General features: G+C 53.5%; 13 protein-coding genes across 33 annotated transcripts in view; 8 read left to right on the forward strand and 5 right to left on the reverse strand.

The window, feature by feature from the left end:
- Positions 1-687: 687 nt before the first annotated feature.
- On the reverse strand, positions 688-3,121 carry Rac3 (Rac family small GTPase 3). Of its 2 annotated transcripts, none has more exons than XM_038326498.1 (6): positions 2,719-3,121; positions 2,063-2,134; positions 1,715-1,832; positions 1,551-1,613; positions 1,038-1,197; positions 688-919 (listed from the first exon to the last, which is right to left on the reverse strand). In XM_038326498.1, exons 1-6 carry the CDS (start codon positions 2,751-2,753, stop codon positions 789-791), a joined length of 579 nt encoding a protein of 192 aa, XP_038182426.1. In that variant the 5' UTR covers positions 2,754-3,121; the 3' UTR covers positions 688-788. The 2 variants fall into 2 exon arrangements, with proteins under 2 accessions (XP_038182426.1, XP_038182427.1); XM_038326499.1 differs by having other exon boundaries at positions 1,034-1,197.
- A 129-nt stretch (positions 3,122-3,250) lies between these two features.
- Lrrc45 (leucine rich repeat containing 45) lies at positions 3,251-10,675 on the reverse strand. 2 transcript variants are annotated; one of them, XM_038326495.2, is made up of 18 exons: positions 10,543-10,675; positions 10,056-10,418; positions 9,560-9,621; positions 9,133-9,203; positions 8,742-8,920; positions 8,431-8,559; positions 7,230-7,342; positions 6,845-6,903; positions 6,492-6,569; positions 6,194-6,329; positions 6,028-6,105; positions 5,796-5,907; positions 5,620-5,690; positions 5,192-5,284; positions 4,782-4,874; positions 4,230-4,403; positions 4,004-4,151; positions 3,251-3,753 (listed from the first exon to the last, which is right to left on the reverse strand). In XM_038326495.2, the coding sequence occupies exons 2-18, from the start codon at positions 10,273-10,275 to the stop codon at positions 3,557-3,559; spliced, it is 2,013 nt and encodes a 670-aa protein (XP_038182423.1). In that variant the 5' UTR covers positions 10,276-10,418; positions 10,543-10,675; the 3' UTR covers positions 3,251-3,556. The 2 variants fall into 2 exon arrangements, with proteins under 2 accessions (XP_038182423.1, XP_038182425.1); XM_038326497.1 differs by lacking the exons at positions 10,056-10,418; positions 10,543-10,675 and adding an exon at positions 9,725-9,837.
- On the forward strand, positions 9,930-13,623 carry Cenpx (centromere protein X). 2 transcript variants are annotated; one of them, XM_038326500.2, is made up of 3 exons: positions 9,930-10,523; positions 12,986-13,037; positions 13,124-13,623. In XM_038326500.2, the coding sequence occupies exons 1-3, from the start codon at positions 10,425-10,427 to the stop codon at positions 13,279-13,281; spliced, it is 309 nt and encodes a 102-aa protein (XP_038182428.1). In that variant the 5' UTR covers positions 9,930-10,424; the 3' UTR covers positions 13,282-13,623. The 2 variants fall into 2 exon arrangements, with proteins under 2 accessions (XP_038182428.1, XP_038182429.1); XM_038326501.2 differs by lacking the exon at positions 9,930-10,523 and adding an exon at positions 10,855-10,948.
- Positions 13,624-14,875: 1,252 nt separating this feature from the next.
- Positions 14,876-53,674, reverse strand: Aspscr1 (ASPSCR1 tether for SLC2A4, UBX domain containing). 3 transcript variants are annotated; one of them, XM_038325928.1, is made up of 16 exons: positions 53,494-53,674; positions 52,506-52,561; positions 49,169-49,283; positions 47,993-48,093; positions 39,318-39,375; positions 37,692-37,765; positions 36,951-37,377; positions 22,012-22,151; positions 21,577-21,658; positions 20,768-20,834; positions 20,185-20,247; positions 19,815-19,867; positions 15,615-15,666; positions 15,313-15,382; positions 15,065-15,240; positions 14,876-14,977 (listed from the first exon to the last, which is right to left on the reverse strand). In XM_038325928.1, exons 1-16 carry the CDS (start codon positions 53,593-53,595, stop codon positions 14,964-14,966), a joined length of 1,650 nt encoding a protein of 549 aa, XP_038181856.1. In that variant the 5' UTR covers positions 53,596-53,674; the 3' UTR covers positions 14,876-14,963. The 3 variants fall into 3 exon arrangements, with proteins under 3 accessions (XP_038181856.1, XP_038181858.1, XP_038181857.1); XM_038325930.1 differs by lacking the exon at positions 53,494-53,674 and adding an exon at positions 53,115-53,264; XM_038325929.1 differs by lacking the exon at positions 53,494-53,674 and adding an exon at positions 52,667-53,102.
- Positions 53,675-65,937: 12,263 nt separating this feature from the next.
- Notum (notum, palmitoleoyl-protein carboxylesterase) lies at positions 65,938-73,462 on the forward strand. Of its 2 annotated transcripts, XM_038328344.1 has the most exons (12): positions 65,938-66,072; positions 66,822-67,192; positions 68,299-68,351; positions 68,433-68,528; positions 68,830-68,890; positions 69,328-69,386; positions 69,668-69,770; positions 70,495-70,686; positions 70,811-70,911; positions 71,495-71,642; positions 72,461-72,508; positions 72,710-73,462. In XM_038328344.1, exons 2-12 carry the CDS (start codon positions 66,849-66,851, stop codon positions 73,014-73,016), a joined length of 1,512 nt encoding a protein of 503 aa, XP_038184272.1. In that variant the 5' UTR covers positions 65,938-66,072; positions 66,822-66,848; the 3' UTR covers positions 73,017-73,462. The 2 variants fall into 2 exon arrangements, with proteins under 2 accessions (XP_038184272.1, XP_038184271.1); XM_038328343.1 differs by lacking the exon at positions 65,938-66,072 and having other exon boundaries at positions 66,609-67,192.
- A 7,342-nt stretch (positions 73,463-80,804) lies between these two features.
- Positions 80,805-81,728, forward strand: Myadml2 (myeloid associated differentiation marker like 2). The gene has a single exon (XM_038329092.1). The coding sequence runs from the start codon at positions 80,805-80,807 to the stop codon at positions 81,726-81,728; it is 924 nt and encodes a 307-aa protein (XP_038185020.1).
- A 3,583-nt stretch (positions 81,729-85,311) lies between these two features.
- Pycr1 (pyrroline-5-carboxylate reductase 1) lies at positions 85,312-89,862 on the forward strand. Of its 2 annotated transcripts, none has more exons than XM_038326906.2 (8): positions 85,312-85,375; positions 85,780-85,907; positions 86,110-86,180; positions 86,761-86,940; positions 87,173-87,394; positions 87,531-87,623; positions 87,794-87,957; positions 88,811-89,862. In XM_038326906.2, the coding sequence occupies exons 2-8, from the start codon at positions 85,841-85,843 to the stop codon at positions 88,971-88,973; spliced, it is 960 nt and encodes a 319-aa protein (XP_038182834.1). In that variant the 5' UTR covers positions 85,312-85,375; positions 85,780-85,840; the 3' UTR covers positions 88,974-89,862. The 2 variants fall into 2 exon arrangements, with proteins under 2 accessions (XP_038182834.1, XP_038182833.1); XM_038326905.2 differs by having other exon boundaries at positions 85,361-85,496.
- A 6,738-nt stretch (positions 89,863-96,600) lies between these two features.
- Mafg (MAF bZIP transcription factor G) lies at positions 96,601-104,817 on the forward strand. 7 transcript variants are annotated; one of them, XM_038327733.1, is made up of 3 exons: positions 96,601-96,637; positions 100,092-100,154; positions 100,240-104,817. In XM_038327733.1, the coding sequence occupies exons 2-3, from the start codon at positions 100,119-100,121 to the stop codon at positions 100,690-100,692; spliced, it is 489 nt and encodes a 162-aa protein (XP_038183661.1). In that variant the 5' UTR covers positions 96,601-96,637; positions 100,092-100,118; the 3' UTR covers positions 100,693-104,817. The 7 variants fall into 7 exon arrangements, with proteins under 7 accessions (XP_038183661.1, XP_038183660.1, XP_038183662.1 ...); XM_038327732.1 differs by lacking the exon at positions 96,601-96,637 and adding an exon at positions 96,693-96,925; XM_038327734.1 differs by lacking the exon at positions 96,601-96,637 and adding an exon at positions 96,950-97,479.
- A 110-nt stretch (positions 104,818-104,927) lies between these two features.
- Sirt7 (sirtuin 7) lies at positions 104,928-111,351 on the forward strand. 3 transcript variants are annotated; one of them, XR_005285175.1, is made up of 11 exons: positions 104,928-105,066; positions 105,133-105,270; positions 105,345-105,449; positions 107,949-108,019; positions 108,110-108,182; positions 108,753-108,851; positions 108,924-109,160; positions 109,298-109,378; positions 109,518-109,624; positions 109,994-110,489; positions 110,687-110,827. XR_005285175.1 is itself a non-coding variant. In XM_038328668.1 (11 exons), exons 1-11 carry the CDS (start codon positions 104,971-104,973, stop codon positions 110,761-110,763), a joined length of 1,170 nt encoding a protein of 389 aa, XP_038184596.1. In that variant the 5' UTR covers positions 104,928-104,970; the 3' UTR covers positions 110,764-110,899. The 3 variants fall into 3 exon arrangements, 2 of the variants coding, with proteins under 2 accessions (XP_038184596.1, XP_038184595.1); XM_038328668.1 differs by having other exon boundaries at positions 109,994-110,079; positions 110,687-110,899; XM_038328667.1 differs by lacking the exon at positions 109,994-110,489 and having other exon boundaries at positions 110,687-111,351.
- Positions 111,352-111,835: 484 nt separating this feature from the next.
- Positions 111,836-118,818, forward strand: Pcyt2 (phosphate cytidylyltransferase 2, ethanolamine). Of its 3 annotated transcripts, XM_038327189.2 has the most exons (14): positions 111,836-111,993; positions 113,414-113,502; positions 113,894-114,055; positions 114,549-114,615; positions 115,191-115,275; positions 115,476-115,520; positions 115,822-115,875; positions 116,296-116,434; positions 116,834-116,916; positions 117,196-117,273; positions 117,509-117,574; positions 117,714-117,779; positions 117,927-118,015; positions 118,094-118,818. In XM_038327189.2, exons 1-14 carry the CDS (start codon positions 111,905-111,907, stop codon positions 118,194-118,196), a joined length of 1,215 nt encoding a protein of 404 aa, XP_038183117.1. In that variant the 5' UTR covers positions 111,836-111,904; the 3' UTR covers positions 118,197-118,818. The 3 variants fall into 3 exon arrangements, with proteins under 3 accessions (XP_038183117.1, XP_038183118.1, XP_038183119.1); XM_038327190.2 differs by lacking the exon at positions 115,822-115,875; XM_038327191.1 differs by lacking the exon at positions 118,094-118,818 and having other exon boundaries at positions 117,919-117,990.
- Positions 118,819-120,074: 1,256 nt separating this feature from the next.
- On the reverse strand, positions 120,075-120,668 carry Npb (neuropeptide B). 2 transcript variants are annotated; one of them, XM_038327192.1, is made up of 2 exons: positions 120,412-120,668; positions 120,075-120,336 (listed from the first exon to the last, which is right to left on the reverse strand). In XM_038327192.1, exons 1-2 carry the CDS (start codon positions 120,646-120,648, stop codon positions 120,202-120,204), a joined length of 372 nt encoding a protein of 123 aa, XP_038183120.1. In that variant the 5' UTR covers positions 120,649-120,668; the 3' UTR covers positions 120,075-120,201. The 2 variants fall into 2 exon arrangements, with proteins under 2 accessions (XP_038183120.1, XP_041910909.1); XM_042054975.1 differs by having other exon boundaries at positions 120,075-120,668.
- Positions 120,669-123,877: 3,209 nt separating this feature from the next.
- Anapc11 (anaphase promoting complex subunit 11) lies at positions 123,878-129,887 on the reverse strand. Of its 3 annotated transcripts, none has more exons than XM_038327986.2 (3): positions 129,755-129,887; positions 129,059-129,185; positions 123,878-124,243 (listed from the first exon to the last, which is right to left on the reverse strand). In XM_038327986.2, exons 2-3 carry the CDS (start codon positions 129,165-129,167, stop codon positions 124,098-124,100), a joined length of 255 nt encoding a protein of 84 aa, XP_038183914.1. In that variant the 5' UTR covers positions 129,168-129,185; positions 129,755-129,887; the 3' UTR covers positions 123,878-124,097. The 3 variants fall into 3 exon arrangements, with proteins under 3 accessions (XP_038183914.1, XP_038183913.1, XP_038183915.1); XM_038327985.2 differs by lacking the exon at positions 129,755-129,887 and adding an exon at positions 129,605-129,735; XM_038327987.2 differs by lacking the exon at positions 129,755-129,887 and adding an exon at positions 129,569-129,721.
- A 6-nt stretch (positions 129,888-129,893) lies between these two features.
- Alyref (Aly/REF export factor) overlaps positions 129,894-133,355 on the forward strand; it is a 3,585-nt gene continuing 123 nt past the window's right edge. Inside the window, exons 1-6 of the mRNA XM_038327984.1 lie at positions 129,894-130,258; positions 130,562-130,693; positions 131,963-132,110; positions 132,710-132,773; positions 132,871-133,045; positions 133,154-133,355. The exon at positions 133,154-133,355 is cut by the window's right edge and continues 123 nt beyond it. Of these exons, the coding sequence (XP_038183912.1) occupies positions 130,022-130,258; positions 130,562-130,693; positions 131,963-132,110; positions 132,710-132,773; positions 132,871-133,045; positions 133,154-133,168 (771 nt within the window). The 5' untranslated portion in view covers positions 129,894-130,021 and the 3' untranslated portion in view covers positions 133,169-133,355. The remainder of the gene's footprint in view (positions 130,259-130,561; positions 130,694-131,962; positions 132,111-132,709; positions 132,774-132,870; positions 133,046-133,153) is intronic.

Genomic DNA, 133,355 nt, shown 5'->3' on the forward strand with positions numbered 1-133,355 from the left:
CCCTGCAAGGAGAGCGCATCCCTGCAGGGCATCCTCTGGTCTCAAGTCTGCTCCAAGGAAATTTCTTCAGCCTCATGGGCTGCCCTCCCTCCAATTCAGCAACCTGTGAGCATCTCATACCGGCAGAGATGGGCCCACTAGGCTTACAGAGGCCAGGCTTCATCCTTTTTACAGACTGTTCCCCTCAGCTCTGAGAGAGCTGCTGAAGCATTGTCCCCTAGGGTCCCACCAGGCCCCAGGATTGCACACAGAGGACATCTGTACACGGCTAAGTGTACCCACCCCTGCATTGACCTGTGTGGTGTCTTTCCCCTCACCAAGGGTGTGTAAACCCCAGAGCTTCCTTTGGAAACGTAGTACCTCTAGGATGTTGGACTCCTCTGCCCTCAGGGAAAAGCTAGGGCAGGTACCACGGTGGAAGGCACAGCGGAAGGTGAGACAGAGCAGGTGGTGAATGTTTATTGTATAAAATAAGAAGGGGCCGCCCTTTCCTGGGACATGATGAACAAAACCCACCCCACCCTCCCCTCCAGGGAAGCCCATCCTGGGGCTCCCCTGGACCCACCCCTGCAGCCCTGAGGGAGACCCTGCTCCCTCCTGGCCTCCCATAGGAACCAGGGAAGACTGGTGCTATATCCCAGAAAAAGGAGGCATAGGGGACAGGACCCCATCACCCCAGCCTTGTCCCCATGCTCCCCCTCCCCACCCACACCACTTCCCACAGCAGACTTAGGGACACCAGACAGCTCAACCCGAGGGTTCCTCAGCCAGGCTGGCCAGACAGGGTTCTAGAAGACAGTGCACTTCTTGCCTGGCTTTTTCACTGGAGGAGGGCAGAGTACTGCCCGGATGGCCTCGTCAAACACTGTCTTCAGACCTCTCTGGGTCAGGGCTGAGCACTCCAGGTATTTGACAGAACCTAGGAACATTGGGAGGAGGTCAGATAGCAAGAAAGGGGCCAGCAGAGGGGGTAGCTGTAGATGGGGGAGCAGCACAGGCAGGGCCACCCCCAATCTGTGCCCCCCGCGCTTACTCACCGATCTCTCGGGCCATGGCCAGGCCTTGTGGGTAGGTGATGGGCGCCAGCTTCTTGTCCCGCAGCCGCTCAATGGTGTCCTTGTCGTCACGGAGGTCCAGCTTCGTGCCCACCAGAAGGATGGGTGTGTGGGGGCAGTGGTGCCGCACCTCCGGGTACCACTGTGGGGACAGAGGTTCTGACCCTGTCACAGGCTTCAGAGACCCTTATGCCTGGTGGGGAGGGCCCCTACTCTGCCCAAAGTGGGTCCCAGCACCTGAGGCTTTTTCTCCCTGACACACGGGGTCCTCCCTGTATCACAAGGCAACTAGGAGTTTCTTGGGTTTGGCAGTGAACAAAGGTACCCATCCAGGGAGGCCGGAGACTGCCCACAGCTTTTCAGTTAGCACCCATGGCCAGTTGTGAGGTGTCCACCCTGACACCTTCGGTGTCTCCCTCAGCAGAAAAGATCACCGGCAGAGACCCCTGCTCAGTAGGGGTGTGCCTTCTGCTAGGACCCCTTGGCCCACCCTACCTTGGCACGGACGTTCTCAAAGGAGGCCGGGCTCACCAGGGAGAAGCAGATCAGAAAGACATCCTTCAGAGGGAGGAACAGACAGAACTGACCAAAGGGTGTCCAAGCAGTATGTGTCTCCTCCCCATCCAGGAACCACCCAGCTCAGCCCTCTTGCCACCTACGGTTTGAGGGTAGGAGAGTGGCCGAAGCCTATCGTAGTCTTCCTGGCCAGCGGTGTCCCACAGACCCAGGTTGACCGGCTTCCCATCCACCATCACGTTGGCTGAATAGTTGTCGAAACTGCAGAGGAAAGGCTAGGCTGGGCAGGGATGCCGGGCTCCTGGCGCCCAGCCAGCAGGCTCGAGTTCTGAAGCCCACACAACCCAAACTCTGGCCAGCGCCTCAGCCTCTCCATAGACACCCAAAACTAGGGTCACCTGAACAAGACCTGGAGCCTAGGGGAGATCCCATACATGTGCGACTGGCCTCTAGTGGCCAGCTCCAGCTACCTCCCACCGCCATGCACTCACACTGTGGGGATATACTCTCCCGGGAAGGCGTTGGTCGTGTAGCTGATCAGCAAGCAAGTCTTCCCCACGGCACTGTGGAAAGAGGTTCAGCCCACGTGGCTCCAGGGCCGAGCCTCCGCCCCTTTCCTCCCCGCAAGGGCAGCCAGCTCCCGCAGGGCAGGAGGTTAGTTTGGGTGACTGGGGTCGGGTGAGTAGATGATAGCCCTGCAGATAAGCAGCCACCTGGGACTGATAGAAACTGACCAGAGCAGGCTAGCCTCCCTGGGAGCACAGCAGTGGGCGCGGCTGCAAGGGCTCACAATCCTGGATCGGGCGCGCCGCAACGCACAGGGGCGTCAGAGCTCCCAGCACCTTGGGTGGCTGGCGCGAGGGTGGAGCCACCCAGGAATCAGCGCAGGTGAGGCCCGGCCCCACCCACTGTGAGCACCGGGGTGGAGGCCGGGTAGCATCAGGTGTGCCCGGGCTAAGAGGAAGGTGGACAGCTTGCGCTTGACCCCACCCCATCGACCCCTGGACGCACGCGGCCAGGCTATGGTGGGGGCGCGGCGGAACCGCCTAGCCAGGACCCCCGCGTCTGTCTGCCCCGCCCCGCCTCACCTCACCCCGTAGCCGCCTACCAGCCCCTCCGCCCCTGTGGCTCGGGACAGCGCACTCACCCATCGCCGACCACCACACACTTGATGGCCTGCATGGGCGCGGGGCCGGGCGGCGGCGGGCGCGGCCGCGAGCCGAGCTGCGGAGAAATGCCCGGCGCCGCAGCGGCCGCGGACCCGAACGCCGAGCGAGCGGCCGGAGACAGCCGAGCGCCGCCGAGTGTCGGGTGCGAAGACAGCCGAGTGTGCGCAGGCGGGGCGGGGCAAGGGGCGAGCTGCGGTGGGGGCGGAGCCCTAGCCAGTCCTTGAACCCCGAAGGCTTAGACTGAGGGTCCACACCCAGGAACGAGGATGTGGTACAACGCGGCTCAGGTTGGTGATGCCACCGAAATAGACGTGCAGGGCAGCCGAGCCCAATGCTTCCCAGAGACACCAGCCCACCCTGCAGCTGAGAAACCCTCCTGTCTACAGACCCAGTACAGAGGTGGCCTTTCCTAGTTGCCTGGTAGCAATTGGGGCAACGGAGTACCACCCGGGAAGGTTCATTCACGCGGCTGGGGCAGCGGGTGAAGGAGAAAGGAACTGGACGCGAATGTGTCACCAAGTACAAAAGTCCTGTATTTCCACCCTGCCGTGGGGGCTTCTGTTCCCTCCTACCATAGTACTGTTCTGGTTTGTGATTCTGGGATTGGGTCGTCTGAGAGCGTTCCTGCGCACTTCGTCTCGCCTATGCTAGCAGTGAGCTGCGGGTGAACTCCCTTGGATGGGCAAGTGTGCCCGTGAGCACCGGTGATGGCAGAACCCCACCCTGACACTGCAGCTAAGGCTTCTGAACCCCAGGCCTGCCTTTGAGAATGGGATGCAGCATTTTTGCACTCGCTCCGGGCCTCCCGGCCTCCCTTCACTTCGGGGGACTCAGGGCTCTCAGGGGAGACCCTTGCACGTAAGCCAGGACAGCATTTTGCAGGAAGCTTGCCCTCTGGGCCTCTTCATCCCGGATGCGTGCGATCTCTGCCTCTTTGAGCCGTAGCTTTTCTCGGAGAGAGGCATTCTCATGCTCTCTGTCCAGCAGCGCCTCCCGGTGTTCACTCCCGACCACTGCAAGCGAGAGGCTCAGTAAGGAGCGGGTGGGTGCCTTGCAGGGTGTCCCCACACCTTTAACCCCAGCAGAGGTGGGCGGATCTCTGAGTTGGAGGCCAGCGTGATCCACAGGAGTGAGTTCCGGGACAGCCTGGGTTACACAGAGAAACCCTGTCTGGGGGTGCAGGATGGAAGGGGTACATCTCGAGGGGGGACCCCCCACCCCATCCCAGGGCCAAGCTCAGCTGTCAGGTGGATATGTGATAACCTTTCAGCTGCCGTTCCAGGGCGGCCACCTTCTCCCTCAGCGCCTCCTGGGCCACCAGGTCAGCCTGCAGACGGCCCATCTGCTCCTGCAGCTCCACTCTGACCCTGGTCACCTCAGCCACCTTCTCTTGGTCCTTGTTGCTCAGCTCCTGGGATGGGGTTGGGGAAGGTGAGCCCACAGCCCGGAGATGAACCCCTGGAGTCTGTGTTCCCTGAGCCTACGCTACCTGTTGCAGCTCATCCAGGCGCCGCTGCTGCCCCTCCATTTGCAGGTTCAGCTGGCTGGCCCGTGCCTGAGACTCAGCTACCATCTGCTTCTGCTGCAGGCAGGTACCCTGAGCCTCGTCCCTTGCCTGTGCCAGGAGCCGAATCTTCTCCTCCAGATGAGCGAGGCGCTGTTGCTGTGGACAGGGGATATGGCTGCTGCCCATGAAGGGCTCCCAGTCTGAGCTCAAAACCGGAGGGACACACAGTCTGCGTGGGGACTAACCTCCACCCCTCTGCAAGGACTGAAGAGAGGACTTCATGGCTTCACACAAGTTATCAGCCACTACACTTGTCCTGCATCCAGTAGCATCTCTTGCTGGGCATCTCAGGCCAGCGCTATCATCTCTAGCCTTCCTCTTACCCGGGCAGTACAGGAAGCACCACAGTCCTGCTGGCTGCTGGGATCTCTTGAGCTCTAGTCCTGAGGCCACAGCCCCGGTCTTAGCCACTTCAACCAGACTCCTTTGCAAGGTGTTACCACTGGCCCCTACATACTTGGGGCCGAAGCTCACCTCCTCCAAGCGGGCTTGGTTCCTGGCTTTGATGAGCTCCTCCTCGGCTTGGCCACGCTCAGTGAGCACAGCTGCCTTCGAGCGACTCAGCTCCTGCGTGGCGGATAGAAACCACTAGCCCGTCTTGAAAACACGCTGCCCATTTGACTCAGGAGGGCTCCTTCCAGGCTACTGGGCAACCAGGCTGGGAGAACTCCTCCATAAATAGCCTCAGAACCAACAGCTGTTCCTTGCTCAACGAGCAGGGCTTTTACTGCCAAAGAGGCTAAAATGTCATTTCTAGTTTCTGACCTTTTGGGGATGGGTGGGTCCCCATGGTGAGACCTAAAGAGGCTGAGACTTAGGGTGCCCCAGGGTCCTGAGACTATGGCTCTCACCCCGCACTCAACCCAGGGCTCATGTGGTCTCACCTCTTCGAGGGACAGCCGTAACGCCTCTAGTCTCTGTATCCTCTCCTGCATGGTCCTCTCGCTCTCCTCCAGGTGACGGGTCATGTGATTCACCTGTCCAACCGTGGGAGGTGAGAGGCCAGCAAACTCAGGCTCCCCTAGCCCTCACCCCATGGGATCTCTGCCCTGGAGAGTAGGCATCGTTTCTCAAAGGCCTGACTTGAGTGTCCTGGCGGGCACCAAAGACAGAGGCTCTGCTCTGGAGGAGGACATCCAGCAAGGAAGCCCACAGCTCCCTGAACTGTGTGGATACTGTTGCCTGCAACTCTGGCATTATCAACTCAGGGTTCACCGGCCAGGGACATGCACTGGGGATGTTGCACCACACGGGGCTGGTCTGCAAGCCCCAAGTAGAAACAGCAGAGCCAGGGGAATCCATAAGACAGCACCTCCTTCGAGTGCAGCTTCTCCAAGTCTTCCATATTCTGTTTGGCTCTCCGCTTCTCTGCATCCAAGCGCTCTGGAGGCCCAATGGGAAAGAGTGTGATGAGTCTTCCCGGGGGGGAAGGGGAACTTTGTCCCGGGAGCTCCCTGTGCCCTTAGTGCCAAGCCTGTCCATGCCTACCTTCAGCCTGAATAGCACGGATCTTCAGCTCAGCTGATGTGTTAGTCAGCTCCTGCCTGGTCAGGAACAGCTGCTCCTGCTGAGACTTTACCTTCCGCTCCAGCTCATCCACCTGGGAAACAGGCGACACTAGCGGAAGTGTCTCCCAGCCCCGCAACACCACCCTAGGCTCTTTGGGTGGCTGGCGCTATCCCCGTTTGGCCATACCCTCTCAACCCCACACCCTCCATACCTGGCTTCTAAGCAGCAGGTTCTTCTCATTGGCGGCAGACAGGTCCCTGAGGAGCTTAGATTCCCGATCTGCAGCTTCCTGAGAAGGGTGAGGCAACAGATGCCCCCAGTTGGGCTGTTGCCAGGTACTTCCGCCCGCCTACTAGTCCACACAGCCCAGCTCCTACCTGATGTTCCAGCTTACGCTCCTTCTCCTGCCTCTGCAACAGGCTCTGTCGTTCCTGTTCCGCTGTGGTCAGCAGTTCCCCCAGGTCCTGGGCCTTCTGCTCTGACAGAGCCAGCGCAGCCTCTGTCATCTGCAGCCTACAGAGAGGAAGACGGGCCCCAGTCCAGCTCAGTCAAGAGTGTCACCTGCTTGACAGAGGTCTTCTGTTCCCACTCAAACCCCAGGAAGCATTTGTCCCCTTCTCTCCCGTCTTGGCACGGTGATAAGTCTTTAAGGTGTCTGAAGGTTCCTCTCCTTACTTGGCTTTGAGGGCATTGATGATGGATTGTCTCTCGTTGAGGGCTTCCTGAAGCTGCCCAATTCGTGCTGCCGATGCCCTGTGGGCAAAGCAGTGGTGCTGGGAAAGCCAAACCCCAGAGTCCCTGGCTTTTCCCCCAGCCTTGGCAGCAGCTCTCGATCTCTGCACAGTCTATAGCATCCCCCAGTGCACCAGGTCGGAGCCAAGCACTCCACAGCTGCCACTAATCGCCAGCAACCTTGCTCGGATGGGAGCAATGACCTTGTTTTCAGCCTTGTAACAGGGCTCAGGTTAGCTAGGTCACGGTCCAGTCAGAAGCCAGGTACTGAGTCACAGGTACCCCAGCTCACTCACCTGCTGTTCCTGGCCATCTCGTCTCGTTGCTTATCAATCGTCTCCATCAGATCCAGAAACTGGAGGCAAAGTCAGTCAAGACAGCATTAGAAGCAGAACCTACGCCAGTCAGGGACTGAAGTGCAGGCTCCCATCCACAGAGTCAGGCTGCAAAGGACTGAGATTCACTGTCTCTTTCAAAAGAAGGGTGGGCTGACTGACAGAGAGAGGCCTGGAGGCTAGACCTCCCTGTCTGCCCGCTGCTCTGAGGTGAAGTCGGCACACAGGAAGCGGGGCCAGGAGGCCACCTTAGCCCCGGGTTGCCTTGGCTCAGAGGCCTGGAGCAAAGGAGAGGCGTGCTGCCAGGCTGGGCAGAGCCCAGGGCTAATGAGGGCCCTCTGCTCACCTGCTTGGACTTCTCTTCCTGGAGGTGTTGAACCTCCTTGCTGAGGATGTTGGTGCGGGCTTTGTTTTCCCGAAAGGCAGTGAGCCGGTTCTGGTTGTGGTCCATGGCTTGCTCTGTCAGAAAGAGCCACGTTATCCACCGGGTTCGACATTAGGGGCAATGGCCAACTCAGTCCTGTACTGCCCTTGTCACCCTAGAGAAGACAACATCTCCACAAACAATCAGACAGCCCCATCCAGGGCACCTGGGTTAAGCGTTTCAGTTGAGGACAAGACTGGGTGATGCAGGACCTTGGGACAGGAGGTCTTTTGTACATATGGGGAAGATGCTGTACTACCTCAATAGGTGGGCACTGCCTGGAGTATCTGGCTTCCCCATCGGAGGTCAAGGGGTGTATGACTTTAAGGGACAGGTACTATCTTCTCGCAAGACTGACAGCATTATAAGCCCAATGTGGTACTGTATGCCAGTGATCCCTAAACTTAGGCACCTGAGGCAGGGGGATTATGAGGTCAAAGCCAGCCTGGGCTACATAGCAAGACTGTCTTTGACATACACAAGAAGAGCAAACAGAAAGCAATTATAAGGACTATGGCCACACAGATACAGGGCTGGGAACAAGAAGACACTGGGAACACAGAAGGGTCAGGCAAGGGCAGCAGGGAGTACGGAAAAGTCTGGGACCCATGACTCCAGTCCTGAAAGCTCAGACGTTGGGTACCACGTGGTAAACTGCAGAGCCTGAGGCCAAGGTATCACCTATAAGCACTCGGGGTTCCTGGGCATATGGCAGTGAGTTCTGATGTCCCCACTCACGTCCACTCTACACACAGCACAGACACAAACTCAGGAGAAGCTGGGGGAAGCCACAAAGAAGCCTCCCTAGCTAGGGCTCAGGCCACCTGATGGCTGTCAGAGCAAGGCTTTAAGCCGCAGGGCTTTAGCTTCTTGCCTGTGAAACTGGCATCCCTTGACCACAGAGGTGCTAAGATGTGTGAGCGTTACGAGAGAAGCCTGTTGTAAGCACCAAGCAAGCTGTCTGTCTTCAGCTGCCTCCCCCTTGACCTAGGCCAGCTTCTCATACCCTGGGCCTCCATGTCATGATCCCTGAGCCACACCCTTCCATGGTGGATGGGCTTCTGTTTGGGGCTTCATGCCTTGCTCCAGCTTGTAAAAAGCTAGCAGCCCTGAGCGTCCATACCCACAGCTCTCAGGACGTCGCCAGGGATGTTGTTCCCAGCCAGGTCCAGCCTCCACAGGGTTCTGTTGCTGGGGAGACAGTTCACCAGGGCCCGGCCCCCCAGGAGACCGATGTTATTCCAGCGCAGGTCTGGAAGGAAACCTGTTGTCACTCGGTTGGATGGGAGGTCCTGGCCCAGCCCAGTATGCTCCCTTTGTGCTTTACTGCCTGTGACTGCCAACACAGCCAGGAGCAGAGGGAAAGGGTGTGACTTCAGACAGCCCAGTGTACCCAGGTCTCACGGGGCTACGGCAGAATTCAGGAGACCTCACCCAGCTGCTGGAGAGTGGTGTTTCCCTTCAGGGCCAAGGCCAGTTCCTCTGCCCCCTTGTGACTGATCTGGTTGTTCCGGAGGTCTAGTTGCCGCAGGGTGCTGTTGGCTGCTAGGCCCCCACAGAAGGTAGCAAAGGCATCGTCCCACATGCCAAGGTTGTTCCACTCTAGGGTGAGACTACGGGAAAGATGGACACAGGTTCTCGGCTCAACCGAACACTTGTCCCACGGGGTCCAGGGCGTGTAGCAGGTGAGAGTTAGCAGGCTTACTATCCACCCATTGGGTGAAGACCAAGTGAGCTGGTTGCAGGACTGTATCCTCTGGGGCCAACCCTGAGCCACGCAGAGAGGAAGCGGTGACGTACAGGCGAGGCCTGGATGTGGTCCTACCTCTGAATGGACTTGTTCTGTCGGAGAACCTTTCCCAGAGCCCCGGCTCCCGCAGCTCGGAGGTTGTTGCCCTAGGAAAGGAACACCCTAGCCAGTCATTCTCACTACCCACAGACTCAGGCAGAGCAGAAAGCTAGGAGGCAGCTCTGGGCAAAGGCACGGCTACCAGATCCTAGTTTCCCTGACAGTAGCGGCATCATAGCACCCAGTGCCTTGGAATTTGCGTGAACTCTGTTGAGACCAGGGTATGTAGAGCATGCTCAAAGCACCACTCTGCCTTTAAAGCACGCCCAACACACGGGGTCCTCAGAGAGCAGTCCTACGACCCTGGGTATTGGGAGCTCTTACAGACAGTCTCTAGCGGCTGTCAAGACCCCAGGCCCCTGGGTCTGTCTCTTTCCACTGCCCAGGATGCAGGCCTGCTCACCTTTAAGTCCAGACGCTGCACAGTGGTGTTGGCACACAGCCCTTGGAACAGCAGTGTGGATCCTGCGTAAAGGCAGTTGGAAGAGAGGGCTGCTACCCAGAAACAGAAGAGGGACATCTGTCCTGGTGGCACCCAGGTTTTGAGTTCACAGTAGGAATGAGTTACCCCATTTGTTGTAAGGCCATGTTAGAAACATTTAGCTTGACAAACGAGACCTTTCTTGAGCCAGGATGGGGAACTGTGAAAGCTGGAGCCATTACAGTGACATTGACTTCTGCTCCCAGGTTTTAGAAAAAAGTGCTAAAGTACACAAAGAGGAGAAAACAAAGGGGCGTGGAGGGAGGAAGGGGAGGGGACAGGGAAAGCACTGGCTTCCCAGCTAACAGCTACCCAGGTCAAACACAACAGGGACGTCGGTCCTTAGACTAGCCTGGAGGCGAAGGGCTTGAACCCCACTCGGAAGTTTCGAGGGCTGTTCCGAGGCCACCGGCCTCACCTTCCTCGCTCAGCATGCAGTCGCTGAGGACAAGTTCCTTCAACAGCGACTCGTCATGCAGCAGCTTGCCCAGGGCCCTGCAGGTGTCCACCGTCAGGCTCTGAGTGGCCAGGTCCAGTCGGCCCCGCGGAAGCTGGTGCAGTTGCTGCAGGACAGCCTCCTGGGGCTCAGCCCCACTCTCCTTGCACAGGCGGCTGTAGGAGCGCCGGAACTCCTCCATGTTCCCGAACGCTGGCAGGGCCTTGCAAGCATGCCCCTAAACACAGGCTGCGCGTAAGCTTGCTAGGCCGATGACTGGGAGCCCCTTTCCCTAGAGGGTGTACACAGGGGCGCTGAGCTGAGCTGGCCCTATAAGGGAAAGGCCTAGAAATGTGGAACAGAGTGGAGGTCAGAATGGCGAACGGCTCGAGGAAGGGGTTCGGTGATAGGGAGAGACGGAGCGCGGAGCACACTGGCCTAGAAGAGCAGGTAGGCGCGTTGCACGTACCCTGATCTGGCCCTGCGGCCCCTAGCCCGCCCTCGCGACGTGGCCTCAGGCTGCTGATGCTGTGCTCTGGACGCGGTCCCGCGCGCCTCAGTATCCAGGAAGAGAGTGGGGCTCCGGGAAGGAGATGGGAACTACAACTCCCATGAGGCATTGCGGAAGAGGTGCTCTCAGTAGACCAATGAGAGCGAAGGGCGGGGCTGTTCTGGGTCTCCAGCCACGGGAGCCGAAGCAGGGCGCTCCGACTCATTGGTTGGGAACGCAGGAGGTGCGGAGAAGATGATTGGCTTCTGGGCTTGGAGGCGGGACTTCACGGATGCGCTCCACGTTCATTGGTTGGGATGTGGGAGGGTTCCGGAGAGCGCGCACTGAGACTGTGGCTATGGAGGAAATGAGCGGCTTCCCGAAGGTGAGGCTTTTTGGGCGTTGCGGATCCCCGAGTGACACTGTGCAGACTCGAAGTCAGCCTTAGCGCCGTGTCCCCTTGCCCTTGGTGGGGGTCGGGCACCCCGGGGCGCGCTCTGCGGCTGGACCGAGCTGGTCCGTAGATCCAGGCTGGTGACAAGGGGTCTTCCCGGGAGGAATCATAGAGCCTTTTCAGCACGGCCGATGCGGGTGCGTGGGCCGGCGTCATTTCTCAGTGACAAGCAGATGTGCAAGGAATCGCCCATCTGCCGGGGGAAACTGAAGCGAGGTGTTCCGTCCCATGAGTGCTGCGGTCAGGGGTCGGCTTTGTTCAGGCCGGTGCGCGCCCTGTGCAGACTTCCTGGCTTCCACGCTCCGTTCAGTACTTGCAGAGTTTCGGAGGCTTTGGCCAGAATCGGAGTTGTGGACATTCATTGGACTACGCTAAGTGGGCTGTCCGAGGAGAGAGTGACAGGGAGGGAGGGACCTGTGTCCCTGACTGTGGCCTTCTGGACCACTAACGAGCTTGTGTGCCACGGGATTCTCCCTAATCCTACCCTCCGGCAGCTACGTCCGCCCGTCCATTGACTGGCCCGCCGAGCTAAGTCCAGTGACATTCCGTGGAGCCTTGTCTGGTACCTCTCTGGTAGTGTGCAGGGGACCAGCAGGTGGCGCTGCTCTCACGTGATTGCTCATGGTCCCTCCTGACCAGTTCACCTGTGCCTCAGACTCACTATGTCCATTCCCACCTGTGCCCCTCGGCAGCAAATGGGTATCGTGGCCTCCACAGGACTGATGCTCGTGAATCCAAATTCACCTTGCTCTGTAGGTCACCCACTTCTAGGGTCCTGGGTAGGCGTCTTCCGCTGCCAGCCTTTTTTCCCATTCTGCTCTTCACTAGGTAAACTTGAGCGGTCTGATGGCTTCACAAACTGCAGATTCTCAGGGGCTCTTCATGTCTCACTTTCGGTGTCCCCACTGAATTTCGAGACAGTGTCTCTCTGTGTAACAGCCCTGGCTATCCTGGAGCTCGCTCTATAGACCAGTCTGGCCTCGAACTCACAGAGATCCGCCTGCTTCTGCCTCCCAAGTGCTGAGTGCTGGGATTAAAGGCGTGCGCCACCACCGCCCGGTTCCCATTGAATTCTTAAACCTCTGGATTCTCACCCTCATCGCACACATTTCAGGGTCTCAAACCATCCCTGAAGCTTGGCCTACCTTCGGCCACCACCGCTAATACTCATATTGCACCATTACAGACCTGTAGAAATTAGCTTGATATGGGAAATAACCAGGCTAGCTAAAGGATAAAACATTATACTTTTATTTATTATAAGGGGAAATCTCACGAAACAGGAACGGGAACCACAGAGTGAGTGTACCGGGTCAGTGCCCCAGTTTTTCTCTCCTCTAGGAAGCCTAACTAGGTTCCACCTCTTAAAAGATGGGTAGCAAAGCTTCCCCCATCAGGCCCAGTCTCTAAGTGTCTTCATTTACAACTAGAAATGACTTCCAACTTCTTGCCAACTTTCTTAAGCTTAAGTGTTCTCGGATGTCTGTCCAGTCACCCACCCCTCTAGCCACAGCCCGGCTCTGACGTGCTAAGCGTGGTGTGTGTGCCTGTGTGTCTGTGCAGGAGTAATCCAAGCTAGGTTATGTTGATAGACTGCCAAAGGGTCAGCGTTCCTCAACGCTGCCAGGGCCCACTTCAGGAGCATGTGCTCCCCCCCGGGGGGGGGGGCTGATGGAGGTTCACCTCCCAGCAGTGAAGGTGCAGCTTTGTCCCTCAGCTCCTAGGAATCTAGGAATGGCAATGATGTTACCAGACTTTCCCCAATCTCTTGTGCTCCCGTCCCTATAGGCAAGTGTCTTAAGCCCTTCTTGACAACCCCTATGACAACCTCCCCTCAAAGCACAGCCGGCCTCATTCCCTCAACCTAGGATGGCAGTGTTCTAGCTGGAAGTTACAACCATGCTCCACCCAGAGCTGGTACTTGGGGGACCTGTTGGGAATGGCACTGACTCCCTGTCCTTCTTCCAGGAGCTGGTGAGCAGAGTACTGCACCTGCACTTCAGGGATGGCAAGACGAAAGGTTTGGGGCGCCAGTGGGGTGGGGAGGAATGTGGGGCGGGGAGGAGAGGAAGGCTGTCTGCCCCACAACCTGCCCTTTCCCTCCAGTCAGTGGGGACGCACTGATGCTCATGGCGGAGTTCCTGAAGATCTTTGTGGTAGAAGCCGCTGTCCGTGGAGTGCAGCAGGCCCAGGCAGAGGACCTGGACATCGTGGATGTGGATCAGCTGGAGAAGGTGCTCCCTCAGCTGCTCCTGGACTTCTAGGGGTTGGCCTGTGGCCACAAAGTCTAGGGCGAAGTCCCGTCAGCACCTACACCCAGTTCCCCAGAGAACGGGAGGACACCAGGAGCTGTTACCCCCCCAGCTGTCGCCTCTGGGGGTCCGTGTGAGACAGGTGCAGGGAAGGTGGGCAGCCTGCCCACAGCCACCCACCTCCACCACCCCCACTCATTATAAACAAAGGCTGGCGGTGTTGTCTTCTTGCCCCTCCTCCATCAGAGCTGCCGTGTGGCTTTTAACCACCGGACCCCCACCCCCAGGATGCCTCCCTGAGCTGTAAATTTGTTCTTACAAAGCAACATCAATAAATCAACACCAGCTCTCCGAGGCTTGGCCTTCTTGTCGCCATTAATCACCCAGTCTAGTTGCTTCAAAGCCTGAGCCCCAAGCTCCCTTCCATCCGTCTCAGTGGGACAAATGCAGAACACTCAGAAAGAACAGGATGACAAACAGCATGTGTGCACACGCTGCCTAAAACAAGAGCCTGCACACATGTGGCTAGCTCACTCCTGCCACAGCAGCTGCCACTAGTAGGCAGTGCAGTCCAAGAATGTCTCTGTGAACCAGTAACGGTTCACCGGTTCACCAGTTCACCAGGGGCAGCAGAACCAGGTGAGTGGACCAGGAGATCTGCTGCTTGGGCCTGCTGTGGCCATGCTCAGCTGCAGAAAGGCTCTCCTTTAGCCCTGCCCACTGCAGTCTGGGTCTAGGTAAGGGATAGGCCACACCCTCAGAGAGGTGCAGCTGAGAGGCTGACTTGGAAGCCCAATCCAGGCTTGAGCCCTCTGATCCGGCTCTAGCAGGCCAGTTCTCAGGAGACACGCAGGGCGTCTTGCTAACCCCGACACATAGTGCCCCAGTCAGTCCAGTGTGGGGACACCGTGCAGCACCCAGGAGTTAGGAGGCCCAGAGGTAGTGCCAGTGGTAGAACCATGGTATCAGTGAGAGGTGGGGACAGGAGGACAAGTAGGAAAGGTGTATAATACCAAGGGACCATGACTATTCTCAAAGGGCCTAGACAGACTTGAGGGCAACCTCTGAAAGCCATGGTCAGACTGGATTTAGCTGGGTGGATAGAGCTGCTCTAAATGCCTGCAGCTCCCACATCCCCATGCCCGCACACAGTAGGTTTCTGGCAGGCTAGTGGACACAGCTCCTACCAGCTTACGTGCTGGAACTGGACTTGCAGTCCCACTGAAGGCATACAGGAAAAGGCTACCAGAATACCTCAGGCCAGGCACAGCCAAAGGTAGCTTTGTGGTTAAGTGCCTGCTTCCTCTATGGCTGTATGCCAGAAGCTTGGAATGGCCCCAGGTTGTAGATAATTTGCCAAGGAGGCTTCCTCCTACGCTTAGGTCCATTCAGTAAAGGAGCTAATGAGGTCAGATATAAATGAAGAGGAAGCTGGCCTACCCAGGGTTCTGGCCTTCTCAAGCCCTTCAGAGATACCTCAGCTTTTTAAAATAGAAACACCCTGTGGTCCAGCCAAATTCCCAGGGGTCCTTTGGGTAGCATTGAATGAGACTGAGCTGGATGGTGGCCTGAGGGCCCTTTCTGCAGAAAAGAAAATCGGAGAGCCTTGAGAGAAGCGCGAGTCTTTATTCCTGCTCGGGGTGGGTGGGGTGGGGTCTTGTGGCTGATGATGGACCTCTCTGGGCTGGTAGCTCTCACCTCTTGCCGGCTGTGATACAAACACCAGAGTGAGCACTTGCTCCTGGGCTACTGCCCAGCCACCCTCCTACCCAGTCAGTACAGGACAGGCAGGCACCTGGCAGCTTCAGCCACTTGGGCACTTTGCCTAGGCTTCTCCTCACAGGCTGGGCTGCCCCTTGAATGGGCTCCGGGGGCCCCAATGCCCCCTCCTCAGCGATTGGTTCGGACTCCAGGGACACAGGGTCAGGGGCTGGCAGCAGAGGTGGGGACCCGGTGGCCCGGGCCATACACCTAGGGGTGAGAGGCCAAGGGTAGGTGGTGGGCACAGCCGTGGTGGGGGCCCCCAACCCCTTAGGAGCTTACCTGGCCACCAGCACATCAGCCGCAGATGGGGAGACGGTGTGTTCTAGCAGTCCGGGTTCCAGGTAGAGACCTTCAAGGCCAGAGCCACCCTCAGTCAGGTGAGACCTGCACCTCCACCCACGCACTGCAAGTGGGGTGTGGCTAGGCAGGTGCCCCAGGGAGGTGGGGACTGGCCTGCAGATGCCCAAGCCCACAAGGACCTCAGAGTGAATGCTTTCTAAGGAATCTTGATCTGGACACCAGGGAAGCTGGGATTCTGGGTGAGCCCTGTTGGCAGGGGTCAGAGGTGAAGCCTCACTCACCTGTTGGTTCTTCAGCTCCAAAGTGCACAAGGGCAGCAGGGAAGAGGTTTGCCTAAGGAATGCAGGGAGCAGGGAGGGCTCAGAGGGCCAGACCAGCAGTGTTCAGCAGGCTCGGGTCTCCCAAAGACGATCCCATCCCTTCCTCTAGCGCTCTACCCTCGTGGACCACTTCTCACTAGTGTGACTGTGGCTCCTCCATGCTCCCCTGCCCCGCTGCAGCACCACACCTCCTATGTCACTCTGGAAGCCCACGGTGCACTGAGCCTAAGACTCGGGTACACCTTGGCAAGGCGGTCAGAGGAGACAGAGCTGTTGAGTGCAGGTCTGCCCAACCAGCCTGACACCGAAGTGGGAAAGACCTGCCCCACGACATACAACTCATCCCACTTATGCCCCCCAAAATAAGAGTCGGGGGGCTATGGATTGGAGCATCTCTATAGTTAGGAATGTACCCAGAGGCACTGAGAGACAGGAGTGCCCTAGGGAACAGGTCCAGGCATGAGGCAAGGGCTGGCTCCCAAAATCAAGCTGCTTTAGAGAAGCCATGAGCTGAGAGATGCTTCCTTGTGAGGGACACTGGCCCAGGCAGGGTTGTCACCACTGGACTAAGCAGGAAGCTGGAGCCAGGACCAGCACAAGCTCCTCCTATTCCTCCCAAACAAGGATAGTTAGTGCTTTGAAAATGCAACTGAATGCCTGGGATCAAAGCCTTCTAACCCACATCTACCAAAGGGGGGTGGAAGATATGGGGTTTCTAACCAGGGACTGGCCCTGCTTTCTTGGGCACAGGTGTGGTGTGGGAGTGAGAAGTGGATAGGGTTGCTTCCTTTGACAGCCTTGGACACGAGGCTCTGAGCCCTCTTTAACAGGGTATGTGACAGCACAGCCCAGAGTTGTAGGGGCCCAGGAGGTCCAAGTATCACACACCAGAATGTTTTCCTCTTTTTCAGTCTCTGTGCCTTGGGGGAGGGGGGAGGGGAGAGGGGGTGGGGGGCGCGGCTGGGGCTGGCTGACGTGGCCAAAGACTCAGGGCAGCCAGGAGCCTGGCAGGACTTGGGAAGGGGCTGCAGCTGCAGGCTGAGGGCATTCTTTCCATGCGGCTTCAGGCTCCTGTGAGTGCCACAGGCTGGAGGGGTGGGCGGGGTGGGTGGGGTTCGGGGGGGGGATGTTAAAAGATTAATAAGAGCAAGCTTCAAAGGCCAGGCCTAGGAACGCTGAAACCTCAGCCTGCAGCGGCAGCAGAGGGACACAAACAAGGGCGGTGAAGGCTTTGAAACGCAATTGTGAGGTCTGCGATCAAAGCCTCGTGAGAGGAGGCCTGTGGGGTGGGCGGGGGGCTGCCCTAGTGCCCCTGGACAGGCGCCAGAAGGAAGCCAGGGATCCAAGCAGGGGGCATGGGGAGGACAGTGCTGGGGCCTTTCTCAGCCCAGAATGGCTAGCTGTCTCCAGGGGCACCTTCTGTTCTTGCTGCCAATAACTGAGCAGGGTTCACAGGCATGTAAGCACTTCTGGGAGCCTGACTGGCAACATCCACAAGATCTCATCTGTCCTCTGGCACCAATCAAGGGGGCTCCCTTGGAAGTAACTGAGGAGGCAGCTGCCATGTGGCAGCTCCAAGACTGGACCCTTACCTGGAAATGCTTAGGAAGCTCAAAGAGGGCCAGGCAGAACCCAGAACATCGAGAGAGGAAAGGCCAGCTGTGGGCTCTGGCTCTACCCAGCCCCAGCTGAGGGAGAAGTGAGGGCAGTAGTGGACTTGCTGACCTCCCCCTGCAGCTGGTCCCCTGTGGCACTGTGGGAGCATCTGTCCTCTTCAGGACCATAGGAACAGCCATCACTTTGGTTCATAACCAAAAGCAAGGCTGCTATCTTCCTCTTTCTCCCCAGGACCAAACAATCCTGTAGAAGGGCAAGGCTACCACTCTTCAGGGTTCCTCATTCTCAAGCTGCCTGGCTACACACCAGCTATGGCCAGAATCAAGCCTGTTCAAGGGAGGGAACAGTGGGACAGCCTGTTGGTAAGGTCTTCTTCCGAGGAAGAGTGGCGCGTGTCCCAGTGACAGGAGACAGGGAAATCCCTGGCTGGGGTCTCAGCAGACTCAGCTGCAGGCCTGAGGAGTCCTCTGGGCACTGCTTGGCTCTGTCAGCAGCACAGAGTCCAGGGCCTGGCTTGCCGCTCCTCTCCCTCCCTGAACTTGAAGACAGGATGCCCTCCAGCCTGGGGCAGGAGTTCAGGAGAGCATGGGGAGAGAGTTCTCTCCCACAAGGGGGCCCTCTAGGCCCCTAGGACCAGCTCCTGGGTGAACTCATCCTCTCTGTCACCCTTCAGTGCCTGCCCAAAACTAAAACCCTTGCCCATTTGATTGGGTTTCTGGGGTCCCAATGGAACAAGGGACAAGTGGACAGAAGACCATCCCGACCAACAAATGGGATTCCACCCTCTGCTCACTCCACAGCCCACCATGGGCCACTCTGCCCCACACTGGAACTTAACACTGGCCAGGACCCCAGGCTTTGACCCATTCTCTCCACCCCAGCACAGACACACACAGAAAAGCAGTGGACAGACTTGACCACCTGACTACAAGTTTCAAGCTACAATCCTCCCCTAGATTCCCAGGACTACTTAGAGCTGGGGAGGGACCGGGGGAGATGGGGGTGGCAAATGACCAGCAGGTCCCAGAATACACCAGAGGGCAAGAAAGGCAAGACCTCTCCAAGCTACAGAAAGTATAGCAGGCTATGTGGGACTGGGCACAGGGTCTCTAGGCTTTTCCTGCTTTGCCTGACTTCCCTCCCTGTGGCATCAACAAAACACCACAAAGCCTTGAGCAAGAAGGTGGACTGAGGCAAAGCAGGGGACCAGGGCTCAGGCCCAGCAAGTTTACAGGGCAAACAGGGCTCTGCTCCCACCTTTTTGAGGTCTTAGTCCTCCCTGCCCCCACTTGCTCTCCTGAGTCAGTGGCACTGCCTGCATGGACCCCTGAGCAGCAGAGCCCAGCCCAGCTGCAGCTTCCAGGGATGATGCCTGCTCACCTACCGGAGCGGAGCGGCAGGGATGCCACCCCTTGGGAGGCCCTGTGGCTCCAGACAGAGCTGACAGATGAAAGGAAGCGGCTGCTAGGAGCAGGGCAGTGTCACCGGGAATCAGGCAGAGGCGGATGAGAGGCACCCTGGGGCTTTGGGGGGTGCGTGCAAATCCTGGCTGGGGGAGGGGGCTGGGCACTGGCCCTCGATCCCAAGTCTTCCAGATTCAATGTTTATCAACAGGCTGGCCAGGGAGGCTGGGAGGGGCAGAGATGAAGGAAGAGGGCCGGCGCCTGGAGGTTCATAAGCCAAGAAGGGAATCACAGGGTCATAGGCCCACTCTGGGTACCTCCCTACTTTCCGCTACTCCAAAGCCATGTGGCTCCACTTCTTCCCTCAACAGCCCTTGGTGAACTTCCAGCGTGCTGGCCTGCTCGCTCCCAGCCCCATTTCACCCCAAGGGTGGCAGCTCTAGGCAGCCAGTGGAGTCTGTCACCCCCAACCCAGACCTTTGTAGAGGCCTTCAGGCGCCTCTGTTGTTAATTAAAATATCTGAAGACTTTGAAAAGAAAACCATTAGGCCAGAGGGGCTAGGGAGGCCCCAGCTGCTCTCCCAGGGGCGAAGGACAAGGCATTCATCCCTCCTGGCTCTGTGGGGCACAGGGTCAAGTAGCCTCTCTGCCTGGGGCTCTCTGGACCTTCTGAGGCCCCAAGGAAAAGCCTGGGGCTACCCATGGTATTCCTACCAGAGATCAGCAGGGGTCCTGGGGAAAAGGTTGAACCCAGGAGGTGATGGCAGAGATAAGGGCCAACAGCAGCCAGGGACCCCAGCCCTCCTCTCTGTACCACTCCAGGACCAAGCTGCCAAGCCCCTTCCTCACTCAGATGCTAGGAGGCGGGTGTCACACAGCAGCCAGAGGCCAGGACAGCAGGGCAGCGAGCTGGGCAGGCCCATCCCCACCCCGGGGCCAGGCAGGAAGCGGAGGAGGTTGGAAAGCCCTGTCAGAAACAACTTCAGAGGCTCACTGCTCCCTCTGAATTTACCGGCTCTAAAAGGCTTTATTACCCACCCACAGGGCCTGCCAGGGCGCTCCTTCCCAACCCAACCGCAGCATGGCGCCCTGCCCTCCCAGCACAGCCAGCCCCAGCAGCACCCTTGTGAGGCAGTTGTACCTGAAAGAGAGTCAGCGTGTGGTCATCCAGGACCATTTTGGGAGGAGCGATGACTGTGGAGAGAGGTTCTGTCTTTCAGGACACCGGCCCCACACCTCAGGGCCATCCCCCCACCTCTGCTGCTCAAGGGGTCCTCACCACCCTGGTGGCCGCTATGCTCCTGGATCCACCGTCTCCCTTGCAGCCTGAGCCACAGGGTGGGACTGGGAAAGAGGCCAAGCTGGGGAGCTGGGCACTGACACTCCCTGAAAGGGACCACAGGGCTGGGCAGCCAGACAAGTCCCAGCCCAGAGAGGAGGTCACACCTGGCAAACTAAAAAGAGGGTCGGTGCCAGGTGGAGCAGAGGCAGGATGAGGGGCAGAGACTCACACAGGTAAAAGGAGAGCTCGGGATTCCCCAGGTGGCTCCTGACAAAGTCTCGCAGGTCCCCCACTGTGGAGAAAGGGGAGCATCAGCAGACTCTTCCAACACTCACTGCCAAGGTCCTGCTGGAAACCTAGAGACATCAGCCCCATGGCCATCCCTGGCACCTCCTTAGATGTGGGGATTCAATGACTGGTCAGTCTGGATGGAGACTATAGCACAGACTGCTTCCAGGATGGCTGCCTACTGACAGCCATGCCCAGCCAAGCCCAGAGCACCCCCAGTGCCTCTTAAGCACCCAACTCCTCCAGCTGAGCTCTTCCAGGGCTCAGGCCTAGAACTACTCCATCCTCCCTGCTGTAACGCAGACCATCAACTCTGGTGGCTTTGACGCTTTCTTCTGAGAGAATTCCTACCTAGTCACATCCAAAACACTCAGGGTCATGAGCTCTGGGGACAGGACCAAGGACTGTGAAGAACCAGCCAAGTCCTGACCTGGGTCAGGATCGCCACTTGAATGGACGAGGTCGGCAGCCTGCAGCCACCCAGCGGGCACAGTGACCCTCCACAGGTCACCGCAGGTACTCACCTGTCTCACTAGGGCGGAAAAAGCCCTGCAGAATGTAGCGGTCAGGGAACAGGACCCTCAGTGCTACCTGTGTGGTCAGAAGGAATCGTCAGAGCTTCACCCAGCACAGGGAGGGGTCTCATCGCTCAGTTCCCACTATAGGAACTGTCAGCTACCCCAGGCCTGGTTTTCCCTGTGATTCTCAATACATCTGAGCTACGAGGAAAAAGAACCAAGTGCCCAAATGTATGGGCATATGCATTCTAAAAGCTCACAAGCTTGGCATGGTGGCACACTCAGGAATTCAAGGTCATTGCTGCCTATAAAGTAAATTTGAAGCCAGCCTGGACTGTATGAGCCCTTGTCTAAAAGAATGAATGAATGAATGGACAAATGAACACATTAATATAGCACAACCTGTGTACACTTTCAAATCTGCTCTACTGGCTGGGTGCGGTGGATACTTGGAATCTCAATGTTTGGGAGGTAGAGGCAGAACAGTAAAGTTCTAAGACCACCAAACAACAATAACAAAACAGAAACGAAGATTTTTATCATGGGGTTAGGGGATAGTCGGTGGGTGGGGCACTTGCCTAGCATGTAGAAGGCCAAGTTCAATTTTCAGCACTACAAAGAAAAAAAACCAAAAGCTTTTCATTTTAGTGTGTTGCGAGATTAGCTGGCCAATCCTGAGCCTCATGTTACAGGCCTGCCATGATACCTACTCAACCAGGGAACACTTGTCCCATGTGGGGGTGCCCTATGGGCATGTCATAATCACTTTCTGGGACATGTCCTCCCCACAGGAACTTAAGGAAGTCCTTGCTTACCTTTGGGTAGCGTTCCAGTTTTTCTTTCATCTGAGCCTCCCTGAAGGCCTTGGTCACTAAGGGGGCTTCTTCCAGGCGCTTCCTGTGGTGAAGAGGGCCAAGTCCTAGTCTCTCAACAGAAAAGCTCCTCACCCTTGCTCTGCAAGGTCTTGTTTGTTTGTTTGTTTGTTTTGTTTTTCGAGACAGGGTTTCTCCATAGCTTTGGAGCCCATCCTGGAACTAGCTCTTGTAGACCAGGCTGGCCTCGATCTCTCAGAGATCCGCCTGCCTCTGCCTCCCAAGTGCTGGGATTAAAGGCGTGTGTCACCACCACCCAGCTAGCTCTGCAAGGTCTTAATAAGGGTTATTCTCCCCCAGGAGGGTAGGAAGGGGCCAGAATGAAGGTCACCACGGAGAAAAGCCATAGGAGATGACTACAGGGCCAGGGGCACCCACCGCTCACTCTTGAGCTGGGCCAGGCGTCTCCTCACATCATCCACGGTCACTTCAAAGAACTCATCGGGCACCTCTGCTGGCCAGGGCTGCAGCAAGTCCTCTCGATCAGGGTGGCACACTACAGGGTCTCGGTCAACGGGCTGTGAGCAGAGAGACTCAGCTGATATGGTTTCAGCTGTGTGTCCCAGCTCACCATCTCAGCCATGTGTAACACTGGGCCAGGGCAGGGCTTGGGACAGCAGCAAGAAGCCCTCATATCAGCCCTCGGTGGGCACTGGTGCTGTCCATGGAAACTGAACTTCAGGGCAGCCCACGTCCTAACAGGCTTTTTGCCTCGATGGAAGAACCTCAAGATCAGGATGCCAACTTGGGGAGGTGCACCCCAGTTGGAGGCCACGTCAGGGGTTCCAGAAAGGAAGAACAGTAGAAGCCACCAAATTAGAGTGTTGGCAAAAACTCCAGCCAACTGCCCCTACTGCCCTCTCTCGGCCGCAGCCCCAAAGCCAGGCTGACTCCACCTCTCCCCTGGGGAGCAAGCTGGCCCTCCCTCTGCCCACCCAGGGACAGAGGAAGGGACAGCGTCACCCCTAATTGGCATCAATGGCAATGCAAATTACAAGGCAGGCCCAGTCCATTGCGGTGCCCAGGAGGGTGGGCACCTCCTCTGTGCCGGAGCCACCCCACAGAGCCAGGCCTGACCAAGGTGCCCAGCTGTGCTGGCGGAACCCATCTCGGGCCCTGTCCTGCAGGAAACACAGACCCCGAGATGCTGATGCCCTGGGGACAGGCTGGCTGTCTTAGGGACAGGCTTCCCCTCTCGCCCTCCCACACAGCATGGCCGAGCCACAATGTCATCATTCAAAGACGGCTTCAGGCCCAGGGAGGTTGACCCTGCCCAAGACTGAGTGTGTTCTGATGTATACCTGTCCCAAATGTCTCCTGGGAAGTCCTCCAGGAGCAACTGCAATGCACACTACGTCTCCATCTTCTCCCACGTTCTGCCACATCGCACCAGTCCTGGAGCTCACCTGACCTCGGACCACGGCTAAGAAAGGGGTCCACAGGTGGCCAACCAGGGGGCTGTTCCTTCAAAGCCCCAGCCACACAGGAGCCACTGCGGCAGTCTGCTCCAGAGATCTTTCTAACACGATGTCAGGCGCCAGGCTGACCCCATGGCCATAGTCCTTGCATTCCAGCAGGGCCACGAGCAAGCTTGCCAGGCTCCACGGGGAGGGGGAGGGCAGAATATAGAAACATCTGAGCTACATGCAACAGTGTCCATGGACGGCCGATCCAGGCTGAGTGGTAGCAACCTGGGACCCAAAGGCAAATGTAGCCTTGGGCACTCAAGCTCCAAGACTGGAGGAGCTTAGAGACGCTTTCTTGCTGTCAACCCCAGGTGCTCCTAGGTGCAGTCTAGGGCATCAGGGAGGACAATGGATGGATAGCTGCTTCCAGGATGGGGACACAAGGGACATCAGCACCACACACTGCCCAGGGCTGCTGAATTCAATCAGAAAAACAGAACTGGCATCTTTCACCGCTTTGGGCCCTCCTGACTCCTGCTCTGTTCAGGAGCCCAGTGACCAGAAGACAGGACAGACACAGGGCCCACTCAGGACAGCTCTGCTACAACTCAAGAGCTAAGGTGAAGAGTCCACTGGCACCTGCTGGCACGGATCAGGCCAAGTAAGCAGCTACAGAAGGCCCCAAGAAGGCCCCAAGCCTCTAGAATCTCCATGGCACCTTACAGGGTCTGCGGCTGGGCTGACAGGAAGCACCACGCTGTCACCAGTGACAGCAGGGGCAGCCAGGGAGCACAGAATGGGGAAACTCCATCAGCCCCACAGTGCTCCCAAGGCAAGCTCACCCCAGAGCCACTGTAGAGGGCTGTAGCAGGGCAGTCACCAGCAGAGGCCACACAGCTGTCTCCCCAGCCATGCTGGGCCCCAGTTACTTGGGATGCTCTGTAGGTGCCTGGCTCCCATCTGCCATCTTGCCAACATCGGCAGTTCTACATTCCATTCCCACCGCAGGTGTACGTATGGAGATGAGACACCAGGAGAAAGGATGTAAAGGACAGTCATGCCCGACGAGGCCAGTGGGACACCCAGAGCGCATCACTAAGGCCTGTCTTGCCATTCCTCCTGCTAAATGGTGCTGAAATCCCAGATAATGTCTTGGAACCCCAGTCACTGTGTTGGGGGAGGATACAAAAGGCTGTGTTCTATTGGACTGGGGCTTGGAGAGGGCTGGGGAAGCTAAAGGGCTCCTGATAATCATGAGAAGCTTGGGCAGGAGGCTCCCAAGGCCAAGCCAGTCACACAGTCTACTGAGGGACAGGGAGCTCAACGCGAAGGGCCTCCAGGGAGCTCAACGCGAAGGGCCTCTCAAAGAGCCTCTCCCCAGGAGGCTCATGTATGCTGGGCCCAAGTCCTCAGAATAAGCTGACAGGGTCAGGCCATATTATGGTTGCTATGTGACTGGTAAACTCAGGCACAGAGTACCTGAGGAAGAATTGGCTTGGGAGTACAGACATAGAGGGCAGATGACCTCCCTGTTGTCTGTGGGACCATGATGAATGGACATCAGGATATAAGACCCCTTGCTAAAGTCTGTACAGGAAGGAGGCATTGATTCCAGGGAACCCAGGAAGACAACAGTCAGGCAAGGTGGGCAGGAAATAGCCAGAGGAGCTGAGCAGCCTGCCACAGCTCCATACCCCAGACTCCCAGCAGGAGTCTGCACAGGAGCTCCTGAGAAGCAGGTGGGTACCCGCTGTGACAGTGTCCAGGCTGGAGCCACCGTAGGGTCAGTGGGAAGTCAGAGAGCCTTTGGGAGGAGGGCTCGACATAGCCTGGTCTGGCCAGTCACAGCAGGGTCTGGTGGCCACAGGACACCTTACTTCTGTCAGAAACGGGCCGGCTGAAGTTTCCTCTTTTGACAGTGATTTTCCAGGACATGATGACAGATGAAAAAAAAATGTGAACACTATTTAGAGATGACCTCAATCTCAGATCTTCCAGATTCCCTATGAACAACGGCCGCCTGCCCCCTTGGCTTGCTCTTCCTCAGCCCAGCCGGCGCTGACAATGGCTTTGGTGAGCGAGAATGTGAAGCGTTTCCCCTTGAGGCTTTGAGCCTAAATGAATCACTACAACAGGGACTCAGGCCAGACCTCTGCGTTACTCACAGGGCTCAGCCACCCTTGGGAGGGAGGCGCCTGAGCACATGGACACCATCAAAGGTCCTGGACGGCACAGCAGGAGGCAGCTGTGCCAGAGTGAGAGGCCAGACCAACATAGACTTGGGGATGGCACAGGCGAGGGCGGCTCTTCTCCACCCTGAGATACTGACAGCTTAGCTTCTCTGCTGTGGAGGTGAATTACTCCCGTCTCTGAGAAATGACCAAAGCCCTTTTAAAAGAAGAGAGCATAGTCAGGCATGGTGGTGCATGCCTTTGATCTCAGCACTCAGGAAGCACAGGCAGACAAATCTCTTGAGTTCAAGGCCAGCCTGGTCTATAGAGCCCAGGCCAGCCAGAGTTAATACAGAGAAACCCTGTATTGAAAAAGCCATAATAAATAATAACAACGATCAGAATGATGATAATAATGAGGATGATGATGATGAGGAGGAGGATGAAGATGGTGATGAAGAGGATGATGATGAGGAGGAGGAGGAGGAAATGATGATGGAGAGGATGATGGAGAGGATGATGAGGAGGAAGAGGATGGTGATGGTGATGGAGAGGATGATGGAGAGGATGAGGAGGAAGATGGTGATGATGATGAAGAGGAGGAGGAGGAAATGATGATGGAGAGGATGATGAGGAGGAGGAGGAAGAGGAGGGGGGAAGATGGTGGTGATGGTGATGATGGAGAGGATGATGAGGAGGAGGATGGTGATGATGAGGAGGAGGATGAGGAGGAGGAAGAGGATGGTGATGGTGATGGAGAGGATGATGATGAGGAGGAGGATGGTGATGATGGAGAGGATGATGGAGAGGATGAGGAGGAGGAAGAGGATGGTGATGGTGATGAAGAGGATGATGAGGAGGAGGACGGCGAGAGCACAGCTGCAAAGCTCAGTCACAGCACAGGAACCCGAGTATTTGGAGCATCTATCACCTCCCGAAAAGTAACGGCTAGACCAGTGAAGCTAGCACACGGCGTGGCCCAGGCTGGCAGCTGCTCCTGCGATCCAGTCTGGTGGCACACGTCTTTAATCTCAGTAATCAGGAGGCAGAGGCAGAAGGACTGCTATGAGTTCAAGGCAAGCCTGGTCTACATAGTGAGTCCCAGGCCAGTCAAGGCTCCATAGTAAAACCCAGTCTAAAAAAATAAAATAAAAATAAAAAAAAAAAAACAAATAACAATAACAAAACATAAACCTCCAAGACAGGCCTGAACACTGGAGCATGCACATATGACAGACTGGGAGCCCAGGTTAGATGGTACAAGGGGACTATTCCCTACCCAACGCGCCCAGTGAGCAGCAGCCCTGGAGATGGGAACTCAGAGGGATCCTTGGCAGTTAAGATCATGTACTGCTCTTGCAGGGAACCACACTGGATGGCACATAACTACCTGGAACTCCAGCCCCAGGGATCTAACACCCTCTTCTGGCCTATGTGGGCACTGCACATGTGTACACATACCCACATACAGACATACACATATATACATTATTGAAGATAAAAATAAGCTGGGCATGGTGGCACATGCCTTTAATTCCAGCACTCAGGAAGGAGGTAGAGGCAAGTAGATCTCTGAATTTGAGACTAGCTTGGTCTATGTAGTAAGTTCCAGGCTAACCAAGTCTACATAATAAGACCTTAGTTCCTAAATAAATACAAATAAAAATCTTTAAAACAAAACAAACAAGCAAAAACCCAGACACTCAGTTGGCCCCTGCAAAGTCTCTGAACCATCTGCCAGCAAACCTTAGTGGTCTTTCCAATTAAGGCATGGCCTGCAGCTCTCAAAAGAACTGAGGTTAGCCCTCATAGCCTGAGGGTTATCCATAAATACCCAAGCACAGCAGGGCCCATGGCCAGTCTATGGAGATGACAGAAACAGGAGCCCCTAAGGCAGATAGATAATAGCAACACAGAGTCCCCATCCATGAGCACCAGACTCCAGCCATCCAGACACCTGCCACTCTGCCCTGCCCTGTTCAACATTCACGGGTCCAGATGGGTGTTCTCACCGAGTTTGGTACAACAACCCACTTTATACTTCCCAGACCCCCTTACAGAGCTCTTCTAGCCCCATTAGTACTAACTAGTCACCAGCCCAGGGTGCAGAGAGTGAAGGCCAGACTGTGTGAGCAGGGCATATGGGGCAGACAAGAAGGAAATCCCCAGAGGGGGAGGGGCAGGCAGGCCAGGGGCAGTCAGTCCTGCCCAGGAGGACCCAGGGCCTTTGATCAGCGTTGGCCCCCGTGCCAGCTGCTGGGAAGGCTGCAGGCATGGGGGTGTGTGTGCTGTGATCGGCCTGCAAGTGCGCTGGAGCCACAGGGCGGCCTCCTGGGCTGTGGAGGACTTCAAAGGACATGGCCAGGGGGCGCCGGGCAGCCCCAGCCTCTCCCAGAGCCCGGTTCTGATCGCCAGTAAAACTACCTTCTAATAATTAATGTCTGACATCAAAGGCAGGAACCGCCGGGCTCTGTGAACCATCCCGGGCCTCAGCGAGGACCTGCCTGTATTTTATCCTGTCTCTTTCTTCTGAGTCTTTATTTAAATCCAAAAACCACACACAGGCAAAACATTAATGGGAAACTTGGAAACTCTTTTTGATTACTAAAGTGTACCTTTGAAGTTCCCCAAAAAAGTTCTGTTTTGTTCCCGTCCCCCTCCCCCCCAAGACTGAGGAGGGACACAAAGCAGATGCATGTGGCCAGCCAGCCCTCTGGGTGTGGGGCTGTTGGTGACAAGAAGCGCAAGGCAGAGGGCGGGGGACGCTCCACAATCAATCAGCTGCCCAGGCTCCCAGATCAAAGGGTGGAGAAGCTCAGGCAGAGCACATGCACGGCCATGGAACAGCCCCTGCTGGCTGGGGGCCCTGGGTTCAGTGCTTAGGGCTGTGCTGGGATCCTGACACAGGGACAATGTCTCTGGCAAGTTGACCAGGACAGCTGCTTTGAACTGCTGCATCCACTACACAGTACAGGAAATGGGATCTGGTTGGCATGGAGGGAGAAGGAGCTGAAGGCTGGCAATATTAGGGTGGTAGGACACAGCTACCCTGCCCCTTAAATAGAGACGGCCACAGCCCCGGAACCAGCTATCCCTACCCACCACATCTGACTCTGGACCCACCAACGCCATACTAGTCAAACTTCACAGCGTTCCTAATGGTCAGCAAGTCCCTAATGGTCTCCACAGTTCCTAATGGTCTCCACAGTTCCTAATGGTCTCCACAGTTCCTAATGGTCTCCACAGTTCCTAATGGTCACCACAGTTCCTAATGGTCACCACAGTTCCTAATGGTCTCCATGGTCCCTAAGGGAGAAGACAGGTGGTGCCCCCATCCTCTCTGGTCCAGGATGAGTTACTCTACAAGAGAAGCTTTTGGGTTCAAGGCCACCATGAACAAACAGATAAGCAAGGCACTAACAAGGTAAACAAAATTGACCCCTCACCCCTATGGATACAGGTAACCAGCCGCCTCACCCCCAGCCCTCTCAGGTGTGGTGAGAGGGAGCAGGAGGGAAAGCCCCAACCACAAATGTCTAGGTAGGAGCTAGTCAGGCTGCTGGCACCAACACTGACCCAGCCACAGGCCACCGAAGTGATGTCCCTGAGCAGCAGTGACAACTACACAGTAGTGGCCTCAAAGCACCTTGCCCTGTGTTCTAATACACACTATCGTGCCCTTGCCCAAGTCATGAAAAGTCCTCAGAGCCACGAGCCGAGAGGCCTCAACAGGACCAAGGCATACAGCACACCTCCCATAGTGACGGGCACAAGAGCTCAGTAGGACACAGGGAGGTCTGGCCTCAGTACACGGTCACCTTGGCAGCACACACAGGACATAAGGCGGGATGCAAGGATTAGCCATAAAGATAAACTCATCATCAGATGAAGTGCTCTCCAAGAAGTGGGAAGTTTGGGGCTTTTTTTGTTTGTTTTTATAAAAATCAAGCTCAGCCGGGCGGTGGTGGCCATTGTCTTTAATCCTAACACTTGGAAGGCAGAGACAGGCGGATCTCTGTGCTTTCGAGGCCAGCCTGGTCTACAAGAGCTAGTTCTAGGAAAGGCTCCAAAACTACAGAGAAACCCTGTCTCCAAAAACTAAACAAACAAACAAACAAACAAGTAAATAAAATAAAGCTCCATGGACAGGAAAATCACCAAATGAAAAAGTCACTCTCACCCAGCTTACAAAGGGACTGCCAGTATCCTAACAGCACCAGCAGACTCTGGAAAGGTAGGGTAAGTGCGACAAGCTAGGTCTGCCTCTGGGCCAGCTACGCTGTTTTCACTTCCTCCCCACGTCCGACACTGGGCACTGTTGGTCTGCAGCCTGCACTAGGGCTGCCATGGCCCTGAGGACCCTACCTCCTCCGAAGCCCACAGGTGCCTTGATTGCCTCACTCTGCATGGACGCTGAGGAGTGGAGGCTTGGCAGCCTGGCAGTGGGGCTCTACATGTGGTTAGAGGATGCCGCCAGACAGAACCCAGGCAGGGACAGCAGGACAAGTCAGTCAGAGGGTCAGGGAGCCCTCCAGAGGTAGGGCCCGAAAAGGCCACTCCATGATGCCATGCGAGTACATTCAGGATCACCCACATCACATCACGTCTGCACCGCTGACTTCCCAAGACGGATGTCCCTCTTTCGTAACTACTACTACCTCTGAGAGTCAGGGCACACTGCTTGCTCTGGGTGTAACACAGCCACAGAGTCGGGGCAAAACTGCTTGCTCTGGGTGTAACACAGCCACAGATCATCCTGGAGCAGAGCCTGTGCCCAGGAGCCATGGCAGTAAAAAAAGCAGCCATGCCTAGGTCTGTGGCGATGGCAGCAGGGGGACTCACAAGACCCTACCCTGGCAGTCCGCCCTCCAACTGCAGTGAAGTCTTGAGAGGCATTAGAGTGCACAGAAGGTGGACTGTCGAGAGAAAACGGGACTCCGCTGATGCAGCTCTCTTAGCTGATCCGTGCTGAGGTGGAACCTCTCTGTGATACAATTGCTCTCCCACTTGTAACCCTTCACCAAGGGGCTTGGAGGGACTCATCCCTTTGTTCAGGGCTATATATGGGACAGATAAACTGCTCTACACACTCCCCAGGAAAGGTCATACAACATTAGGGCACAGACAGGGACCACCCCCAGTTAATATCAAATACTTTTTTTGATTCCCAGGCTGGACAAAGAATGAGAAAGAGAAAAAACAAAAAACCAAAAAAACAAAAAAACAAAAAAACAAACAAACAAAAAAAAAAACCCAAAAAACAAAAACCCACAGCCTGTTGCCCCCATGACTACAAATGCAAAGGTGGGAAATAAACAGTTAAACTTATGTGCGGCTAAAAATGAAACACATCACTGGCAATTAGCCCTAAATGCAAGAATGACTTGACCCAAATTTATCCCAAATCTCAAGTGTGAGGGCTGAAGAAGTTAGTACTCAAGACCCACCATCAATGCAGAAAAAGCTGCCTGAAAGCCAGGCATAGTGGCGCAAGCCTTTAATCCCAGAACTCAAGAGACAAAGGCAGGCAGATCTCTGTGAGTTTGAAGCCAGCCTGGTCTACAGAGTGAGTTCCAGGACAGGCAACATTACACAGAGAGACTCCTTCTCAAAAAAAAAAAAAAAAAAAAAAGAAAGAAAAGAGCCGTCTGCAGACCTCAGCACCTATATCTGAAAAGAAGCATCTTAGAAAACTCAGGAGTAACGCCCTTACCTTGAGAAATGTTGTTAATAGTGAAGCCATAGAATGTTCCCCTAGGCCAAGGCAAGGCTTCCATTATGACTGCCATGACTCAAAGAACACCAGAGATTAGACACAAGATGGACTTGACACATAAGAAACAGTCCAAACTCGGGAGGCAGAGGCAGGCGGATCTCTGTGAGTTCGAGACCAGCCTGGTCTACAAGAGCTAGTTCCAGGATAGGCTTCAAAGCTACAGAGAAACCCTGTCTCAAAAAACCAAAAAAAAAAAAAGAAACAGTCCAAGAGGGTCACGGAGACCCCAAAAGAAATGCAGATAGACTTCTTGAACATTAATAAAGGGGCCATCTGTGACAGTGTAGCAGGAACTCTGATACTATTCAGTACACCACAAAAAATAATCTCAAGTGTTCAAGTCCTACATTAAAAGACAGAACAAGACAACTGCACAGAAGAAAACGTGACGTCCACAGCCGAGGTGACACAGCAATAAGGAGACCAGTTCTCCCCAAAGTAAACAGATACCCAGCAGAGCTCCATGCAATGTCCAATAGCAATTTCTCAGGAACTTGGCTAACATCCTGAAAACTATTTGAAAGGATAAAGCCCTTGAAGAGACATGTCACTTTTGGCAAAGAGAGGCAAGAGGAGACTCGCTCTGGCAACCATTCCAAGATGAGCGTCAGCTAGAACCAGTAGGGAGCCACTGGAGGGAGACCAGCAGCCTGAATGTCACTGGGACCAAGCAAGTAGGAAGCTGTGTAGCTGAAGATGGCTTTGGGAAACCGGTTAGAACAAAACACTCAATGGAAACCCAGTGAATTCTATCTCATACTCTGTACACAGGACCAAAATTAATCCATGGAGTCAAAGGAAATCAAAGCCAAAAACATCACCTGATAACTCTGAAAGCACAAAGATCAAGAACAAAGGTTCCACAGGCCCGAGCAACGAGATCTGGCTTGCTGTGCAATAAAGGACACCACCATCACATCACAACCGACATGTCAGACTCCGAACAGTGGCTGAGGATACCACAGTCACAGACTCAGCTACATCCCGACATGTCAGACTCTGCAGAGCAGCTGAGGACACCCACAGCGCAAAAGCAAAGCTCAAGTGCCATGGACTCGCGGAGGGTGTGTTCAACCACAATGACCAAAGGTAAAGCCGTAGGGGACACAACTCTAAGCACTCAGGAGTCAAGAGTGCTCACTGCTCTTGCAAAGGACCTAAGTTTGATTCTTAGCACCCATATCTAACAGCTTACAACCACCTACAATCCAGCTCCAGAGGATCCAATGCCCTCTTCTGGGCTCATGGGTGCTTATACTCAAAATGCACATACACATAAACGCATATATACACAATGACAAATAAAATATAAGCCAGGTGGTGGTGGCGCATGCCTTTAATCCCAGCACTCAGGAGGCAGAGGCAAGAGGATCTCTGTGAGTTCAACACCAGCATTATCTACAGAGTGAGTTCCAGGACAGGCTCCAAAGTTACACAAAGAAACTCTGCCTCAAAAAAAAAAAAAAAAGAAAGAAAAAAAAGCCGGGCGGTGGTGGCGCACGCCTTTAATCCCAGCACTCGGGAGGCAGAGGCAGGCGGATCTCTGTGAGTTCGAGACCAGCCTGGTCTACAAGAGCTAGTTCCAGGATAGGCTTCAAAGCTACAGAGAAACCCTGTCTCGAAAAACCAAAAAAAAAAAACAAAAAAAAAAAAAAAAAAAAAAAAAAAATCAATCAATAGACAGATAGATGGATGGATGGGTAGGTAGGTAGGTACGTAGATTTAAAAAATGATAGATTAGACAGACAGACAGACAGACAGACAGACAGGCAGGCAGGCAAGCAGGCAGGCAGGCAGGCAGGCAGGCAGACAATAGATAGATAGATTAAAAAAAATAGCTGCTGCTGATGGTGCACATCTTCAATCCCAGCACTCGGAAGACAGAGGCAAACAAATCTCTGTGAGTTTGAGGTCAGCCTGGTCTACAAGAGCGAGTTCCAGGACAGTTAGGGCTGTTACACAGAGAAATCCTGTATTGAAAAAACCAAAACACCCAGACACAGAAAAACAATTATCACATGTACTCACTCATAGGTGGTTTTTAAACATAAAGCAAAGAAAACCAGCCTACAAACCACAATCCCAGAGAACTTAGACAACAATGAGGACACTAAGAGAGACTTACATAAATCTAATCTACAAGGGAAGTAGAAAAAGACAAGATCTCCTGAGTATATTGGGAGCATGGGGGCCTTGTGGGAGGGTTGAAGGGGAGGGGAGAATTAGGGAGGGGAGAGGTAGGGAAGGGAGAGGTAGGGAAGGGAGAGGTAGGGAGGGGAGCAGAGAAAAATGTAGAGCTCAATAAAAATCAATTAAAAAAAAAAGAAAGAAAACAACAAAACAGGACAGGCTCCAAAGCTACATAGAGAAACTGTCTCAAAAAAAAAATTTAATAAATAAGCCAAGCAGCGGTGGCCTACGTCTTTAATTCCAGCACTCGGGAGGCAGAGGCAGGCGGATCTCTGTGAGTTTGAGGCCAGCCTAGTCTACAAGAGCTAGTTCCAGGACAGGCCCCAAAACTACAAAGAAACCCTGTCTCGAAAAAGCCAATAATAATAATAATAATAATAATAATAATAATAATAATAATACTGATGATGATAGAAGGATGGATGATGGACGGATGGATGGACGGACGGACAGATGGACAGGTATACACATATGCACAGCCCCTCTACACTCATCTCCTGGGCAACTGTTAGATGTAGCCAACAGCCCAAGGCACTGAGGAGCTATAAGACTGCAGGTTGGTGTGAACCATGTCAAGATATCGTCAGCATCCAAAGTGTGTAGGACAACGAGGAGGATCAGTATCACAGAACGTACATCCATCAATCACAGGAAGGAGCCCTTCCCCCAAAAATCCACACAGGATGCTGGAGAAGGCCAAAGTAGGGGAAGCGAGGGCTAAAGAGCCAAAGTGCAGAAGGTACAAAGGCAGAGAATGACCTCAGGAGACTCCCTCCCTAATGCTAGGTGAGATCTTTGTCATTATCTGTGTCCAAACCCAGAGCAAACCTGAATGAAAGCCATGGGCCTGGATGGTGGGGATGCGCCCTGTAGGCCTGTCCACTTCATGGGACAGCCTGTCTCCACGTTAATACTAACAACAGTATAACAGCAGCCCTGCGGTGTCTTAGCTCCACCAGGAAAGGGAACACAGTAGGAGCAGGGCTACTCTGGAGAGAGTGTGGACACTGTACACACCCATGCTCCAGACTGGGTCCAGGGTCTGGGTCTGAGGACCAGGAAGCTGCCTTGCTAATGATACCCCAGGCAGGAAACTCATATCAAGTCAAGTTTGATGGCACTTGAATGGATGAAACAGGAGCGTCATAAATTCAAGGTCACCCTGCCTACACGCTCAAGAGCCATCTCAAAAAGGAAAAACAAAAGCACTAAGGAGAAGCCTTAGTGGTTACGGCACTCGCTCAGTAAGCATGATGGGATCTCAGGTCCCCAGGACCCACAGAAGATGCCAGGTGTGACACACGCTTTTAATCCCAGCACTCAGGAGGCAGAGGCAGGCGGATCTCTGAGTTCAAGACCAGCCTGATCTACAGAATGAGTTTTAGGACAGCCCAGGCTTCACAAAGAAATCCTGTCTTTGACTGGTGGAGGGGGAAGTGTCACCAGGGGGATATGACAGCACAACTATAATTCTAGTCTCCAATGGCAGAGATAGGGATCTCTAGAGCAATCTAGGTAGACTGAGAAACCCTGACTCAATGAATCAGGTGGCAAATTGATCAACATTGACTCCAGACATCCAGACCCCATACCATGCACACTTGTGCCTATGTACTTACAAAAACATGCATTCATACATGTGCACACATGAAAAAATAGCTGGGTGTGGTGGCACATACCATAAATCCCAGGTTTCAGAAGGCAGAGATAGGGATAGCTCTCTGAGTGAAGTGACCAACTTGATCAACATGGCAAGTTCGTACCAGCCAGGGCTGCATAGTGAGCCCTTGTCTTTAAAAAACAATAATTCTAGCTGGGTGGTGGTAGCACACACCTTTAATCCCAATACTCGGAAGACAGATCTCTGTGCATTCAAAGGCAGCCTGGTCTACAGACCAAGTTCCAGGACAGCCAAGGCTACATAGAGAAACCCTGTCATTAAAAAACAAAACAAAACAACAACAAAAAAAAAAAAACCCAAAAAAATAGTAATAGTAATTTGAAAATTTTTAGGAAAATAAATAAATAATCCTGTATCTAAAACAGCTGCCTTCCTTTAAGAAGCCAAACAAGGCTCTAGGCCATGGCCACCTCATAGCCTGGCCCACAGATAACTTCAGGCAATGTATTGGCCAGAGAAAGACCCTCTCTAGCCCTTGCGCAAGAAACTATAGGTCTTGAAAATGAAGTCATGCTTGGCTGGACTCTGGAAGACTGGGCCCTTCTTAGAACAAGCTTGTGAGGGAGCTGAGCTGACAGTCCAGGAAAGCTTCTAAAGAAACCCTCAGTGGAGTTTTACTCGTATAGGGCACTCTGGGGTTGCCCAGTTACCTAAGGACAAGCAAACGCCACACCTGGACCCAGAAAGTGTGTGCAGACGGGAACACTCACGGTACTCCACTTTCCAAGATGTCAGTGGGAGCTTCTGCCTAAGCTACAGAGTCTTAAAGATGAGCCAAACTACACCAGCTTTGAGAGCAGGAACACAATGTCCTCCTGCTGGACAGCGCCATCAGCCAATGCGCGAAAGACAGGGGACTGGACACTGACATGGCATGACCTTCACCCCACACATGGTGCAAAGGTAGTCTCTGGTGTGAGCGCCACCGCAGGCTGGGAGAGGTGCTCACACCCCCACACATGGTGCAAAGGTAGTCTCTGGTGTGAGCGCCACCGCAGGCTGGGAGAGGTGCTCACACCCCCACACATGGTGCAAAGGTAGTCTCTGGTGTGAGCGCCACCGCAGGCTGGGAGAGGTGCTCACACCCCCACACATGGTGCAAAGGTAGTCTCTGGTGTGAGCGCCACCGCAGGCTGGGAGAGGTGCTCACAAGGCCACATCCTAGCCCTTCACCTGTCCATAAAGAGTGATTCAGAGTATTCTTCCAGTCCTTGAAGGGCAGCAGGAATAATTCACTACCAGGATGGTCTAATAAAGAGAATCATGGACAGATGGGGTGAAGGTGACAGCAACAGCTGCAGCTCAAAGATGGAAACAGAATTAAGATAAAGAGCTCCACCGTGCATGGTGGTGCACCTTCAATTCCCTCTGTTCAAGTCCAGCCTGGACTACATAGAAAGACCCTGTCTCAAAAAAACAAAAACAGGAAAAAACAATAAAGAACTGTTTTGCAAAACTAATTAAATGGCTGTGTGCTGCAGTGGGACACACAGCACAGCAGTGAGCTCTTCCTCAAGAAAGCTCACCATACAGGAAGCAGCACTGCACGAGTCACTCTGGTCAGGGACCACCGGGCAGGCCATTTCCCGAGGGCCCAGGAAAATGAACCCTGCTCTCTCCTCCTCACTAAGAGGAGAAACAGTCAGCTGCACTTCCCGTGCCAAACTCCACGGAAGTGTAAACTTTCCATGAGGTTATGGATATCCCAATCCATAGACACTCTCTGCCTTTCTTACACAATCCACTCCTACCTAACACAGTCACCATCTATGCCTCAAACCTGCTGCCCAGCAACAGGAAGATGCCAGCCTGGGACAACCAACGCTCAGTGCTACTTTCACCTTATCCAAGCCTCCCAACCAGGCAGAAGGTGGGTTGCTGCTATTCTCAGTCGCCCTTTGGAACCTTCTGGGTGGCACATGCGTGCTGGTGCTGATATGGGCAGGTTCACAGCTCCACACGCTTAAATGAGAAGCCCAGACAGAATAGTCCTGTTCCCAGGAGATGCCTGCAAACCTATGGCCACCATAGCCAGAATGGCCAGCATTCAGTTTTGGTCGGGAGAAAGCCCTGCGGCTCAGTCTACTTCTTACCGGTTCAGGCTCCTGCTGGGGCTCCTCACCAGGCTTTGACTTCTTGGGCTTGGAAGGGCCCCCAGGGCCAGAAAAAGACTTGGGTGACTTGGCAGATGATGTTAGAGGTCGAAGGGACCCAGAAGGGCCCCCCAGCCGCTGACCCCCACCAGAGAAGGGAACAAATGGGGCAGATGCAGACTCCTTTGTGCTTTGCTTTGTCCAAGCATCTGCTGGCTTTGGGCCACTCTCAAGGCTGCTCCCTGAGGTGCTTGCATCACCCTGATGGTTCAGGTCTCCCCTGCTGAACTCCCCAGAGTTCAAAGGAAGCAAGGGGCTGCTAGATGCCTGGTCAGCTGACATGGAGGAGGTTGGACTTCCTGGGGGCTTGCTCCTGACTGCAATGGGCTCCTGTTTGCCCGTGGTGTCACACTGCTTTATGACAAACCTGGGAGAAGCAAAAAAGTGAGTCTAACACCATAGAGTAGTCCTTCCCTCCTTCAGAGTCCCTTCTGAAATCCACTTCTCTCTCCAGAGGAGAAAAGAGAAAAAGGCTGGAAGGAATGGTCCCTGAAGGCAGCTGTGGGCACCGAGTACCAAGAGGGTAGCACTACCCACACTCCTAACCCCGGGCACATGTCTCCCCGGTTCCCATATTCCCCCCATCCAGGACCTCCACCTCGGCCTCTGAAAGGCTGTGATTACAGGCACGGGCCACACCTAGCTCCCTTTCCCCAAGCCTAGAGACTCCGATGCCCCTACCTGATGGTGGCACTGCCGCCCGTGAGGCCCAGGGACTGAAGCGTTGTGCTCTGCAGGGCAGCTCTACCGGTCACCTGCAGAAAATGAAAGCACACACAGGTCCCTGGATGGATCCTTCCCTACTGAGCCCTGGTTGGTCAAATCCCCCAGGGAAATCCCCAAGGTCTGTGTGCAGCTGGTCTGAAGCTGGTGAGGACCCACTGACCGTCTGTCTCCTCGGCTGTGCACTGAGCCCACTGTGTCTAGAGAGAGCACACTGAGTGACCAGCAACCCAGAATCCCATGCTCAGGGACAGGAGACTGGAGACTCACAGATGGGGATGAGGGTAGACTGCAGGCCCCATACTCCCAACAACTCCCTGAGCTCCAGGTTCCACAGCCGCCACTGGCCCCCCCCCCACCAGTAACTTTGTAAATTCTTAACCTGTTGTAGCCCCAGGCCACCAAACTCCAATGGGCATCATGACCCTCGACAACAATGGGCATCGTGACCCTCGACAACAATGGGCAAGAGGCAGTAGGCAACCTGACCCTGGGGGCTCCAGACATATAGGTCCCTTGCATCAGGTCCTTCTCAGTACCACACAGGTGTCTACCAGGCCACAAAGAGAGTCCACCCTGTCTGGCAGACCGAAGGCAAGATGGTGGCACCCACTCTTCAAAATTCTTTGAGTTGTAGGAGCCCCAAATCAGAATGCATGGCCTGACCGGGGTGATAGAGCCCGTCAGCACACCATCTGACTGTGGCAAATGGCTCCACCATCTCCAGCCTCAGCTACTTCAGAAACACTGCCCAATCTGTCTCGGTCCTCCCCTCTCCCAAGTCACTTCTGACAACTTGGTTCAGGGCAGAGGGCTCAGGCAAGACTGGCCACACCCACTGAACCAATGCTGGCCCTCTGAGGAGCTATCCACAAGGGCAGACAGCCATGCATAGCATGAGACCCAGAGTATGTGGCCAGGCAGGATGATCAGGCTGGGGTCCCTGGGGCCCTGTGGTCCATCTCTTCACAGGAAGAGTGTGGTCAGAGCAGCCTCCCGCACCCTTCACAGTTCCCCGTGCCCCACGTGGCCTTGGGGTGAGGAATCTCAAATGGGGTAACAGAGAAAGTCCTGTCCCACCCCAGGGCCTTCCTGAGGACCCGCAGAAACTGCATGCCTTTGCCTAAGCCAGGACAAGGCACTGGGCCAGGGAAGAAACAAAAAGCCCCTGTGAGGTCAGGGGACCCGGGCTCGGAGGGTCCTCACGGCAGCGGGCAGGGCTGGCGGGCTGGCCCAGCCTCACTGCCAGCTTTGCCTGCGCCACGCTGCACTCAGTTTTGAAAAAGATCAAAACATAGAGCAAAGCAAATATTTACTAAAATGAAACCACTTTTGTGACTCCTGGCTTTGAGAGAAGCTGAAAAAGCAAACAGGGCGCTGAGGGAGGCTTCAGGAGCAGCCCAGGCGGCCGCGGTCGGCTTCCAGTGGAGCCGGCTGTTCTGCTTTTTTCCACAGAACACATCATGCTTTCAGGAGCTGTTGCTCCCGCCACTGCTTTGAAGACTCAAGTCAGTGAAATTTCCAGGTTGGAAAGTGGGCTGGGCTGCGGGAGTGCAGGAGAGCAATCGGGTGGCCAACACCTACCTCATCCCTCATGTACACACAGACGGGGGTCCTCTCCCCCAGCTGCTGCAGACGCTCCCTGTAGAAAGAATAAAGAAAACAGCACGACTTCAGGGCCCCTAACCCAGCATCTTGGAAACTGCAGGGATCTAGGCTCAGGGCCTGAGACCTCTGGTAGCCAGTCCCAGCCTTTCTAACTCTCTCTCTTATATCCTCCCATAACCTCCGGAAGGAAGCCACCAAGGACTTCACGGAGCCCCAAGAGCAGCCTCAGTCATCAGCACATGGCCAAAGATTCCTCCTAACCCCTCCAGCCAAAAGGCCGCCACACTGCATGAGCCTGAAGGAGAAAACCTCCAAGCAGTCCGGAGGGTCCTGAGTCTAGCCCTTACCTGGAACTGCCTCCCAGAGCTGACACCCAAGACTAGCTCAAGACACAGATCCATTCAGCAGACTATAAGCAGCCTAGGTTCCCAAGGCTAAACACACTGCCGTAAGCTATTCCATTAGCCCCAACTCCAGAGTGAACAGCAGAACTGAAGGAGGGGTACAGTCTCCCAGAAGGGCTAGAGAGTTCTCGACCCACAGGCAACTTGAAATAATGGCCGACAGCTTGGGACTTGACCCAGTGTCCCAAGGACTGGATTGCACTGGATTCCACCGTGTCCTCGCCATGTCCCTTTTGTGCTGGACACAGAGAGTGGGAGTGCTGCCCCTTATGAAGTACAACCTGATATCTACAGGTTAGCTCCCAAGGTGACGGTTACCCGAAACAGGGCATGAGAGCGGGTCTGCCCCATCCTGGAGGCAGTTGCACACAGCACTCAGCTCCACTGACAAGCTGAGGCCAAGGCAGAGAGCAGAAAAGGGCTGGAGAGCACCCCAGACAGATGACAGATACAGCAGTCACTACCCCCACTCTCCATTCTCTATCTCTATAGACCTCACCACCTCTCAAACAATGCCCTGAGGGCCAAGCACTTGACCCCTTTCTCTTTTCTCCACATACTGCCACTCCGCACATGGAACCCCAAGGAGCATCCAGAGAGCACTGGCTGGACCCAAGCACAAGAAGTCACACACGCACGCACACGCACGCACGCACGCACACACACGCACGCACACACACACACACACCTTTTGCTGACACACAAAATAACTAGTCAGGCCCTGAGCATCTCCTCTGCCAGTGCCCATGACAACAGAACAGGAGTTAGTTTCTTATCGAGAGGTCCCATCTCAGACCTTAGTGAAAACAAGCTCTCCAAAGGGATAGGGAGAAGTTGGGTCCATGGGCAAGGACCAGGCAAAGGAGAAGACCACACCGCAGCCAGGTCTCATGGCCATCCATCATGGCCCAGACAATGAGCAGAGTCACGAGGAACCAAGCTGGTGGCCAGAAGTCGGGAAGCAAGGATTAGATCAGTGTTGGCTTGGATGGATTCCTCATATGGAAACCGTGATCAACCCCAAGTGCTCAAAGGACCTTTGGGGCACACGTGTGCCAAACACAACTCCAATGGGTCAGGGCCACAGGTGTAAACCTGGCATTGGTGAAACAAACAAACAAACAAAAAACCCAAAAAACAAAAACAAAACAAAACAACAACAACAAAAAAAAACAAGCATTAGCACAGGACTGAGAAAAGCAGATGATCATTGGAGCCCAAGCCACTAGCAGACCCCTGCAGCCTGTGTGTGTGTCACTTTTGGTACTAAGACCTCTGCAGCCTGTGTGTGTGTCACTTTTGGTACTAAGACCTCTGCAGCCTGTGTGTGTGTCACTTTTGGTACTCAGCTCTGTTGCTGCCCTGGAGAGTTGCCCTTCCTGACAAGGCCCAGCACTACTGCTTCACCTGTCTCCAGAGGCCTTGCCGGAATAGCAAGACAACAACAGAGTTTGCGGAGACCACAGCCCACCCTGCAAGCCAGGCTTCTGACTCAGAGGGATGGGTACGACATGTGGGTACCCCTCCATACAAGGCCAAGCAGAACTGTAAGGCCTTTTACACGAGTCACTGTGTCCCCGTACGGGACTACCCTTCCTGGCCCAAGACGACAGGCTACAGAACAAAGATACAGACTGGGAAGGAAGACAAGAACACTAAGAGACTTTGCCTCCCAGATACCAGACACACAACACACTCCTGCAATAAGGCTATACTGCCTGGTCACCTGACCCTGAATGCCAAAACTAGCAGCAAGGGGATAGCCAATGCAGTATCCCTTCTGGGAGCCCTTACCTGGGTATTATAGGATAACAAACCCCAGATGGGGACAGAGCCCAACATCAAGTTATCAGACAGTGGCCAGCTTGGATGTGCAGCTTCTCCAGAGCAAGCAGCGGGCGGATCAAATTCCCGCGTGCAGTCTGAGAGGAGCAGTGTGTAAACATGCCATGTGGCCACAGGCCCGGGAAGGGGCAGCCAAAATAGCTTCCAGACCTGCCACCCCTGCCTAGCAAGCAGAACTGCCAGTCCTGGAGGTGGGACTGGAAGACATCCCCTCATGCACTAGCAGGGACACCATCAGGCCCCACAGACTTCACAGGGTCTACCCTTTCCCCCCAGGCTAGACTGAGCCACAGGACATCAAGCTCCAGAGAGAAATGTACCACGGGGGAGGGGTGGCTAATGGTGTCTATGGAGCCTGCTCACCCACATGAGAGATGCCCCTAGGCACAAAGGAAAGTGTTAATGGTATCAAGCAAGGTCTCCAAGACCAGCAAGCCTCCCCTGGCAGGACTCAGTGTGGCTGCGCAGGACAGAGATGCCACTGCTGTTGGCTTCAGAAGCATGCCACACCTACCACAAAGCTCATCATCCCTTCAGGGGTGAAGAGTCTGGGTATTTGGGGCTCAGCTCCTAGTGAGAGCACTATATGTTGGGAACAAGCACCGTCTACAATATGTGTATGTGTATACGTCATCTGTTCGGACCTCACTAACACAGGACGGGTGTTAACATCAGTGCTGCCAAGAAAAGCCTGGCACTACCATGTCCCCAAATACAAGAATGACACACAGGTAGTATGGCTTCTCCTGGTTTGGGTGCCCTCTGAGGGTGAAGTCAAGTCATTAGAGCACGAGGTATCCAGTGCCACATGACAGTGGAGCCCCTTGGGCTCATATTCTGTCTAGAGGAACAAGAAGGCCCAGACAACTGAGCCTACACAAGTCTAAGGAAGGAAGCTTTATGTCCTACCCAGACAGTTTTAGCCAGGAGCTGAGCTGCTACCCACTGGGCACCAAATCTACCCTGAATATGGCCACAGGGCTTGACCTCAGAGCCCCAGGAGTGCTATGCTCACCCACAGTCTTCTCCACGTGTCATACCCTGTGGACCCGCCAAACACCCAGCTCTCCTGAGAATTGTAGCTAATCACTCAAGAGTTGGAAGGGGACAGAGAAAGGGCTTGGACTACATAGGACAGGTGCAGAGAAGAGGACCCAGTGAGGCCAAGTCCCCTCCGCACCCGAGTTCATGAACTTGACACTTACAAAACAAACAAACAAACAAAAAAACCACCACACTGTTCCCAGGCAGACTTCAGAGAGCAGCCTGAGGGCGCAGACAGGCAGAGTCTGAACCTGCCTGAGTCCTGGGGTGTTCCAAAGCACACCCTTCAGTTCATGTCCTCCCAGCCCCTCACACCCCATCTCATCTGTCTTACTCAACACTTCCTGGTGGCCACTTGCCTGATGTGGCCTGCTGGACTGGCCATACTGACTACACACCCATGCAGGCTGAGTGGATAGCCGCAGGACCTCCGGACATGTGGTAAATTCTGACTCATAGCAGGAGGCCTGGGTCATACTACAAAGAAAGCCCCACACATTCTTAATCTCCACTCCTATAGCCTTTGGACACTCTTGTTTCCATTTGTGTCTTGCCCAACCACAGGAACAGTGCTCCAGCATACGACCCTAAAGCAAGCATGGGCACATCTGCGTGGCCAGTGATCACCAAACATCAGAGTCAGCGACCAGAGAAGTAGACAGCAGGTCTGGCCAGTGTTTGAGGCAGCAACTAGGACTGGCTGAAGCTCTAAGTAAGATTCTCAAATTTCAAAAATTTCATTCCAGGTCTGTAAATACGGCTCAGCAGTTAAGAGCGCTTGTTGCTCTGGCAGAGGACCTGGCTTGAGTTCCTAGCACCCACATGGTGGCTCACAAGCATCTGTTAACTCCAGTTCCAGGGGAGTTATGGATGTATACCACCTATAACATCCAGTTATGTGTATGTATACTAAGCATACATATATACATACATACATATATACACATATATGCAGACACAAACATGAAAAATAGAAATAAGCAAATCTTCAAGCCAGGCATGGCGGTGTATGCCTTTAATCCCAGCACTCAGGAGGCAGAGGCAGGAGAAGGCAGGCAGATTCCTGAGTTCAAGGCTAACCTGGTCTAGAGTGAGTTCCAGGATGGCCAGGGTTACACAGAGAAATCCTGTCTCCAAAAAAAAAATCCAACAAATAAATAAATCCTCAAAAACCTCTAATCATAAATAACCTAATTTTCAACTGATTACATGTTCAAAGGGTAACACTCTTTGTTGTTGTTGTTTTCCACACAGGGTCTCACTATGCTGTGCAGACCTGGGCTGTCCTGGATCTCGCTCTAAACTCAGCGCTCCGCCTCTGTCGCTGCCTCCAAAGTGCATACACCACCACCACCCACCTTTACAGGGTAACATTTTAGATGTACTTAGTTAAACTTTGCATACACCACCACCACCCACCTTTACAGGGTAACATTTTAGATGTACTTAGTTAAACTTATCAATCAAGTTAATTACATTTCTTTTTACTTTTTCATTAATATAGTTTCTATAGCTCTGGGTTATGTCCATGACCAGCACATGGGGCCTACAAGGCATCCCCAGTGGTCTGCGTGGGGGTGGCTCAGACCAGAAAGAACCACTTCCCAAAGCTACGCTACTTCCAGTCCAGAAAGCCACCCAGTGCCCCCCAAACAAATATACACAAATCATGCTTTATATTCGATATGACAACCTCAGTGCCCAGTCTCTGGCACTCCCACGGGCATTCAAGGAAGCATCAAGGAGGTGGAGACCTAGAGCCTTGGACTCCCCACTTGGAACTTGCTTTGCATCATATACACTGATGAGCCTGCTGTCCCTGCTACACAGTCCCTACCCTCACTGTGAGACTGAAATGCACCTACCATGGGGCATGAGCGGGCAGCAGCTCAGGTCTCAAAGTTCAGAACTGGAATTCATGGGTGGTCTTACCTCTTGGTCCAGTGATTCTATCTCTGAGTTTATCCTGAGGGAGGAAGCAGGATGGCAGGAAGCTGAGTGGTCCACTCTAGCTCTGCCTGTGCAGGCCACACATGAGGAGCAGGGCCTGTCAGCACAGGTGCACACATCAGGCATACGAATGGAGGCCACGGCCACTCGACAGAGACAGCATGCAGGAAGGGACATGAGGATCTTCAGCAAAGTATTTATGGCAATCGCAAACAAACAAGAAAGACGTGAGGAAACAGAAGACAGCATGCAAACATTCAGGAGTCTGAGGCAAGAAGACTCTGCATCCAAGGCCAGCCTAGGCTACAGAGTAAGTTCAGGGCAGCCAGGGCAAACAAGTGAAGCCCTGTCTCAAACATAAGAGGAGTGGGCACTGAGATGGCTTGGACAGGAAAATGAGCATCTGAGTCCAGATGCCACAGGAAAGCTGCGCCCAGGGGCAAAAGCTGTGATACCAATGCCAGGAGGCAGCACAGGAAGGTCCCTGGGGCTTACTAGCCAACCAGTCTACCTGAATTGGCAAGTGTACATACACACGCTGAGTAAAAAGTAAAGAGTGGGCTAAGGATATAATTAGTGGTAGAACACAGGCCTAGCATGCACAAAGCCCTAGGTTCAATCCATAATATCATGAGAAAGCTGGGCATAAATCACTCTCTATCCAATACTCCCATGTTTAAAAAGTATCTATAATATCCATGGGCAGACATGCTAACTGTCATGGGTCCAGAGGCATTGACCTCGGGGCTGCACAGTCTCCTGAATCACACTATTATCTGTGTCTCCAACTGCACATCCTGAGAGACAGGGACACCAGTGTGTTCTCCCACCTCTTCCTGTTCTGTCAGCCCCTCACCAACAGACAACCTAAGATACTCTGGGCCTCATCTTCATTCTCCTGTGATGACAGACATGCAGTAAAGGAGAAGCAGTCCTCCACTTTTGGTGTCTTGATCCTGCACCGAGCCTAGGGACACCTAAGAACAGCACCCTGGCTCTAAGGCATTTTCTCCAGGCCTTACGTCTTTCCTAACACCTTTCCTACAGCTATTTTGGTTGTCTGTACCCATCCCATGCTCCTTTGAGGAAAACTGCCCCAGGACCCCAGCAGGAAGTCTGTAGTCTCCTTTCTTGGAGACCAGCAGTTTCTTTCAGAGATATGCAAAGTGAACCTGGGCCCTTTCACATCCAGGGCTGTCTGTTCTACCCTCACTCCTCTGTGATACCCTGGCAAGAGAAAGAATTCTAGCAGAAGCAGATCTCGAAGGCACTGCTCTGTCTCTATCAGGGGTTCTGGCCTGTGCCCCCCGGGAAGGGAACAGAATCATTCCCATGCCCAGGCCCTGCATTTCACAGCATCCCTTGATAAGGGTCCTTGGCCTACTGTGGGTCTACACAAGCCTCTCAGTCAGGGCCACTGGTCTTCAGTTCTGCAAAGCGCTCTGTTGCAGCCAGGCTCAGTCTGGAGCCTCTATCCTCTGGACTGCTTTATAGTGAGTGCCCTGGCACAGAAGACCGAGCAACCCAACTGACCTTGAGTGATCTGCCCTCTGCCCTCCATTGATATGGAGCTTCTATCCCCGAAGAACTGAACTTCAAGCCGCCCGGTCCAAGCATTAGCCCAGGTCTGCAACAGCTCCCATTCTCCCGTGCTGTTAGTCAATACCCACAGCCACCATGGGGAGGAGCCCACGTAGCTGCAGCAGGACTCTAGCCAGGTGACCTGCCTTACACTGAGGTGGCCCCAACTGCCAGTCATCCAGCCAGCCTGCCTTCCTGTCTTCTTCATCCCCTGTTTTAGGAGACAAGGTCATGCTATATAGCCCAAGCTGGTCAGTAACTTACTGTGTAACCCAGGATGGCCTCAAACTCACAAGCCTCCTGCCTCAGTGTCCTGAACATAATTATGGACAGAAGCCATGCCTAGCATTAGAATGTGCTTTGTGTGTGTGTGTCCTCATGCACATACATGTTACCAGGTATCAAACTCAGGGTCTTATACACACGTGGTAAATGCTCCCTACTGAACTAAATCCGCAGTCTGAGTGACCCTTTTTAGCCAGCTGTGTCTGTGATCTCACCAGCACTCCAAGGACATGACAAGTAGTCCTGGAGGTCCTGCCCCACACAGCCACCAACTCTCCCCGGCCATCACATGACCTCACACTTACAGAGCTGCTCACATCTAACTTCAACTCAATTATTCCTTAAGTAATTAACTTATTCCTATCTTATGTGCATTGGTGTTTGCCCAAATGTATGTCTGTGTGAGGGTGACAGGTCCCCTGGAACTGGAGTTACAGACAGTTATGAGCTACCGTCAGGTATTGGGAACTGAACTCAGGTCCTCTGGAGGAGCAGCCAGTGCTCTTAACCAATGAGTCGTCTCTCCAGCTCCCTTAACTCATTCTTAAATCCACTTCAGACCTGGCTTCAATTCCCATGGCCACTGGGGCTGTTGACACCAGTGTCTTAGAGAAGGGAACCTGTAGACCTTGTATCGCACTCACCGGGACAGCTTGGCATATCCTGTCCACCGCAGTCAGGTGCTGCTACAGCCAGGCACACTTCACCCGTGGGGCCACCGAGGGCACCAGATCCAGAATCACGCTCCCACACACACACCAGGCCACATCTCACTGCACCAGACATATTAGCCTACTTTGTCCTCACACAGCCACGGCTCCAATGAGAGCACAGACCCAGAACAGGCAGCAACTCACCTACAGTCATACAGCAAATACTACTCCTTCTAGCATGCTTGTCAGACTTGTGGCGGGGTATCTGTGTGTGTGCGCGCGCGTCCGTGCGTGCGTGCGTGTGCGTGCACACACGCGCAAGCCTTTAAAAGCCTTTAATCCCACTACTCAGGAGGCATAGGGAAGCGGATCTCTACAGAGCAAGTTCCAGGACAGTCAGGGCTACACAGAGAAACCCTGTCTTGAAAAAAAAAGCAACAATAACAAAAATAGACAGATTCCCATCCCACAGAGAGCACTTAAATACTATTTACACACTTCAGAATAGCATTTGCACTATTAACCAACAAGAACTACAGACACATATCAGAAGAACTCATTGTATAAAGCAACGTCACAGCAACAAGCTCATTCTAATCAAGGATCCTCAAAACACAGATCTTACACAGGCATTGGGAGACATTTCATTTCCCTTTGCAGTTCATCAGTCCTTGGGATCTTTTGAGTCCCGACAAAGATGGAGGAACACCTTTGCTCTCTTTGGAGGACAAAAGGCGAGCAGGCCTGGAAGCTGAGCTGCCAAGACTTTCAACTGAGCACCTCCATTCAGTCAGGACTGCAAAAGCCAGAGCCAGAAGCACAGTGTGGGTTTCAGACCTCTGCCAGGAGGGGGCGGGAAAGAGCCTGGGATCTGCCTGCCAGAGCTCACCTGGTCTGTACAAAATGGCTGAGGAGCTCCCAGAGTGTCTGGCGGGAACAGAAAGTGTCCTGCAACCTGGAGCCATCATCCAGCTGTAACGCAATTCGAACCTGGAGAGGTAAGAGGTTAACCCCGAATTAGGAAGAAACACACTATCCCAGCAGACCCAGATTCCCAGAGCCAGGCCCTCCCCACCTCCTGGACACAAATACTGAGGAGGGGTGTGATGCCTTGAGGGGGCTTCCCAGGAGGGCTGTATCACCAAGGAAATGGCTGCCCATCAGTAAGCCATCACAGAAATGCCCCCTTTACCACTACCCCCAGCCACAGACAACACCGGTGCAGCCTCTCTGGGAGACCAAAGATGAGCTGCTTCCCGACCCAGCCCCAGCATCCTGTGAGACAGGGACATTTAGTAAGATGTCCCCAACTTCAGGGCAGACTATTGCACAGCACAGAGGACCGATACCTGGCGTTTTCTAAGTTTCTGTTTATTACTGAGCACACCACTTTTGTATGTCTCATAGCAACCGTACCTTCAACGAGGAACACATGAGCTACAACCCCCTCCAGCAGTGGTGCTCAACCTTCCTAATGCTGCAACTCATTAACACAGTTCCTCACGTGGTGCTGACCCACAACCATAAAACTATTCCATTGTTACTTCATGGCCACAAATTTGCCACTGTTATGAATCATAATGTAAATATACGATATACAGGATATCTAGTATGTGACCCCTGTGAAAGTGTCACCTGATTCCCCAAGAGGTTGCAACTGCTCTAGATCACGTCAGCAGGTGGGCAAAGCTGCAGCTGAGGCCCAGCAAGGGCTCTAGGGAGGCTGAGTGAGAAGCAAGTGTCTGTCAGCCACATCCATACAGCAATTCAGGATCTCTCATCAGAAACATCCAGCTGGCACAGTGTTACCAACAAACCCCAACAAAACCAAAACACAAAACAACACACACAAAAAAACCACCTGCATAAGGAAGAAATTTTTCACTCCCTGTCCTGAGTTATTCAAGCAAAACATGTAGCTTTGGCTTAACTGAGGAAGGCAGAATGGACCGCAGGACTTGTCTTGACCTCCAGTCCTTCAGCCCACGGCAGTGCCATCCCCTGCTCTGCAACGCCGGCAGAGGCAGAGGGGCAGTGCCACTGCGCTTCACGGCTGGACACCTACCATGTTCTCAGGCCCCTCACGGCTCCGGGACACAGGCACCATCTCCAGCTTGGCATTGTTAGGCAGGTTGGCAAATCTCCACTGGAGAGAGAGGTCGAGCACAGTCCTCTGAAACCTGCAGAACAGACACAAGCACAGACATCTCTGAGGACGCAGCCCCATGCCGACTGCTCCCTCAGCTCCCAGAGCACAGAGTTAGGACTTGAAGAAACAAGAGGCGAAATCTTGGACTACAGGGAGCTTTAGAGAGGCACAGGACTGGCAGGGATACAGAGGGGAATACAACAGGATGAGCCCTATCCAAAGGTGAGGGTGGCACCTAGAGATACTGTAGCAAATGCTGCCCTGAGAACTGACCCTCAGGAATGTCTAATATGCATGAGGCCCTGGGTTCAGTCACCAGCACTGTACAACCCTGGTATGGTAGGATTACATGGCTGTAACCCCAGTACTTAGACCCAGAAGGATCAGATCATCTTGAGTATGTAGAGAATTGGAGGTCAGCTTGGACTTTTGGAGACCTTGACCCATAGAAATCCCTCCATGATGGGTGACAGCCAGCTGGTAATGGAAGAGAACTGACTTCAGCAAGCGTCCTGACCTTCACAGGCATGCTTGGCATGCATGGACCATACACAATAATGTATAAAATAAGAAGAAAAAAGAAAACTGTTTCAAGCAAGACCAATAAAATTCCACCTAAGAATCCTGTCGTTCCAGTTGCCAAAGTTGCTCTGGCTTAGGAAATATATACCAGTCCCATCACTCCCGCCTGCTGCTACCCAGAGGAGCATGAAACAAGCATAGGAGGGCGATCGTACAAGACCCGCCTCTGGGACGGCCCAGTCCGATGTCCTTACAAAAATTCAGAGTGAAACCAGGCAAGATACAAAGTCACATTAGCCATCGCCTCTCCGCCTTACACCATGAGGGGTTAGTGTGCAGGGAGGCTCCAAGGGCTTGTAAGGGCTTCAAACGTATGGCTTCTCAGAAGCACCGAAGGACCAACAGATCTAGAAGCATCAGTGGAGACTCAGGCATTATCTTGGAAGCAGCCTCCAAGATGTTTGCCCTTTTCAGAAAGCTCAGTTTAAAACTGGAAAGTCAATGACAGTTCAGGACACACAAAGGCGACACTTGGATCTTGATACATGGCTCCTGGCAACGCAGTATGAGTCACCAGGAGGCTATTACCTGCCCCTTCGATGAGAAGACCAGGCAAGAAGGGAGAAAAGCTTGGTCAACGCCATCCCTGGAGAAAGAGCCGCAGCCCTACCCAGCTGCCTTCCTAAGCTTGTTCCTTCTCATCCCAAGACTCTCCGCGAATGAGAACAACTATCCAGCCTACAGCTCCCACACTTGCCTAGAGGATGTGCATGGGCCACCTGAGGACTATCGAGGACAACAGAGCTCAGACTCTGACTCTGTTTTAATGAACATTCAGGAGGAAACTACAAAACTAGATAGATACATTTGTGTGAAATTTGAATATATGGTTTATCGCCAACCACTTTTGAATAAAGTGACTAGCCCCACATTATAAACACAAGACGCTGTTGGGAATAGCAGTTTTGGCGACTGTGACCTATTTTTATTTATTTATTTATTTATTTATTATGGATACAATATTCTGTCTGTGTGTATGCCTGCTGGCCAGAAGAGGGCACCAGACCTCATTACAGATGGTTGTGAGCCACCATGTGGTTGCTGGGAATTGAACTCAGGACCTTTGGAAGAGCAGGCAATGCTCTTAACCTCTGAGCCATTTCTCCAGCCCGACTGTGACCTATTTATAAAGTCCAAGGGTGTTTGGAAGAACTGAGAATGAGCCAGGTGTGGGGGCAACACCTTTAATCCCAATACTCAGGAGGTAAAAGCAGGAGGATCTCAAAGCCAGCCTGGACTACACAATGAATTCCAGCTCAGCCAGAGGCGGTGAGACCCTGTCTCGCAAAAGAAAAAGAAACCAGAGAGATAAAAGCAGAACTGAGAAGGAGATACTGTTGACCCCAGTCCTAGGCACAGCTCAAAACTGCAAGCTGCCATAGGCCTGCGAGCTGACAGAGACGGGCAGAGAGAAGGCCCCTCACTATGTTCACTGCTGGGCATCAGCCAGGGCAGCGGCAGCACTTCTTAAACAAATTACAGCCAGTGGATGGAAAGGAGAGGCCGGAGCAAAGCTAATACAGTGTTGTAGAGGAACTGACTCAAATTATAATCATTACTCCAACCAGACACCATTATGTGGACCATGGGCAGGTTAACGGAACAGCGCTGGCACAAGGCTTTGTGGCAGGGTATCCTGGCCACTCGGAGCACGTGCTCCGTGATTCTTAGATGACCAGAATGGGAGCTGGAGCCTGGAACCGCCTGATGCAGGTATCTTTTCAAAGAAACATCTTCCTAGAAAGCTCAGAATGCAGTGTGGAAAAGGTCAGGAGAATGGGCTCTTGTGTTCAAAGAACAAGGCTGTGAAAACAGGTCTCTCTCTCCAAGGGGAAATACTAGGCATGAAATGCGCCCTCCTGCGGCCTCAGTGGCCTGCCCCTTTCTTTGTATCAGTGCCCCCCACGGAGAATCAGACCAGGAAGAACTACAGTGGAGGAATATGACAATCCCTTCACAGGTTTCTACCCATTTCTGCATGACCAGGTCTTTGCACTAAGACCCCCACCAGGAACTTACATACTCAAATGAGCTAAAATCCTACACTGTAGGGTTAGAAGTGCTCCCCAAAAGCTACATCATTGTCCCTGCCCTCAAAAAGCCTGTGGGCATGACCTTATTTGGTACAATTATTGATTTTTTTAAAAAAAATATTTACTTATTATGTATACAATGTTCTGCCTGCACATCAGACAAGGACATCAAATCTCATTACAGATGGTTATGAGCCACCATGTGGTTGCTGGGAATTGAACTCAGATCCTCTGGAAGAGCAGCAGTCAGTGCTCTCAGCCTCTGAGCCATCTCTCCAGTCCCCGGTACAGGTATTTCTTGATGTTAAGTTAAGGGAGGAAATTAAATGAGGTCATCCTGGACTAACCAGAGGACCCTACACTTGTGTCCTCCGATGGCAGAAACTGTAATGATGCAATCACAAGCCAAAGAACACCTGGACAGCCAGAAGCTGAAAGAAATACGAACATCTCTCCCTTAGAACATTCGGAGTATAGTCATACTGACACTTAGATTCTGGACTTTGCCTTCTGAACTGGATAAGAATAAACTTCTTTTAAACTACCCAACAGGGCTTTTCCAAAGCAGAGACAGTTTGTGTATTGAGAAAAGGACCAGATGGATTGAGAAGCCCACAGCTGAGCCTGAGTAAACTCACTTCAGATCGTATTCGCTGGGGTTGAAGTCCTGCCGTCGGCATGTGTCCTCCAGTACCTAGGGGACGAATGGACAGTAAAACCGTGGACCAGAGAACTCATATGGCAGGCACACAGGCCAGCCCACCAAACATCCCACTCAACAAGGCTTAGCAAACTGTACCTAAAAATTCTGTCGGGTTTCCCCTTCCTACAGGGGACTCCTTCCTGACTTACTCCCCAAAGTGTGGCACAGCCTGTCCATCCCTGGTCCCATATTCTGGGTTCTAGGTGGTGGCTAACCACAGATATAGCCAACCCGCCTTACAGGGACTACTTTGTATCTCATGTCTCACTCTGTGGCCTGGCAGCCTCTGTGCAAATGCTGCAAGACCCGAATCTTCTCTGCTTGAGCCCAACTCCAAACGGGTCCTGCCAGAGGGTTGTGGGGCTGTATTAGGCACTATAGAGCCTCATTTTTGAACTGTGTTCCCCACTCTGTGGACTCCTGACACAGATCTGAATAGTATGCGCTTTTGCAACCTAACAAAGGTTCAAGAAACAGGTGTGTGATTCATAGGCGATCACAAGCAGTGACAGTCAAAAGCAGTGAATGACTTAGCAAAATTCACTTCCGGGCCCACGGACGAGGCCGATCCAGGGTCCGAAGGGACGCCCCTCTTTCCGGTGACCGAGGAGGCTGAATTCGGACAAGCGCCGAAGACTCCGGGTCTCCAGCAGCACGGCCTGGGGGTGGTGAGGTCCCCAGTCGCCCCGGGGGTCAGGAAAGGCGCCTCCGAGCATCCCGCCCCGCCCCCGGGACCCAGCCACAGAATGGGGCGGGCAGCCGCGCGAAAGGCACCCATTGGCTGCCTCAAGCGCCGCCCACCAGGGCCCGGCCCCGCCCCGCAGCCCCGGGAGCAACCGCAGGGGAGGGCCCGGGCGCGGCCACCTCTGGTCCTCCGCCCGTCCACCCGTCCGCCCGTTCCCCACCCGAGCCGGCGGCCGCACCTGCAGCAGTACGGTGCTCGGCGTCACCTTCACCGTGTGGCGCCGCCCGTTTGGGGCCAGCACCGACACCGCGGAGCCCCCGCCGCCCGCCGGGGCCGCCATCTTCCGCTCACGTGACCGCGGCCGGCTCGCCTCAAACTACTTTATCCGCAACAGCCGGGACGCACGGCCACGCGGCCTCGGGGGCGGGGCAGACTGGGGCCCCGCCCCAGACTCCGCCCCCGGCGCGCTGGTCACGTCCCCCTGCCTCTGCCTCGGTGCGGAGCAGGCGGGCGCAGTGGTCCCTATGGCGTGGCCTAAAGGGCTCTTCCATAGAAAGCACACACTGCGGCCAGGGGCACTGTCCCTTCATCCCGCGCCCATGGTCCCAGGATCGTCACGCTCTGGAGACTGCCTGCGAGAAAGCCACGTTGCCTGCGGCCAGCCTGGGGTCCTGCAAGCCACCTGTCTGCCACCGAGTGCTAGATATACCCACACCATAGTTGGCCTTCTTTGTACCCACTCCGATGAGCGCTGGTCCTTCCTCCCCCAACTTCTCAGATGCCCCTGTGATCATCATTTTCACATGGTGACAAACTCCTGTGCTGGTCTTCCCCGAGTGCTTAGGCCAAGTGTGGTAGCTAGCACTTGGGAGGCAGAGATAAGCTGACCCCTGAGTTCCAGGTCAGGCTGGTCTACAAAGCAAGTTCCAGGACAGCCACGGGTACACAAACCCTGTCTTGAAAAACTAATAATAATAATTAGTTACATTTATGCAATTTTTTATTGTTTATATGTGAAAGACGGGGTACAGGCGTGCCATGGTACTTGTGTGGATGTCAGAGAACTTGACAGAGTCTGTTCTCTCCTTCCGCCTTGTGGACTAAGGAAGGGATGGAAGTCAGGTTCACAGACTGTGGAGCCGTCTTGCTGATTGCAGGCCCTCTTTTGACTTGCCACCATGACTGAAATGCTTGTGGTCCTTGGAATTGTAAAGACCTCTAAATCTGAGAGTGGAGAAATCGGCACACACCCCAGAAACACTGACTGGGCCCCCCCCTTTTTTTTTTTTTTTTGGTTTTATTCGAGACAGGGTTTCCCTCTAGTTTCTAGAGCCTGTCCTGGAACTAGCTCTTGTAGACCAGGCTGGCCTCGAACTCAGAGATCCGCCTGCCTCTGCCTCCCGAGTGCTGGGATTAAAGGCGTGCGCCACCACCGCCCGGCTCCTTTTTTTTTTTTTACTTGGGCTCAGGTGCCTGGTGAACTGACTTCCCCTGGCCGGTCCAATGCTGAGCAAAGGTTACCAAGGAACCCACTGCAGCACTGAGGTGCCAGATCAGGACGGTAGCTGGCCTCATGGTTCAGACTGCAAACGCCGTGTCACCCTGATTTTCCAGCCAGGGACCAGCTTCAGTCCCCAACACAAGAGCTTCATTTGTATGTGTCTCCCCTGCCCCCACTATCTTTCCCCTCCCCGCACCCGATACCCTAGGCTCAGCTGAATCTTAAGTGTCATTCTGAACCACAGCTCAGCTGCCTAGCTCTGGTTTTGCCACATGTCCATCTGTCAACTTGATTACCTCCACCTGCTCCACAGTGTCCTGTCAGAGTTCAGGTGCAGACTCTGGAGGGCCATGTGCGTGCAAACATTAGCCCTTGCTTAAACTTGCGACACCTGTGTGTGGGTGCTGGCATGCCTTCATATAAATGATACATCTGTGTCATACCTGTATATCGACAAGCATGACCGTCTATGTGTTCTGTGCAACCTCAGACCTTCACTGAGCCTCTCACTGTGCCTAATCCGTTTAATCCATTTGGTAAATTTCTTTGACAAACTAGCTTTTTTTTTTTTTTAGAAACTCAAACCTATTTTCTTTCAACTGTTCCACAGTTAGAATACCCTAGCAGCACATTTCAAGGGGGGAGGTGGCAAAGATGGCAAGACCATCAGGAGAGACAGGGCATCAGCTTGTCCTGAAAGTGAATATGTGACATCTGACCACTTACCTGGTCAAGTAAAGGTCAGAGTCCTCCATGATCAAGGTCCCATGTTCCTGGTGGAGTAAATAAGTCAGTTCTGGATGGGTTCTTCAGGACTACAAATGCCACGTTTTTCACGAATTTATTTATGAAGCAGTTTTAGCATCAATTGAAGAATGAGTTCTTTTTATTTATTTTCTTGACAGCTGTCCTGGCTAGTTTCATAACAACTTGACCACAAGCTAGAGTCATCTGAAAGATGGGGATCTCAGTTGAGAAAAAAATCTCCCTAAGATACAGCTGTAGAGCATGTTCTTAATTAGTCATTGATGGGGGGGGCAGCACAGCCCATTCTGGGTGGTTCTACTCCTGGGCTGGTGGTCCTCGCTTCTATAAGAAAGCAGGCTGAGCTAACCATAAGGAGCAAGCCAGTAAGCAGCACCCCTCCATGGCCTCTGCATCAGCTCCTGCAGGAACAAACAGTTCCTGTCCTGTTTGTTTTTCTGCCCCGCCTTCTTCAATGATGTACTATGATATAGAAGTATAATCCACATAAACCCTTTCCTCCCCAGCATGCTTTTTGGTCATGGTGTTTCATCGCAGCAATAGAAACCTGAATTAAGACAACAATATTAGAGCTTTATTGCAGAACTTCACACACACCACACAAATGCTCTGCCATTCACCAACAACCCCAATTCATTTATTTTGTTTTTTTAATAGAGTCTTGCCAAGTTGCCCAATTTGACCTCAAATTTTTTTTTTTTTTTTTTTTTTTTTTTTGGTTTTTCGAGACAGGGTTTCCCTGTAGTTTCTAGAGCCTGTCCTGGAACTAGCTCTTGTACACCAGGCTGGCCTCAAACTTTGACCTCAAATTTTTGATCCTCCTGCTTCAGCCTTCCAAGTAACTGGGATTAGAGGCTCTTTTTAACATTTATGGCTGCAAAAATCATGACTCTTCAAGTTACCATTCTACCTTCATAAAAGCTTTTCCAGCCGGGCGGTGGTGGCGCACACCTTTAATCCCAGCACTCGGGAGGCAGAGGCAGGCGGATCTCTGTGAGTTCGAGACCAGCCTGGTCTACAAGAGCTAGTTCCAGGACAGGCTCCAAAGCTGCAGAGAAACCCTGTCTCGAAAAAACCAAAAAATAAATAAATAAATAAATAAAAAATAAAAGCTTTTCCATTGAGAAACACTGCACTGATGTGGATTCCCCTCTGGATGCTGTGAATGTGTTTTATTACCATTGGTTAATAAAGAAGCTGCTTTGGGTCTCTGGCAGCACAGAATAGAGCAAGGCAGGAATTCCAAGCAGAGATGGAGGATAAAAGTTGGCAAAGTCAGAGAGACGCCATGTAGCTACCAAAGGAGAGAGACACAGGAACTTTATCTAGTAAGCCTTGTAGGGATACACGAAATAATAGAAACGGGTTAATTTAAGGCGTAGAGTTACTTTATAAGAAGCCTAAGCTAATAGGTCAAGCAATGTTTTAATTAATATAGTTTCTGGCTGGGTAGTGGTAGCACATGCCTTTAATCCCAGCATTCAGGAGGCAAAGACAGGTGGATCTCTATCAGTTCAAGGCCAGCCTGGTCTACAGAAGGAGTTCCAAAGCAGCCAGGGCTCCAGAGAGCCCTGAAAAACAAAACAACAAAAAAATTATGAGAATGATGTAAAATAGTACAAAGAACATCTTTTAGTCAGATTAATAAATTGATTAAGATTGCATACGGAAAAAAAAAAAAGATTGCATACGGACAGGCTCTAAAAAAGCTGCAGAGAAACCCTGTCTCGAAAAACCAAAAAAAAAAAAAAAAAAAAAAAAAAAAAAGATTGCATACAGCTCTTCCAGAGGACCTGCGTTTAATTGCTAGCACCCATATCAGGCAGCTCACAACTCCCTGTAACCCAGGCTCAAGAGGTTCAGCACCCTGTTCTGGCCTCTAAAGGCACCTTAAGGCACATGGCATATACACAAACACACATAAATAAAAGTAAAAAAAGAGTAAGTTGGATACATCATGCCTCTTTGTCACGGAATACTTCTTTAACAACTGTTTTCTAAGGACAAGGACATTTTTTAATAAACAAAATATGAAATAGGGCTGGACTTGGTGGTGCACTTGGGAGGCTGAGGCAGGAGGATCTCTGTGAGTTCAAGGTATTACAACCTGGTCTACGTGGTGAGTTCCAGACTATACTGAGAAATTCTGTCTCCAAAAAAAATAAAGAGACAAATTCTGTATCTTTCAACACAAGGGCTCCTCTGCAGTGGGAATGCTTGTGTTCAGTTATAGTACTTTCCTTTGTCTTCTCTGCCGTAAGATATGCTGCAGAAATAGAGGTGTGGCTAGTGGTAAAGTGTGCTTGTTTAGCATTTGCAAGATGTGGAGTTTGATCCTTAGAACTATAAAAAAACAAACAAAAATGTAAAAAATAATAATTTCAGATTTTAGAGCTGTAACAACCCCACTACTAACAATAATAAGGAGAGTGCAGCCAGAAACAATGGTTCAAACCTACATTCCTAATTTGGAATTAGAGGCAGAGGAACGCAGATCTCTGTGAGTTCGAGGACAGCCTGGTGTCTGGAGGACACCCAGGACTACACAAAGAAACCCTTCTCAAAAAAAAAAAAAAAGAAAGAAAGAAAGAAAGAAAGAAAGAAAGAAAGAAAGAAAGAAAGATGGGTAGTGGTGCTGTGTGCTTTAATCCCAGCACTCGGGAGGCAGGGACAGATAGATCCTCGTGCGTTTGAGGCCAGCCTGGTCTACAGAGCAAGTTCCAGGACAGGCTCCAAAGCTACAGAGAAACCCTGCCATAAAAACAAACAAACAAACAAACAAAGAAAAAAGGAAGGAAGGAAGAAAAAGCTGATGAACTAGCTGGTACAATGAGCCATACAAGCCCAATAACCTGAACTCAATCTCCAGAACCCACTGTGGAAGGCAAGAACCAACTCCCCAAATTACCTTCTACCTTCACACATACACCGTGACAATCTCACAAGTACATGTTTGCACAAGCTTGTTTACAATCCTGGCATTTGAGGGATAAAGAGAGGAGTATTAAATCTGACGACAGCCTGGGCTATAAAGGAAGACCCTGCCCCATCAAAAACAAAGATAGGCCAGGCATGGTGGTGCACGCCTTTAACCCAGCACTCTGGAGGCAGAGGCAGGCAGATCTCTGTGAGTTAGAAGCCAGTCTGATACATGCAGTTTCAGGCATTCCAGGGCTATATAGTGAGACCCTACCTCAAAAATATTTTTTTGATTCAGAAATTTAAGTATAAAACAAGACTTACCCTGACCCACCCACCCACACTCACCTCACCAAAGCCAATTTTATTCTGTAGTCTGTTTCTCTTTGAAGAAATAACCAAACATGTATGTCAGGATGCTTGGAGGGCCCACCAGAGGCTTTCTCTTAACTCTTCAGCCTCCTTGGTTCTTTTCTCTGCAGCCCCTCTATAGCAGGATGAAACAGGAACGGAGTCCCCTGGTGGACGGCTAGTGGCTGAGGGTCCTCCTGTCAGAGGAGTGTCTGAACCAAGACAGCCAACTCAAGATCTGACACTTTTTGAGAAGCACTCCCATCTAGGTCACGGTGCCCAGTTCAGGACCAGGTGAACGAATGCCCCTGTCTGAACCATCTGGTGCTCAAAGCTACCTATGTCTGGTCTCAGTGAGTGGCCTACAGGAAGGGCAGATACCTGGTCAGGTAAGAATCTCAAGTCCTGTTTGATATGCAAAAGATATCATGTAATTTCATCATTAAATATGCCTAATATATTAAACCGCCATGGGTCAGGCGGCCAGAATAACCAACTCACTGCCTAGGGACCTGCTCAGCCTCAGTTGTCTCCTCTGAGAGAAAGAGAAGTCTCCTCCCAGTGGCTCCGGGCTCCTTCTACTGAAAGAAGAAGGTGCCTGAGGAGCTGCATCTGCTCCCCGGTCCCTCTCTGCCTCTACTACCTCTGTGTTTTAACCACTTCTGAGGATGAATTCAGCATCCTTTTTGAGGATACCTTCCTTCTTTTGCCGGGCTGGGCCGTTGCTCTCCTCCTTCCTCCTGCCGGCAGCTAGACAGCTGTTCCAAGGATCTGCTTTGAATTAAAAGTGGTATAGCCCTTTAAGAGAAACATCCACAGCCTCCAGCACTGAAGGGTTCCCACTGGCAAGATCTGAGGGTTTGTCTCTGCCTCCTCAGAAGCCACGTGCAAGTCTTCCGGAGGATCACAGGGCTGGAAGGAGGGAGCTGGAGGTCACATGGCAGCCGGCCTCTTTGGCCAATAGAGCCTATTGCTCTGAGTACCTGGGGCTACAACTGGACAGTTAAGGCTTTGGTACCAGCCTGAGGCTCTTTCAGCATGGAGAGCCATTATCAGCTCTACCCAGTCAGGATCAAGGACATATGCTAGACATCTCAGGGTGCTCCAGAGGCACCCCAAGAAGTTCCATGAATGAAAAGGGAGCTCCTCCCAGGCCTACACCCTTCCTCCCCTCAGCTGGGGAATGTGGCCACACCCTAGTGACCCTCTCCAGTCAGCCCATGTCATTGCAGGCAACGTCCAGCAGGGTCCTCGCATTGGACTGTCTACCAGGCAAGGAAGTGCGGCAGGGCAGCCCTTAGATGCTGAGGTCCTGGTCAGAACAGGTACTGTCAAAACGTCAGTAGGGTTCAAGGCACCTCAGTGGCCTGAGCTGTTTACACTGGATCACCCTTACACTGGTTCACTGTTGAGGGGCGGTAGGGCCTCATTCTCCCCTCTTGGCTCTAAGGACTCTCATGCACCCAGTGAAGGAACTTTGACTCTTAGGATCAAGGAAACATCCCGTTCTGCCAAGTGACTTCAATGCTGCCTACAGATGGCCACCTGGTTTCCAAGAGCCAGAACCGAAAGTCTCAGGAGTTCACAATGTCAAACAGAAGAGGGGCTGACCCTGCTCCCTTCCACACACTGGAGTTCAGGCTAAGATAACCATCTGACTCTGAGTCGGCCACCCTACTGCTGCTGGTGAGTTGCTTTTCTCAGGTCAAGGAGGAATTCACTAAAGAATAGGATAGGGGTATAGAGAGGAAGGGGAAACTAAAAAGGGGTTTCGTTTCGGGTCCTTCTGACTCTGAACCCTAGCCCAGATTGAGAGCTAAAGACGGGATTTTAGCTAATCCCAACCCATCAGAGTTTCCCCCTCGCTGTAGGCTACAGGAAAGGGGGCTAGCCTGCCCGGTTTTCTTGCTCACTTGGGCCTCAGAGGCCAGCAGCTGGAGTGCAGAGCCACCCAGATGGCCATGTGAGGCCTGCCGGCTGAGGCCAGTGTATAACAGCTGGGCCCCAGACAGCAGGAGGTAGCAGCTGGGCTTTGGAGCTGGGGAAGAGTGCAGGCTGGGGGCTGGGGATAGATACAGGGGGGAGGCCAGTCCCACATCCGGCCAGGGAATTGGGTCCAGAGTTGCTGGATATGCTAAGCCAGCTGGCCCAGCCCTCCAACCAGGTCATTCATCTGTTGGAAGTCACAGAGGGTCTCAGATGGGACCCATGTGCCTCTGCCCTCTGCCACACCCTGCTCCTTCCCAGCACGGGAGACCAGTTCACCCTAGACCCTAGCTCTTCTTTTCTGACATGTTCCATCTTAACTCCTTCTTCCCAGACACTGAGATCCCACCTGCCTAGGTAAGGCCTGCAACTCCCAATAGTTAACGTTATGTTCATCTGTGTATCCTCCCCTACTCTATCCTTCTCTCCAGAACCTCAGAACCCAACCCTGAACCCCAATCGTGTTTTTTGCTTTGTTTTGCTTTTCAAGACAGGGTTTCTCTGTAACTTTGGATCCTGTCCTGGAACTAGCTCTTGTAGACCAGGTTAGCCTCGAACTCACAGAGATCTGCCTGCCTCTGCCTCCCCGAGTGCTGGGATTAAAGGCATGTGCCACCACTGCCCAGTTCCCAATCATGTTTTTTAGGTATTACTCTGAAAATGCACAGGCCCCTGCTCCAGGGACTGTGATTTTTCCAGGACCCCTCCCTACTGGGCACACTCTCAATCTGAGCTAGGCAGACATGCCCACTAAGAGCTTTAATGGGAGCCAGGCAAGAACAGCAGGAGGAGCCATGCAGTACCCATCCCAGTAAAGCAGTGGAGTAGTCAAGGCTGGGAAAGGGCACAGCCCTTGCCTAGTGTCTGATGTGTTGAACATCACAGAGGTAAGTCTGGGGGGCCAAAACTGGAAGGTGACTTGTAACATTGTTCCAAGTCTGACTACCCAGAAAGGTGACTTGTAACATTATTCCAAGTCTGACTACCCAGAAAGGTGACTTGTAACATTGTTCCAAGTCTGACTACCCAGAAAGGTGACTTGTAACATTGTTCCAAGTCTGACTACCCAGAAAGGTGACTTGTAACATTGTTCTAAGTCTGACTACCCAGAAAGGTGACTTGTAACATTGTTCCAAGTCTGACTACCCAGAAAGGTGACTTGTAACATTGTTCCAAGTCTGACTACCCAGAAAGGTGACTTGTAACATTGTTCCAAGCCTGACTACCCAGAAAGGTGACTTGTAACATTGTTCCCAAGTCTGACTATACAGCAAAGTGACTTTTAACATTCTTCCCAAGTCTGACTCGTTCTTCTAGTCCTTAAGCCTCCTATACCTAAGATCTCAGACCACCCTAGTCTGAGAGATGCCACCACTTGCCATGATAACTGTTTGTCATCACATGTTCACCAAGACTGACAGTCAGAGTCCCCAGCATCTTGCCTCACTTGGTGCTCACAGTGAACCAGGTACTTAAGAGGTAAGGAATAGGGCTCAGAGACCCACAGGCCAGCAATGGTAGAGTCAGGCTCCAGATACAGAAGGAAGCGCCCATCCCCATCACCCCATTCCATTCCCAGCTGTGAAGGGAATTGTGGAGAAAGCCAGCCTGTGTTATCCCAGCCAACCTGTCCTCCTGGCTTCAGGCTTGGTCCAGCTTGTCCTGTGCCTATCTGCTGTCATCAAAAGTGGTAGACTGTGTTTGTTTTGAGACAGGGTCTCCTATAGCTTAGGCTGATATCATACACTCTATGTAACTGGGGCTGGCCTTGAACCCCTGATCCTCTCTCATCTACCTCGCAAGTAGTGATCTACACCACCATTCCAAACTATGGGTTTTTTTTTAAGGCAAAATTCAAGCAACATGGATCTAATCTTTTTGAAGTGTCACAAAGCCACATCATTCAGTAGACCTACAATGGATGCAGCCATCACCACGGTTTCAGAATGTTTTTATCACTCCCCCAAAGATAAATCACACGCCTGTTAACAGCCACTCTGTAATTCCCTATTCTTCCAGTCTCCTGGTGGCCTCCAGTGAAGCTTTTGTCCCTGTGGAGTCTCCCATCCTAGGTATTTCATGTCAACGGAACCATACAGTATATGCCCTTTGTGTCTGGGTTATTTCATTCAGCACAGTGTTTTTAAAGATTGTAGCGTAGGTCAGAATTTTCTTTTTATAGCTGAAATGCATCCCATTGTAGAGATAAACCACACTGGTGGGCTTTTGAGCGGCTTCCACCTTTTAGCCATTGAGAATTGTGCCGCTCTGAACACTTGTGCACCAGCTTTTGTCTGAACACCTGTTTCCAATTCTTTGGAGACTATACCTAGGAGCGGAACTGCTGGGTCATATGGTGAATTTGTGTTTGACTTATGGAGGAGTCACTCGATTGTCTTCTGTAGCAGCTGGGCCAGTCTGTACCACCCTCAGCGGTCCACAGAGCTCCAGCTTCCTGTCCTCACCAACTCTTGTTATTTTGCGTGTTATTGTTCAGATCCACTCAAGCTGCCATGAAGCAGCATCCAGGCCAACACTGAAGAGTCTTCCATACAATTTTGAGGATTACTGTGGCCTTTAGTTCAGGTAGAGATGGACTGAAAGGACCTGAGTTCTGGAGTGACTTCCCCACACTTATGGTAAGGGAAATTCTGGTGCAGAAGACACACTCGGTAGGCCGTCAGGGAATATAAAAGCTTGTTTAAACTAAGAGAAGGGCTGTCATGGACATTTTAGATGGAGAAAGAGGGAGACTGACAGTGAGGGCAGAGTTGTTATGGGGAGTTTTGGTTGGAACCCCCTTTTTGTTTCTGCTAATAGTGTTAAATAAACCAAACACAAACTCATTATGGTTCGATGTGCAGGCTAACTCATGCTAAGGCAAAGGTCAGAGAATAGAATATGCAGGTCCTTGGCTTGTTCTGGAATTTCTTTGGCAATCACAACCACCACCCCGCTGAGCACTTTCATGGGCTCCTGTGATCCCACAACAACCCTCCAACGGAGGTACGGTCACTGCTTCTCTTTAAAGAATAGGAAACGGAGGCACAGACAGAGGTCACAGGCATTGCCCAAAATCTTCCCATCAGGAAATGGCTTGGGCCAAGACAGTGTGCAATCTAGTCCTGTGCATGCACCACGCACAGTGCGTGGTGCAGCCTAACCCTGTGCAGTCATGCCTTGTACAGCCATGACCAATGTAGCTTTTCCCCGTGCAGCCATGCCCTGTGTGCAGGCATGCCCAGTACAGCCATGTCCTGTGCAACTTAGCTCTGTATAGCTATGCCCTGTGCAACCATGCCCTGTGCAGCTTAGCCTGTGCAGTCACGCTCAGTGCAGCCTAGCCCTGGTGCAGCCTGGCCCTGGTGGAGCCTGGCCTTGCGTGCAGCCATGCCTTCCAGCTGGAAGTTAGCATTTGTCTGCTGAGCCTTGGACTAACAGGCTCCTTGACTGGAAGTCTTCTAGTGCAGGTTCTTGCTCAATGCTTATTTCTACCCTGAGTCAGCCCAGCTACTGAGGATAAGGGCTTAAAAGAATATCTCAGAACCATGGAACTGCTGCCCAGGGCCAGTCTCAAGCACAGACTAAGCTGATCCAACAATAGAGAGATAGCAAATGTGGATTTCTTTTTCCTTCCTTCCTTTTTCAAGGCAGTTTGTTTGTGTAGCCTTGACTGTCCTGTAACTAGCTCTGAAGATCAGGCTGGCCTTGAACTCACAGAGATCTGCTCCCAAGTGTTGAGATTAAAGGTATGCACTACCACCACCTGGCCCTCTTTTTTTTGAAACTTATTTTATTATTTATATGTGTATGAGTGCTTTGCCTGCACGTATGTCTGTGCACCATGTGTGTGCCTGGTGCCCAAGGAGACCAGAGGAGGACTTTGTATTCTCTGGAACTAGAGTTACAAACAGTTGTGAGCCACCATGTGGGTTCTGGAAATGGAATTTGGGTTCTTTGCAAGAGCAGCAAGTGCTCTTACCTGCTGGGCCATCTCTCCACCCCAAATGTGAATATCTGAATGAGCAGAGCTTGGTGTGGTCTCTCAGCTTCTCTGAATTCCGTTTCCATCTGGAAGCAGAACAGCACATTTGCACCAGGTGCCTGTGAATGGACCCAGCTTCTATGACTTCCAGGCAACCTCATTTTGGGTTCTGCAGTTTACCCTTCTCTCAGGCTTCTCACTATATCCTGGGATAGCTGGCCTACTGTATACCAAGGTATATTGGGAACTTGCTTTTTGCAGCTATCAGACAGGAGAACAATTGCAGGCTGGCCCTGCAGCCCCGGTGGCGTCTTCCCAGCTCCTCCCTAGATTCCTGCCTAGGACGTGCAACAGGTACCCACTAGATGAAGCAGGCTTCTCCTGCCATGAATTAGAATGTGGGCAGCTGAAGCCCTGCCCAAGGTTTGGACCCGTGTCCTATAAGGCAGGTGTGTTTCCTGTTCCTAGAAAAAGCTGCCAGACTGCAGGCAGAAGGCAAAGAAAACCAAGCGGCTGGCTTGCGGCGCACCTAGGGCGGGTGTTTTTGGTTTTGTGCATCTAGTTTGACCGTTGCCATCATCATCACCAGTCCGGCTTCCCCAGCTTTGATTATTTATTTGTTTGTTTGTTTATTTATTTATTTAACATTAGAGGTTCACTGTGTCGCCATGGCTGGCTTAAAACCCGAAGCAATCTCCTTGCCTTCTGTGCACGCCACAGTTGGCTCCTGGTTTTGATTTCTGACGGGAATTTCATTACCGCTGTTCACCTGAGCCTTGGGATGTGTGGAGGAGGTGGGCACATTAGGTGTGATGACTTGGGAGGTGCAAGGAGGTCTCCAAGCTGGCGACTTCTCCGATCCTCTCCTCCTCCAGTGGCGGCAGGGAGAGGTTCTTAGGCGTCTTCTTCATGGGGTGTAGCAGCAAGGGACTTTACCAAGGCCTACCAACCTCGTTAAGTCGCAGCACTGCCTCTGACCTACATCTCCTAACATCTGCGGGCTCCGGCACCGGCACCGGATAGGGAGATTCTTCCACGGGCTGAGTTCACACGTCCGATCTTTCCTGCAGGTCGACCCCGAAAAGCCGGGCCTTGGGCCCCACCTGTCCGCTGCTTGCAGAGGCCCCCCCCCCCCTGCGCCTCTACTACCGGCCCCTCGGCGCGGAGCCCTGTGTCCGCCGCCGCTTTGATCCCGGGGGCCCCGCTGGATAAAAGTCTCGGGCGGCTCTGCGCCAGCGCCAGAGAGGGAGCGCAGCGCTGTCGGACGCACCAGCAGGATAGCGCAGCTCGAGCAACTACGAGGATCTACGGTGAGCGCAAGACTCCAGGCGGTGCGAAGCGTGCGGAGGGGACCCGAGTGCGAGTCTCCCAAGAATGCACTGGGCTTGGGCGCGGGAGGGAAGGCCCCGGCGGCTCCACGTGAACGCTCGCACCCTGCGCCTTGGCCCGTCGGGCTCGGCAGCTGCGCAGCGGGCAGAGCGCCCCCGATGCGGAAAGGCCTCTTCCTCCGGGCCGCTCTAAAGGGCGGGGGTAGCGGCGCCGGGCTGGCCGCGGAGAATGGAGCTGCCCGGGGCCAGCCCGGCCGCGCTGCCCCCCACGGAGCCGGGCCGGGAGCGCCTCCGGCGGCCGCAACGGGTTAGTCCAGGCCCCTCCGTCAGGCTTGTGGTTTGGGAAGAAAAGGCTAAACCTCCGCCAAGAAAAGAGTGAGCGCAGCCCCCTCCCCCCTGCCGCGCCCGGGCGGCGGCGGCACTTCTAACGCGCGGGCACCCGGGCAGCCGCGGCCCCCGCAAACTACGCCCAGCTCGTCCCCCGCCGCTCATTGGCGCGGGCCCGAGCCAGCGCACCCAGACTCTGCGTTGCCCTCGGCCGGCTACGCGCGTAGCCCGAGCTGCGGAGACCGGTGGCGCCTGACTCCAGAGCCTCGACGCCGAGAGCCGGCCCCGCCGCCCAGGGCAGGAGCAACGCGCTGCAGCCGGGGCCGAGGAGCAGCAGTGGCCCGCGCGCCCCCTGGCCCGGCGCCCCAAGCCGCCGACTCCTCACAGCCGCCCGCTCTCCGCAGGTGGCCACAGGCCGGAGTGACATTGCCATGGGCGGAGAGGTGCGCGTGCTGCTACTGCTGGGCCTGCTGCACTGGGTTGGGGGCAGCGAGGGCAGGAAGACCTGGCGGCGCCGTGGCCAGCAGCCTCCCCAGCCGCCGCCCCCGCCGCCGCCCCCGCAGCGGGCTGAGGTGGCGCCGGGCGCCGGGCAGCCGGTGGAGAGCTTCCCGCTGGACTTCACGGCCGTGGAGGGCAACATGGACAGCTTTATGGCGCAAGTCAAGAGCCTAGCACAATCCCTGTACCCCTGCTCTGCGCAGCAGCTCAACGAGGACCTGCGCCTTCACCTCCTACTGAACACGTCCGTGACCTGCAATGACGGCAGCCCCGCCGGGTAAGGCCGGCGCTGGGCATGACCCCGGGAGGCTGTCGTCATCCCCGCTTGGCTGGCCCCGCCGGTGCCCCGCGCCTAGCTTGCCGCCCGGCCCATCGCTCGTGGCGCCCGCATCCTCTGCCTCCCTGCGCGCGTGCTAACGCGGAGACTGCGCTGGACCCTCCCTATTTTCAATGGCACATCTGGTCCCCAGAGGAAAGGGTTCCATTCGGGAGTCCAACGCTGTTGGCCCTGGGGAGGGCCTGGCTCGGTGCCTCCCAAAGTGGGGGAGGGGGCAGCTCCTGAAGCCCTGACCTGGGGCCAGCTCCGGTGCTGACCCCTTGGCCACCGTGCACACCCGCCTTTGTGCTCAGGTCCTCGAGCAGAACTGCAGTCCTAGAGTGACCCCGACTCCAGTAGAAAGAGATAACACTGAGGGACAGGAGGTTCCTGTCTCAGGGTTTCCCCCTGTGCATACCAGACTGGTTCGGGACAGTCAGGAATCTGAGCACGGGAGCAAGGAGAGGGCCCAGGAAGGACCGAAGGCCCCAGGTGTAGCATTCAGCTTTGGAGTAGATAGAGAACACAGGCGAAGCTGGGCGGTAGGAAGGGACTGTGGGTGCCCACGCTCTCAGTTGATCGATGCCAGTCTGGGCCTTGATAGGAAGGCTGTGACACCGCCTCACAGGTTCCCCGCATCTCGCCGCCGCGCTCCGCTACCCCTACCGGTTTACAGGCCTCCAGCCCTTGTATTTCTCACTATGCAAACGCCACTGCGTTCCCTGGAGCGTCTCTCCTCAACTGTCATCCGCGCCAGGGTTAACACAGGTCCCTTGCGGGGCGGGCTGTGGGAATTTTCCGCGGACCAGACGGCCCTCCTTTTCCCCCCTCCTCACCTTCGCCACCTCCGGGGAATCAGCCGGGTTCCACTAGTCTTTGCGTTCAGTTTGCGATTGGCCGCGGGCGCCCCCGTGCGGCTGCGGTGAGCTCCAGGCAACAGGTGGAATGACCCTTTCGGTACCGGACTCGGAAAGGGTTGAGGATTAGGGCTTTGGGGTGGAGGGTAGCGAACGGCGGTGGCTCAGGTATCCCCAGCTGACTGCCTGTTCTGTGCGTCTTCCCTGCAGCTACTACTTGAAGGAGTCCAAGGGCAGTCGGCGGTGGTTACTATTTCTGGAAGGTAAGTTCTAGGGGCTGAGGCGTGTGGTGCAGGAGGGGCTCCCTCTCGACGCGGAACCGAGCCTAGTGCCTGTGCCTGCAGGCGGCTGGTATTGCTTCAACCGTGAGAACTGCGACTCCAGATACAGCACTATGCGGCGTCTCATGAGCTCCAAAGACTGGCCGCACACACGCACAGGTCAGCAACACAAGATAGACTGGTCAGTCTGGAGGAAGTAGTGGAATAGTCAGATTCGGCCTCTAGGAAGGACCCGTTCGCCCCTGGAACCTGATCCCAGGCCCCAGTTTTTGAAATTATAGTGAGCTCATCCTTGCTTTTTGGTATGGTAACTCCTTGGGTAACTAAGTCCAGCGATCTCCTCACCATTCCCTATCCGTCCTGGCACCTCCGTTCAGACCAAGGCCCACCCTCTTCCCTGGTTGAGGCCATCAGGAAGGAAGCGCCCATCCCTGCCTTTCCCCTACCTCTGTTTCCACAGGTACTGGGATTCTATCCTCCCAGCCAGAGGAGAACCCTCACTGGTGGAATGCCAATATGGTGTAAGAGAGCCTGGATTTCCCTTGGTGGGGGTTCCTTCCTGGGAGTCTTTCCTGGAGTGGTCCTTCCTATAGAGTCCTGTCCTGTAGGGTCCTTCTTAGAGCATGGGGGTTCATTCTTGGGGGGCTGGCCTTTGCAGGGGGTCCTATCTGGGGTAGTCTTTAGTGGACGTCTTGGTTCTTCCTGGGAGCCATGGTCCTTTTCAGAGGGTCCTCTTGGGGAGGTCTTTCCTAAGGGCCCTTCCGGTTTTAGGAGGCATCCTTTCTACTCTTCTTTCCTGGGATGATGATTTCTCTAGGGTGTTCGTTTCTTAGGGGGACCTTCCTGGGGAGAGGGTCCTTCCTGAGGGTCTTGTCCCGGGCAGCATTTTTCTTGGGGCCTTTCACGGTAGCTTTGGGCAACGGAGGGCCATGGCGGGCTTACCTGATCCCTGTTACAGCTTCATCCCCTACTGCTCCAGTGACGTTTGGAGTGGGGCTTCACCCAAGCCTGAGAAGAGTGAGTCCCTGGCTTCCCAGCCCCTTGAGACAGGGCAGGGTGGTGAAACTTCTGGGGAAACACAGACTTTCTCAAGCTTTTTGTAGCATGCCTTAGGGTTCCTGCTTGTCTGTGACTCACCTGGCCCCCGAGGGATCCCCAAGCAGGGCCTTGAGCCCTTGGTCCTCCCTCCTCAGTCTGCCCCATCCCTGGAGAGAGCCCAGACCCCTCTTCTTGCCTCCTGGAGTAGGAGACTTTGTCCTGTGTCCAGCTTCACCTAAAGCTCCCACTTTGCCTTACAGATGAGTACGCCTTTATGGGCTCCCTCATCATCCAGGAGGTGGTGCGGGAGCTGCTGGGCAAGGGACTGAGTGGGGCAAAGGTGCTGCTGTTGGCTGGGAGCAGGTAAGCAGAATGCACCCAAGGGGTGAGGACTTTGTCTGGAGGGAGCAAGGGGCTGTTGCGGCTGCTATGGGACTTGGGTAGGGTGGTGTCTGGGTGGAGGAATCCGAACGGGAACTGTTTGCAGTCCTGGAATCTATTCTCAGAGCCTTGCTGACTTTGGCCTTGGCAGGCAGGAGCACCTTAGAGGTCTGGGTTCAGAGTGTTTGCACTGGAAACTGTTTAGAAAATGCTTCTGGACCCCCAAGGGTGTTGAGCTGCAGCCACCTAGATGGTAGGTTAGTGGTCAGTTGTGTTCTGATGTCTCTTCTTGAGGACAAGGTGTCAGGGTAACCAGGGATGATGCCTGCTGGTCAGTGACTTATTCTATTAGGAACACAGAACGCATGACTGGACAGGATGATGGAGCCTGGTACACAGGACTTTGGCATCTTTTTCTTCGGATAGAGAAACTGAAACAGGAAAAAAGAGGGGAAGGAGAGGCAGCTCTGTGTCCTTACCGACCTCAGCCGTGGGTCAGTGCTTAGAACTTACCGGTGCTCTGTCTGCAGACTGTGAGGGACAGAGGCCCCCGAATCTTGCCCAAAGACAAGCAGCTTGTCTGCAGTCAGGATGCTTTATTCAGAGGTAGACCTTCCTCAGGACTAGAGCTGGGGCTGAGCCAGCTCTGGGTGGACAGCAAGCACCTCTCTCCAGCCACTTGGCCTCATGTCTGGCCTTCCCTCAGCGCTGGGGGCACCGGGGTGCTGTTGAATGTAGATCGCGTGGCCGAGCTTCTGGAGGAGTTGGGCTACCCATCCATCCAGGTGCGGGGCCTGGCGGACTCAGGCTGGTTCCTGGACAACAAACAGTATCGCCGGTCGGACTGCATCGATACTATCAACTGTGCACCCACAGAGGCCATCCGCCGTGGCATCAGGTGCCAGGGGTGTGGGTGGAGGGAAGCCCCCGTGCCCAAACCCTCTCTAGTGCCTGAGGTGAGGTGGCATCTTAAGGGGAGAAGTACCCTGGCATCACAGCCTACCCTATGATTGTGGTTGCAGGTACTGGAATGGCATAGTCCCAGAGCGCTGTCAGCGCCAGTTCAAGGAAGGGGAGGAATGGAATTGCTTCTTTGGCTACAAAGTATACCCAACTCTGCGCTGTGAGTGGCCAGTTCAGTGAGGTCTTTGGGAAGGGGTGGGATATTCCTAATTATGCACCAGTCCTGAAATTAAAGAGGTTAGACCACAGACCTTACGCTGTTCCACAAAAGTAGGCATGCCTACACCGAGGTGAACAGTTGCTCCTGCTTAGCTGGGACTGTCATGATTTTATCACCCGAGCAAACTAGCACCATTTGCAATGGCAACAGAGCCAAATTCAAATGCTTTCTTTCTGTATTTTGAGGTCACCAAACAGTTTCCCCAACCCCACTTTCCAAAGAATGGTAAGGTCCCATGCCAAGGGACAGCATCGCCAAATCTAAGTGAGAGAGACCCTGAGAGCCAGGCCACAGTAAAAGTGGGTTTTCAAGAGTCCTTTGAAGGAGAGTGGGCTTTAAAGAAGAATCAGGACTGAAGTGTAGCATGCTTACCCAGCATGCTCAGGGCTTGGGATTCTTCTCCTCCATATCAAACAAAGACCAGGAACTTGGACTGTGTGGAGCACAGCTGGTCTGTGAGCTTGCTAGGAGCAGGGCCACAGCAGAGGCAAGCAGGCCAAACTGAGCCACATCCTCCCCCCAGGTCCAGTGTTTGTGGTCCAGTGGCTTTTTGACGAGGCCCAGCTGACCGTGGATAATGTACATCTCACTGGGCAGCCGGTTCAGGAGGGTCAATGGCTATACATCCAGAATCTGGGCCGAGAGCTGCGTGGCACACTCAAGGATGTGCAGTGAGTGTGTGCAAGGGATTTGGGCTGGGTGGTTTATGCAGTCCCTCCAAGCCATTTGACTTAAAAAAAAAATGTCTTGAGGACGGGCGTCCTGGTACTTAGGAGCCAGAGGCAGGTGAATTTCTGTGAGTTCAAGGCCAGTCTAGTCACATAGCGAGACCCTAGATAGATAGATAGATAGATAGATAGATAGATAGATAGATAGATGATAGATAGATGATAGATAGATAGATAGATAGATAGATAGATGATAGATAGATAGAGATAGATAGATAGATGATAGATAGATAGAGATGATAGATAGATGATAGGTAGGTAGGTAGATAGGTAGGTAGATAGATAGATAGATAGATAGATAGATAGATAGATAGATAGATAGACAGATAGATAGATAGAATACAAGGCTCAAACTGAGGTCATAGATCATCAGGTATAGTGCTCGCCCAGCATGTACAAAGCCCTGGAATTAACCCCCAGCACCACATACGTCACACATGCACCACATATGTCACACATGGTGTAACCCCAGCATCTGAAAGATAGAAGGAAGAAGATAAGGAATCAAGGTCATTCTTTGACTACATCGCGAGTTTGAGGCTAGCCTGGACTACGTGAGACCCAGCCTCAAGGGGTAAAAAAAAAAAAAAAAAGATTCATGTGTTCAAGATAGCCTCCTGCTACTGCCTAGCAGCTTCTGGCAGGATGAGGTGAACCTGCATCAGGTTTGGGAGGCTCGAAGGGGAAGGGTCAGTGTGGATCATGTGGTCATCTGACAAAGGACAGGTTGTGGGACTCAAGCTTGTCTGTCTCCTCACCAGGGCCAGCTTTGCCCCTGCCTGCCTCTCGCACGAGATCATCATCCGGAGGTCAGTGTTCCCCTTGGGTTTTAGGTGCCTGCATGTGTAGCGCTAACTCCATAGGCCTGTAGGCCCCTCCCAAACCCCTAGGCATCTTTCCACGAGCCCCTCGGAGCCCTCCAAAGCACACCAGTCATGCCGCGGAGTTGAAATGCAGCCCCCAAAAGGACAGTGATGGCCTTGGTGACCCCACCTGGGTTCTTTCCACAGCTACTGGACAGATGTCCAGGTGAAGGGGACCTCACTGCCCCGGGCGCTGCACTGCTGGGATCGAAGCTTCCATGACAGCCATAAGGCCAGCAAAACCCCCGTGAAGGGCTGCCCCTTCCACCTGGTAGACAGTTGCCCCTGGCCCCACTGCAATCCCTCATGCCCTACCATCCGGGACCAGTTTACAGGGCAAGAGATGAACGTGGCGCAGTTCCTTATGCACATGGGCTTCGATGTGCAGACGGTGGCTCAGCAGCAGGGCCTGGAGCCCAGCAAGCTGCTAGGGATGTTGAGTAGCGGGAACTAGACCGCCTGGAGGAAGAAGCAGTACAGAGGGGCTGGTCCACTTGCTGTCCCAGGGGAGCTCAGCTCAACTCCCAAGCCCTTCTGCCACTCCCAGGACCCCCCTGGGTGTGGATGCCAGACTGCCTTCAGGAGGCCTGGTCAGAGGAGTGGTGTTCTCTGAGCCCTGCCACAACTTGGGGGACCCTTCCCACCCCACATCTGTTTCCCTAGCCCCCAGCCCAGTTTGGGGAGGGAGCCAGGGCAAAGCAAGCACTGGATTCCTGAGCCCATCAGCTCAGACGGTCCCTCCTAGCCCCCAGCTGATCATGCTCTTTTGTATTATTTTATAAAGTGACTTTTTTATTACTTTAATTTTTAAAAAATGGAAATTAAGAAATATATGATGGATGATATTGTTTTGTAACATATTTTTTCTTAATAATTAAATAAAAAAATAACAGAAGTTCACCCTGAGACTTTGATTATTGGAAGAGCCGTTCGACTCATTTTGATTGTGTTCCTAGGGCAGCATAGGACCGGAAGGGGGACTGGGGAACCCCAATCTCTGATGCATTCTTGGATGTTCGGTAGCCCCCATTTTACCTGTTTAACCCCCTTCCTAAGGCAGCCCCATTCATTCATTCATTCATTCATTCAGCAGAATGAATTCATTCAGTTCCTATTGTTGGTGATTACAACTCATCTTAATTTTTTCCTTTTCTTTTTCTTCTTTCTTTCTGTTTTTCTTTTTCTTTCTTTCTTTTTTTTTTTTTTGGTTTTTCGAGACAGGGTTTCTCTGTGGCTTTGGAGCCTGTCCTGGAACTAGCTCTTGTAGACCAGGCTGGTCTCGAACTCACAGAGATCCGCCTGCCTCTGCCTCCCGAGTGCTGGGATTAAAGGCGTGCGCCACCACCGCCCGGCTCCTTTTCTTTTTTTTTTTAATGATTTATTTAACTTTATTTTATGTGCGTTGGTGTGAAGGTGTCAGATCTCATGGAACTGCATTTTCAGACAGTTGTGAGCTGCCATGTGGGTGCTGGGAATTGAACCCAGGTCCTCTAGAAGAGCTGTCAGTGCTCTTAACCGCTGAGCCATCTCTCCAGCCCCTCTTTCTGTTTTTCTTTCTTTCTTTCTTTTTCTTTTTGAAACAGGGTCTCTACTATCTATGTAACTCTGGCTATCCTGGAACTCACAGAGACCATCCTGCCTCTGCCTTCCAAGTGTTGGGATTAAAGGTGTGTGCCACCACACCAAACAAGTTTTTCATGTGTATGAGTGTTTTGCCTGTATGTATGTGCGCCGTGTGCATGCCTGGTGCTCACAGAAGTCAGAAGAGAAGGCATCAGGTGCCCTGGCATTGGTGGGTGCTGGAAAGGTGGCTCAATTGGTAAAATGCTGGCCATACAAACATGAGGACCCACCGGTCATAGTAGTGCATGGTGGCACACGCACCTCCCAGCACTGGGGAGGCAGAGGGAGGAGCATTTCTGAGTTACAGGATAGCCTGGTCTACAGAATGAGTTCTAAGACAGCTAGAACAACACAGAGAAACCCTGTTTCATAAAACAAAAACGTGAAGACCAGGGTTTGATTCCTAGCACCCATATAAGAGGCTGGATGTGGTGACAAGTGAATCCCCTAGGTTGTTGGCCAGCAGCCAGCGTGACCTAATCGAGAGCCCCAGGTCCCATTGAGAGAGAGAGAGATCCTAACTCAGAGAGAGAGAGAAAAAAAAAACATTACAAGTGGTGTCACACACCTTTAATCCAGCACTAAGGAGACAGGCAGGCAGATCTCTAAGTTTATAGCTAGCCTGGTTTACATAGTGAGCTCCATACCAGTCAAGGATTCGTATTAAGAACCTATCTCAAATAAACAAGCAAACAAAAAATGAAAAGAACACAAAAACCACAGAAACCAAGATGGGGACTGGAGAGATGACTCAGTGGTTCAAAGTGTACTCTACTCTTTCTGAAGACCTGAGTTAGGTTCCTAGCACCCATGCTGGGTGACTGACAGACGCCTGTAACTTCAGGCTCAGTCAGTCCAGGGCTTTCTCCTGGCCTCTGCAGGTACACTTACCCACACGCGCACACACACACTCACATAGAGATACACATATGTAGCCAGGCGGCGGCGGTGCAGGCCTTTAACCCCAGCACTCAGGAGGCAGGAGTAGTCAGATCTCCAAGAATTCGAGGCCAGCCTGGTTTACAAAGCGAGTTCCAGAACAGTCAGGGATACACAGAAAAATCCTGTCTCAAAACAAAAACAAATTGGAAAAATGCCTAGTGAGATCCCACACTAGAGGCTGGAGAGATGACTCAGCAGTTCAGAGTCCTTGCTGCTCTTCCAGAGGACCAGTGTTGAATTCCCTGCATCCACATGATTATTCATCACTGCCTGTTACTCCAGTTTCAAAATCTTATGCCCTCTTCTCGCTTCCAAAGTGGCTGCATGAACAAGGTACACATGACTTGTTGTCAACTTGACTACACCTGGAATTAGCTGAAACTCAAGCGGCTGGGTACACCTGGGAGGGAGGTGTCTTTTTCTTTTTTTAGTGCTTGCTTTAGTTGCGTTTCTTCTTTTTTTTTGTCGGATGGGTTTGACAGGAAACGAAGGAAGGACATGAAGAAGAAGGAAGGGGCGAGGGAGGCAGGAAGGCCCGGACGAAGTGAGTGAGGGAGGAAGGTCGGCGTTTTAGGCTTCGTTTCTTTCCCCTCCTCCCTCCTCTCTCTCTCTTTCTTTCCCTCCCTCCCCCTCCCTCCCTCCCTCCCTCCCTCTCTCTCTCTCTCTCTCTCTTTCTTTCTTTCTTTTTTGCTTTGGAGCCTGTCCTGGAACTTGCTCTATAGACCAGTCTGACCTCAAACTCACATAGATCGTCCTGCCTCTGCCTCTAGAGTTCTGGGATTAAAGTCATGCACTACCATCATCTGGCTGGGAATTTGTTCTTACTGAAATCATTGTAAGTGGGAAGGTCCAATTTTAATCCATATCCTTTGAGATGGGAAGAGTCACCTTCCATCTGGGCCACACCTTCTGGTGGCAGCCTGAATAACGAATTTGGAGGAAGGAAGCTCATGCTCTCTGCCTACTCTTCACTGGCAAGTAGGCTTGGAGATCCTTCCTTCAGGATTCTGGTGTAGCCGGACAGTGGTGCACTCCTCTAATCCTAGCACTTGGGAGAAAGAGGCAGGCAGATCTCTGTGAGTTCGAGGCCAGCCTGGTCTACAAGAGTTAGTTCCAGGAGAGCTAGGACTGTTAAACAGAGAAACCCTGTGGATTCTGGTATATACTGAAGACCAGCTGAGACGTCCAGCCTGGATTCTTAGACTTTCTATTGGTAGACAGCCATTGTTGAGCTAGCTGGATCCCAGTCTGTAAGACACTCTAATATATATATATATATATATATATTTTTTTTTTTTTAAAAAGGCCTGAGCTAGGCTAGGCGGTGGTGGCACATGCCTTTAATCCTAGCATTCGGGAGGCAGAGGCAGATGAATCTCTGTGTTCGAGGCCAACCTGTTCTACAAGAGCTAGTTCCAGGCAGGCTCCAAAGCAACAGAGAAATCCTGTCTCAAAAAACCAAAAATAAAATAAAAAAAGGCCTGAAGACCTAGGTGAACACTGCATCTCAGTAACACATGGTGTGTTTAGAAATCTCATAAACAAGCCGGGTGGTGGTGGCGCATGCCTTTAATCCCAGCACTCGGGAGGCAGAGGCAGGCAGATCTCTGAGTTCGAGGCCAGCCTGGTCTACAAGAGCTAGTTCCAGGACAGGCTCTAGAAACTACAGGGAAACCCTGTCTCGAAAAAAAAAAAAAAGAAATCTCACAAACAAGTATCTTAGATCTGGTCATCAGTGTGTCTCCATGATGCTAAGAATCCTAGAAAGACTGTTGGGCAATAGACAGATGCATACACAGGATTACCCCATCCATCCGTATGGCTGACCTCCCTGTGATCCAGATATTCAGTCATCTGTGGTGTTCCCTCCTTGGTCTTCCTACCAGAGGCTTTTAGCTTGGAATCGAATCATGGGGAAACAGTCCCATGGCACACACTGAAGGACACTCCACCAAACCCTTGGCTTAGACTCTTAAAAGCACCGGCGTGTCTGTAACAGGGCTCCAGACCTCCGTAGGACCCCAGATCTTTGCACCCCCCTATGGAAGTGACATCTGTGCTGTAAAACTCAGCACATAGACAGCACCACCTGCCAAAAATGAAAACCAAGACCTCATCCATCAAAGCCACAGTTCTGGGAAAGTCTCTACATACACTAGCCTTGCTTTTCGGCTTCTGAAGCTCCGATTGTGGTTAACTGTTCTTGTTAACTGAAGTATGTCGACCCAGGGCATGGTTTTTGTGCTTAAAAGCTCACCCTGAGGAAGTTTCAGGGCTACTCTGGAGTCCTGAACACCCAGTATAGTTGCTGTCTGGCTAATAAAGACTTGCTATTGGCTTAAGCCCATGTCTGAGCAGTCTCCTTTGGCAAATACCCCACAACAGTCGCAAAGCACAAGATAAGGGGCGTCCCACCCCAGATAAGGCACAATGAGCCACTGCAGTCCTGTGCAGTGCCTAATTCCTGATCAGATCTGGACAGACATGCGTAAAAAGCTACACAGTATATCTTCAGAATAAGTGAGGAGCCTGAGCACCAATGTGTTTCAAGTGATTGTCCTGAACCGTTTTGTTTGTTTTTGCTTTTAATAGATTTTCTTTCTTTCTTTCTTTCTTTCTTTCTTTCTTTCTTTCTTTCTTTCTTTCTTTCTTTATTGGTTTTCGAGACAGGGTTTCTCTGTGTTGCTTTGGAGCCTGTCCTGGAACTAGCTCTTGTAGACCAGGCTGGCCTTGAACTCACAGAGATCCACTTGCTTCTGCCTCCCAAGTGCTGGGATTAAAGACATGCGCCACCACTGCCTGGCTGATTTATCTATTTGTATTTTATAGGTATGGGTGTCTTGCCTACAGTTATCTCTATGCCCCACATGTGTGCCCGGTGCCAGCAGAGGCCAGAAAAGACTGTTGGAATTCCCAGTACTGGAATTACAGAAAGTTGTGGGCAGCCTTGTGGGTGCTGGGAACCAAACCCCGTCTTCTGTAAGAGCAAGAGGAGCTCTGAACTGTTGAGATATCTCTCCAACCCTCTATCCAGAAACTTTTAGGTGACTTCTCTAGGGCATAGCCTGTGGCCATATTAGCAGTATTAATTAATTACAAAAGCAAAACACCAAGTATAAACCGTTCTGCGGACTGTTGAATTCAGCAGGAAAGCATTTGCCTGATATCTCTGAGGCCCGACATTCCGCCTACAGCTGCAAAAGCAAAGGGACTCAATCTTGATCCTAGGCGAAAGGTGCAGAGGTATTGGTTTGCTCTGGTTTTTACTCTTCTGTAGATTTGATGCTTTCCATTTCTAAGCTGAAGAGAGGTCTACGAAGATCTCTCAGTAGATATTAGCGTGATCGACTCTGGGTACAAAGGTTGGGTTATTCCTTCTCGCTTACTCTGCTGACTGAACTTGAACAGGTACCGTTCTGTTGTCATAATTATCTTTCCACAAAGAAAAAACTTAAAAAGAGGAGCAGTCGGGGCTGGAGAGATGGCTCAGCGGTTAAGAGCATTGCCTGCTCTTCCAAAGGTCCTGAGTTCAATTCCCAGCAACCACATGGTGGCTCACAACCGTCTGTAATGAGGTCTGGTGCCCTCTTCTAGCCTGCAGGAATACATGTAGACAAAATATTATGTACATAATAAATAATAAAATATTTTTTTAAAAAAGAGGAGCAGTCAAGAGCCCTGACTGCTCTCCCAGATGACCTGGGTCTGGGTCCTAGCACCCATGTGTCAGCTCACAATCCTGGTACAAATATATACAGGCAGGCAAAACACTCACAGACATAAAATAAAAATAAAGAAATCTTAGCCAGGTGTGTGTGTGGTCCATCTCTTTATTTCCAGCACTGCAGAGGTACACCAGGTCTCTGTAGGTTCAAGGCCAGCCTGGTCTACACAGTGAGTTACAGGACAGCCAGAGCTACACAGAGAGACCCTGTCTGAAAGGAAAGAAGAAAAAGAAGAGGAGGAGGAGGAGGAGGAGGAGGAGGAGGAGGAGGAAGAGGGAAGGAAGAGTAGGAGGAGGAGGAGGAGGAGGAGGAGGAGGAGGAGGAGGAGGAGGAGGAGGAGGAGAGTTTTTGAAGTTGTGCAAGGTCCGGCTTCAGAGATGGCTCAGTGGTTACGAGTGCTTGTTGCTTTTGCAGAGAATCTCTGGGTTCCATTCCCAGCACCCACATGGTAGCTAATTCCCAACAATCCATTGCGGCAGTTCCAGGGGATCCCATGCCTTCTCACCTCTACAGACACTATTCGTGTACATGGTGCACATACATACATGTAGGCAAAACACTTATGCATACAAAACAAATAGATAAATATTAGAAAGAGAAGTTCAGGTACTGGAGAGATGGCTCAGTGGACCACAAGGTGGCTTATAATCATCCATAGGCTCACAAAAGGTGCACAAACATACAGGCAAAACACTCATACACATAAAAATAAAATGAAATGGGGCTGGAGAGATGGCTCAGTGGTTAAGAGCACTGACTGCTCTTCCAGAGGACCAGGGTTCAATTCCCAGCAGCCACATGGCAGCCCACAACTGCCTGTAACTCCAGTTCCAGGGAATCGGTACCCTCACACAGACATGAATTCAGGCGAAACACCAATACACTTAAAATAAAAGTAAATAAATTATTAAAAAAAAATAAAGATAGAGACAGGCAGTGGTGGCACACGCCTTCAATCCTAGCACTCAGGAGGCAGAGGCAGGTGGGTCTCTGTGAGTTTGAGGTCAGCCTGGTCTATCTAATGAGTTCCAGGACAGGCTCCAAAGCTCCACAGAGAAACTCTGTGCTGAAAAACCAAAATTAATTAATTAACTAATTAACTAATTAAAATTTAAAAATAAAGATAAGTAAGTCTGATAATTTTTTTAAAAAATTAAATAAAAAGTTCAGGATCATCCTCAACTATTTAGTGAGTTTGAGGTTAGCCTGGGCTGCAGGAGACCCTCTCCCCAAAATAAATAAATAAATAAACAAATGTAAAGCAAACAAAGGCAGAGTTGTTGAGTTATTTCTTCTTTGGAGACCCCCATACTCTCAGTTCTTTCTCACTTTTTTTTTTAAATTCTCTCTGAGAAAGAAAGAAAGAAAGAAAGGAAGGAAGGAAGGAAGAAAGGAAGAATTGAGCCAGGCCAGGTGACACCAGCCTATAATAGAACAGTAAAAGAATCCCTCCTACGCTTTCTAAAGCCTCCCGCTGTTTCCACCTATCTGTACCCTTTCCTTAGCATACCACACCCAGAGGTTGCTTAATACCCTAGCTGTGAACCCCCGGAGGAAAAGCACCCCCACCCCGTTCTCGCCCCGCCCCTCCCCCACACTATACTGACCGGGACGGACAGATGCAGGTGCTTCGGAGGCAGGAGGTGGGTGTCTAGCATCTGTAGCCTAACTAATAGTTCTGACAGGGAATCTTTGTGGGATGCCGGGGTCAGATGTCCCTCCAGAATGGGAACCAGCATGCAGGCTGCTATTCCGGGGCTCTGATCAAACCGTTTATTTATAGCGCTGGGGGGAGGGCTCCCAACACAGGCAGCAGAGAGGCTGATCTGCTGCAATGTCACGGTTAACTCTGCCACTGCAGACAGCCAGCACCTGCCATTGCAGTCGCCGCAGAGGACAGAGGTCTCTCAGCTACAGACCCCAGGGGCCTCTGGGCCCCGTGTCAGAGCCTGATGGGCAGCACCATGGAGCCCCCGGGGGGTGCATACCTGCACTTGGGCGCTGTGACCTCCCCGGTAGGTACAGCCCGAGTGCTGCAGCTGGCCTTCGGCTGTACTACCTTCAGTTTGGTTGCTCACCGAGGTGGTTTTGGGGGTGTCCAGGGCACTTTCTGCATGGCTGCTTGGGGCTTCTGTTTTGCCTTCTCCGTCCTGGTGGTAGCCTGTGAGTTCACGAAGCTCCACAGCTGCCTGCGCCTTTCCTGGGGCAACTTCACGGCAGCCTTTGCGATGTTGGCGACTCTGCTGTGCGCCACGGCCGCGGTCATCTACCCTTTGTACTTCACCCGGCTGGAGTGCCCACCGGAGCCTGCCGGATGCATGGCCAGAAACTTCCGCCTGGCAGCCAGCGTCTTCGCAGGACTCCTCTTCCTGGCCTATGCTGCTGAAGTGGCCCTGACGCGGGCACGGCCAGGTCAGGTAGCCAGCTACATGGCTACCGTGTCCGGACTCCTTAAGATCGTCCAGGCCTTTGTAGCGTGCATCATCTTTGGGGCACTTGTTCATGACAGTCGCTATGAGCGCTACGTGGCCACACAGTGGTGCGTGGCTGTCTACAGCCTGTGCTTCATGGCCACGGTGGCTGTGGTGGCCCTGAGTGTGATGGGACATACAGGGGGCCTGGGATGCCCATTTGACCGCCTCGTGGTCGTGTACACCTTCCTGGCCGTGCTCCTGTACCTCAGTGCCGCTGTCATCTGGCCCGTCTTCTGTTTTGACCCCAAGTACGGAGAGCCAGGACGGCCCCCCGACTGCCTCCGAGGCAGCTGCCCCTGGGACAGCCAGCTAGTGGTAGCTATTTTCACCTACGTCAACCTGCTCCTTTATATCGTCGACCTCGCCTACTCCCAGAGGATCCGTTTTGTGCCTGCCTTGTAGCCTGACCCATCCATCGGGATCCTCTCTCTGGCTATCAAGGTGAAGACATGGGGGACAAGAGGGAGGTTGGGGGCTCAGGCAAATCTGCCCTTGGACATCTGGCCGCTCTAAGAGAGGCAAAGAAGAAGGACAGAGGAGCAGGAAGCCTTGAGCAGGGACGAGGGATAGCTAATGGGCTCTCGATCTTCCTGTCTCTGTCTCCATCTCTTGTCTATTTCTCAGGTTCCCGACTGTCCTTGGGTCTAGTGATAGTCATGGTACCGTATGGGAACTTTCTGGAGCAGAGGCGATTGTATTTCATTTTGCAGATGGGAACGGCGAAGCTGGAAGAACTTCAGAGGTGGCCCAGCATCAGTGTCTTGAGATAGCACGTAGCTGGGCTAATACCAGTTAGAACTCGGGCAATTTCCTGAGGTGGGAATGGGTGAAAACCAAGCCAAGCACAGCAGCATCTGGCCATTGGAAGGAACGCTCGAGCTGGAACCCCGGGAGGAGTCTCCTTTGGGATGGTTGTGATCATTTGTAGAGAAACCTGACAGCAAGAACGGACCTCACCTGTGTCCAGGTGTATCCCAGGGGCCTCAGCCTTTTTTTTTCTTTTTTAACAGAGAAAAGGCTGTGCTCTGGTTCTCAGGTGGCCTTATGTCAAAGGTCAACACCAGAACCGCTGTGAAAAGAAGATGGTTTCATGACATGGACGGAGCTTCTTTCCATACACCCAAGGCAGACTGTGGCCCAGAAGCCTCTGCAGAGCCTACCATGGCAGGTTGGCTTGGTTGGCAACATTGACTCACAAGAAGAACCATCTTGGGGTAGCCACTGGGTCATGGAGCCTGGTCACAGGCCCTCCACTCAAGCATCTTGTTGGCCAGTTGCTCCTGAACACCAGAACGTGCTGGCACCTTCCACTCTCGACTCAGCTTCTCCTATGGAAGAGCCCGGACTGGATTAACCATGGGAAGCCCTTCAGTTCATTAACTGACTGTCTCCCCCGGGTCCTCCAACAGGAAATAAAAGGTGAATGCTTGTTTATGCCTTGCCTTCCACCTTTGCTGCGTATCCACACAAGCCCCCTCGAGTCTTAAGGGCTATGGTAGATGGCACCACTTAAGCAACCTTCTTGTTGCATGCTCTGAGAAAAGGTCTAAACCAGGTCATTGAGAGGGAGAGTGTGTGCTTGGGGGTTCCCTGCATCCCGGAATAAAGGCAAGGTGTGGTCTTATCTGGGCCTTCTGAAAAAGGGGCCGTTCGGGGTGACTCAGAAGACCAAACACAAAGAAGGAAGGTCAATGTTGGCTGATTCTCTTCGTTCCTAAAGGCGCCCAGAGGCCCAGATCACAGAGAGAGGGACAGCTGTGCTCTCTGGACGGTGGATCCGAGAGCAGTTAGACTCTAGGCTATGAGCCAGGCCTTGTGTGGTACTGTGTGGTCTTTTCTAGAGAAGGAATACTTGGGTCAATCAAAAACTGAGTTGGGACCAATGTCTTTTACTTGGATAGGCAAGCTTAAGTAGCTTCTGGGCCTGCAGGTGCCCTGAACCATGAAAGAAAGCATCGAACATCAGAAGGCCACATCATCGGGGAACAAAGCGATAAAGGAATGTGTCAGCCATGTACATCCTGTCTAGAGGGGGACCCTCCTGCTTCTTTCTCTTTTCTTTTTTAATTATTATATTATACATGTATGATGTATGTATGATGGGGACACCACAGTGCGTGTGTGGAGGTGAGAAGAAAACTTTGTGGACTTAGTTCTTCTACCGTATATGTGTTCGGGAGAACGAGCTCAGGTGGTCAAGTTGTTAGGCTTTCGAAGCAACTTAACAATGGCCTCTCTTGTTTTCCTTTTTTCCCTTGAGACAGGGTTTCACAATGTAGTCCAGGCTGGCCTGCCACCGGACATCCTCCTGCCTCCGCTTCCCTAGTGCTGGGATTACAGGTATGCAATACCTCACCAAGTTTTTCTTGGGGGGGGGGGGTTCCCCTTTCATTTTTTCACTAGCTAAAATTCTGAAACATGGCATCTGTCTCTACGTCCCCGGTGTTCTTGCTGTTCAGTGGCCTTATCTGTTCCCAGCATCTGTTCCCAGCATCTGTTCCCAGCATCTGTTCCCAGCATCTGTTCCCAGCATCTGCTCCCAGCATCTGCTCCCAGCATCTGTTCCCAGCATCTGTTCCCAGCACCACATCCGACCTAAATTTCAGAGTTCTGGGGGGAAAGCAGAGAAGAGGACTAAGAGGAAAATGGGAGAGACCCGGTTTGCTCACACCACCTTTCATCCCAGCACTCGGGAGGCAGAGGCAGGTGGATCTCTGAGTTTGAGGCCAGCCTGGTCTACAGAGCAAGTTCTCTAGACTACAGAAGTGTCTTTCTTTGGAGGAAAGCATCCGTTTAATTTTTTTTAGTTTACTTTATATGTATAACTATTTTTGCACATATATATGTACACGCTTGCATACCTGGTGACTGAGGAGTTCAAAGGAAACATCAGATCCCCTAGAAAAGGAAATCTAGATAGTGTTAGTTGCCTTGTGGATGCTGGGAACACAATCCAGGTCCTCTGCAAGGGCCTGCAAGGGCAACAAATGTTCTTTTTATGTTCGTTTGTTGTTTTTGTTGTTGTTTTTCCAGACAGGGTTTCTCTGTAGCTTTGGAGCCTATTCTGGAACTTGCTCTGTAGACCAGGCTGGCCTTGAACTCACAGAGATCCACCTGCCTCTGCTCCCTGAGTGCCAGGATTAAAGGCATGCGCCACCACCACCGGGGTGCAACAAATACTCTGAGCCATCACTCCAACCCTGGAAAGTCTGAAACACGGAGCTGAGTTTGGAAAACCGAACTTCTAGGCTTTGTGCGTAGGCTTGAGCTGTCAATTTGGCATAGTTGTTCCAGCCTTTTCTTAGAGGGTGAGTCCCAAACCGGGCATCCAGACCTTACCAGAGTAGCCTCCTACTTTGATGGGTGGTCATTATGATCGACGAGAAGGGACGAAAATCCAAACCTTGCAAGCTAGAGACTGCCTAACGATTTCAAAATTACTTTCTAAAGCAGTTTGTCTTTATCTAACACAACACAACAGGAAAAAAATAAGCAAGCAACCTCTAATGGGGGTGGGGGTGATGGGCGCCACACTTTCTTTGCCATTACTTTGATGGGTCATGCGTACTTTGGTAGCGTTTAGGGAACACCAGACTGCTATGCAGCTTTGAGACCAGCAGATGGACCCTGAGCACCTCTGGGGGTTGTAGATGCCCAGAGGACAATATCCCTAAAACCCGTGGCTGGGCAGCTGGGGCACTGTAGGATGGAGGAGGTTCGGGAAGTAATGGGCCTGTGGCTGCAGCGGACGCCTAGCTTTCAAATGAACACTTACAATGAGACTGCAAATAGAGGAGGGGATCCGTGACTTTTGGGGTACTGATCTGTTTTCTCAACTACAACCCACTTCATGGAGGGAGCGGGGAGGCGTGTCTGTCCGGCCCTGTGGATGATGCAATGCACAAGGCTCCAGTTGCAGCTCTGGATTGGCTAGCTCCCGGAGGACGCACCGCGCTTTGGCTGAAATGGAGGGAGGGCGGGGCTGGTGGGCGTGGGTGCCGCGTGGCAGATACAGAGGACTCGGTACTCGCTGGTGTAGCTTAGCTCAGGTAGCTACGCTGGGGGTAGTGGGATTCCGGGCTCCGGCGATGGGACTTCTGTAATGAAGGCTTCGGGGATAGGGCTTCTGGGACCCAAGCCGGAAGCGGACTGGGGACTTGGATGTTGAGGGTACTCTTGATTCCGGGGCCCTTCCCTACAATCTGTCGCTTCGTTTGCAGCTCCCTGAGCCCTTTTCAGAGGGGTCAGAACCTTCAGCTGCAGGCCAGGCCTCCTGACTCGGGGCAGCAAGTGGTTGTGTTACGGGGTGTGGGGGAATTGAAACAACTCTTAGCCCGGGCAGCCGAGGAGTAACAAAAAAATTAGGGAGGAGGATAAGGGTTTAGGGGAGCACCTGGCTGCCGGGAGCAGCCAGACCTGGTTCTGCCCACCCAACTTCTTGCATTCCATCCAGTTTGCAGCTGCCCAGCAGGGTCGGAGTAGCTGTGAAGGTTGTGGGTGCTGGACCTCCGGACATGAGCGTGGGTTTCATCGGGGCAGGGCAACTGGCTTTTGCCCTAGCCAAGGGCTTCACAGCAGCAGGTAGATTCCTCTGGGGCTAGGGAGGGTGCTAACGTGGAGTGTCTGGGTTAGTGGCCTCAGTCTTTTGGGAACTGGCAGATACCATATGTTTGGGGTTGCTGTCCTAATGGGGGTGAGGAGTGTTTCTCTGCTGTCTCCTTTCTAGCGATGCAGGACAGAGAGGCTAGAACCAGCCTTGAGGGAGGAATTCTGTCCCTTTCAGGTGTTCTGGCTGCTCACAAGATAATGGCCAGCTCCCCGGACATGGACCAAGCCACGGTCTCTGCCCTCCGGGTAGGTGCCAGGTGGACACACATAGGAAGTCTGACTCTCTTAGGGTTAGGGTCAAGGGTTAAGGGTGAGGGCCAGAGTGGGGGGCAGCTATAGACCCCCCCCCTCCAGTGGGAGAAGCAAACCTGCCATAAGGAATCTTCAGATGCTGCCTCCCTGGCCTGTCGTGAATGCAGCTGGTAGAAGAGGGTGTTAGTCTGGAATGGGATTGCCTAGGTAGGGATAATGGACCAGGGGTGGTGGTGAGTCCAGCTTCTGTTTGCTATGGCTCAGTTGGAATTGCAGGCCAAAGATGTGGGGGGTCAGACTCCTGGCTTGAGACTCCCATCCATCTCTGGAAGGCAGGCAGCTGCAGGGACCACAGCCATTATAGATAGCCTCAGGTAGGATGGGCTGAGCTGCAGTTTAGAAGGCTTTTTGGCTTCAAAGGGGAACATTCCAGAGCCTAGTGCTTTTTCCATTTCTGAGTAAGGACAGCTGAGTGGGTTTTGACCCCCCAGCCCAGCTGCCACCACAGCCCAGCAGCTTCTCTACGCTCAGGGCTTTCCCATGAGGCAAGCTGAGTCCCCTTGCATTCCTGCAGAGGATAGGGGTGAACCTGACATCCCACAACAAAGAGACAGTTCACCACAGCGATGTGCTCTTCCTGGCGGTGAAGCCACACATCATCCCCTTCATCCTGGATGAAATCGGTGCTCACATCGAGGACAGGCACATTGTGGTGTCCTGTGCGGCAGGTGTCACTATCAACTCCATTGAAAAGGTGGGTGCCACCAACCGGCTCCATCGGGCTTTGGGGACGGGTGTGGAACATGTGGTTGGGAGCTCTGCTCTGCGGGTCTGGCTTTTTTACCTGCGCACAGGGCATAGCAGCCCAGCCCACAGCAAGACCTCGGGGAAATATTCAGCTGGGGAAGCAGGTCCACACTCGCTTCCATGCCTGGGGTGAGCACAGATAGCCAAGGCCAGAGTAAGAGAGCTGGTTTCTCTTCCAGAAGCTGACAGCGTTCCAGCCAGCTCCCAAAGTCATCCGCTGCATGACCAACACCCCAGTGGTGGTGAGGGAGGGTGTCACTGTGTACGCCACAGGCACTCACGCTCAGGTGGAGGACGGCAGGCTCGTGGAGCAGCTCATGAGCAGTGTGGGCTTCTGTACCGAGGTGGAGGAAGATCTCATCGATGCTGTCACTGGGCTCAGTGGCAGTGGCCCTGCCTATGTGAGAACTGGAGGGATGGGGGGGGGTGCTCAGGGCCGTGGGCGGTTCCCGGGGCCTCTGCGCACCTCTGTCTGCCAAGCCTGTTCTGGGTCCCAGAGAAGAGGAAGGGCAGTGGCTGAGGATGCATCTCCCACAGGCTTTCACGGCCCTGGATGCTCTTGCTGACGGTGGAGTGAAAATGGGGCTTCCAAGGCGCCTGGCTGTCCGCCTGGGGGCCCAGGCCCTCCTGGTCAGTGTTTTGAAAGACTTGTGGGAGGTGTTTCTTACTAAATCCAAAATTGGTGTCCTGGGGACATATGAGTGGGGGAGTTAGCAGGTGCTTTGGTGGCTGAGGGCTGGACTCTGTAGAAGCAGGTAATTAGGGGCCCGGCTGCCATCCGCCCCTCTTTCTTGTCACAGGGGGCAGCTAAGATGCTTCTGGACTCAGAACAGCATCCAGGTCAGCTCAAGGACAATGTCTGCTCTCCTGGTGGGGCCACCATCCATGCTCTGCACGTCCTGGAGAGTGGGGGCTTCCGCTCCCTGCTTATCAATGCTGTGGAGGCCTCCTGCATCCGTACACGGTAGGTCCTGCTATCACCCACTCCCCAGCCACCTACTCATATGCCAGAATCCTGGCTTCAGATGTTTCAGTGGAGTTATTCACTTAGCCAATACCACTGAGCCCTGGCCTGGCCCTGAGCAGGATTTTGGAAGTTTCAAGGTTCCTTGGGTCACAAAAAGCAATGCCTCTAGCTCTCTTCCATTCTTCTGTGAGAAAGGGTCTGTAGACCTCTGGTGCTGCAATACAATCTCCATTCAGTTTTACTATCTAGCAAAGGGCCTAGGCTAGAAAGGTGGCTGGGAAGGTTAGGTGGCCTGACCCAGCACCTTCTTCATGGCCTTTCCCAGGTTAAGTGAGTTAGCTAAGCTGGCAGCATGTTGGCAGAAGGAGCCTGGTGAGAGCTGAATGAAACATGCCTGGGTTTCCTCAGTTGGGGTAAGGCAGAACCGAGGCTGGGACTCACTGTCCCAGGTTCATGTTTACAGGGCAAGCCAGCAGTGCCTTCCTGGCCAGTGTCCACCTTCCTGCACAAATGCCTAGGGAAGTCTGAGTTGTTACAGCAAGGCTTAGACGTGGGACCTAGCCGCCTAGCACGGCCCATAGAGGAAACAGGAGAAACAAGGTCCTGCCCCAAGATGGGCAGTGAAAGCTTAGGGCTAAGAGTGCTGAGTGATCTTAATGGCTGATGTTGTAGCCAGGGTGACCCTGAGTCACTGAATGGTGTGAGACGTGGCCGTCAGCTGTATAACAGATAGGGGGGTTGCAGGTGTAAAAGGCCCAGGGATGGAGTACCAAAGGGCACTGCCCACCGAAGATGCTGCAGCACCGTCCTTTCTGAGAAAGGCAGACCCAGTGTCTCATTGCTTTTCCAGGGAGCTTCAGACCATGGCTGACCAGGAAACTGTCTCTCCTGCTGCCATCAAAAAGACTGTACTGGACAAGGTGAAGCTGGAATCCTCTGCTGGGGCCTCTCTGTCTTCTTCTGGCCATATTAAGCCACTGCCCTTCAGCCAGGCCCCAGCAGGCAAGGAATGATTCACCTGCCCATACTCCCCCTGTCTCTACTTTCTCTCTTTGTTTCTTTTCTTTTCTTTGTTTTTTGAAACAGGGTTTCTCTGTGTAGCCCTGGCTTAGAACTCTCTCTGTAGACCAGACTGGGCTAGGATTCACAGGTTTTTTGTTTGTTTGTCTGTTTGTTGCTATTATTTAAGCAGGGTTTTGCTACGTAGTCCACGTTAGCTTTGAATTCTCCATCCTCCACTCCACTCTAGTTTCCCAAGTTCTGGGATTATGGATGAATGTCAACATGCCAGGCTCCTTTTTCTTTTAAGATAGTGGCTTGATGCGTTTCCTAGACAAGACTCAGACTTCTGGGCTCGGATCAATGCTCCCGCGTCAACCTGGGCTCAGAGCACGAGCACGCTCCCGTGTCAGCCTGGGCTTGGAGCTCGCTCCCGAGTCAGCCTGGGCAGATCACTAGGCTGACCCACGTCTTCAGTTTCTGTTCTGGGGTTCTCTAGCTCAAAACCACATAGAATATCCCCAGAGCAGGTGCTTGCTCACAGCCAGGTCAGCCCAAGGGTCCGCCAGGAAGCAGAACATCACTGGGGACCTCCCCCTCTTCAGCTTCCTCTGGAGCTTCGTTAGGTCTATGGGGTCTTCACGCTCCCTTGCCCAAGGTTGGCTGGGTTAGCGTGGCCCCCTTCCTGGGACCCACTTACATGTGGTTGCTGGTCCTTTCTGGGAAGACTCCCTAGTCCCAGACATCCTTCTGGAGACTTCACCCTCCAAGGATCCAATAGGCAAAGGGAAAGGGGCTTCTCAGGTAGCTCATGAGGCTTTCGCTCGTTCCCGAACTAACTCACCAAATACTGTTACTTCTCTTCCTATACTTTCAGTTGAATAAAAACAAATTTCCCAAACACTCCCATTTACCTGTCTGTCATCTGTAGAGTGAGGCTTTCCTGGACAGCGGAGTGTATGTAATACTGAGGCAGGAGTCAGTAACACAGGTCCTACAAAGCTGCCCACGGCCAGACTGAAGGCCAGACTCCCATAGGGCAGAGGGCTACAGAGCTTCAATGCCTCTATCATGACAAACCTGCCTGAAGGCTGGCGCCACAGCAGGGCTTGGCGCACTGACTTGGTGAGGGACATCAACCTCTTCAGTCCCTACTCCTTAGCTTTCCAGGGAGAGATGTCTTTGCTGGTGGATCCAGGCTGTGCAAGGCCAAGTTCCTGGCGAGGAGGAAACCTTTGAGGGAAGTATCATAATTCTCCAAGTGGACAGAATCAAGGTGACATGCACACATATGGACAGAAGTGGTAGGGAGCCTCTGCCTCCTGAGTGCTGGGATGAGAAGCACACGCTGAAGCACATGGGAAGCAGAGGCAGGCGGATCTCTGTGAGTTTGAAGCCAGCCTGGTCGACAGAGCGAGTTCCAGGACAGCCAGGGCTACACAGAGAAACCTTGTCTTAAAATAAAATAACAAGCCGGGCGGTGGTGGCGCATGCCTTTAATCCCAGCACTCAGGAGGCCGAAACAGACCAATCTCTGAGTTCGAGGACAGCCAGGTCTATAGATTGAGTTCCAGGACAGATAGGGCTACAACAGAGAAACCCTTTCTTGAAAAACCAAAACTAAATAAAATTATAATAAAATAAAATAAACTTTGATGACAAGAACAGCATTTTAGAGAGATGACTCAGCAGATAAAAGGACACCTGGGTCACCTCCTGGAGTGTCCTTCTCTCTACAAGTCCTGAAGAATCACACAGAGATCTACGTCAGTTATAAACTGGTTGGCCCAGTATCTCAGGCTCTTCTTATTAACTAATTCTTATAACTTATATTAGCCCATAATTCTTTTTTTTGTTTGTTTTTTTTTTTGTTTTTTCGAGACAGGGTTTCTCTGTGGCTTTGGAGCCTGTCCTGGAACTAGCTCTTGTAGACCAGGCTGGTCTCGAACTCACAGAGATCCGCCTGCCTCTGCCTCCCAAGTGCTGGGATTAAAGGCGTGCGCCACCACCGCCCGGCTTTAGCCCATAATTCTTGTCTATGTTGACCACCTGGCTTGGTACCTTTTTCGGCAAGGCAGTCACATCTTGCTTCCTCTGTGGCTGGGTCACGACTGGAGACTGGATCTTCCCTTTCCCAGAATTCTCGTTGCCACACTCCACCTTTACTTCCTGCCTGGCTACTGGCCAATCAGCATTTTATTAAAAATAATACAAGTGACAGAATAAAAGACCATTGTCCCACAGCACTCCCCCCTTTTTAAAAACAAGAACTCTGAATCTAATATTCTTTGTTTAGCTTTTTTTCTTTGACCATTATCCATAACAACTTGTAACCAACATTCTAAACAAAGAAAAAGAAAAATATCGATACATAGTCCTTTTTTTTTTTTTTTTTTTTTTTTTTTTTTTTTTTTTTGGTTTTTCGAGACAGGGTTTCTCTGTGGCTTTGGGGCCTGTCCTGGAACTAGCTCTTGTAGACCAGGCTGGTCTCGAACTCACAGAGATCTGCCTGCCTCTGCCTCCCGAGTGCTGGGATTAAAGGCGTGCACCACCACCGCCCGGCCATAGTCCTTTTTTTTTTGGGAATGTGGGTGTAGTTTTCCAGGATACTTCCTGCTGATTGGGGGCACTTGATGCTTTATTTTTCTCCTAAGCCTACAGATATTTTTAAACACACAGTAAACCATTTAGAGGTTTTCTTCTTCTTTGAATCTATCTTTACTGAATATCTCTCTCTTTTTCTGACCACATGAGTCTTTAATTTGCTAAGCAATATGGCTAGGATTAAAGCCGTGGCTTTGATGGCTGGATCCACCCCGTTCTTTAGCTTTCTGAGAGTCCAGTCTCATGGCAGAGGTACCTGCTGGAGTCATGTTTATTGCCACAACTCTATGGCATTTTAAGGTCCCTGCCACCCCCCAAAAGCATGCAGTCAGCTTTTCCTCAACGCCATTTAAGTGTTTCGTGGCAGGACCTCTTAAAAAGAGCTGCAGGGTTTTGCAGCTAATGCTGAGTCAGGAAGCCTCTCTTAAATAAGAGTGCTTTCCTCTAGCAAGCAGAGCCCACCTGAGAAAGTGCTGTTATCAATAAGCCATGCTTTACTCTATTCTTTTTTGGTTTTTCGAGACAGGGTTTCTCTGTAGCTTTGGGGCCTGTCTTGGAACTAGCTCTTATAGACCAGGCTGGCCTCCAATCACAGAGCTCCACCTGCCTCTGCCTCCCAAGTGCTGGGATTAAAGGCATGCGCCACCACCTCCCAGCTTATTCTATTCTTTTCTGTCTAGAATTACTTCCCAAGCTCTCTCAGGCTTTTTGTGGATGCAGCTGTCCACATCGGCGCCATTCTGTTGACCGAGTTTTTTTTTTGTCCCGCCCACACCTGCAGCCGTTAAGTCCCAAAGAATCACACAGAGGTCTAAATTATAAACTGATTGACCAAGTATCTCAGGCTCTTCTTATTAACTAATTCTTATAATTTATATTAGCCCATAATCCTTATCTGTATTAGCCACATGGCTTGATACCTCAGTGAGGCAGTCACATCTTACTGTCTTGCTTCCTCTGCAGCTGGGTCACAACTGCAGACTGAATCTTCCCTCTTCCCAGAATTCTCGTTGCCCTGCCTCTACTTCCTGCCTGGCTACTGACCAATCGGCATTTTATTAAAAATAATACAGGTGACAGGGCACAGACCATTGTCCTGCAGCACTCATACATATAAACATTTAAAAATGTATTTAAAAAATTAATAAATGGACTGGACAGTTGTGGTACATGCTCTTTTTGTTGTTGCTTTTGGTTTTGAGTAAGGGTTTCTCTGTAGCTTTGGAGCCTGTCCTGCAACTCACTCTGTAGACCAGACTGGCCCTGCCTCTGCTTCCTGAGCGCTGGCATTAAAGGCATGCAACATCAGCTGGTACAACAGACCTTTTTATGGAGGCCGTGAAAGCTCATGTTTCTCTAAATAGAAGCCACTGAGCATGGAGCCGGGAAGATGAGGTCCCCACCTCAAAAGGTGATATATACATCCTTCAGGGAGCCTGAGAGTTGACTGGGAGCACAGGTGAGCCAGAGGCTTCCCGTGCAGCGGAGAGCGGGCTGCTCAGAGGAGAGCTGGTTGTACTGAAACTGTGTGGCAGATGGCTTGCCTGGAAACGAAACTTCTTGAAGTACCACTCCACAAAAGAGAGCTTTGTTTGCAAGACTCGTGCAACAAACCTACTGAACCTCTCTGTTCTCTATTCTCCACCAATATCCCCAGGGACAAGTACGCTGAGCCCGTGTGGGGAGCCAGGCGAGGGTTCCTAAGTGGGTAGATTTACATGGTGAGGCAGCTCTGCCCTTCACCAGTGACAAGCTACAGTTATATGCTCCTGGAGTCTTGTTTCAATATGGATTCTACTGTCCCTCAGCCCTCCCTGCATGAATATAAGCACATTAGTTACCGCTCTATAGGTGTCAGGACCCTGCCAACCCCGAGGAAGTCTGGAGATTGGGTCACCTCCTGGAGTGTTCCCCTTGCCACGGAACCCTTGGGATGAGTGACATGACACGTAGAACCAGCCTCAGGGTTAACCCGATCCCAGGGTTCCCCACCCTGAAGAAACAGCTCCACACTACAACCCCACCGACTCCAGAAGAGTTCATCCCTGGTTATTTCTTGTAACACTTGTGGCCCTGGGTGTGTACATGCCCACACTTTGTAACAAGGCAAGGCTCCCTGAAAGTGGAAGTAAAGATGACTCTGATGTGTGACTGAAAGTCGGACTGAACGCTGCAAGGACCAGGATGGAAAGGGACTGGGAACATGACTGGGGATCAGCCCAGCACTGCCACCCTTCAGCAGCCACCCCAGGACCCCATAGCACATACTGACTAAAGGTACTCGAGCAGGTGGCTCAAGGGCAAGGAGCAGCAAACGAAGGAACAAGTCCTGATGCCAACCTGCACATCCTGCCGGGCTGCCTTCTGTTGATATTTTCCTAGCCCAGTACTACTGTAATCGGACGGTTCTCTCCCGCCCGCCTGTTCCCAAATACTCGGCTGCTGCTTCCCAAACAATTGACTCAGAGGCTTTTAGGGATTATAAATGCTCAGCCAATAGTTCAGGCTTATTACTAATTAGCTCTTACATTTTAAGTTAGCCCATATTCCTTATTTATGCTCTACCACATGGTATTAGCATGGCACATTCATGTCCTGCTCCCTCTGCGTCTGGCTGGCGACTCCTGACTCCACTGTTCTCCTTCCCATCATCCTTGGTTTGGTCGGCCTGCCTATTTCCTGCCTGGCTGCTGGCCAATCAGCGTTTTATTAAACCAACTGGAGAGACAAATCTTTACAGTATAAAAGAGGATTATTCCACAGCACACTACACCCACCCTTCCAGTTCCTCTCAGCAGGGTGGGGGAGTGGCTCAGGGGCTCCCTGGAACCAGCACTCAGTGATGAAGATGAAGATACTGAACACAAGGATGCACTAGGCCTCTCCTCTGACCTAATATTTGCTTGTGTCTGTGTGTGTTGGGTTGTGGGTGTGGTCCAGTGATAGAGCATTTGTCTAGCATTGTCTAATACCCTGGGTTTGACCCCTAACATTGGTAGGGAAAAGCTTGAGGGCTTGAAAGACTGCATGCCTGGAATCCCAGTTTTTTTAAGACCATATACTTATATACATATATATATGTATCTATAGTATTCTGCATGTATTTATGCCTTCAGGCCAGAAGGGGGCACCAGATCTCATTACAAGTGGTTGTGAGCCACCATATGGTTGTTGGGAATTGAACTCAGGACCTCTGGAAAAACAGTCAGTGCTCTTAACCTTTAAGCCATCTCTCCAGCCCCTGTTGTTGTTTTTTCAAAGACAGGGTCTCTCTGCGTAGCCCTGGCTGTCCTGGAACCTGCTTTGTAGACCATGCTGGCCTCTGCCTCCTGAGTGCTGGGATTAAAGGTGTGCACCATGGCCCAGAAAGTCCCAGTTACTCTTGGGTCCAAGACACTAACAAGGAGGGCATGGAAGCTCATGCATATAATCCCAGCATGGAAGCTGGAGCAGGAGGGTTGCTGCTGATCTTAAGCCAGCCTAGGCTACAGAGTGAAACTCCATCTTACACCTATGACAAAAACAAGGGGAAGGAGGGTGGAGATAAAGAACAGAAACTCCGAGGCATAAGGAGTAATTCCATGTTCACAGAAGCCCTGTACTCTGAGACTCTAGCTACACCCAGCGAGAGATAAAGACCCCCTACACACTCCCCAAAGAAATACCATGTTAAGAACAATCTTTAGCCCTACAGGACAGATGGAGACAATAAATTGAGGTACGGATTTCCCCCCCCAAAAAAAGTTTCTTGAAGCTGGCAGAACGGACTAGAGGATCCTGGGTTAGCTTCTGCCGTACCTTCATCCGTTACTCAGTGGCAGTGAATCACGAAGAACACACACAAACCCATCGCCAGTCCCCTTGACCCTTTTCCCTCGTCACCCGCCTTTCAGGATGAGTCATCTTCCCTGGCTTTCCACCCGAGAAGGGAGGGCCAAGCAGAAAGTTCTGAAACTGGAATGAAAACTTCACCTCCCCATTATCCTTCTTTTTCCCATTTATTTTCACTTCATTCTCCGGGATTTTCAACAGCAGGGGGAAGTTTCTGCACAGGAAGAGTAGCGGCAGAATGCACCGGAAGCAGTTGTAGTTGGGGTGGAGGGGCGGATGCTGGGGAGGTGCACAACTCTTAATGATAGAGCATGCATGGTACCCAAAGAGATGCTGCACAGCTGCAGGTGAAGTCCCTAGCACCGTGTGGAGATGAGGATCATCCGTGAGCATCCTCCGGGGCCCGGTGCCATCTTGGGGCATTTTGGGAACGTGGGCTGGGGTCTGGACTGTGCCCCTCAATAGCCGCGTCCTTTCCAGCTCTCTGACCCATTCAGAACCGAGAGGACACCGCTGCAGAATGGGGTAAGAAATTACACCACTGTGTCCCACCATCAAAACAGCAACCAGGGCCCCGCGTGGTGGCGTTCGTACGATTCCGGCTCCCGGGAGGCAGAGGCAGGAGCATCGCCCGGAATTCAAAGCCAGTCTGTGTCCGCTATATAACGAAACCTGTATCCAAGTGGAAAAAAAAAAAAAAACAAAAACAAACCCGAAAATACCCACGCAGGTTCTGTCCCATAGACCTCGGCCTGGGCTGGCGTGGAGATCTGCAGGGAGCGTGGGCCGTCAGCGTCCGGGTCCGCGACAAATCCTGACCCGGCAGGAGCACGCTCCGCCGGGCGAGCCCTGAAACCAGTCCCGCGAGACGTCGCCTGGGCGCGGCGCGTTGCCAAGGACGACGGCGCGGGGCTGCGCAGGCGCGCTGGGGGCGCGCACGCCTCGCGGGTCGCCGCCGCGCCTTTCCCTTTAAGCTCGGGCCAGCCGCGTCGCCGCTTCATGAATGGAACCCACGTGACCAAACATCATGTGACGTCTGAGGAGCGGCGGCGGCGGCGGCGGATTCTGAGCCCGGTCCGGCCCGGCCTTCCTAGCGCGCTCGGCCCGGCCCGCGCGAGCGCCCAGTCCCCCTACGCCCCCGGCCCGGACCCCTCCACGCCCGCCCCAGCCCCGCGCAGCCCCGGAGCGCGCGCGCGCGGCCCCGCCCCAGCCCCGCCTTGGCCCGCCCGGGCCCCGCAGTGTGGTGAGTGCGCGCGGGGCTGGGGCGGGCGGCGGGGCCTGGCCTCGGGGTTGCGGCGCACCCCACGGCGGCGGCGGCGGCGCGTGCCTCGGTTTCTCCGCCGGTCGGAAGCCGGCTGGCCCTTCGCCGGTGCCACCCCGGAGCTGGTGGACCGGGCGAGGGCGAGACTGGGAGCGGGCGTGCGCGCGGCGGACCCCGGGTGCCCCGCGGGGGGCGCGATTGCAGGGCGAGGTCCGCGCGTCTGGCCCCCGGGTCAGCGGGGTGGCTCGCACCGAGCTGCTGACTCATCAGGTGTCCGTCGGCTTCCGAGCGGGCGGGGTCGCGCGGGCTGGCAGGGGTGGCGGGGAGACCCTGCTGAGCGGCTTGGGCTCGCCACGCGCGTGCGAGCCCAGCGGAGACGTGCTGAGTCATCAGCATGAGGTCACTCGGTGCTCCTGCTGACGCTGGGCCGGGGCGGGGGGCCCAGGCCCCGCTATCGGGCCGTCTGAGCGGGAGGCAGGGCTAGATCCGGGCGGCGAAGGTCGGGCCGGGATCCGGGGTCGTGTTTTAAGTTTGACGGACCTGTGAGTTGGAGGCAGAGGCGGAGGCTTTGCAGGGGCGCGCCGCAGGTTTCTCCCGCGGTGGAAGGTAAAGCCCCAGGTTTACGCATCCCTCCTAGGTTCTTGGGATCCCGGTCCAGGTCCCACGCTTGGTCCAGTTTCCCAAACTGGGAGACCGGTCGAAGTACGCCGAGGGGAGGAGCTTAGGTGGGCCGAGCCTGCTTGTCTAAGAAGGAGGTTTTCCTTCTGAGTGACCCTGGCTGAGTCGGCACTGGGACGGAAAAGCCTGGGAGCCGGTGGAGAAGGGTGTGTGGCTGGAAGGAAGCTGGGGCAGCTCTGCCAGCTAATGGGAGGAAAGGGTGGATCTAGTAGCCGGTGGGAGTTTTCAGGTGCAAGCATGGAGCGGAGAATGTAGTTCTCATTTACCTCTACGTTATCCCTGTCAGAAGAGTTTGGGGTCCCACTGTTGCCTGAAGTTGGGGAAAAAGTGTGTGCCCTGTTGGGTGTCTGACCTGATGACTGCGAAGTCTTGGGAAGTGACAGCCTGTGTGGGGTGTGGCCTCCACCTTTGCGTGAATGTGTGGATATTTACTGTCTTCTCCGTACTGCTTTCCTTGCCCGGGGTGTCATGGCTAGCTTAAGTTGACCTTGTGGATTGTGCATAGGGCTGTCCCCTCAAACACCTACCACACTGAGCTCCGAGGCTGTTTGTAGGTACCAGCTGTTTTCATTTGGGGGTGAGACTTTACGGCCTATAAAAATTCCAGGTCCCAGAAAGGTGTTTAAAGCTTTTGGAGTCACTGTGCTTCTGTGGATGCAAAGTGTGGAATTCTTTTCCAATAATGTCAGAATCTGAAGGAGGAGAGACCTAAGTTCATGTCTCTTGCACTGGAGTTTGCAGGCAAGGTTGAGCAAGGGTCGGTGTCTTGCCTGAGACTGATGTGCAGAATGTCCAGTTGTTAGCCCGAGTGGGTGGCCCTGAGTCTCATGGTGCCTTGTGATTATCCATAGCTGTCAGTATTAGGAGGAGGGCGGAGTTGGGGGGCAGCTGGTCTTGACCCACTTCTCTGAGCTTCTTCCTCATGCTCTGCAAAGTGCTCTCTGAGCTACCCCCCAGCACAGCTGTCCCCCAAAACTGTCTGCTTAATCACTGTGTGAGCCTAGGTTGGCAGAAGCCAGGCAGGCAGCTGGAACCACTGGCTTTGCTGAGGCTTGCTGTTCCCCCTTAAGCATACATATGAGTATACCATGCACGTTTGAGCGGGCGCGCGCGCGCATGCGCACACACACACCTTTGATCAGGAGGCAGTTAGTTGGCTGTACTTGTGCTGAGTTCAGGCCTTCAGCAGAGGCTGAAATCTGTTGAGGAGGCACTTTTCAGCTCCCAGCTACCACACTCTGCACTTTTCTGTGCAATCGCAGGAAGTCGCCGTTTTGAGCTGAACCGTCTGTGAGGGGAGCTGCTGCTGGGGCTGTCTCTCCCACCTCTGCTTGCACTCCTGGTGCGGGTCTGGGGCCAACCTGTAAGAGAGGCAGATGCCCTTCAGACCTCCAGTTCTGGCTTCCCTCTTTCTCTTTGATCTGACAGGACTCTGGCCTCTCTTAATCTGGTCCTGGAGAGAAGGTCCTCTGCGTAATACTCACATGTAGCCACACCTCCTGTGCAAGACCAAGAGTGGTAGTGAGGACACGGGCCTTTGCCTCCCTAGCTCACGTGTTGGTTCTCTTGAGAAGTGTAAGGCGCTCCCCACCCTGCACCCCCAGCACATTGTTGCCTGAGGTGCTTACAGCCTCCTCTGAAAGAGACTGCAGCCACCTCACCTGCAATCCTTTCCCACTTCCCTGCTTCCAACCTGGAAAGGGGAGGAGGTAGCTTTACCCGTGGGACTGATAGGTACTGGACTAAGCGGGGATTCCCAGCCTGGGTGTACACAACTGTTCTTGGCAAAGCTTTAGAAAGCTGAGCACGAGATTGAGAGCCAGAGGGATGGCTGACTGTAGGAGGTAGCTGTTTTGCTTTTTGTTCCCTGGCCCTGTGGTCACTGACCCTAGGCAGAGAGCCAGAGACTAGCTGGTGACCCAAAGGGGCTAACTCTTGCCTGCTTCCAGCCAGCAGTGCCCTCCCCTCTGCTCATTGTGGGGCCCTTGTGAAACGCAGTGTCGGGTGGGGCAGGAGCACAGGATGCTGCAACCAAGCCACAGGATGGTTACTCCATCTGTAGAGGAGGTGGGCAGGGAGGACTGGAGGGGCCAGGGCTCAGCTCCTCCCAGCTGGACTGCCTGCTACCTGGAAGGTGAGAGGGTTCCCAGTCAGCACAGTTAGAGCAAACCTGGTTGGTCCTCTGCCAAAAGGAGGCAGGAAGCAGCCTCCTAAGTCCTAGCGGGAGAAAGGGCTTTCTTCTATCCTCAGGGTCAGCTTAGGGAAGCATGTATGGGAAGTAGGACCCTGGGAGTACAGGGTCCCTGACTGACCCTTGCCTGCTCTTGGTCCCAGTAGTGGGTCTCCTGGGGAACTGTTGGCTGGCCTCAAGAATGGGAGAACCACTCAGGAAGAGAGGGAGGCGATGTGCTGAGTCAGCGTGACTCGCCAGGAACAGCGCGCTCTGGGGCAGCACTGGGGTTATTTTTAAAGCTCAGCTTCCTTCTAGGCTTGCCCAGACCTTCCAATCTCTCTGCTCCTTTTGTCTTTTGCTTTCACACCGCGGGCGGGTTCTTCCCTGGGTAAGACCTCCTGATCTCCCCCTTGGCTCTCTAGGGAAGGGCCTTCTGAAGCAGCCCAGCTCAGTAAGCAAGGTGCCAGGGCCGTCCTCAGGTCAGGTGAGGGGCAAAGTTCTGTGGGCTGAGCACTGGACAGCAAACTTCCTGTTGGGGTGTGAAAGGAGTCTGCAGGGTCCTGACCTCTGCTCCATGTCTTACAGAGTGCCTGCTCATTGTGCCCCCGGGTTATGACGACCCCCAATAAAGGAAACAAGGCCTTAAAGGTGAGTGGAGACGCTGGGTTTGGGGGGCAGCAGGGGTAGCAAGCTTTCCTGCTCTGCTGTGACCCCATGTGCTGTTCTGCTCCAGGTGAAGCGGGAGCCAGGAGAGAATGGCACCAGCTTGACCGACGAGGAGCTGGTGACCATGTCGGTGCGAGAGTTAAACCAGCACCTGCGAGGCCTATCCAAGGAAGAGATCATCCAGCTGAAGCAGCGCCGGCGCACGCTCAAGAACCGCGGCTACGCGGCTAGCTGCCGAGTGAAGCGGGTGACACAGAAGGAGGAGCTGGAGAAGCAGAAGGCGGAGCTGCAGCAGGAGGTGGAAAAGCTGGCCTCTGAAAACGCCAGCATGAAGCTGGAGCTTGACGCGCTGCGCTCCAAGTACGAGGCCCTGCAGAACTTTGCCAGGACCGTGGCCCGCAGCCCTGTGGCCCCAGCTCGGGGTCCCCTCGCTGCTGGCCTGGGGCCCTTGGTCCCTGGCAAGGTGGCTGCCACCAGCGTCATCACGATAGTAAAGTCCAAGACAGATGCTCGGTCATAGGGACATGTGCGGTTGCCAGGCAGGTCTTTAAGGGGCCACTAAGTGCGTGGCAAAGTTGGCAGCCCTGTCCCTCTTCCTTTCCTTCTCCTGTCTCTTCTCTCCTTTCCCCTTTTCCTTCCCTGCAAAGCACAACCTGCACCCAGGGGCGTTGGGCTGAGCCCCCTTGATATCATCCTTGTCGTCACGCGTGTGTTTTGTACGTTGGGATTGGTCAGTTCAACAGTGATGTTGGGTTGCCCCTAACCCCTTTGTACCAAGGCCATGCAGGCTAGGAGTCCAGAGTGGGCACCGTGGGAATGGACAAGTGGGCAAGTGTACTGGGCTTAGGTCTGCCCGTCCTCTCTGGCGGCCTGCAGTGGGACTTTAGAGCTCCCTCTTCAGATTCCAGTGGGCCTCAGCTTGATCCCAAAAGGGAGAGGCGGCTCTGCCCTGAAAAGTGGATATGTCTTGAAGGCCCTGGATGAGTAGGCCACCAGCCTGGGCACTGGGGCAGGAACCATGGTGCTGGAGCCTGGCACAGTGCACTGGATAAGACCAAATCGCCGGTTGTGAGTGTGGGTGGCCGGTGTGTCAGTGTGTCCTGCGGTGGGTCCGGTGTCGCTGTTTACATGACCTGTGTGTGGTTATATAGCCCTTTATTTAAAAGAGACGTTCCTTTTACGAAGTTATTAAATTATATGTTTAAGAGCTAAAAAGAAAAAAAGAAGAGCTGCAGAGTATTTATAAAATTGTCTTAAAAACAAAAAAAAAAAAACAAAAACACATTTGACCGTATAAATGGAAAAGGGAAGAAAGTATAGTAGAAACTTTGCTAGTTAAAAAAAAAAAATCCCTTTCTTGTAAACTTGGGGACAGCTCTGTGGCTGTTGGAGTTTAGTTTTTATACACAGAGTTATGAGACATTACTTATAAAACTTAGTTTAAAAAAAGAAAAAGAAAAAAAAAAATAAGCCAAGCTGCGAGCCGACCAGAGGCCGTCCTCTTTGATATCTCTTTTGCAATTGTACCGAAAGTGACTTACTCCTTTGCCCTTCCTGCTTCCGTCTTGCCGGTGCCGTGGTGTTGTCCGTGCCTGGTGAGGTTCTGTGCGGCCGTGGAGTGCTGGTGCTTCTGGTGACCTTTGACCTGTGGCTGTCCCTGTGTGTGGGTCTTTTTTTGTGTGTGTGTTTGTTCTGGTTTTTGTTGGTTTTTTTGTCGTTGTGGTGGTGGTTTTGCTTCTGCTGGCTTGCTGGACCTGGGTTGGGCTGGGGTCCCAGGCAGAGCTTGCTCCACTGGAATATGGGAGACTGCCTGCCAGCTCACATTCTTCTGCACTTGTCCATTCCTCTGCCACTGGGTCCCTCTGAGCCTTGGCTTCGCATGTGGGTCTAGGGCTTGGGTTGGCGGAGTGGCAGAGTCAGTGAAATTGGGAGCCGTGTTGAGCCCCCATGCTGCTTCCACATCCACCACCTCTGGTCCTGGATGGTAGCATTGCAGGGACCAAGGAGTCACTGTGGGTGCCCACGGGGCTGCGTCCTACCTGTTCCTGGCTGTCTTCCTCCTGGCCTCAGCTTTGTTCCTAGAGGCTTCAACTGGGGCCTCGGCTAGGCCACCCCAGAGGCCTACCTTGTGGGTTGGGAATCCTATCACCCACCTATCCCTAAAATCCCATTCTGTGGGATGTTGTTTCCCGGGCAGATTGGTCAGTGGCCCTGCTTGGGGGCCACCTATTCTTCCCTGCCTCACTGTGAGAGCCTGGAGGCCTCCACCATTGCCAGACAAGGGCTTTGGCTTCAGGGCCAGGTCTGTCTCTTCCCCATTGTCTGCAGCTCTTGGCTCTGGGCCCTTCTTATGCCTCCCTTCAGGATCTGTGTCTTCCAGGGATCCGCTGTTCTGCTTGGAGGTGCTTCTCTGCAGGGTCCAAGCCTGCCTTCACCCCAGCTATCCAGGGGAGGCTGCCCACCTTCCAGGCTTGGCTCAGGAAGCTCCTTGTAGGTGGATGCCCACCTGGTTGCATGGCCCTTGTCCTCTTGCTGGCGTTGCTGGTGTCTTCTGGGGGCCTGGATCCCTGACAAGAACAGAAGGAAAGACTGGCCTGATAGGCCTTTACCTCGTGGGCAGCATGCAGTGCTCTGGGAGCAGGACCTCTGCCAGCCCTGGCATTGTGGTGGCTTCTCTGGCTCAAGGTGCTCAGACACTCCCGCTGGTGCCGGGGTCAGATGTGAGTGGGAGTCCGGACTCTCGGTTATACGTTACCAGGTGACCTCACCCCCTCCCTTGGGTTCTCTAACTGGTGTCAGATGAGTTGCTGATCCTGACTGTGGCAGCAGAGCTGGGTGGATTATGCCCATGCCCAGCAGAGGAGAGGGGCGGGCTTTCCAAGTTCTCTGGTCCTGAGTGGTAGTGTACAGCTGAGTGTGGCCGTCCATGTGGAAAGAGGAGGCTGAGGCCAGGCGTGTGTTGAACAGAAGCAGCAGATCGTAGCTTCTGCACTGGGTAGGGCCGTGCTCGTGGCCTTCAGATCTGCAGCCTCTGCGTTCCAAGTCAGGAACATTCCCTGCTGAGCCACTCTCTTCCCTTCTTGATTTCGTGACATAGATCCTGTGTCCAGGCGTGACTCTTGGCTGTCTCTCTGGTCATTGTTTACCCTGTTTTCCTGCTGTGAGGGTGTTGTGTTTGACTTTCTGACACAGTCTACGGAGAGCTTTGGCTGAGGCTCTCCCAGATTACTCCGCTAAGTAAACGGTTATTGTGCGACTTCCCTGACCTCCTTCCTTGGACATGGACACTCAGATTTCACAGAAAAACCCACATGAGGTGGATCAGTTTCCTCTAGAGTATGGTCCCGGAGAGTCCTCCCCCTCCACTGTGTCTGGCTGCTAACCTGGGTGTTTGTACCATTAGCGTAGGGCCTCCATGGCAACACTGAGTTATTCTGGGTTCTCTGTCATCACCAGGCGTTCCTACAGGCTCTCCTCAGTCCACCTTCTCAGTCTGTGTGTGCTAGCAGCGGCCTGGGTGTTCGGTGCCAGGGTGTGCAGCTTTGATAAGCTACAGCCCACTTGGAGATGGTGAGGCCACTTCCCTGCTACCTCCCTCTGTGGTGTGGCCACTTGGCCAAAGCTCCCATCCACAGCTGGGATGTCTGAGCCACAGCCTGCTGCACTGTTTCCGCTCTGGGATCTTCTGAGTTACTTTTTTAGGCTGTGGTTTGGTAAAAGGAACCAACACATTAACGATTTTTTTTCCCCAAAAGCCACTGAATAATTCCTCTTGGCATGTTTTCATGTCCCCATTGGCTGCCTGGTTTGGGAGCCCTTGTGGAGAAGAGGACAGAATCGGTACCACACAGAGGCGTGGAACTGTGAGAGCTGCTCTTTGGACTGCCTGTTTCTGGCATGTGTCCTGGGTGTGTGCTACACCTGCTGGGTCTGCTGCACACGATTCTGTCCCTGGAGCGGCAGTATTAACAGCATGGGTGTCTCTAGAAGTTTGAAGTGGACTGTCCTAGGAAGTGTCCCTGACAGAATTCCCTGTTCTCTACTACCCCAGTTGGGTTTTCAGCCCCTCCAGCAACTTTATGCCCCAGTCAGTCCTATCTTTCCTCCCATCCTCTCTGTCTGCTAGTCCTTGAAGCCTTTAACCAAATGGGAGTGGGTACAGAAAGCCTTCTCCTGGCAACTTAGGGCAACAGGACAAGGGCTATTGTGTGTCCAGCTCTGTTGGTCTCCTGGTGCTGAGAGATGTGTCCAAGCAGAGTTGATCAGCCTCTGCCTGCCCTGCAGGGCTGAAGCCAGGGGGAGGTTAGCAGAGAGTACCCTAAATGGGGATCTAAGTGAGGAGGGTCTGGGGTGGGGCTGCGAGGTGAGACCCGGTCTCCTGCACCTGGGTAGGGTCATCAGGGATCTGGCTGCGAGGTGAGGCCTGGGTGTTCGCACCAGTGCAGGGCGATCAGCCGTCTGGCCTCAGCAGACAGCAGCCTTGGTGCCCACCGTGCCCTGCGCAGTATTTATTGCTAAATTATTGTCCAGGAGGGGCGGCGCTGGGCCTGGCCCCCCGGGTATTTATTGCTGTACATAGTGTATGTTTGTGATATATAAGGTTTTCTTTATTTTGTATATGATCAATAAACGCCTTTTAAAGAGACCTGCTGGTATTTCTTTGCAAGGAGAAGGGAGGGGGCGAAATTAGGGTGGGAAGGGCGAGTCGGAAGGGGCGTGGTGCGCCGGGCGCGCGCATGCGTCTCTGCGGCTGCCGGGCGAGGCGGAAGCGGAAGCCGGAAGCGCAGTCCACAGAGCGATGGCAGCCGGTGGCGGTCTGAGCCGCTCGGAGCGCAAGGCGGCCGAGCGTGTCCGGAGGCTGCGGGAGGAGCAGCAGCGGGAGCGCCTCCGCCAGGTAGGCTACGGTCGCGCCCGCAGCCGGACCCGCGCGTGCAATCGCTCACCTCTCGCCCGTCCGCAGGTGTCACGCATCCTGAGGAAGGCGGCTGCAGAGCGCAGCGCGGAGGAGGGCCGGCTGCTGGCCGAGAGCGAGGATCTGGTGACCGAGCTGCAGGGTCGGAGCCGGCGACGAGAGGGCCTCAAGCGGCGTCAGGAGGAGGCGAGTCCCGGGCTGCAGGCTGCGGGAGACGGGCTGCAGGCGGCGGCCCGTATGACCAGCCCGGCTCCCCGCAGGTGTGTGATGACCCGGAGGAGCTGCGGAGGAAGGTCCAGGAACTGGCCGGAGCTGTTCGGAATGCCAAACACTTGGTGGTCTACACAGGCGCCGGGATCAGCACGGTAGGCGCGGGCCTGCGGGCTGGGTCAGGTGTAGGGCGCCCCCTTCTGGGACACAAACTTGGACTGCGCAGTGCTGGAGTTCAGACAGACAGTCACCTCTGAAGCAGCTCCAAGGCGTCCTCTTTTTTCAGGGACCCAAAACAACTCTGGATTTAAGATTTAACTAAGGCAAGCTGAGCATGGTGGCACACTCCTTTAATCCCTAGCACTCCGGAGGCAGGCGGATCTTTGTAAGTTCAAAGTCAACCTGGTTGGGGAGTTCCAGGACAGCTAGGGCTACACAGAGACTTTGTTTTTAAAATGGTAGTAATAAATAATAAATAATGATGATGATGATGATGATGATAATGATACCACCTTGTTTTAAAATGGTATTATTAATAATAATAGTAATTTAACTAAGCCAAAGACTTTAGAAAACTTGACTTCTGACAGCCAGTTAATGACAAACATAGTAGTCAACTGCCTGCTGGTGTCTTCTTCATTAAAGTGAAGGAGACAGACAGACTGACCCACATGAGTGGACAGACTGGAGCCTTAGACTTTCTCCTGGTCTCCTACTCCTTAAGAAAGATAAATAGAAAACCAATGTCATATCCCAGACCTGTCACCTTAGGACTCAGGAGGTGGAGCCTGGGAGAGGAGGAAGAGCAAAACCAAAAGCTTGAGGCTAGCCTGGTTCACAGCTTGAAGCAAAACCCTGTCTCAAAACAAACGAAAAAGAAGAAAGATTCACAGAACAATGGGTACAGACAGAAATGCCGTACTCTTGGCTCGGAACTTCCCGGGCTAAGGGGTGACGAGCTTTGAAAGTGGCTGATGTGTTTATTTGATCAAGGGTGTGTGTGGCCTGTCTGGCGTAAGTAGGGTCAGCCAAGGTGATGTCTGTTCTCAAGCATCCCCAAGGGGGTCTAGAGAGAAACCTCCACCTCCATGGAGCACTTGGCGTGTGAGCTCAAAGACCTGGGTTTGAAAAGGCTGAGCAGTGGCACACTCCTGTAATCACAGCCCTGGAAGGACAACCCAAGAAGACTCCCGAAGCCTGCTGGCTAGCCCACCCAGCCAAACCCACGTGCTCCGGGTTCAGTGAGAGACCTTGTTGTGAGAAGTGGGAAGTGTAGTGAGATGGCTCGGGGAAGGTTTGAGATTGGCCCTCAGAACCCACGTGGTGGAGGAGAGAACTGACCTGACCGCTACAGGTTGTTGTCTGACTTCCACTTGTGTGGCGCTAGCGTGCCCCCCTCAACAAATGTGTTTCAAAACAAATAAGGTGGAGATCGATTGAGAGTCACGTACATAGGCACACATACATGTGCATGTCTGCACATATGTGCACAGATGTAAATGCATATAGAAACATACAGTAAAGAAGGCCTTTGTTACAAAGATAACAGCCACAGTCATAAACAGACAAGCACAGTGCCAAACATACGATCCTCAAGGCCGGGGAGCCCTTGGGCCGCCCTGCTGTTGGCGTGGCACTGAGTAGCACTCTGCAGGGAATCGTGGCATTGGGAAGCAGACAGCAGTGGCCCAGTAGCAGTGTAAGGAACATTTGCTGCTCTCGCTCGGACGTCTGGAACCCTCAGAGCCCTGCACTGATCCGCCCAGTTACGACTTCATAGCAGTGATATCGATCATCGCCTCCTCAAACCTGGCGATAACTAAATACCATGTGCAGCTTGAAAATGTGGTCTGAGCAGCATCCGAGGTTCTCGTCCTTTCTTGTATGGGGATTCCTGGTCAGGGCGGGTACCTCCCTGAGCGTAAGCAGCAGTGAGGATACAGGGCTGCGCCAGCCAGGATCCAAAGATTCTTAGATCCTAAATGCTTTCTGTTTTTCGTGGAAAATTAGCTAACATTTATCTCATCCTGGAGGTTTTTTGTTTTTTTTGTTGTTGTTGTTTTTTTTTTTTTTTTTTGGTTTTTCGAGACAGGGTTTCTCTGCAGCTTTTTTAGAGCCTGTCTTGGAACTAGCTCTTGTAGACCAGGCTGGCCTCGAACTCACAGAGATCCACCTGCCTCTGCCTCCCAAGTGCTGGGATTAAAGGCGTGCGCCACCACCGCCCGGCATCCTGGAGGTTTTTATATGTAAGCTTGGAGTTGGATATAAGTATTTGGACAGAGGTGCACTTCCTCCCGGGGCTTACTCTTTGCTGAACATGACTTGAACACTAAATCCCCATTCCTTTGGACACCCATGAGCCCTTCAGTGTTTGAGGTAGATGTGGACACTACCGGGAAGTGACCCTGAAGTAGGGCAGCATTCTGAGGAGTCTGGAAGGGTGAACTGGCCCAGACAGGACAGGAGAGTCATGTGCACAGAGGAAAAGAGACATGCTTGGGTGCATTCTACTTGGGAGGGCCAGACAGGTCAGCAGTGGATGGAGCGGACACTGGTCTGTTGACAAACCTGGAGTGTGGCATGCCCTACATGGGGCGTTCTGCGGTGCCTGGGGTGACTCCCTTCAGTAGACTTATCTTTGTCCAACTGTGCAGGCAGCTTCTATCCCAGATTATCGGGGTCCTAATGGAGTATGGACACTGCTTCAGAAAGGAAGGCGCGTGAGGTGAGCATCTTCCAGCTTTCTCGCCTGCCTAGAGAGCACCTGGACCTGACTGATACAGCGCTCACCTCTGCCTTTTCCCGTATCCCACAGTGCCACCGACCTGAGTGACGCTGAGCCCACCCTCACACACATGAGCATCACCCGCTTGCATGAGCAAAAGCTGGTAAGAGCCCAGAGCCGCACCTCTGCCCGGGTGAGAAGCTGCTGCGTCACCTCCCAGTCGACCCCGTGTGAAGCATGGGTCCCCATGGTCCCAAGCAGCTCAGGCTCCTGTTTGACCCCTGAACTGTTAGTCCCCAGCTTCCCATTCAATCTCAGTTGGGTGGGGTGTGGTGGGGTGGGGTGGGGGCGCTTTAGACAACATCGTGGGTACCGGGGAGGTTTGTCAGAAACCTCCAGAGAGCTGCTGAGCAAGCAATCTGCCTGGGCTCTTGGGGGACCTGAAAGAGAATGACCCGATAGGGTATTGGTCCAATGCCCCAAGCTGTTCCCCAACCTGAAGGAGTAATACAGATGCTTGCTCTCCCACCACAGGGCCTTCCCTTGGCCAGACTGGGCTCAGGATAATCTCCCTGCCGCAGGGTGCTTCCTCCATCCCCTCCTGACTGGGCTCAGGATAATCTCCCAGCCGCAGGGTGCTTCCTCCATCCCCTCCTGACTGGGCTCAGGATAATCTCCCTGCCGTGGGGTGCTTCCTCCATCCCTCCTGACTGTCTCCACGTCTGCGTCCCAGGTGCAGCACGTGGTGTCTCAGAACTGTGACGGGCTCCACCTGCGCAGCGGGCTGCCACGCACTGCCATCTCTGAGCTCCACGGGAATATGTATATTGAAGTAAGCAGTACCAGAGGGGCACAGGGTCTGGGTGACCGACAGATCTCACTTATAGTGCCCTCTCATCCCCAGGTCTGCACCTCCTGCGTCCCAAACAGGGAGTATGTACGAGTGTTCGATGTGACGGAGAGAACCGCCCTTCACCGACACCAGACTGGCCGGACCTGCCATAAGTGTGGGACTCAGCTCCGGGACACCATTGTGCACTTTGGGGAGAGGGGGACATTGGGGCAGCCTCTGAACTGGGAGGCAGCGACCGAGGCTGCCAGCAAAGCTGACACGATCCTGTGTTTAGGGTCCAGCTTGAAGGTGCGTGCTGGCAACACTGTGAACTCATCGCAGGTTGAGCGCGCTCCGGGGCTGCCCACCCTGCACCATTCAGCGAGCTTTAGATTCGCCGTCTTAACCATCGTCTCTTACTGCGTCACGTCTGTCCGTCCCGGCAGGTACTCAGGAAGTATCCCCGCCTGTGGTGCATGACGAAGCCTCCTAGCCGGCGGCCCAAACTCTACATTGTGAACTTGCAGGTAACATGGGTGCATAGCGCGTCCTCATACCCGCGTCCTGGGAGCCTTGTGCAGGTCCGTGTTCCTGGAGAGGGCTGACCCAACCTGCAGGGGAAGCAGAGGACGGGAAGTCACTCTTGTCTGCCTTTCTCGTCTTCAGTGGACCCCGAAGGACGACTGGGCTGCTTTGAAGCTTCATGGGAAATGTGATGATGTCATGCAGCTCCTCATGGATGAACTGGGCCTGGAGATCCCTGTCTACGACCGGTGAGTGGGTGCACCACGGCCCCGTTCCTGCCCTTCCGCGTGACGGGCTGTGTCTGTCTTCTGTGAGCCTCCAGAGGGACTGGCGGAGGCGAGGCTCCACCACCTGTGCACACCCTTCCACCCCGACTGGTATGGCGCCTCGAATCTCTGTGACGAGAGGGGGGCCTGCCAGCGTGTAGATCTCTGCAGCCTGGCTGACACCTGTGCGGGTGAGCACGCCGCGACTCTGGTCAGACGGAATCTGTGTCCTTGGTTTTGGGATGTTTGGGGAAAGCGTAATCAAATTGCCTTGATGCAGAATGTGTGCTATTTTAGACTTGGTGTGTATTGAGTGAAAAGTTTACACTTTCTTTCTCTGTGAATTTTCAGGGTCTTAGAGGGGAAATCAGTAACTTCTTTTAATCAAAGGGTTCAAGAAATTAAGGATCCCTTCACCTCTGGGCCTGGCAATTCTTGTATGTTATGTTTGTGGTGTGTTCTGTGACGTGGGCCTCTCCTGTGCTGTATTGTTTTTTGTTGTTATTGTTGGTTTGTTTTTTGGAATTTTTTTTTTAACATTAACTTAGCTCATTTTTTTTTTTAATCAGTGCTTATCTGTATCTTACGTTTATAATATGTGGTTCTGCATCTCAGTCAGAAACATGATTTCTTCATGGTGTAGTCTGTAGGCCATGCCTCCCTGGTCAGCTGGCCTTCCCTCCCATCCCTGTCATACCGTCTGGGAAGGGGGAAAGAGTCTGGTCCACCTGCCCTATCCATACAAGTGAAAGGTGGGGCCCAGAGTTGGTAGCAACTTATCCTTGGAGATGGAGCCGTCCTGCAGCTGGCACTGCCCTCCCGTGTATGCCGAGCCCACCAGGGATGGGTGAGACACTAAGAGGCCAGCCAGGGCTGTTGCTGGCCTTGGGGTTGCCACCCAAGGAGTTATCCCTTCTGTAGCTGGTGACACCAAAGCTGCTCCTAGTCAAAGCCCACCCAGCGTTGAGACAGCTTTCCCGTGCCCGGGAGGGTTGTGACCGAGAGGGGCTCACACCTGCCTGATGCTGCTTTTCCTCCTGTCAGGTGGCAAGACCCCATTTTCTCCTTGGCAACTCCCCTCCGTGCTGGCGAAGAAGGCAGCCACAGCAGGAAGTCGCTGAGCAGAAGCCGAGAAGACGCCCCACCTGGGGACCAGAGTGCCCCACTTAGCTCAGCTCCCCCCATTCTAGGAGGCTGGTTTGGCAGGGGCTGTGCCAAGCGTGCGAAGAGGAAGAAAGCAGCATAGCCGGGTGTCGACAGGGAACCACTGGCACTTTGTAGAAGGCTGGACTCTTGTTCAGGGGCCTATGTCACCATGAAGGCTGCCGCGCCCCCACAGGATCCAGTGGGAAGAACTCTTGGGGGTGACAGTTCACGGTGATGTTTCTTTAGCCATTTGTCCTTGTGGGAAGCCTCCCTCGCACTGTGGTGACTGCACCCACAGGGGCTTGACTTTCAAGGACACCTTCCTCCCTTCACCCTGTTCAAAGGTGGCAGCAAGGCCTTTCTTCGTTTCTCCGGCCTGGCCAGCAGAGGAGCCCCCACTGCCTTACCTCACTCCAGGCTAGTCTCAGGGCCTCACTATTTCTACTACTTAGGACTAAAGTGTGTTCACTTTATAGAAACCTTTTTCTGTGTTGGGTATGCGGCACAGGGGCGGGTCCAAGCCCCAGTTTGAGCAAGTCTTATTAAAAGCATCTCTCTACTGCCTTGGTGTCCCAATGACTGCTATGTGCACCGCGGAGTATCTGAAAATACCTGAGGGCCAGCTACGCGGTGCTTATGAAAATCCCAGCCCCACCTGAGACGGGGGAGCGGCGCCCACCTTCAATCCCAGCACTTGGGGAGGCAGAGGCAGGCGGATCTCTGTGAGTCAGAGGCCAGCCTGGTCTACAAGAGCTACCAGCCCAGGACAGCCAGGCTGTTGCATGGAAAAACCTTGTATCAAAAAAAAAAAAAAAAAAATCCAGTCCCTAGGAATGCTCAAGGCGTGGGGGCCAACCAAGCCCTCGTACTAGCCTGCTCCCTTTGGACACTCCCTGGGAGTTGACCCTCCTTGGGCTAGGACCTGCGACGCACACCTTTGGCCGCCAATGTTGGCCAGAGGGGGCGGGGCCCGGCCGGGGGCGGGGCCTGGAGTAGCGCTCGCAATTGGCCGCGGCAGGCGGGTGAGACCCGCGTGAGCACGCGCAAGCGTCGGGGGCGGGGCCAGAGTCCTGCGAGTCGCGGGAGCGCCCCGGTCTTACGGGGGCCTGCGGTGCTATGATCCGGAACGGGCACGGGGAGGCCGGCGCTGCCGGGCGGAGGGTCCCGGCGGGCCAGCGCGCCGTGCGGGTGTGGTGCGACGGCTGGTGAGTGCGGCGGCGGCGGCTACGGGTGGGCGGCCGCCTCGGGGTCACGCACCGGCCGTTGGCGGATCCCGGAGTCTTCCGAGGCCGCACGAGGCACTCCGGCCCCCGCCACTCGGGAGTGTAGCGTGCGGACGCGGGTGCACCGGGCAGTGCTCCCCCCGGAGACCGGAAATGCGGTGATTCTGACCCAGGTTCCCGGGGTTGGAAGGCCATGGCTTCTCTGGCGAGTCAGCCAGTGACGCTGCTTTGCTCTAAGAAAGTCGTGGAACTGTCAACAAGCAGAAGAGATGTTTGCCTTTCCGTAACTGACTGCCCCCAGCCCTTCGTCCTGCCTAACCCGGGTGGATGAGAAGGGATGCAGAATGGTCACTAGGGCTCCCCAGGGGATTCGGTCGGGGAGTAGACTGGACTTGGTGCATTTCTTGTTTGACTTTGGTTTGGTGGTCCTGAGGATGCACCCATAGCCTGGTACAAGCTAGGCAAGTGAGCTTCAACTTCTGCCCCTCCCGCTCTTCTGCACCCGAGTCACCAGCAGTGGCTTTGACTTCGTGTCAGTGGACTATGACCTTGGCTCAGCTACAACACTGTACCATAATCCCAGAGGCGTACTCTGACCTCCAATCTTGCCCTACCTGTCTAGTGGGCACAAGGGCTGGCCCAGAGTTTACCGTGGTGCCTGAGCCTGCTAGGGTTGTCTGTTTTCCTGCCTCCATTCCGTGAACTGTAGCGGCTATCCTGGGCTGCTCGGGTCACCTGATGACACCCTGCTGGAGTTCTGGAGGAAGCTGAGCAGAGACTGTGACCCAGCACTGGCCCATGGAGGAGAATACAGGTGGCCCCAGTGCACAATGGTACCCTCAGTGCTCAGCATGTTGCTGGGTTCCGGGTAGCTTTGACCTTGACAGTGTAGTCACGGCCAGACCTAGATTTGAGGATAAAGGCTCCAGAACCAGTTGACAGGCACTTGTTCTTTCAGAGTTAAGCCAGGCCGCGTGGATGGAGCTGGTCAGTCTCAGGGTAGAATGGAGCCTGCTGCTAACTCAGGACTGTTTTCTTGTTTCAAAGCTTTAGTGTGGCTTGTTGATCTGAGTCTTGCTCCTAAGCAAGAAGGTCCCATGTTTAAGTCCTGGACAAGTTTTGTTTTGTGGGCTGCGGGTGTCACTCACTGGCTCTCTGGATCTTACCAAGCCTCCTCCCTGAACTGACCTGGCACTGACTGAGACCGTTCCCTAAGTCCAGTATCTAGGGTGTGGACAACTGGGAACTGACTTTGGCTCTGTAAACCCCAAATCTAGGGGTTTGGTTTAGGAGCCCTCCCAGGGGGCTTCCAAAGGAGCGAAGCTGCGGTCCTGCACAAGGCCCCCAGTGTCCAGCCAAGATCAATAGAAGGCCTGACCACCCGCCCTGTCTGCCCTCACAGCTATGACATGGTGCATTACGGTCACTCGAATCAGCTGCGCCAGGCACGGGCCATGGGGGACTACCTCATCGTGGGTGTGCATACCGATGGTAAGGTGTGGGCTGCCGTGTCGGGACCTACTCCAACCAACCGAGCCTGCAGGGGGCGGGGGTGGGGGAACGAATCCTGCATCCTTCCCCAGAGCACAGCAGTGGCTAAGAGTTTAGTAAGTAATCCATCCTGGTCCCAGCTGTAGAGAGCATCTCCAGCTGTATAGTCCACCCTACCCTGGTTCCTGAGAACAGAGAGACTTGGTTAAAGGGTATCCTTACTAACCTGGGCACACATGCTGGCTACACGGGGTCCTGCCTTGTGGGCTACGGCTGGGAGACTCGTGTGTTTACTTCCCGCTTAGCTTTGCGGTAGAGGCTCCTAAGGACTGACCCCTGGAGCCGGCCATCATTTGTCTTGTCTTGTTCTTTTTCTTTTCTCTGTCCCTAGAGGAGATTGCCAAGCATAAGGGCCCCCCCGTGTTTACCCAGGAGGAGAGGTACAAGATGGTACAGGCCATCAAGTGGGTGGATGAAGTGGTGCCCGCCGCTCCCTACGTCACCACCCTGGAGACACTGGACAAGTTCAACTGTGACTTCTGTGTTCACGGCAGTGAGTGGGCGGGGCCTGGAGATGGGGGCTGGGCTCAGTCAGATGGTTGACAGCTGACAAGGTCTCAGGGGTAGAGGGCTCCTCATCCCATGCAGGCCGAAAGCTCTGGGCCCATTCCCCGAGAGCACTGGCACAAATGAAAGGGTCATTCTGGTCCGAAGGGTGCCCCGAGCTAAGGAACATTTCTTATGAGCCCAGTGTGATGGTGCAGGCACATGATCCCAGTAACGGGGAGACTGAGGCAGGGGCCTTAAACGCTCCAGGTCACCCGGGTGATGGTGGTGCAAGCCATTAACCCCAGCACTCTGGAGGCGTAAGCAGGCAGACCTCTGAGTTGCCAGGTCTGTCTACACAGCAAGTCCCAGGACAGCTGGGGCTGCACAGAGACCTTGTCTCAAAAAATAAAAGTTCCAGGTCAGCCTGAGCGACATAGCAAGATCCTCTATGTCAGAAACAGCAACAGAATCCTTTTGTGTGTGCGTGTCACCCCTAGATGACATCACGTTGACAGTGGATGGCCGAGATACCTATGAGGAAGTGAAGCAGGCTGGGAGGTACAGGTAGGTCCAGTGGCGCTCAAGTGGATCCCTTCCTAGCTCTCATTGCTGCTCTGAAGCAGCCAGCAAGGCATTTGGGCCCACAGTCAGGACTGGGTGCAGGAAGGAATGCTTGTGGGTGACCTTTGTGTGGCCAGTCCTAGGGCGGCATTCCTGATCGGCACTGTGGGTAGGGCATCCATGGACTCAGTAGTGTCACGGGTGCCCCTGGAGAACTGGCCTTTTATTTTAATTAACTATAATTTAAAGAGCCAGTTGTGGCCAGTGGTTCCTACAGAAGACAAAGCAGCCTGGAATAGAGCAGGGTATAGGGCCCTGGGTCTAAGAGGCCAGAGGGTACGATGTCAAAATGGGGACTGGAGCTGTGTCCCACATGTGGCCTGCCTACTCCCGGGTGCTACATTGTACAGTTGAATGAACCCTCTGCTCTGTCACTGATGCGAGCCCATTGCTCTGCCCCAATCTGGTTTTCTGTTGTGGGGGGACTGGGTTAGGGTCATGTCCCTCAGGTGGGTTCCGCCTATAGCAGAGCCTCAGGAGTGTCTGGGATGAAAACCTCCACCTTACCTCTGCCCCAGAGAGTGCAAACGCACGCAGGGTGTGTCCACCACAGACCTCGTGGGCCGCATGCTGCTGGTGACCAAGGCCCACCACAGCAGTCAGGTGAGTCCGGAGGAATGGGGTCTGGGGCGTGGTCCCTGGGCTGTGGACAGACAGGGAGGGCAGGGCACCTCCTAGCCACCCTCGGGTCCAGCCTGTTCTCTCCCTGACCATCCCGTCCTCGGGCTCTGGGGCTATGGTGTGCTGGTCCAGGGTTGGCAGCAGGAGGGCGAGGTCCCTTAGCCTCTTGCCCTTGTGTGCAGGAGATGTCCTCCGAGTACCGGGAATATGCTGACAGCTTTGGCAAGGTGAGTCCAGCCGGCTGCGAGGCTGCTCTGGAAATAAAGACACCACACAGCGCTCCCCAGCCTCCCACTGTAGGCTTCCCACGGGGAAAGGTTCACCCAGGGCTTCACTGTCTGCCCTCCTCCCTCTCCTTCCCAGTGCTGGCCAGGTACTGACCACCAGGCTTGGCCAGCTAGTGGATGCTGGGAGGGAGGACAGGCAAGAGGTGGCCAGTCCCAGCAGCCACTTGTTGGAGGAGGAGCAAGGACTGCCCACCTAAAGGTGGCATCTAACCAAATGGCCTGGCCCTCTCTCCCTTTGTAGCCCCCTCACCCGACACCTGCCGGGGACACACTTTCCTCAGAAGTCTCCTCCCAGGTGACCAGATGGTGGCCTCAGGGTGCCGGGTCCCTCAGAGGGCCGTGACTGCTGGCCACTGGGCTCTGCGCCTGCTCCTGGTGGTGTGTTGCCAGGCAGAGCTGGTGTTGACTGCAGTATCTTCTGTGGCCACCGGGTGGAGCCACAGTCCTGCTAGCTACAGTGGTCCTGCTTGACCTTACCATGGTGTGTCCTTGCCCCTGCCCCAAGTGCCTGCCTGGACATAACCCCCGGCTGTGCTGCTGGGTCATTCGCAGGCTAGGGTTGGGGGGAGTCCAGCCTCTAATGCTCTCTGCATATGCGCCCATCACCCATACCTATGTCAGGGGCTCTGAAGAGTGGCCCTGAGGGTGGGGGTGCCAGGTGAGGGGCACACATCGAGGCCTCTGGCACTGACTGGTTCCTTCTCTTGGCTAATAGTGCCCTGGGGGGCAGAGTCCCTGGACAGGGGTGTCCCAGTTTCTGCAGACATCCCAGAAGATCATCCAGTTTGCTTCTGGGAAGGAACCCCAGCCTGGGGAGACAGTCATCTACGTGGCCGGTGCCTTTGACCTGTTCCGTATCCTCTCAGGGCCTCTGTGCCCCACAGTCATGCCACAGAGTGGAACCCGTAGGCTCAAGGCCCCAGGGTTGAGCTGGGTTGTAGCGGGTACAGCCCTCATCAGGGAAAATGGCAAAAAGTCCCTTGGGTCTATGCTGTTGAGGACAGGAGAGAGCCCTCCCTTCCTTGCCCCTTACTGCTGCCCCTCACCCCTTGGGTTGGGGATGGAACCCAGGGCTCTGTATCTGAGACACGTGGCCACTGCTGAGCCCCAGGTCTCGCTGCTTGGAGACAGAATTTTCTTGTGTGGTCCAGGCCGACCTAGAGCTTGCAATGCTCCTGCCTCCACCATGCAAGTACTGGGTATGCAGGAAAACACCATGTACAGCTAGTTACCGCTTCTTAATCCAGATGTAGACATCGGGCACGTGGACTTCCTGGAGGAGGTGCACAAGCTGGCCAGGAGGCCCTACATCATTGCCGGCCTGCACTTCGACCAGGTCTCTGCCTTTCTGCTTGTTCACTTCTCAGTACCCCACCAGCTGATGGGCCATGGGATCCCTCCTGGGGCCTCGCTGGGGTCAGTGGTAGGCACAGGTGGCCTCTGAAGGAGTGAGGCTCCAGGTGTCTAGTCAAGGCAAGCATGGATCTCTACTGGAGTCCAGGACAGCCCTGCCTAGGGGTTCCTGTGAGGGGGGGGCGCCTCTCCCAGCTTCTGCCCAGGAAGGCCAGCTGGGAAGGGGCACCATTCCTTAGCTGAGCCAACCTCCTGGCCCTAGGAAGTAAACCGATACAAGGGTAAGAACTACCCCATCATGAACCTGCATGAGCGGACTCTGAGCGTGCTGGCCTGCCGGGTGAGTGGTCTGGAAGCGATGCTTCCCTGAGCCGTAGTAAGGTGGGTGGAGGTGGCTGGGCCCCATTGGTGCAGTTTCTGTCCCCTACTGAGGAGCCTGAGGATTCCCTTTGCCCGCTGGCCCTGCTATGATGCCCTGTCCCAGCTGGCTCCCTGGGCCTTCTCTGCCACCCTGTAGTCCTGGCTTGCCAGACATGAGAACTGAGTAAGTTGCTTTCCTGGCTATGTCTCTGCAGTATGTTTCAGAAGTGGTGATTGGGGCACCGTACTCGGTCACAGCGGAGCTCCTGAGTCACTTCAAGGTGAGGCTTCTCTCCAGCTGACGAGGTCTTAGAGGCACCCGCCTGGGCCAGCTTTCCTAGGTCTGGGCTAGCCCTGGGTGGTTGTCATGGTGGCAGAGCTTCTCTGAGGAGGCCTCCTGACCCTTCCCTGCCCTTGTAGGTGGACCTAGTATGTCATGGGAAGACAGAAATTGTGCCAGACAGGGATGGCTCTGACCCCTACCAGGTGGGTTGCTGTGGTCTGAGTTGCCTCTGGGAAGTGGGAACAACCGTCCTGTCTGGTTTTGGTCTCCTGTGTGTAGAGGGGCACCGGGGGGTGTCTTTGTGGTCAGGAGGAGTCTCACCACCCTCCTCTCTGCACTGAGGCCTCCAGGAGCCCAAGAGAAGAGGAATCTTCCGTCAGATCGACAGTGGCAGCGACCTCACCACAGACCTGATTGTGCAGAGGATCATCAAGAACAGGTAGGCCCCCTCCCTCTCCGGTGGGTCAGCCTTGGGCGGCTCCTGGTTCCCCGGTTGATGATACCCGTCTGGCTGCAGGTTGGAGTACGAAGCACGGAATCAGAAGAAGGAAGCCAAGGAATTGGCCTTTCTGGAGGCCATGAGGCAGCAGGAGGCACAGCCTGCAGGGGAGACTGACTGACTTCTGACCTGGAGGCTGTCACTCACGCCCTTGCTCTGTGCCCATCTCTTCTCTCCCTACCCTGCTCTGCTTCTGTGTCTTGGTGTCAGCTCACACAATCCCAAAGGAAGCTGGCCCTGCTGGAGGGTGCTGTTCTGCTGCCTGTGAGGCCCCCACTGCCCATCTTGCCACAGGCTCAGTCCTTTGCACTGAGCTGCCCAGAGAGGGTGGCCAGCACAGTGAAGCAGCCCAGCGGACAGGAGACTGGAGGACTGCTGTGTGTCCTTAGCGTCCACAGTCCTGACTGCCACTGCCCCAGTCTTGGCTGGGGACGCCCCTCCTGCCTGACTGGAAGCTGCAATCTGCGGGCCCAGCTTTGGTGAGAGATACTGAGGGGGATGACTTTGGGGACTTCTTGTCCTGGGTCACCCTGCAAGTGGGCACCCTCTACTTTGGGGCATGTTCTAGCACCCCATTCCTGATTCCCAGAAGATGTACTTCCCTGACGGCTGGGCCAGCTTGACTGTTCTCTGCACAGACTCCGTGGTCCTCATTTTGTACCTCAGTGGCCCATGTAAATCTCTTTGGCTCCGCTGAATAAAGCCTAGCGGGGAAGTGCCCTGCAGGCATATGGCCCCAGGAAGACACAGGAAACAGGAAACCCGTCCACAGCAGGGATTCTTTTAGGGAAGGGTGGACACGGGCCAGGCCAGGAAGCTGGGCAGCTTGTGTACCTGGCCCTGGCTCTTCTGTAGACCCAGGATCTTGGCACACTAGCAGGTCTGCTGCCTCTTGGTGGTTGACTGTAGGGGAGGCTGACTCAGTGCTGAAGTCCTGGCTTCTCCCAAACAAGGGTGCTGCTGGTGCTCTCCTATCCCACGCCTGGTCTCTGCACCTACTGAAGCAGGTAGACCTGCCCGCTCTCCTCCCTTGGAAGAGAGAGAGCCTTTGTGAGCGGATGAGACCTGGGGTCAGGATCTGGAGGAGGGGCATACCTACCTCCAGCCAGTACAGTGCTCAGCGTTCACACCTCAGCCCTGCCTGCTAGGAAACGGGGGTGATGCCCACACTAGAACCCCAGGACTCTGCGCAGTCTCAGGTCAAGGAAGCCACCGAGTGTGCTGGTCTCCAGAGGAATACTGCACTGGCTGGCATGCCCTGTGCCACCCATGGCCTCTGGGTGAGGACACCACGGAGAGGAAAACACCCTAAACAGCAGGCTCGCTCAGCTACTGAAGCTGGCACCTGGGGGTGTTTGCCTTGGGCTGCAGGGAAGGCAGGACTCAAGCCAGCTGCCCACTTGGCTTTGTGGCCAGTGCCCAGAATATGTGAGGGGTGGGCCAGGCTCTGGCCCTCAGGGCAGTGGGCGTTTGGGGGTGGGTCTAAGGACTCCTATGCGGTTAGAGCCTTACTCTGGGTCAGCGCACCTCTCTTCTTGTCCTGATTTGTTGATCATACAGTAGCTATGTGCTTAGTGTTTCAAGGTCTTTGGGGGACTTTAAAGGGTGGAAGACAGACAAGGTCCGAGCAGTAGGAATCCCAGAAGCAGCAGGGTCGCCTGGAGTGAGGCAAGACACAAAGCAGGACTTCCGGAAAGAACCTAGGAATCTGGACTGCTAAGGGCGATTCTGTGACGAGGGCAGCATGGTGGGGCCGTTTCAGATGACCTGCTAGGACCTCTATGCCCAGTGACTACTGCTTAAGCGGGGGTCACCTGTGCAGACTGTGGGGTTGGGGCCTCTATACCTGTTCTGGCTCTGTGGAAGAGGGAAAGACTCAGCCTGGCCAAAGAAGGGGGTGCTATTGGAAGCCCAGCAGCGGCCCTGGGGCCTGCTCGGACGTCACCCACTCCTAGGAGCACTAGTCGGTCTGTGCTAACCTCCAGCAATCCTCAGCAGACATAGTTTGCTTCTTTATTCATTTAGCCATTTGCTGTGGAGCATGGTAGGAGTTAGGGGTCACTGGCGCAAACCCACATGACAGGGCCTGCGCAGCTTCAAGCAAGGCTGGGCATGGGGGCGGGGGTTCAGGATTCGGGCCCTTGGCATTCAGCTTCCTGGAGCGATAAGAAGACGTCCGCTTTACACTGCAAAGTCCCTGGGCTGTTGAATTGCCGCCGGCAGCTCCGCAGGTTCGGGGTCACCTCTTTGACACACAGGGCCTGGGTGGGCGGTGGAGGCTGAGGGCCCGCTCGTGCCCCACCGGCTCCCGCCACCCACCACCCGCTTGCACTCACAAGGCTTCTTAGGCTAGAGCGCATCTCCAAGCGTAGGGGTCCGGTTCCGACAGGGAGTGCTGGGGACTCTGAGCGTCGCGGGGACGGGAACCTGTGGAAGTTGGACAGCAGCCCCGCGGCGCGGCCCACCGAGTAGTGCTGGGGTCCCGCCGCAGGCTTGTACCACGCAAGGTTTGGCGGCAGGAGCAGCAAGAGCAGCGCCAGGGCGGCGGCCACCAACGTCCCACACTGAGCCATGGAGCTGTGCTGAGCGCAGGAGCAGGGGAAATGTGGCTGAAGTCTGTGAACCGGCCCGGCTTTATATCTGCAGTGGGGTGGGAGGGGGAGGCGGGAGCAGAGGCCTGGAGGAGGAGCAGGGAGGAGTGGCAGTGGAGCACGGGCTGTGCACGGAGGATCAGTGGGATCTCTTACACCTTGCTGGGCCTGAACACTCATGTCACTGATGAGCAGAGAGCCAATCTCTCCTTGCTGAAGTTTAACTGCCCTCTGAGGCTTACTGGCCGGAAGTATCAACGCCCTCGGGCGTGATGAGAGACTGTCTTAGGGTTACTATCGCAGTGAAGAAACAATCACAACCAAAAGCAACGTCAGGAGGAAAGGGTTTTTATGTGGTTAACATATCCTGTGTCACAGTCTACTGGAAAAAGCGAAGGCAGGAACTCAGGCGGGGAACCTGGAGGCCGTGGGAGAGTGCTGCTTCCTGACTTGCTTCCTGGTTTCCTCAGCCTGCTTTCTCATAGAACCCAGGACCACCCAACCCACAATGGACTGGGCCCTCCCAGATCAGTCACTAATTAAGAAATTTTCCACTGGGTACAGCGGCAAACGCCTTTAATCCTAGCACTTGGGAGGCGGGGCAGGTGGGTCTATAGAACAAGCTCCAGGACAGCTAGGGCTGTTACAGAAAAACCCTGTCTTGAAAAGAAAATTCCCAGGCTGGACAGATGGTTTAGTGGCTTAAAGCACTGGCTGCATTTCCAGAGGACGCAGGTTCAATTCCCAGTACCCACATGGCAGCTCACAACTGGAACTCCAGTTCCAGGGGATCACGTGTCTTCTGGACTCTGCAGATATTGGGGGAATGCATGTGGTGCACAGACATGCTTGCAAATAAAACAGTCACACACAAAAAATAGAAATTATAGGGGCTGGAGAGATGGCTCAGAGGTTAAGAGCACTGCCTGCTCTACCAAAGGTCCTGAGTTCAATTCCCAGCAACCACATGGTGGCTCACAACCGTCTGTAATGGGGTCTGGTGCCCTCTTCTGGCTTGCAGACATATACACAGACAGAATACTGTATACATAATAAATAAATAAATATTTTTTTAAAAAAAAATGTGAGAGTCAACCTTGTATAGCCCAGGGTAGCCTTGAACTCACAGAGAGCCCTCTGCCTGTCTCCTGAATGCTGGGATTAAAGATGTGAGGCACCATCGCATGGCTTTCTCTCCCTCTCCCTCTTCCCCTCCCTCCCCCCTCTGGTTTTTCAAAACAGGGTTTTCCCCAGCACTCGGGAGGAAGAGGCAGGCGGATCTTTGTGAGTCCGAGGTGGTGTACAGAGCTAGTTGCAGGACAGCCAGGGCTGTTACACAGAGAAACCCTGTCTCAAAAAACTTGGAAAAAAAAAAGGGGGGGGGGGCATGGAGAAAGCCTACCTAGGTCGATGGCATAAGCTTCCTACAGGACCTGCTGTTCCTACCTGGGAAAGGGGTTCAGGGAGAGCACAAGCTGTCGTGATGGAATTGTACCAGGGTGTCCTGACCAGAACCAGGGACTCTCTATGCCCAGGGTTAGTCGGGATCTTCTGATCTCCAGAGACTGGGCATGTGAGATGAGTGGAGCTGGTCCTGAGGTAACAGATCAGAAAGACCCAGAGTGAAGGCTTATAGTCATGGAGAGCCCTGACGTGAGCTGGGAAGAGAAAGACCTCATGAATACTCCCTTTTGTACAGGAAGATGCTTCAGACAGGGTGACCTAGAATGGTGGGTTTCCCCACAGAAAGTTCCTAGGAAAAGCATGGAAGGCACCCAGAAGGGTGAGCAGGCTGGGGAGGGAAAAACCAGCTAGGATGGACCAGACCTGCCAGCCCAAGGAGCTCCAAATCCACAGATCTTGACACCCCTCTGCAGCTCTTGGGTATCCTTGGGCTGAGTTGCACCCATCTCTATTCGTGCCAGTTGATGCCAGTGCCAGGCTCAGCATGCGAGAGATAACCGAGCGGTATGGAGCTGTAGTCTCTCAGAAGCACAGATCTGTTTCAAGTAGGAGTACCTCAAAGGCACTGTAGACTTATAGATGATACAGATGGCGGGGAGTCCTGCCCCTGCTTGGCCTGCTCTCCAGGCTGTTGGGCACAGGTGGTGTGCAAATGTGTTCACTGTCCATGGTCACTGAGTCTCTGAGGACTGTTATGCCCAAATCCACAATCCCTGCAAGCAGACAAGGAAACCAATAGTCCCGCATGTAAAAGCAAAGAGCCTTTATTTTAGTCAAGTTTGCAAACTCTGTCTCTTCGCATATCCAACGTATTGGAATAACCGGAGAGACCCAAGCTCAATTAGAATAGGATTTTATAGTGGTAAAGGTGGGGGTGAGGGGTTTCTGAGGTTTTAAGACCCCTGATTGGCTGACATTCATCTAGGGGTGTCTGGTTGACTGTGGGCTAGCAGGTGCTTCTATCTACAGTGCTTGGAATGTCAGGAATTTCCTTTCAATGGTCTGTTCTTGGGTGGGGGTTGGGTGATCTCAACTCCGTGGTTCCTCCTGCAGCACTGGAGGGTAAACAACTGAGACTCCAGCCTCCATTTAAATTCCTCGATGGCCAGAATCCTAGGTGATGATGGTTGGAAGAAGTAAAGAACTTCCTTTGGGTGGCCTGCCCGGACTTAGATTATCATGGCTGGCCCTCACAAGGACAAGGGGATGAACTGACCAGGACTCCCAGACACCACCCTAAATTAACTACCACCCAGGAGCTTATAGACACCCTGGGGCTGGTCTATTGTTCCCCTAAGAGGCTGAAAATCCCCAGCTGTAGGGAATAAAGAAGTTTGCAAAGGGCTGTCCCTCCCGAAGGCACCAGAGGACCACATCCTCCTACCCTAGATCTGGTCTTCAGTCTGAGGAAGACAGCAGTCTCCGAAGATCACCTGGGCATGACCAGTGCCTGCTTGGCCAGAAAGGCAGCTTTGCCCAGCTAGGGCTGGGGCTGGAGAGATCCTGGGCTTCTTCCAGGTTAGGGCAGCTCATGGGCTATGTGGCCCCTGCCAGTCCCCCAGCACAACACACCTCAAGGTCTCTGCCCAGCTTGGCCCTGCCTTAGTCTCCTCTACTTTTCCTGTTTCTGAGTGGTGACTCAGAGTATCATGAAGCCCTTGGCAGTTATTTCATCAAGATGCTTATTCATAAAGGTTTTCATAACAAAACACGCCGCAGCTGTATCAATATGTCAAGAAAGCAGGCAGACAGAGGCCTCCAGCAAGGCTGGGGACTTTAATGAGTTTTACTTATTGAATAAAAGTGTCAATGATGCAATGAAAAAACGAACAAACAGAAAGACCTCCTTGTTTCAGCCACAGGGAAGGCATCCTTGTCCCCAGTACAGAACCAGGGCCCGGGGACCACTGTGAGGAAGGGAGGGAAGGGGCGGAGCCTGGCCCGGGCTGGCAGAGGGAACGCAGGCCTCACTCCTTGAACTTCCACTCTTGGCGACACATGGGGCAGTGCTGCTGCACCTGCTGCGCGTTCAGCCACTTGAGGATGCAGTGCATGTGGAAGCAGTGTGAACACTGCCCCCACACCAGAGGGCAGTCGTCCCCAGGCACCTTACCTGTAAGGGGGCCGGGAGGGAAGATATTAGGACACAGGAGAGCATGTGATGAGCCAAGCAGGCACCTCCAGGGCATTGGAAACGGCACCAGCCCACAGGCAGAGCCTCTCATGCCTCCTGCATCAGGGGAGACCACACAGGAGTGTGGCCCAAACAGTCCCCAGACATGGCCCACGGCATGAAAGACCTACAGTGACTCCCTCACACCCTTCTGTGGAAAACTGACCTGGAATACCCAGAAGGTAACATTAAAATGGCCATGGTGCCAAGGAGTCCCAACCTGAGTAGGGAACTCAGGGAGACTCTTTTTCTGGACCCTCAAAATCGACTGCACCCTGGTGTCATGGGACAGCTGTTGAGGGGACTTGATCTCTCTCACCTGAACCCTCAGCTCTACCTTCAGCCAAAGCCAGGGGCACAGGCTGCAGGTTCTCACTCTGCAAGCCTGAAGTCTTCCTCCATGGAGAAGCCCAATCAGAGCCAGACAGAGTCCGTTTCACTATTAAAACTAATTAGGGGCTACAGGGCTGGCTCAGCAGTTAGGGCACTTGCTGATCTCGCCCAGGACCCAGCACCAGGTCCAGTTTCCAGCCGCGGCCCCAGGTCCAGGGAAGCCAACGCCCTCTTCTGGTCTCCACAGACACCGCATGCATGTGGTAAACACAGACGGACATTCAGGCAAAACACCCATACACATAAATAAAAACAGATTATTCTTTTTTTTTCTTAAAGTAAAATTTAAAAACAGGGGCTGAGATGGCATTGGCTGCTTTTTCAAAGGACCTGGGTCCGATTCCCAGCACCCACGTGCACACAACTGTCTGTAACCCCAGCTCCAGAGGACCTGAGGACACCTTCACACAGACACACACCAATGTAAAAACAAAAGGGGAGACTGGGAACGCAGCTCAGTTGGTCGAACGGTCGCCTAGAATGCACAAAGCCCTGTATTCTACCCCCGGGTTTGCACAACCAAATAATCCCAGCACTTGAGCTGGAAGCAGGAGGATGAGGAATTCAAGGCCATACTCAGCTACACAAGGATTTTGCAGCCAACCTAGGATACAAGAGACATGAGGCCCCATTCAAAAACAAGTATCCCCGGCTTCCTCAGACTAGAAACCCCTACTGAAGAAGGCAGAGCACAGGGCCACTATCAGCCTGGGTCCAAAGACCTAACTGAGCCTCACTGCACCCAATCCATCCTGGGGTACCAGTCCTATGTCTGTCACACTTGTGCTCAGCACGACGGAGCCTTTCTCTCTCTTTCTTCTTCCCTTTGTTTTGTTTTTCCTTTTTTTTTCTTTTTTCTTGGTTTTTCAAGACAGGGTTTCTCTGCAGCTTTTTAAGAGCCTGTCCTGGAACTAGCTCTTGTAGACCAGGCTGGCCTCGAACTCACAGAGATCCGCCTGCCTCTGCCTCCCAAGTGCTGGGATTAAAGGCTTGCGCCACCACCACCTGGCCCTTTGTTTTGTTTTTCAAGACAGGGTTTCTCTGTGTAGCCCTGGCTGTCCTAGAACTCGTTCTGACCCGCCTACCTCTGCCTCCAGAGTGCTGGGATTAAAGGAGTGTGCACCAGCCCAGCTCCTAACTTTAGCAGAGCTCTGCTTGAAATCACCGTTTTCCAATTAGACTTGGATCCAACTGGCTCACGAACAAGATCACGGAGCTGGTTCATCTACGGGTGGTCATGCGGAGGAGGGTGCTGTCCCTACAGGGCAAGCCGGAGCACTTGATGAGCGAGCTGGTGCACTGACGGTGATTCATGCAAGGATTGGTTAGCGCCTTGACGAAATTATTTTTTTTTTAATTAAAACACTTCTTTTTTTTTTTTTTTTTTTTTTTTTTTTTTTCGAGACAGGGTTTCTCTGTGGCTTTGGAGCCTGTCCTGGAGCTAGCTCTTGTAGACCAGTTAAAACACTTCTTGACAAGACTGCTTTACCTTAAAGCCCCCTGGGACCTGAAACAGATTTATTACAGCCTTGGTAACTTAATTTTCACAGGAATTTAATCTGTGAGAAACCTGGTGCTTATGGAATCTCTCCAGAAAACAGACTGGACCTGTCAAATACTCGTCACATTGACGTCAACTCCCTCCCGTTTAAACCCTCTGTGAGCCAGACTGAGTCTCCCACTCTGTGCAGCTAACGGCCCTGTTTTAAGAAAGCCTGGGTCTACTTCACATGGATGACTCTAAGTGCCCGGCCACCTAAGATGCTTTCTGACCGTCCCTCTGGTTACAGACCCAGCTAGGTCATCCAGGTTGTGCCCTGCAGCCCACATGTGGGTCACTTATGCAGAGGTAAGAACAGGCAGTTCTGTGCCTGAAGGAGGTGCTGATCAGCAAGTCCCAGAGAGTTCACAAAGCTCAGTCTGATGTGACAGACGTGCACACGAGCACTTGTCCTCTGACTCCCACACTGTGTGTGGCTCTGTTAAATAAAGATTCTTGGGGGGCCAGGCAGTGGTGGCGCACGCCTTTAATCCCAGCACTCGGGAGGCAGAGGCAGGTGGATCTCTGTGAGTTCGAGGCCAGCCTGGTCTACAAGAGCTAGTTCCAGGACAGGCTCCAAAGCCACAGAGAAACCCTGTCTCGAAAAATAAAAAAAAAAAAAAGGACTTAAAAAAAAAAGATTCCTGGGGGCTGGAGAGATGGCTCAGAGGTTAAAAGCACTGGCTGCTCTTCCAGAGGACCTCAGTTCAACTCCCAGCAACTACATGGTGGCTCACAACCATCTCTAATGAGATCTGGTGCCCTCTTCTGGCCTGCAGGAATACACTCAGGCAGAACACTGTATACATGAAAGACTGAAAGACAGACAGACAGACAGACAGACAAAAAGATTCTTTCATGCTTGGTTAAAAACACCACCTTCAGGTAACGCGGGTCTATTTAATAACAATTGCCACTTGTAGCATAGAGAGCTTGCAAAGAAGACCTGACAGCAGTCAGCAAAACAAAGGAAACATTTCTCTTATTTATAGACTTCAGAGGGGAGAAGTTTCTGAGCTCAGCAAATTAGTGAAGGTCCTATGCCCGATCCCCACTGTAGAAGCGACCACAAGGGTGATTTTGTTGACGAGGTTGGGTTTTTGTTTTTTTGAGGCTGTAAGTGTCTCACTATGTAGACCTAGCAAGCACAGAACTCACTACACAGACCAGGAATGCCTGGAATCGCAGACCTGTTCTGCCTCCTCAGTGCTGAGATCAAAGCCCCATGCCACCGTACCCAGTCTTCACGTGATTTCAAGACAAGACCAGTGGACGAGCCTGCACCCTAGCTGTTCTAGAAGTTGAGGAAGGAGAACTCAAAGTTCAAGACAGAGTATGTTGGAGCCAACCCTGGGAATACAGCTCAGTGGGAGAGAGCCTGCAGAGCACATGAAAGGGCCTGTGTTCAAGCCCCAGCACCATTAAATAAGAAACTGATTGACTGATTAAAACAGTATCCATCCCCTTCACACTTTTGGGAGTTCCTTCTCATTTTTCTTAGTGAATCTGCATTTGTGGCAGGCACGCCTCTTATCCCAGCCCTCGGAAGCAAAGGCATACGGATCTCTGTGAGTTTGAGTTCAGCCTGGTCTAGAGAGATAGTTCCAGAACAGCCTAGGCAACCTAACAAAACCCTGTCTCAAAATATGAAACAACAAAAATTTACATTTTTCTACTTAAAATAAAAATTAGAACTGTGTGCATAGTTGTTAATCATAAATGCTATAGATAAAAATCAATGACTTCCTAGGAATCACACAACTTGCTGGGCAGTGGTGGTGCACAACTTTAATCCCAGCACCCGGGAGACAGAGGCCGGAGGATCTCTGTAAGTCTGAGGCCAGCCTGGTCTACAGAGAGAGTTTCAGGACAGCCAGGGTCTCAGAGGGGGGGAAAGACAACTCACAACTTGTTGAATACATCAAGACGATTAACTCTTGGCTGATAAACCAGGCTGGGTGAGCAGGTGGGGGCACCTTTAATCCACTACTCAGGAGACAGAGGCAGGAGGATCTCTGTAAGTCTGAGGCCAGCCTGGTCTACAGAGAGAGTTTCAGGACAGCCAGGGTCTCAGAGGGGGGGAAAGACAACTCACAACTTGTTGAATACATCAAGACGATTAACTCTTGGCTGATAAACCAGGCTGGGTGAGCAGGTGGGGGCACCTTTAATCCACTACTCAGGAGACAGAGGCAGGAGGATCTCTGTAAATTCAAGGTCACCCTGGTTTGGAGATCTAACGCTCTAATAACATCAAGATGATTATAAGGTTGCTAGAACAGCTTGTAAGATGAGGCTCAAGTGTGCTCACAGTTTAAGCATCTACTTAAAATTTACAATACTTTAGCACAAAAATCCAGCAAATGTGACAATATGGAAACCATTGTCTGAACTTCAATTTGCTGTAACAAGTTAGGGGTATTTTGAGAAAATTCAAACTGAAAATACAAGTTTGAGGAGTTAAAAACAAAAGTGCTGGTTTTGTTTGTCTTTCTCTCTTTTTTTGCAGAGTCTCACTACGTAACCTCCAACTCGGAGATCCACTTGTTTTGCTCCCAAATTCTGATACCACAAGTGTCTGCCACCGTGCTAGACAGGATCTTTATAGAAAAGTGGGCTTCAAGAAATACTTTCTGTCAGCTTTCCTTCAGTAGATAGAAACTAAACCTTACAGTTTTGTTTTTCTTAGTTTTTCAAGACAAAGTTTGTCTGTCCTGGAACCTGGCACTATAGACCAGGCCGAACTCAATCTCAGAGATCCTCCTGCCTCTGCCTCCCTAGCGCTGGGAAACCGAGGGTTTCTAAGGTTGGTGGACACTCACAGTCTGGACAGCAGCCATTAAACGCCATCCTGCAGATGCCGCAGTTCTCATCATTGGCTACCCAGAGCCAAGTGGCCACACCGTTCCAGCACTTAATCTTCACCTTCATGGCGGCAGAGCCTGTGACCTGAGGGCAGAGAATTTCGGGGCTAAAGTTAGTCTGTAGTACTCCAGCACTTGAGCATTTAAATCGGGAAGCTGCAACAGAAGCTAGGCGCTTCAAGAGATCCGCGCTTCCTAGTGTGTTTTGCCATGATTTTGGAGATTTGCATCCACACAGTGGGGCGGGATCACACACGGTTTTAATCCCAGACACAAGCCTTTAATCCCAGCACTCGATCCCAGGCAGCAGCAGACCGACTAGACAGAGTTCGAGGTCAGCCCCTCCCCTCCCCAAAAAAGGAAAAAAGAAACAAAAACAAAACAAAATAACGCGTCCATGGAAAACGTCCAGCTTTTCCTTAACAACCAGTGCTTTGCTTTTAAACCTGAGCAGTCACAGTCACTAACTCGCTAAAGAGAAACCACGCCCTCGAGCAGACGAACCCGAACTCCGACCCGGCACAGCAGCCCCGACTGCCGGGGTCCCGAAGAAGGCGCCCCGTCCGCAGACGGAACGCGACGCCGAGGCCGCCCCGCCTTTTCCGGCCTCCGAGGGCGGGGCCCGGAGTCCCCGCCCACTCCTCACCCTCGCACCTTCGCCGCCTAATCACGAGGCGCCCCGCCCTTCCGTTGCCGCCGCGCGGGAAGGTATAAAAACGACCGTGCCGCGTCCGGCTCCTCACAAGCGGCGCCCGCTGTCCCCGAGCGCAGTGCGCAGCCGTCCGCCGGCCCCACGCGCGCCGAGACCAATCAGAGGCCGCCGCCGGGCCGCGACGCCGGAAGACCGGGGGCGGGCGCAGGAAGTGACGCTGCGGCGTGCTGACGCGCGGGCTCGATCCGAGGCCCGATTCCGCGCCCGCCATGGCCGACAAAATGGATATGTCTTTGGACGACATCATTAAGCTGAACCGGAGCCAGCGAGGCGGTCGCGGCGGAGGCCGGGGTCGCGGCAGGGCCGGCTCCCAGGGCGGCCGCGGCGGCGCGGTGCAGGCCGCCGCGCGCGTGAATCGAGGCGGCGGGCCTATGAGGAACCGGCCCGCCATCTCTCGCGGCGCCGCGGGCGGCGGCGGCAGGAACCGGCCGGCACCCTACAGCAGAGTAAGTCCGGGGTCGCGCGACGCCGACGCGGGCGGCTGCCCGGCAGCACGGAGTCCGGCGTGCGCCCCGCGAGTCCCCGCGGGGACTGCGGCGGAGGGGTGGGCGGGGGGCGAGGCCGCGCGGCGAGGCCCGGCCCCAGGCCGGGATCTTCCGGGACGCTTTGTCCGGTCGCGGTCCGGCCTCGTGGCGCCGGGCGCGGGGTGCTCTCTGGACTCGGCGCGGCGTGGGAGAGTGGCGGTGGGGTGTCGAGGGCGCCCGGGGCGAGGCTCACGAATCTCTCTGTCCTCACGGTTTCTCCTGCAGCCGAAACAACTTCCCGACAAGTGGCAGCACGACCTCTTCGACAGCGGCTTCGGGGGTGGCGCCGGCGTGGAGACGGGTGGGAAGCTGCTGGTGTCAAACCTGGACTTCGGAGTGTCAGACGCGGATATCCAGGTAGGAGACCGGAGCCGGTCGCGTTGCGCGTCCCGTACAGATGTGCGGTCCGGAACCCCCTCCCGGTTGGAGCCCACCTACCCCGGGCTGCCCCGGGGCCAGCCACTGTCCCCGAGTGACTTCACCTTAGAGAAAGTAGCATTTCTAATAAGTCAGGCTGCGGGAAGGTAGCCTGGTGTGTCCCTGAAGGCGAGCGCTGTGAGCTCCTGCCTCTGCCAGGACTTCCAGTTTCTAACGGGCACGGGCTGCCCGGTGTGACCGGGGGTGCCTGCTTCTCAGATGTCGTTCTTTTGGTAGCGAGCTGATGAGAGACGGAGTTTCCCCCAGATAGATGTTTGGCTGCACTGGGGTGCGTGGTGTCTGTGTTGTGTGCGATACAGCCTGAAGCCCTGTGTTTTATTTAACCAGCGACTCTTCCTGGGTCTGGGCAGAGGGCATGGCCCTCATACTAGCCGTTGAAGTCTTTTCTTGTTTTTTTTTTCTTTTTTGACTGGACCTCAGAGGCATTTCTATAGAGTTTTTGGGAATTAGTTTTGGAGATGGCTGGGTCGGGGTGCTGGGCCTTTCTGGGTTTTATTTCTCAGAGCCCAGCCCTTTGGCCTTGCCATGGGAGGTTAGAACATGGCCAGTGAGCACTCACAGTGTCTCAACACTTTTTTTAAGGTGGTTTCTGGCATCCACTGGAAACCGCTTTTGGTGACCTCCACTCCCGCTGTGTGCCTGGGTTCCCTCTCCAACTCCCAGCCTGCCTGAGGTCAGGGCAGTTTCCATGGCGCGTTTGACTTCAGACTTTGCAGCAGGCTTGAGTAGGAGGAGAGGGAAAGGTGAGCCAGAATCTGCCTTTGGGGGAGGGGCTGGGATCAGGGCTCCCAAATTCAGGGGGCCCTCTGAGCTATCTGCTCTGTGGGAACTGCCCTTGGTTTTGCTCTTGGCCTCTGCTGTTTGATGAAGCAGCCATTATTCGAGTTGTAATGCCCTTGCTGAGAGAGGTAGTTCATAATCTTCTGCTCTGTGCCAGGGCTTTGGGCTTTCCTCACCAGCATCATGGTGCAATCCCAAAGTGGGCAGGAACCCAGGTGCTCATGAAAGTTGTCCCTCTTTCTCCAGTGTCCCTTCCCTCACCTCTTCGCGTCCACTGCCCTGCCCCTTCCCGGGTGGCTGTCAGTAAAGCACCCTCAAAGCACGCATGGTCAGTCACAGCAACTTAATGAGCCACTCGAAGGAGCAGGGCTCACGACTTCACTGACCGCTGTCCTTTCCACTTCCCAGGAACTCTTTGCCGAATTTGGAACGTTGAAGAAAGCAGCAGTGCACTATGATCGCTCTGGACGAAGTTTAGGGACAGCAGACGTGCACTTTGAACGGAAGGCAGATGCCCTGAAGGCTATGAAACAGTACAACGGTGTCCCTTTGGATGGTGAGTGTGGGGCTGGGCCCAGGACGCCTGCGGGGCTTATGGAGTTTGGGGCTGGCACCTCTCCCTGTAGGAATATGGGCTGCCCCTGTGGCTGAGGACACTTTGCATTTGCCCCTTTGTCTCTCTCTTCCATTCTGCCACTTCTCATGCTGCCCCACACATCTGGACCAACCTCTTGTGAACCCCCATCCAGCAAGCTACATCCCTCCCCTCCTTCAGCTCCTTCCGGAAGATTCACTTCTGTGAAGCCTTCTCAGAACCGCCATAGTACAACCTGAGTGCGGGGCTGTAGTCGTAAAGACAAAGGTACCTGTTCTTCTTCCGTCAGGTCACCCACACCTGTCCACCCATGAGCACCCTGGACACCTGACCAAGCAGCCCTCTTAGCTTGAACTGAGAAGGAGTGAGGAGGTGTTGGTGGGGTTATTTATCGCCACTTTATTTTCCCACCAGACTCTCCAGGCCGTATATACCTTGTTGGGGGCACTGGAGACACACAAAGGCCCTTTCCAGAGCTTGCATGGAGACCAGGGTGTGGTGCCCTCTGTATCAGCTTCAGAGCCTCTGGAATGAGACTTCTTGTGTTCTTTTTACCACAGGCCGTCCCATGAACATCCAGCTCGTCACATCACAGATTGACACGCAAAGAAGACCAGCACAGAGGTAAGTTCTGGGCCCTTGGGGATGGGGAAAGGCTGTGGGTTTGTGATAATGCCATCCACAAAGCACAGATAGATTAGAGTTATGTTTTCTTTGTTAGCATAAACAGAGGTGGCATGACAAGAAACCGTGGCTCTGGTAGTTTTGGTGGTGGTGGCACCCGGAGAGGAACCCGTGGAGGCAGCCGGGGAAGAGGTAGAGGTACCGGCAGGAACTCAAAGCAGCAGCTTTCTGCTGAGGAGCTAGATGCACAGCTGGATGCTTACAATGCCAGGGTAAGTCCTGGGGCTCAGAGAAGACTGGGTGGGGCTGAGTCACAGCCTGTGGTAATCTCTTGAAGCCAGAAGAAACAAGGGCTTCCTTAATGAACCTCTCTCTTTCAGATGGACACCAGTTAAACAGCCGAGCAAATCCACACAAGTAACAGAACCCAGAAGCTTCGTCCGAGATCCCTAGAGAGGGAGGGTTGGCAACTGGACTGTGCAGACAATGGTGGATTTGTTTTTGTTTCTTTTTTCCCTCCTGTTTTAAAATAGGATCTAAAAACTCAATGTAAAGGCTTTTTTTCTTTTCTTTTTTTTTTTA

The sequence above is a fragment of the Arvicola amphibius genome, chromosome 4 (assembly GCF_903992535.2).
Source record: "Arvicola amphibius chromosome 4, mArvAmp1.2, whole genome shotgun sequence".
Classification (NCBI taxonomy): domain Eukaryota; kingdom Metazoa; phylum Chordata; class Mammalia; order Rodentia; family Cricetidae; genus Arvicola; species Arvicola amphibius.

Excerpts from the sequence above, each read along its gene's own strand:
- Rac3 (XM_038326498.1), bottom strand. The coding sequence starts at position 2,753 with ATGCAGGCCATCAAGTGTGTGGTGGTCGGCGATGG. Across the intron at positions 2,135-2,718 it reads TGTGTGGTGGTCGGCGATGG|TGCCGTGGGGAAGACTTGCT; the intron begins GTGAGTGCGCTG and ends CTCTTTCCACAG. Across the intron at positions 1,614-1,714 it reads CACTCTCCTACCCTCAAACC|GATGTCTTTCTGATCTGCTT; the intron begins GTAGGTGGCAAG and ends CTCCCTCTGAAG.
- Lrrc45 (XM_038326495.2), bottom strand. The coding sequence starts at position 10,275 with ATGGAGGAGTTCCGGCGCTCCTACAGCCGCCTGTGCAAGGAGAGTGGG. Across the intron at positions 9,204-9,559 it reads TGCAGCGTCTGGACTTAAAG|GGCAACAACCTCCGAGCTGC; the intron begins GTGAGCAGGCCT and ends TTCCTTTCCTAG. Across the intron at positions 5,285-5,619 it reads AGAAGCTGCACTCGAAGGAG|GTGAATCACATGACCCGTCA; the intron begins GTGCTGTCTTAT and ends ACGGTTGGACAG.
- Cenpx (XM_038326500.2), top strand. The coding sequence starts at position 10,425 with ATGTGGAACAGAGTGGAGGTCAGAATGGCGAACGGCTCGAGGAAGGGG. Across the intron at positions 10,524-12,985 it reads ACACTGGCCTAGAAGAGCAG|GAGCTGGTGAGCAGAGTACT; the intron begins GTAGGCGCGTTG and ends TCCTTCTTCCAG. Across the intron at positions 13,038-13,123 it reads CAGGGATGGCAAGACGAAAG|TCAGTGGGGACGCACTGATG; the intron begins GTTTGGGGCGCC and ends CTTTCCCTCCAG.
- Aspscr1 (XM_038325928.1), bottom strand. The coding sequence starts at position 53,595 with ATGGCGGCCCCGGCGGGCGGCGGGGGCTCCGCGGTGTCGGTGCTGGCC. Across the intron at positions 52,562-53,493 it reads CGAGCACCGTACTGCTGCAG|GTACTGGAGGACACATGCCG; the intron begins GTGCGGCCGCCG and ends TTCGTCCCCTAG. Across the intron at positions 20,248-20,767 it reads TTTCCGCCCTAGTGAGACAG|TGGGGGACCTGCGAGACTTT; the intron begins GTGAGTACCTGC and ends CTTTCTCCACAG.
- Notum (XM_038328344.1), top strand. The coding sequence starts at position 66,849 with ATGGGCGGAGAGGTGCGCGTGCTGCTACTGCTGGGCCTGCTGCACTGG. Across the intron at positions 70,687-70,810 it reads GCCATCCGCCGTGGCATCAG|GTACTGGAATGGCATAGTCC; the intron begins GTGCCAGGGGTG and ends TTGTGGTTGCAG. Across the intron at positions 71,643-72,460 it reads GGCACACTCAAGGATGTGCA|GGCCAGCTTTGCCCCTGCCT; the intron begins GTGAGTGTGTGC and ends TCTCCTCACCAG.
- Myadml2 (XM_038329092.1), top strand. The coding sequence starts at position 80,805 with ATGGGCAGCACCATGGAGCCCCCGGGGGGTGCATACCTGCACTTGGGC.
- Pycr1 (XM_038326906.2), top strand. The coding sequence starts at position 85,841 with ATGAGCGTGGGTTTCATCGGGGCAGGGCAACTGGCTTTTGCCCTAGCC. Across the intron at positions 87,395-87,530 it reads GTGGCAGTGGCCCTGCCTAT|GCTTTCACGGCCCTGGATGC; the intron begins GTGAGAACTGGA and ends CATCTCCCACAG. Across the intron at positions 87,624-87,793 it reads TGGGGGCCCAGGCCCTCCTG|GGGGCAGCTAAGATGCTTCT; the intron begins GTCAGTGTTTTG and ends TTCTTGTCACAG.
- Mafg (XM_038327733.1), top strand. The coding sequence starts at position 100,119 with ATGACGACCCCCAATAAAGGAAACAAGGCCTTAAAG. Across the intron at positions 100,155-100,239 it reads AAGGAAACAAGGCCTTAAAG|GTGAAGCGGGAGCCAGGAGA; the intron begins GTGAGTGGAGAC and ends GTTCTGCTCCAG.
- Sirt7 (XM_038328667.1), top strand. The coding sequence starts at position 104,971 with ATGGCAGCCGGTGGCGGTCTGAGCCGCTCGGAGCGCAAGGCGGCCGAG. Across the intron at positions 109,161-109,297 it reads GTTTAGGGTCCAGCTTGAAG|GTACTCAGGAAGTATCCCCG; the intron begins GTGCGTGCTGGC and ends CCGTCCCGGCAG. Across the intron at positions 109,379-109,517 it reads TCTACATTGTGAACTTGCAG|TGGACCCCGAAGGACGACTG; the intron begins GTAACATGGGTG and ends TCTCGTCTTCAG.
- Pcyt2 (XM_038327189.2), top strand. The coding sequence starts at position 111,905 with ATGATCCGGAACGGGCACGGGGAGGCCGGCGCTGCCGGGCGGAGGGTC. Across the intron at positions 113,503-113,893 it reads CGTGGGTGTGCATACCGATG|AGGAGATTGCCAAGCATAAG; the intron begins GTAAGGTGTGGG and ends CTCTGTCCCTAG. Across the intron at positions 117,780-117,926 it reads ATGGCTCTGACCCCTACCAG|GAGCCCAAGAGAAGAGGAAT; the intron begins GTGGGTTGCTGT and ends TGAGGCCTCCAG.
- Npb (XM_042054975.1), bottom strand. The coding sequence starts at position 120,648 with ATGGCTCAGTGTGGGACGTTGGTGGCCGCCGCCCTGGCGCTGCTCTTG.
- Anapc11 (XM_038327986.2), bottom strand. The coding sequence starts at position 129,167 with ATGAAGGTGAAGATTAAGTGCTGGAACGGTGTGGCCACTTGGCTCTGG. Across the intron at positions 124,244-129,058 it reads TAATGGCTGCTGTCCAGACT|GTAAGGTGCCTGGGGACGAC; the intron begins GTGAGTGTCCAC and ends GCCCCCTTACAG.